Source organism: Mustela nivalis (assembly GCF_964662115.1).
Source record: "Mustela nivalis genome assembly, chromosome: 4".
NCBI lineage: Eukaryota > Metazoa > Chordata > Mammalia > Carnivora > Mustelidae > Mustela > Mustela nivalis.
This window is the reverse complement of record NC_139023.1, coordinates 77,175,429-77,319,607: the sequence shown is the minus strand read 5'-3', so window position 1 is coordinate 77,319,607 and position 144,179 is coordinate 77,175,429. Positions and strand designations below refer to the sequence as shown.

Genomic DNA, 144,179 nt, shown 5'->3' with positions numbered 1-144,179 from the left:
GTCCAACAAGAAGTTCTAACAATTTTAAATATCAATTCACCTAACCAGGGAAGTGCCGATTATATAAACCAATTAATAACAAAATCAAAGAAAAACATCAACATTAATATAATAATAGTTTGAGACTTTAACACCCCTCTCACAGAAATGGACAGATCATCTAAACAAAAGATAAACAAAAAAAATAAAGGCTTTAAATGACACACTGGACTAGATGGACATCACAGATATATTCAGAACATTCCATCCCAAAGCAACAGAATACACATTCCTCTCCAGTGCATAAAACATTCTCCAGAATAGATCACATCCTGGGTCATAAATCAGGTCTCAACCGGTACCAAAAAGATTGGGATCATTCCTTGCATATTTTCAGACCACGATGCTTTAAAACTAGAACTCAATCACAAGAGGAAAGTTGGAAAGAATTCAAATACATGGAGGCGAAAGAGTATCCTACTAAAGAATGAATCAGTCAACCAGGAAATTAAAGAATTTTAAAAAATCATAGAAACAAATGAAAATAAAAACACAACTGTTCAAAGTCTTTGGGATACAGTAAAGGCCACCTGAGAGGAAAGTATATAGTGATACAAGCCTTTCTCAAGAAGAAGAAAGGTCTCAAGTATACAAACTAACTCTACACCTAAGGAGCTGGAGAAAGAAGAACAAAGAAAGCCTAAACCCAGCATGAGAAGAGAAATCATAAAGATAAGAACAGAAATCAATGAAATAGATAACAAAGAACAGTAAAACAGATCAATAAAAGTAGGAGCTGGTACTTTGAAAGAATTAGTAAGATTGATAAACCCCTGGCCAGAATTATCAAAAAGAAGGGGCACTTGGGTGGCTCAGTGGGTTAAAGCCTCTGCCTTTGGCCCAGGTCATGATCCTAGGGTCCTGGGATCGAGCCCCACATCAGGCTCTTAAAAAATTTTTTTTAAAAATAATTTAAAAAAAAAGAAAAAAGAAAGGATCAAAATTAATAAAACCATGAATGATAAAGAAGAGATCACAACCAACACCAAAGAAATGCAAACAATTATAAGAACATATTATGGGCAACTATATGCCAGCAAATTTGACAATCTGGAAGAAATGGATGCATTCCTAGAGACATATAAACTACCAAAACTAAACCAGGAAGAAATGGAAAACCTGAACAGACCCATAACAAGGAAGGAGACTGAAGCAGTCATCAAAAATTTCCCAACAAACAGGAGCCCAGGGCCAGACGGCTTTCCAGGAGAGTTCTACCAAACATTTAAAGAAGAATTAATTCCTATTTTCCTGAAACTGTTCCAAAAAGTAGAAATGGAAGGAAAACTTCCCAACTCATTTTATGAGGCCAGCATCACCTTGATCCCAAAACCAGACAAAGACCCCATCAAAAAGGAGAATTACAGACCAGTATCCTTGAGGAAGATGGATGCAAAAATTCTCACCAAAATACTAGCTAATAAGAACCAGCAGTACATGAAAAGGATTATTCACCACGATCAAGTGGGATTTACTCCTGGGCTTCAAGCTTGACTCAACATCCTCAAATCAATCAGTGTGATACAATAAATTAATAAAAGAATGAACAAGAACCATATGATTCTCTCAGTAGATGTTGAAAAGCATTTTACAAAGTACAGCATCCTTTCTTGATCAAAACTCTTCACAGTGTAGAGATAGAGGGTACATACCCCAATATCATCAAAGCCATCTGTGAAAAACCCACAGCGAATATCATTCTCAATGGGGAAAAACTGAGAATTTTTCCCCAAAGGTCAGAAACATGGCAGGGATGTCCACTATTACCACTGCTATTCAATATAGTACTAAAAGTCCTAGCCTCAGCAATCAGACAACAAAAAGAAATTAAAGGCATCCAAATAGGCAAAGAAGAAGTCAAACTCTCGCTCTTTGCAGATGATATGATGCTTTATGTGGAAAACCCAAAAGACTCCACTCCAAAACTGCTAGAACTCACACAGGAATTCAGTAAAATGTCAGGATATAAAAGCAATACATAGAAATCATTACATTTCTATAAAGCAACAGCAAGACAGAAGAAAGGGAAATTAAGGAGTCGATCTCATTTACAATTGCACCCAAAATCATAAGATACCTAGGAATAAACCTAACCAAAGAGACAAAGAATCTGTATCCTGAACACTATAGGGTACTCATAAAAGAAATTGAAGAAGACACAAAGGAATGAGAAAATGTTCTATGCAGGGATTGGAAAAACAAATACTATAAAAATGTCTGTGCTATCTAAAGCAGTCTACAGATTTAATGCAATCCCTATCAAAATACCATCATTTTTTTTCAAAGAAATGGAACAAATAACCCTAATTTTTTTAATGATTTTATTTATTTACTTAATAGAGAGAGATCACAAGTAGGCAGAGAGGCAGGCAGAGAGAGAGGGGGAAGCAGGCTCCCTGCTGAGCAGAGAGCCAGATGTGGGGCTCCATCCCAGGAACCTAAAATCATGATCTGAGCTAAAGGCAAAGGCTTAGCCCACTGAGCCACCCAGGTACCTCAAATAACCCTAAAATTTATATGGAACCAGAAAAGACCCTGAATAGGCAGAGGACTGTTGAAAGAAAAAAACAAAGTTGGTGGCATCACAATTCCAAACTTTAAGCTCTATAACAAAGCTCAGTATGGTATTACAAAGACAGTATGGCATTGGCACATAGATGAGTGGAACAGAATAGAGAGCCCAGAAACAGATCCTCAACTCTGTGGTTAACTAATATTTGACAAAGCAGGAAAGAATGTCCAATGAAAAAAAGTCTCTTCAACAAATGGTGTTGGAAAAATTGGACAGCCACATGCAGAAGAATGAAATGGGACCATTTCCTTACACCACACATAAAAATAGACTCAAAATGGAAGATAGACCTCAATGTGAGACAGAAAACCATCAAAATCCTTGAGGAGAACACAGGCATCAACTTCTTCGACCTCAACCATAGCAACTTCTTCCAAGAAACATTGCCAGAGGCAAGGGAAGCGAGAGCAAAAATGAACTTGGGACTTCATCCAGATCAAAAGCTTTTGCATAGTGAAGGAAACAGTCAACAAAACCAAAAGACAAATGACAGAATGTGAAAAGATATTTGCAAATGATCTATCAGATAGAGGGCTAGTATCCAAAATCTCTAAAGAACTTATCAAACTCAACACCCAAAGAACAAATAATCCAATCAAGAAATGGGTAGAAGACATGAACAGACATTTCTGCAAAGAACACATCCATGTGGCCAATAGACACATGAAAAAGTGCTCAATATTACTCAACATCAAGTAAATACAAATCAAAAGCACAGTGAAATATCTCCTCACACCAGTCAGAATGGCTAAAATTAGCAAGTTATGTAACAACAGGTGTTGGTGAGGATGCAGAGAAAAGGGAACCCTCCTACACTTTGATGGGAATGCAAGCTGATGCAGCAACTCTGGAAAACAGTATGGAGGTTCCTCAAAAAGTTGAAAATAGAGCTACCCTATGACCCAGCAATCACACTACTGGGTATTTACCCTAAAGACAGAAATGTAGGGTGCCTGGGTGGCTGCCTTCGGCTCAGGTCATGATCTCAGGGACCTGGGATCAAGTCCTGCATCGGGCTCTCTGCTCAGCAGGGAGCCTGCTTCCTTCTCTCTCTCTCTCTCTCTCTCTGCCTGCCTCTCAGTCTCTCTCTCTGCCTGCCTCTCAGTGTACTTGTAATTTCTCTCTGTCAAATAAATAAATAAAATCTTTAAGAAAAAAAAAAAGAATCTAGATGTCCATCAATAGATGAATTGATTAAGATGTGGTATATATACAATGGAATACTATTCGGCCATCCAAAAAAAAAGAAATCTTGCCATTTGCAACAACATGGATGGAACTAGAGGGTATTATGCTAAGCGAAAGAACTCAATCAGAGAAAGACAATTATCCTATGGTCTCTCTGATATGAGGAATTTGAGATGCAGGGTAGGGGTCTGTGGAAGCTATGGAGGGGAAAAAAATGAAACAAGATGGGACTGGGAGGGAGACAAACCATTAGAGATTCTTAATCTCACAAAACAAACTGAGGGTTGCCAGGGGAAGGAGGGAGGGAGAAGGTGGTTGGGTTAAGCTCTCTGGGAGACACTTACTTGTTCATTACTTAAGGAAACTATACAACTTACACAGGCTATTTCCTTCTTATGGGAGTCTAAGAATTGTTTTGAGTCTTTTTTTTTTTTTTTTTTAAGTCCTAGGGCCTCTTAGGAAAAAAAAAAAACAGTATACTAGAAACAAGGTCTTTAAGTAATTAAGGATTTTCATAAACTTATCATTGCTAAGAGTGTGCCATCAATGAATGATGTTCAATGAAACAAAAACATGTATCATTGATAAATGCCAAAAAATGGTATTTTATTTGTTCACTTACAGATTTTATTCATTTATTTGTCAGAGAGAGAAAGAGAGAACAAGTAGGGGGGAATGGCAGATAGGGGGAAAAGCAGGCTTCCCACTGAGCCAGGAGCCCGATATAGGACTTGATCCCAGGACCCTGGGATCATGATGTGAGCTGAAGACAGATACTTAAGGGACTGAGCCACACAGGAATCCCCCAAAAATAACATCTTATGTCAATGGGAACCTAAGTTCTATTTAAAAAATAGGGTTATAATTCTAAAAAAAATTATCCATATGATTTGAGGGGTAGTTGCACAGCTTTTAAAATCAGACACACACATATTCATAAATACATATATAGATGTGAACATAATTTTATATATTATAGTAATATATAAAAAATTAAAAAGAAAAATAAAAGAAAACACCAGCTATTTTATTATCATAAACATCATATTAAAAACTGACACATGCAGTCCAAGAGAGTCCCAGTTTCTAGTTCTTATGTAGGAAGCTTGGAAGTCATCAGTCCATCCTAAAAACAAGTAAAATGCTTAACAGATCGAAAAACACACAACTCTTTCTGGTTCCATAAGAAAGGGGAGGGCACAGGGATAACTGCTGACCCACAAATCAAAGAGACAAACAAGCAAATACAGAAGTCTTAGCTTACAAGAGCAGAGATTTACATGCAGAAACTTCCACAAGAACCCAGTGCCAGGTAAGAAAAACTGAACTGATGGTGAGTTATTTTATTTTTGTTTTTGTTTTGTTTTGTTATTTGTTTTTTATATAATCACTTTTTATTTTGGTAAAATATTTATCTAACCCCAAATTTGTTATTTCCATTAACCATTTTCAAGTGTACAATTTGGCAGCACTAATTACATTAATTGCTATGCAACCACCACACTGTTTCCAAACTTTTTCTTCTAGGGATAGAGCCATTTTTTAAACTGTTTTTAATTTTCCATAATTTTCCTTGCATTTTTTTTTTTTTTTGGTTTCAAATTTATTTAAATTCTAGTTCGTTAACATTTAGTGTAACAGTGATTTTAGGAGTAGAATTTGGTGATTCGTCACACACAAATAACAGTGCTCAATACAACAAGTGCTCCCCTAATTCCCATAATCCATTTAGCCCATCCACCACCCACCACCCTACCATCAACACTCAGTTTGTTTGCTATAGCTAAGAGTCTCTTGTGGTTTTCTTTCCTCTTTTTTTTTTTTTCTTTGTTTCCCTTCCCAAATGTTCAACTGTTTGCTTCTTCAATTGCACACTGAGTGAAATCATATGGTTTTTGTCTTTCTCTGACTTATCTCGCTTAGCATAATACTCTCTAGCTCTTTCCACATTTGCAAATGGCAAGATTCCATTCCTTTTGATGACCAAATAATATTCCACTATATATCTGTACCATAACTTCTTTATCCATTCACCAGTTGATGGACACTTGGGCTATCTCCATTATTTGGCTATTGTTGATAATGCTATTATAAACATTAGGGTGCATGTGCCCCTTTGAATCAGGTTTTTTCTATCCTTTGTGTAAATAACTAGTAGTGCAATTGCTGGTCATTGGGTAATTCTATTTTTAACTTTTTAAGGAAATTCCATACTATCTTCCATAGTGGCTGCACCAGTTTGCACTCGCACCAATGGTATAAGAGGGTTTCCTTTTCTCCATATCCTCACCAACATCTGTTGTCTCTTGAGTTGTTAATTTTAGCCATTCTGACAGAATGAGATGGAATCTCATAGTTGTTTTGGTTTCCATTTCCCTGATGAAGGGTGATATTGAGCATCTTTCAATTGTATTTCCTTGATGATGAGTGTCTTTGTCCATCTGATGCTTTCTTTGGAAAAAATGTCTATTTGTGTTTTCTGCCCATTTATTGACTGGATGATTTACTTTTTGGGTGTTGAGTTTGGTAAGTTCTATATAAATAGATATTAACACTTCATCAGATGTCATTTGCAAATATCTTCTCCCATTCCAAAGGCTGCCTTTAAGTTTTATTTTCTTTGCTGTGCAGAAGCTTCTTATCATGCTGAGGTTCCAATAGTTCATTTTTGCTTTTGTTTCCCTTGCCCCGGGAGATGTGTCTAGTAAGAAGTTGTTATGGCCAAGGTAAAAGAGGTGGCTGACAAATTGATTGAACCTCTAACCAGACGTACTAAAAGGAAAAGAAAAAGGACCTAAATAAATGAAATAATGAATTAAAGGGGAGATATCACAACTAATACCAAAGAAATACAAATAATTATTTTAAGATATTATGAAAAATTATATGCCAATAAACTTGGCAAGTTGGAAGGAATGGATAAAGTCCTAGAAACATAAACTACCAAAACTGAAACAGGAAGAAATAGAAAATTGGAACAGACTGATAACCAGCAAAGGAATTAAAACACTAATTAAAAATCCCCCAATGAACAAAAGTCCAGGGCCAGATGGCTTATACCAAGGGAATTCTACCAGATATTTAAAGAAGAGTTAATATTTATTCTCAAACTATTCCAAAACACAGAAATGGAAGGAAAACACATATTACAAGGCTAGCAATATCCTGATTCCCAAATCAGACAAAACCCCACTAAAAAGAGGAATTACAGGCCAATATCCCTGATGAACATGGATGCAAAAATTCTCAAGATAAAAGCAAATCATATCCAAGAGTACAATTAAAAGAATTATTCACCACAATCAAGTGGGACTCATTCCTGTGCTGTAGGGATTTCCATGAATCAGCCAACACAATACACCACACTAATAAAAGAAAGAAGAACCGTGTGATCATCATCTCATAAATACAGAGAAGGCATTTAAAGAAATGTAGCATCCATTCTTGATTACAAACCCTCAACAGGGTAGAATGGAGAAGAAAACACACCTCAAAATCATAAAAGCCATGCACAAAACCCCCACAGCTAATATTCAGCAATGGGGAAAAACGGAGAGCTTTTCCTCTACAGTCAGGAATAAGATAGGGATGTCCACTCTCACCAGTGTTGTTCAACATACTACTAGAAGTCCTGGCTTCAGCAATCAGACAACAAAAAGCAATAAAAGGCATCCAAATGGGCAAGGGAGAAGTTAAACTTTCACTATTTGCAGACAGAATGATATGCTATGTGGAAACCACCCAAAACCTGCTAGAACTGATACATGAATTCAGTAAAGTTGCAGGATACAATCAACATACAGAAATCTGTTGCATTTCTATACACCAATAAAGAAGCAGTAGAAAGAGAAATCAAGGGATCAATCCCATTTACAACTGGACCAAAAATCGTAAGATACCTAAACATAAATCTAACCAAGAGGTGAAAGATCTGTCATCTGAGAATTATAAAATACTTACGAAAGAAAGTGAAGATGCCACAAAGAAATGAAAAAGCATTCCACGCTCATGGAAAGGGAGAACAATATAACATTTGTTAAAATGTCTATACTACCTAAAGCAATGTACACATTCAGTGCAATCCCTACCAAAATACCACCAGCATTTTTCTCAGAAGTAGAACAAACAATCCTAAAATTTGTATGGAATCAAAAAAGACCCAAATCTTAAAAGAGAAAAGTAAAGTAGGGCAATTCTGGGCCTCGAGCTATATTACAAAGCTGTAATATACATTACAAAGCTGTACCATCAAGACAGTATGGTACTGTCACAAAAACAGATATAATGATCAATGGCATGGAAGAGAAAAGCCAGTAATGGAGCCACAACTATATGGTCAATTAATTTTCAACAAATTGAAATCAACAAAGAATATCCAGTGGGGGGAAAAAAACAATCTTTTCAACAATCAGTATTGGAAAAGTGGACAGCAACATGCAGGAGAATGAAACTGGACTTTTCTTACATCATACACAGAAATAAGTTCAAACTGGATGAAAGACCTAATGTGAGAAAGGAAATCATCAAAATCCTAAAGAAGCCATTTTTAAATACTCCAGAGCAGGCTGTGCTTAACAAATTCTGCACTTACGTGAAACTACTTAACCAGAACTAACCCCACTAGGGTATTATCAGAGCATAACTGGCCTAGAGAAGGGAAATACCCAATATAAACTCACTGTAACCAATCTGTCCCAATGAAGGAGGGAAGAAAGAAATAAAAAACACTTGTGAAGTTACAGTCCAGAGACAAAAATCACTAAAAGATTGAGACCTTCCTGTAGGACTAGAGAATACCTTCCCACTCCTGAAAACTCACCATGTATTACTAAAGGCCTATTTATAGTAGTTCCTTCTATTAATGTATCATGTCTATCAAGAAAAAATTTTAATACAATTATACTATAATAATAAGATAAAATTATATTGTACATTTATTCATTTTTTATTTAATTGATTCTGCACTTATGTTAACTCCTCCTTTCTATTTTCTATTTTATTTTGTAAGATTTATTGCTCTTTTCTAACATCTTGAGATGGAAACATAGCTCACTTATTCTCAACTTTCATTCTTTTATAATGTATGTGCTTTAGGCTCTAAATATTCAGTTAAATGCTACATTTGCTGCATTTCATAAAATTTGAAGTGACAGAGCAAGCATCAGAACCAGACATGGCAGAGATGTTGGGATGTCAGATCAGGAATTTAAAACAACTACAATTTACATGTTGAGAGTTTCAATGGATAAAGTATATGATAAGCAAGGAAAAAAAAATACACAAGGAACTAGAGAGATGGAAATCCTAACAAATAGTGAAAAAGAGGTGCTACAGATGAAAAAAATATATATAACAGAAATGAAGCATGCCTTTGAAGGATTTACTAGTAGATTGGACAGAGTTGAGGGAAGACTCTCTAGTCTAGAACAGGTATCAATAGAATGCTCAAAAACTGAAAAACAAAAACTAAAAAGACTGAAAAAGCAGAACAGAAAACCTAAGGACTGTAGAACTACTACAAAAAGTGCAAGATACACATAATGGGAATACCAGCGGGAAAGGAAAGAAGGGAACAGAAGAAATATTTGAAACACTAAGACTAATAATTTCCCCAAATTGATGTCAGACACCAAGCCCTATATCCAGAAAGCTCAGAAAACACCAAACATGATAAATGGTAAAAAACTACACCTGGAAATATCATTGTCAAATTACGGAAAAAAAAAGATTTAAAAAAAAAATCTCAGAAAAAAATGGAAAAAATATTACCTATAGAGAAATAAAAAAGGATTACATAATTATATTCAACTTCTCCTCAGAAAACATGCAAGCAAGAATAGAGTGATATGAAATATTTAAAGTTTGAGAGAAAAAAGTTACAGGCCTAGAATTATTTTTTTTAATTCTTTATTTTTTATAAACATATATTTTTATCCCCAGGGGTACAGGTCTGTGAATCACCAGGTTTACACACTTCACAGCACTCACCAAAGCACATACCCTCCCCAATGTCCATAATCCCACCCCCTTCTCCCAAACCCCCTCCCCCCAGCAACCCTCAGTTTGTTTTGTGAGATTAAGAGTCACTTATGGTTTGTCTCCCTCCCAATCCCATCTTGTTTCATTTATTTTTCTCCTACCCACTTAAGCGTCAAGCAGAGAAAGACAACTATCATATGATCTCCCTGATATGAGGAAGTGGTGATGCAACAGGCCTAGAACTCTATACCAAGAAATCTAGGTAGGTTTCTAGATTGTAGAAATCTAGAATTCTATACCTCAATTATCTTTGTAAAATAAAAGAGAAATAAAGATATTCTCAAACAAAAATTGAGGGAATCTGTTGCATGTAGAAATGTTAAAATGAGTTTTTCAGAAAGAAAAAAAAATATAGGTCAGAAACTTGGATTTATAGGACAAAGTAAGAGCACCAAAAAAGGAACAAGTGAAAGTAAAATAAAACTTATTTTTTTACTCTTAATGGATCTAATAGAAATAGTTCATTCAAAATAATAATAGCAACAATGCATTCAATTATATGTGCATATATATGTGTGTGTGTTTGTTTATGTATGATTATATGTAAGTGAAATGAATGACAGCAATGATACGAGACAGAAGGAAAAATAAGGATTTTTTAAATATAAGATATACTATTGTAAAGTGATGTAGTATTATTTGAAAATTGACTTGAAGTATAAACATATATTGCAAACTTTAGAACAGCCACAAAAAAAGTTAAAAAAAAAGAAAAGAATAAATGACATGTTAAGAAAGAAGAGAAAGTTGAATCATGAAATGCTTAAAATTAAAAAATAAATGCTTAATTAAAACCACAGAGGAGGGGTGCCTGGGTGGCTCAGTGGGTTAAGCCTCTGCCATGTTCTCGGGGTCCTGGGACTGAGCCCTGCATTGGGCTCTCTGCTCAGCAGGGAGTCTTCTTCCCCCCTCTCTCTGACTGCCTCTCTGCCTACTTGTGATCACTCTCGCTATCAAATAAATAAATAAAATCTTTAAAAATAAAGTAAAATAAAATAAAATAAAACCACAAAGGCAAAACTACAAAGGCAGAAAAATGAAAGAAATATATAGAAGCAAAGAACAGGGTAACAAATAGTAAAAACTAATTCAACTATATCAATCACATTAAATGTACAGTATAAATAGTATATATGTATAGCATATAGTATAAATATACCAATTAAAAGAGATTGTCAGAGTGGATCAAAAGATATGACCCAACCATAAATTGTCTACCAAAAAATACACTTTAAATATAAAGACTCATATGAATTAAAAATAAACAGAGAAATATACATCCATGCTAACTGTAATCAAAAGAAAGCAGGAATAGCAATATTAATTTCAGAAGAGGAAGACTAAAAGGAAAGGAAAATTAACAAAGAAGGATATTACATAATGATGAAGAAGGCACTTCTCCAAAACTCATAAATCTGAATGTACCTAACAACAGAGCATCAAACTACACAAGGCAAAAACTATAGAACTACCAGGAGAAACTGATAAACCCACTATCATAGTTGAAGACTTTAATACCCCTCTAGCAAAAACAGAATAGACAGAAAATCAGTAAAAACACAGCTGATCTCAATAATACCATCCACCAACTGGATAGAAATAACATCTGCTGGCTAATTTATATAGCAACAGCGCAAAAATCCTCAATAAATAACTAGCAAATTGAACCAAACAATGTGTAAAAGAAGTATACACTATGACCAAGTGGGTTTATCCCAGTTAGGTAAAGATGGTTCAACATTCAAAAAGTAATTAATCCATCACATCAACAGAAAAAGAAAAAGAAAGAAAGAAAGAAAGAAAGAAAGAAAGAAAGAAAGAAAGAGAAAGAAAGATCACATGACCATATCAATAGATGTGGAAAAGATATTTGGAAAATCCAGCACACATTTGTGTTAAAAACTCTCAGTAATTTAAGAATAGAGTGGAATTCTCAACTTGACAAAGACTATCTATAAAAACCTACAGCTAACATCAGACCTAATGGTGAGAAACTTTGAAGCTTTTTCACTGTGATCAGGTATAAGGCAAGGATGTCCCCTCTCATCACTCCTTTTCAACATCATACTCAAAGTCCTTGCTCATGTAATAAGGCAGAAAAAAGAAATGAAACATAAATAGATCGAGAAGACATAAAACTGTCTTTGTAGAAGACATGAGCATCTATGTAGAATATAAAAACATACAAAGATTCTTAAAAACTCAATATAAAAATTTAAAAGTGGGCCAAAGTCTTCAAAGAAAATATACAGATACCATAGGCATAAAAAAAGATGCTCCACATCATCAGTCATCAGAGAAAATCCAATTAAAACAAGAAACCACTACACACGTATTGGAATGGCCAAAATCTGGAACACTGACAACAAATGCTGACTAGGATGTGGAGCAACAGGAACTTTCACTCATTGATAGTGAGAATGTAAAATGGTATAACCAGTTGGAAGACACTTTGGCAGTTTCTTACAAAACTAAACATACTCTTAACCATATGATCCACCAAGTGCACTCCTGTGTATTTATCCAAGGGAGTTAAAAATCTATGTCCACACAAATACCTGCACATTGATGTTTATGGCAGCTTTATTCATAATTGTGAAATAATGGAAGCATTCAAAATGCTCTTCATTAGGTAAATGGATAAACTATGGTGTATCCAGACAATGAAATACTACTCAGCCCTAAAAAGAAATGAGCTATAAAGCCATGAGAGATGTGAAGTAACCTTAAATACATATTACTAAGTGAAAGAAATCAATCTGAAATGGCTATATTCTGTATGATTCCAACTATACAGCATTCTGGAAAAAGGCAAAAAACTATACAGAGAGTAAAAGATCAGTATTTTCCAGAGTTGTGAAGGAGGAGAGGATAAATAAGTGGAGCACAGAGGATTTTTAGGGTAACGAAAATACTCTGTAAGATATTATAAGGGAGCTTGCAGTTCTCATTTCTTAATTAGAAGTGTAGAGGCTTTAAACTGCTGCAATAGGCAAGAAAAATAAATAATGTCTAAGAATTTGGGGGGAAACCTAGGCTCTTACTCACAAATGACAAGATAAGCTATATCAAAAATGCAAATAAGGGGCGCCTCCGTGACTCAGTGGGTTAAGACTCTGCCTTCAGCTCAGGTCATGATCCCAGGGTCCTGGGATCGAGTTCTGCATCGGGCTCTCTGCTCAGCAGGGAGCCTGCTTCCCCCCCTCTCTCTGCCTGCCTCTCTGCCTACTTGTGATCTCTGTCAAATAAATAAATAAATAAATGAATCTTTAAAATAAATAAATAAATAATAAAAATGCAAGTAAAAATATTCTCATACATATTTGATGAAAATGTCCATCAGTAATATCTATTTGAGGGACAAACAGATAGTACTTCATAAAATTAAAATGTCCATAAATTTATACAAAGCAATTGAAATTTTTGGAAATCTACCCCACATTAACATTCACATAGAAGCACAGAGATATAATCATTCACTCATTCAGTCAGTCAGTCAGTAATGACTTACTAAGCACCTCTGTATAGTAGGACCTATTTAGGCATGACAGAACTATCAGAGAATAAGATAGACAAGAATTACTCTATCATTAGAGAAATCTCACATACTAGAAAGATGGTGTGTTAACAAACCAACCAATAAAGAACACAATTACTAATGAGCATGAAAGAAATAAAAGAGGGGCACCTCTGTTGGCACAGTTTGGTTAGGCCTCTGCCTCTTGGCTTCGGATCAGGTCATGATCTCATGGTCAAGAGATAAAGTCCCAAGTTGAGCTCCATGCTCAGTGAGAAGCCTGCTTGAGATTCTCTCTCCCTCTCCCTCTGTCCTCCATACCTCCAGTCCCAGCTCATGTTCTCTCTCGCTCTCTCTGTCCAAAACAATAGTAGTAGTAGTAATAATAATAGTAGTAGTAGTAATAATAATAATCAGTCTTTAAAAAAAGAGAAAAGAAATAACAGGAAGTTTTCCTTTTCTGAGACATTAATAAATGTATTGATTAGGGAGGCAACACCATCTGTGAAGAGCTTAATGGCAATTGTCCTGTGAGGCTGAAAGGTAATTGAGTTCACAGTTTTAGATGGGAAAAATGGAATCCCAGTATAATAAAAGCCAGATGAAGAAGGCATATGAATTTATACAAAACCACAGAGAAAAAGTGGTAATGAGAGAATATTGACTTGCAGGCAACTGAAGCAGTGGATATTTTATTATGCCATCCCTAGAATACAATAAATGAGCAACCTTTATGTGTTTGACATTAACAAAGAAAATAAAGTAAGTCCTGCAAATATAAAATTAACAGAGTTGATTAGTAAATGTATGGCCTTGGGTCAATTCATAGACCATGAGTCCTTTGATTAATGAATGGAGAGGATTTGTGGAAGATCCCTGAAATGGTGCACCTAGCTATGTTAAATGAACAGGTGTTCAAGCCTTCTCCAGAGAGATATGCAGATATTTATTTGGGTGCTTTATAACTGGACTCAGATAAATGCCCAAATTTCCAAAGGTTTGTTAATTATAGGCCCTGAATTAACACTAAACTTGAGAAAGCAAATACATCTCAGGCCCAACTTCTAGAATGGGAAGTCAAATGACAGAATCTTCATATATGTCTCCCAGTGGATCCTGCAGACCCACAACAAATCCTGTGGTTATTTTTTCAGTTCCTGAATGCAAAGTTAGAATCCTTACATTGACTCCCCTGTATCAGGGTCATAAAAGCTAAAAGGAAACTCTTGGAACTGTCCTGTATATACAAATAAAGGATAAAAAAACAATACCACATCTGTAAGAAAACTAAAGATTTTTACTATGTTTGAAGATTTGAAAGTTGCAAGGCTAGTCATTCCTATCTTATCCATTTTTATCTTGTTTGTTTGACAGTGGAAGAGCCTGTTACATGTTTGAAAATAACCACAGATTACTATTAAAGTGATTAGGTTGTACAGTTCCAACAATATTGGGAAGTATACATGGGTAATGACAATGGTACATGGAGTATCTGTTAAGTCTCAATAGGAGAATCACATTAAAGACTCATTAGTTTGGGAGTAAAGCTATGTTCTCTTTGCCAAAAATCATTCTACTTTTGAGAAGCAACTCCTTGCAATTTACTGGGCTCTGGGAAAGACTTCTAATTAAAGAACATCAAGGAAATATGCATCATGAATTGCCCATCACGAACTGGTCTGTATTTACTCCATCATTAAATTGAAATGGTATGTATGAGACTGAGTCCAACATCAAGAACAGACAATTAAATTGCATGAGCTGCTGGCTCAGAATCTCATGATGGTTAATCATGCTGCTCACAAACTTTTCCGAAACCCACAGCTAAGGCCTGGGGGCCGAGGTGCATGGGATTTCCAATGACCAGCTAGCAGGAGATGAGAAATGCAGACCTGATTTTTGGAACTTGGAAGGATACAGGATTACTGTCCTATTGAGGAATATCAGTAAGGAAAATTGTACAGAGGGTATAATTTCAGATGGTGAAATTTCTGGCTGTCCACTCTTCCCTACAAGAAGAGAGGTATCGACATTTGCACTCATGGGCAAGAGCCAAGGTTGGCTACTAGCCATTCAATTGTAAAGGGAATGTTTGAAAAGTGGAAATAAACAGGTCTGAAGGAGATGTATGCATGAAACTTTCAGAATGGCCACAGAGTATGAAGATAATTGTGAATGGCCATGCAAAGTTCAGGAATCCTCAAGATCACCCTCACTTCTGACATGGATTTTAAGTTTGGAGGGATCCCAAGAACATCTGGGTTCAATAATTCACCAGAAGAACTAACTCATAAAAAGCATTATACTCACAGACACAGTTTATTACAACAAAATTGTACATATTAGTATCAAAAAGGTCCAGGAGTCACCAAGCATAAGCTTCCATTCATCCTCTCCCAGAGAAGTCATTCATGCAGTGTCTTCTTTTTCCCCCTACAATGTATGACACAATATATATGACTCAGTATGCACTGAGTAGTGCCAATCAAGGAAGCTGACCTGAACCTTTGTGTTTACTGTGCATGCCAGGTACAATTCTAAGTGTTTTAAAAATAAAAAGTAAATACAAATTCACTCGTCCCACATAACCACCTGATGAGGTACTAACATTTTTATCCTCAACCTGATCAGGGTCCCAGGTAGTAGAGACAGAATTATAAACCCCATGTCATGACGTAACAACAACAACAACAACAGCAAAAAACAAACAAACAAACAACCTTACCTTAAATACTATGGTGCAATGGTGTACTGATTGAATAATGACTGGAGTGCTGCTCTTATTTTCTTGAAAATAGGTTAAATGTCCTGGAACTACTTCAATAGAAACTTTCATTTTAGAAGAAACCTCTGCTTTATATTTGTTTAACTAAAAAAAAAAAAAAAAAAAAAAAAATCAAGGCAGGACAGTGGGGTGGGGCTTGGTGAATAAGAGAGAATTTGCCCCATGGTGCTTTTACATTGTAACCTTTGGAGAAAATATTTGCTGATTTAAAATGGAAATACACAAAGGCACCCATTGTCTAGACTTGGGGTTTTAAAAAATTACTGCTTTTTTCGTTTAGCTGAAGAAAGCACAACACTGCAGTTAAATTTAAGTATATACAAAAAAGCCCCAATTCCTCTAAATAATAGGAATGATTATTTCACTAAGTTTTCTGAATATAACTTTTATGTCTTAAAAAAGTCCCACTAGCCAGTGAAATATTCTTCATTCACAGTAGTTGAGTGATCTGTCTTTTGAATAATAGTAAATATGGCTCACATTTATTTTAAAATGTCAGAAAACAGTCCAGTTGACAATATTAATAGAGTAGAAAATCCATGATCACAGAAGCTTTCTTGTCAAACATGACAACCTTCTAAATTACTTGTCAAAGTTGACCTGCACACAAGCTTAGATGAACTAAATAAGTTAGGCAAGTTAACAGTGAGTGTAAAAGTGGGATGTCTCAGAATATCAATGATACTTATCACTGTACATATCTTAAAGTAGAGAAAATAAAGGAAAAGCTTACCTACTTCCTAATAACCATCTAAGAATGGAAAGTACATTTATACCAAGATCAGAGAATGGAGACTTTTTTTTAAATTTTTTATTTTTGAAAGGAGACTTTTAGCATATTTTTAATGCCATCATTCAAACAATACAACAGAGATTTATTTTACCGTCAATGAAAGAAACTTAACAGCAATGTCAAATAAATACTGTTTATGATAAAATCAAGCTATAAAGATGGCATTTACAGTTAGGAATATTAACTCCTTTCCTAAATTCAAACTTTAATTCCTGAAACCTAGGACTAAATAATAAATAAAGAATAATTCATGAGATAATCCATCACCCAAATGCATTATAATTGATTAGCATAGTTTAAATGCAAGAAGAAAATAATTCTTTTTTTTTAAAGATTTTATTTATTTATTTGACAGAGAGAGAAATCACAAGCAGGCACAGAGGTAGGCAGAGAGAGAAAGGGGTAAGCAGACTCTCCACTGAGCAGAGAGCCCGATGTGAGGCTCAATCCCAAGACCCTGGAATCATGACCCAGGCAGAAGGCAGAGGCTTAACCCACTGAGCCCCCCAGGTGACCCAAGAAAATAATTCTTAAAACTTCAATAATATTTCATGAACTATATTAAGGATAAATTCTGTGGGTAGAAATTGGAAGTTAGTTTATTACCATACTTAATATTTAATAATGACTTACAATGTGCTGGACACTCTTGTCAACTTATATGAATTATTTACTTATTAATCACAATAAACCTATGACAAGGTCCTATTTCTCATTCCACTTGTTTAGATGTGAAAACGGGGGGTCAGAAAATGTTAAGAATTTGCTCATGGTGGCAAATGTAGAACCGAGATTAAAACACAGATGTTACACCCTGCATTTTTAAGCACCACTATGAGGAAGACTTTGATGTTGAAGATTTTACATTATTGGTTTTTTTGTTTTGACAAAATTATCCAAACATAGTTCCAGTCTGCAAATCCATCAAGTTTCTATAGTTTTACAACAGGAATGCCTAGATGGCTCAGTGAGTTAAGTGCCTGTCTTCTGCTCAGGTCATGATCCCTGAGTCCTGAGATTGAGCCCCACATCAGGCTCCCTGCTCTGCAGTCAGCTTGCTTCTCCCTCTCCCTCTGCCTGCCACTCCCCCTCCTTGTGTGCTTGAGCTCTCTCTCACACTCTCTTGCTCTATCAAATACATACATATAATCTTTAAAAAAAAAGTTTTGTAATAAATTCTGAATTTGCCTTGAACCATTCTCCCTCAAATACTTATTAAAAAGTTAAGGCAATTCTTTCATTATATTATGAAGACTAATTTTTGTCCTGGAAGAGATCTTATATGTATTAATATGCTTCAAGAAACCGAGGATCATGTGCCATGGGAACACATACTTTGAGTTTATCCAGACACAGCAGAAATTGAGCATGCAATAAACACAGAAAAAAAAGTCAGAAAAAAACTTAAAAGTACTAGCAAATTCAGATTTCTTCCCATTGTCTCCTATGAAGTACATTTTTAAGACACTGCTGGATCATTCTGGCCCTCCATTTTCTGCTTCTATAAGAGTTGTTTTATTATGCACATTAACTAGCAAGAAGTTTAGATTTCCTCTTGGTGCAAAAAGAATTTACTGGCAGCAGAGAAAACTGGCATTTCTCAAAGTTGCAAGGTAGCTGTGCTGTAGACCCACAAGGTCTATCTACATTGAGAGGAAAATAAAGCAATGCAAATTACTGCCATTTCCTGAGCATCACCTATGACATATCACACTAGCCATTTTAAAACATTGTTTCATTGAGTGCTACCAGAAATTTCTGTGCATAACTAAGTGTACCAGATGGCTATAATTTTCCAGCATAAAGGAAATTTTAATTTATAAACAATTCTGAGTCAGAAGACATATTACCTATTTATTGCATGCTTCCTTCCAATGCCTAAATCTAGATCTTTGCCTGGCACTGACAGTTAATGTCCTTAGTGTATTAAAAACTTGTTTTAGTATATTAAATCCTTAAAGGTATTAGTATTTTATGCATGGTCTTTAGCCTTTCATTCCTCAATTATAATAACAACGAACAAGAAGGCATAGCTTAGATTCTTTTTCAAAGAAAATTAAGATAAAATATACTGGTAAAATATTAGTTATTTTTAGATTGCTTTAACAAATATTTAGAGATTCTATGATATGCTGATCACTATGTATCGTACTAGAAGCTACCTATGTCAAAACAGTTACATCAATGTCATGCATTATGTGTGTACACATGTGTGTATGTATGTTGGAGAGGGGTGCAAAGATAAAACCTAATAAAATAATCATTTCTAATACATATATGGATAGATAATATATTGTTGGATTAATTAGTGCTGTCTTTTCCCCCTTTCCAGATTTTCTTCTTTTTTCCATGTCCCCTTCAAGAAAGTAGAAAATTCCATGCTTCAGTGTACTCAGGATTTGTATATTGCTGGAAGGAAAAGAAAGCTTGCCAGAATTCTTAACCCTTATTTTGTAAGTCCTAAACCCGCTGAACACAATAGTGTCAATTATAAATCAAAAAGAGTCTTGCAAAAGCAGGAGACTAGTTGGTGTTTCCCCTTCCTACAGTTTTTGTTAGGTTAGTGGGGTCCCAGAACTAGAGACACAGATATGAAGGGACAGTGCCCCAAAGCCTCCAAAAGGAATAGCTGTGTGGGAATGGAAGAAGAAGTGACCACCGACACTAGTCATTGGTCACCAGACTCAGCAGAGATCTGGTCACAAGACGTATGGCATGGCCGCAGTTAAAATGCTACAGACGAGTACTACCATAAGCGAAGACAATGTCTGCATCAGTGACCAGAAGCTCATTTCCATTCTATGGGCACCAAGTAGGTTCTCAGAGTACGAAGGAACATTAGGTCAGGTTAGGAGAACGTACCATGCTAAATATGGAATTTCCTGTGAAGTTAGAAAGTTGAAAAGTCACAGTAAAACAGATTACAAAGGAAATAAAGTAGTATTTTATACACACCACAATTTTTTTTCTGTAATTAACACCCGCATGATTGTAAAATATTAAAAGTATGCATGAAGTACATAAGAAAGACACAGGAATTATTAAATGTGTCACAGAGAAGGTGACTGATGATCTGAAAAAGACTTGCAAGATGTGGAAAACTTTCCTCAGCAGTGAGTGTTAACACATGCAAAGTCAGAGACATCTCTAATCCCATACCTTGATCTCACTACAAACAGCAATCCATTACTATAGGACTGGAATATAAAAATCCACAAGCAACTGGTTTTAAAGGATATGGAGTTGTGATAAACATAAAATGTATTCAATGAACAAGGTAATATTCTTCAATAGCTGTTCTTAACAAAACAAAACAAAACAAAAACAGCAGTAGTTCTTGAAGTATGGTCAAAGGACTCCCAGTGATTCCAACAATTTTCAAGGGTCCTTAAGGTCAAAGTATTTTTCTCATAATAATGAGCCCTTTTTCTCTGTTTTTCTCTCTCTTTTTCTCTCACAAGAATTTTTTTTTTATACTTTCTGTAAGTGGGATTGATTTCTTCATTCTTTTTCAGAAATTTTGTTGTTGGTGTGTAGAAATGTTGCTGATTTTTGTATGTCAATTTTGTATTATACAAATTATTGAATTTTGATTAGAGCTCACAATATTTGGCTGAATCTTTAGATCCTTAAGATTTTCTATATATAAAATTGTGTCATCTTCAAACAGAAACAATTTTACTTCTCCTTTCCAATTCTAATATATTTTATTTCTTTTTCCTGTCTGACTGCTCTGGATAAGACTTCCAGCACTATGTTGAATAGGAGAAATGACAATGGGCACACTTGTCTCATTGCTCATTTTAGAGAAAATGATTTCTTTCTTTCACCATTGACTATGATGTTGGCTATGAACTTGTCATATGTGGCCTTTATGTTGAGAAATGTTCCTTCTATGGCTAATTTGTTAAGTTTTTAATCATAAGTGGGTGTTGAATTGTGTCAAATGCTTTTTCTACATCTATTGAGATGTTCATACAATTTTCTTCTTTCATTCTATTAATGCAATGCATCACAATCATGTGCATATGTAGAACTGTCCTTACATCCTAGGGGTAAATCACCCTAAAGGATCATGGTGAATGATCCTTTTAACATGCTGCTCAATTCAGTTTCAGTTATTGAGAATTTCTGCATATCTAGTCATCGGAAATATTGGTCTGTGGTTTTCTTTTCCAGTAGTTTTCCTTTTCTGGATTTACTATCAGGATAATCTCAGCCTTCTAAATTCAGTTTGGGACTGAGTGTTCTTCCTCTTTGATTTTTTGGAAGACTTTAAGAAGGATTGGTGGTAATTCTTTCAATGTTCAGTAAAATTCACCAATAAAACCATCTGGTCTTGTGCTTTTCTTCTCTGGGAAATATTTATTTACTGATTCCATATCCTTACTAGTAATTAGTTTATTCAGATTATTTACTTCTTGATTGGAACTATGATTGGAGTCTATCTACTATGATTGGATTATCTACTTCTACTTCCTGATTGGAGTCTTTGTAATTTGTATGTTTCTAAGATTTTTTTCCATTTCTTCTAGGTTGCTCAATGTGTTAACACATAGTTGTTTATAGTAGCCTCCTATGATCCTCTGAATTTCTATGGTAATTGTAATCTCTCCTTTTTCAACTATAATTTTGCAGATTGAGTCTTTTCTCTTTTCTCCTTGGTTAACTAAGGGTTTGTCAATTTTGTTTATCTTTTCTAAGTATAAACTCTTAGCTTGCTTAAACTTGTTTTTGTTTTTCTGTTCTCTATTTCATTTATTTCTGTTCTAATCTTTATTATTTCTTTTATTCTGCTAACTTTTGAATCCTTCTTTTTTCCTAGTTCCTTAAGGTATACACAGTCTATTTATTTGAAATTAACTCTTACCTCATTTCTTAATTTTTTTTAATCTTTATTTTTTTAACCTTTGAAATTTTGTTTTTTTTTTTTTTTAATTTTTAGCTTCAGATTTTTATTTAACTTCCATCTAGTTAAGATACAGTGTTGTATTAGTTTTGGCTGTACAATATACTGATTGATCATTTACGTACAACACCAATGCTTATCACAAGTGCTCTCCTTAATACTCATCATTCATTTAACCCACCCCTGCCCACCTCCACCCCAGCAACCTGTTTGCACTCTATAGTTAAGAATCTGTTTTATTGTTTGCCTCTCTTTTTCCCTCATGTTCATCTGTTCTGTTTCTCAAATTCCACACATGAGTGAAATCATATGTTATTTGTCATTCTCTGACTGATTATTTCATGTAGCATAACACTCTCTAGCTCCATCCACATTGTTACAAATGGCAAGATTGCACTCTTTTTGATGCCTGAGTAATATTCTATTGCATATTCTCTCTATATATATTTATATATATATATATTTTTTATACATATTTATATATTGTTTATATATTTATATATAAATTTATATATATTATTTATATATTTATATAAATATAGTGCTGAGTATATGTAAATATTTGTGTGTGCATATATATATGCAAATACACACACATACACATATCACCTCTTCTTTGTCCATTCATCAGTCAAGGGACACTTGGGCTCTTTCCCTTATTTGGCTATTGTTGATAATGCTGCTATACATATTGGGGTGCATGTGCCCCTTCAAATCTGTATTTTTGTATCTTTTGGGTATATACCCAGTAGTACAATTTCTGGGTCATAGGGTAGCTCTATTTTTAACTTTTTGAGGAACATCCATTCTGTCTTTCACAGCCGCTGCACCAGTTTTTACTCCCACTAACAGTGTAAGGGTTCTCCTTTCTCCCATGTCTTCACCAACATCTGTTGTTTCTTAAGTTATTAATTTTGCCATTCTGAGAGGTATGAGGTGGAATCTCATAGTCATTGTGATTTGTATTTCCCAGAAGAAGAGTGATATTGAACATCTTTTCATGCATCTGTTAGCCATCTCTGTATCTTTTTTGGAAAAATACCTATTCTTGTCTTCTGCCCATTTCTTAACTGGATGATTTGTTTTTTGGGTGTTGAGTTTGATAAGTTCTATATAAATTTTAGATACTAAGCCTTTATCAGGTATGTCACTTGCAAATATATTCTCCCTTTCTATAGGCTGTTTTTGTTTTATTGATTGTTTCCTTCCCTGAAGGAAAGAAGATTTTTATCTTGATAAAATCCCAATAGTTCATTTTTCCTTTGTTTCCCTTCCCTCAGGAGATGTATTTAGTAAGAAGTTACTATAGCAAGTCAGTGTCAAAGAGATTACTGCCTGTGTTCTCCTCTAAGATTCCTGTTTCATATTTAGGTCTTTCATCCATTTTGAACTTATTTCTGTATATGAATGTAAGAAAGTGGTCCAGTTTCATCCTGCTGCATGTTGCTCTCCAGTTTTCCTAACAGCATTTGTTGAAGATACTTTTTCCCATTGGATATTCTTTCCTGCTTTGTTGAAAAATTAGTTGACCATTTAGTGGTGGCTCTATTTCTGGATTCTCTCTTCTGTTCTACTGATCTATGGGTCTGTTTTCATGCCCATGCCATACTGTCTTGATCACTACAGCTTTATAATATAAAGTCTGGAATTGTGATGCATTTAGATTTACTTTTTCTTTTTCAAAATTATTTTTGCTATTCAGGGTCTTTTGTGCTTCCATACAAATTTTAGGGCTGTTTGTTCTACTTCTGGGAAAAATGCTGGTGGCATTTTGATAGGGATTGCACTGAATGTGTACATTACTTTAGGTAGTACAGACATTTTTTTAAAAGATTTTATTTATGTATTTGACAGGCAGAGATCACAAGTAGGCAGAGAGGTAGGCAGATAGAGAGAGAGGTGGAAGCAGGCTCCCCACTGAGCAGAGACCCCCCCCTATGCGGGGCTCCATCCCAGCATGCTGGGATCATGACCTGAGCTGAAGGCAGAGGCTTTAACCCTGAGCCACCCAGATGCCCTGGTAGTATAGACATTTTAACAATATTGTTCTTCCTTTCCATGAGCATGGAATGGTTTTCCATTTCTTTGTGGCATCTTCACTTTCTTTCATAAGTATTTTATAGTTCTCAGAGGACAGATCTTTCACCTCTTGGTTAGATTTATTTCTAGGTATCTTATGATTTGGGGTCCAGTTGTAAATGGGATTGATTCCTAGATTTCTCTCTCTCCTGCTTCATTACTAGTGTGTAGAAATGCAACAGATTTCTGTATGTTGATTGTATCCTGCAACTTTAATGACTTTGTGTATCAGTTCTAACAAATTTTTGGTGGGGCTTTTCAGGTTTTCCACATAGAGTATCATGCTGTCTGCATATAATGAAAGTCTGACTTCTTCTGCCTATTTGGATGCTTTTTATTTTTTTGTTGTCTAATTGCTGAAGCCAGGACCTCTAGTACTATGTTGAACAACAGTGGTGAGAGTGGACATCCCTATCTTATTCCTGACTGTAGAGGAAAAGCTCTCAGTTATTCCCCATTGTTCAATATTAGCCGTGGGTTTCTTGTATGCGGCCTTTATGATTTTGAGGTGTGTTTTCTTCTCCACCCTACCCTGTTGAGGGTCTGTAATCAAGAATGGATGCTACATTTCTTTAAATGCCTTTTCTGTATTTATTGAGATGATGATCACACGGTTCTTCTTTCTTTTATTAGTGTGGTGTATTATGTTGGCCGATTCATGGATACTGAACCACCCCTACAGCACAGGAATGAATCCCACTTGATTGTGGTGAATAATTCTTTTAATGTGCTCTTGGATATGATTTGCTCTTATCTTGAGAATTTCTGTATCCATGTTTATCAGGGATATTGGCCTGTAATTCTCCTTTTTAGTGGGGTTTTGTCTGATTTGGGAATCAAGGTAATGCCAACCTTGTAATATGGGTTTGGAAGTTCTTCCATTTCTGTGTTTTGGAATAGTTTGAGAATAGGTATTAACTCTTCTTTAAATATCTGGTAGAATTCCCCTGTTATAAGCCATCTAGCCCTGGACTTGTATTTGTTGGAAGATTTTTAATTACTGATTCAATTACTTCGCTGGTTATCAGTCTGTTCAGGTTTGTTATTTCTTCCTATTTCAGTTTTGGTAGTTTATGTTTCTAGGAATTTATCCATTCCTTCCAGATTGCCTAATTTGTGGCATATAATTTTTCATAATATTCCCTTATAATTGTTTATATTTCTTTGGTCTTGGTTGTGATTTCTCCTCTTTGTAATTTTATTTGGGTCCTTTCCCTTTTGTTTTTAAGTCTGGCTAGGGGTTTGTCAATTGTATTAATTTTTTCAAAGAACCTGCTCCTATTCTCAACGATCTATTGTATTGGTTTTCTGTGCATCTCCATAGGATTTATTTCTGGTCTAATCTTTATTATTTGCCTTCTTCTACTGGATTTAGGCTTCATTTGTTTTTCATTTTCTAGCTCCTTTAGGTGTAAGGTTAGGTTGCAGATTTGAGATTTTTCTTGCTTCTTGAGGAAGGCCTATATTGCTATATAGTTCCCTTTATGACCATGTTTTGCTGCATCCCAAAGGTTTTGAACTATAGTGTTTTCATTTTCTTTTGTTTCCAAATTTACTTTTTAACCTTCTGGTTGACCCATTCATTCTTTAGAAAGATGCCCTTTAACCTCTGTGTATTTGTGGTCTTTCCACATTTTGTCTTGTGGATTTCAAGTATCATAGCATTGTGGTCTGAAAATATGCACGGTATGATCTCAATCTTCTTATACTTGTTGAGGTCTGCTAAGTGACATAGTATGTGATCCTTTCTGGAGAATGTCCCAGGTGCATTTGAAAAGAATGTGCATTCTGCTATTTTAGGATGAAATGTTCTAAAAATATCTGTTAAGTCCATCTGTTCCAGTGTGTAAAATTTTCTTGTTGATTTTCTGCTTAGATTATCTGCCATTAATACAAGTGGGTATTAAATTCCCCTACTATTATCATATTATTATCAATGAGTTTCTTTGTTATTTTTTTTATATATTTGGCTGCTCCCAAGTTGGGGGTATAAATATTTATAATTGTTAGATCTTCTTGTTGGATAAAACCTTTTATTATGACATAGTGCCTTTCTTTACCTTGTTACAGTCTTTGGTTTAAAATCTAGTTTGTCTTCTATCAGTATTGCTACTTCAGCTTTCTTTTGACATCCACTTGTATGGTAAATGTTTCTACATCCCCTCATTTTCAATCTGCAGGTGTCTTTAGGTCTAAAATGAGTCCCCTATAGGCAGCGTATGGATGGGTCTTGTTTCTTTAGCCATTCTGACATTCTTATCTTTTAATTGGAACATATATTCTTTTACTTTTTTTTTTTTTTTACAATCAGAGTGATTATTGATAGATATGAATTTTGTGCCACTTTATTACTTCTTTCATCATTTCTGGAGATGTTCTCTATTCCTTTCTAGGATTTGTAGTTTTTGATCTTTCTTTCGAATTCAAAGAGTCCCCTTTAATGTTTCTTGTCCTTGCAGGGCCAGTTTAGTAGACATGAACTTGTTTAGTTTTTGTTTCTCTGGGAAACTCTCCTTCTATTTTCAATGATAGCCTTGCTGGATAGAGTATTTGTGGCTGCATACTTTTCCCATTCAGAATGTTGAATATATTACTCTACTCTCTTCTGGCCTGCCAAGTTTCTGTGGAGAGATCTACTGCCAATCTTATTTGTCTTCCTTTTAAGTGAAGGACTTCTTTTATCTTGCAGCTTTAAACAATTTTTCTCTATATATTTTACAAATTAAACGATGATATGTCTTGCTCTCAGCCTGCTTTTGTTCATTTTCATGGAAGTTTTCTGTGCTTCCTGGATTAGGAAATCTGTTTCCTACCCCAGATCAAGAAAGTTTTCAGATGGGGCGCCTAGGTGGCTCAGCGGGTTAAAGTCTCTGCCTTCGGCTCAGGGTCCTAGGATAGAGCCCTGCATCGGGTTCTCTGCTCAGCGGGGAGCCTGCTTCCTCCTCTCTCTGTCTGCCTCTCTGCCTACTTGTGATCTCTGTCTGTCAAATACATAAATAAAATCTTTAAAAAATAATAAAAAACAAAAAAAAAAGGAAGTTATCAGATATAATTTCCTCAAATAAAACTTCTGCTTTCTTTCCTGTGTCTTCTTTTTCTGGATTCCCATGATATGAATTTTATTATCTTTGATGGACTTACTGAGTTCCCTAAGTCTACTTTCATGATCCAAGATTTTTCTTTGCCTCTTCTGATCAACTCCATTATTTTCTAAAATTCTATCTTCTATATCACTTAATCCATCCCTCTACTTCTTCTATCCTTGTGGTCATTATATCCAGTAAGTTTTAAATCTCAGTTACTGCATATTTCATTTTAGTCTCGTTGGTTTTAAGCTCTTTTATCTCTGTAGTAATGGTATCTGTGATGTCTTCTGTTTTTCTCAAGCTCAGCTAGTATCCTTATGATTGCTGCTTTAAATCCTGGATCAGGCATATCACTTGTGTCTGTTCAATTAGATCCCGGGTTGTAACCTTTTCTTGTTCTTTCTTTTAGGATGAATCCTTCCATCTTGGCATTTTGTCTAGGTCTCTTTTTGTCTGTTACATTGTATGCATGGAGAGGTCTATGATCTGTCATGCATAACTGACCACCCTGACCTGCATGTACTCAGCCAGGCTAAAGAATGTTGTTTGTGGGCACCTGAGTGGCTCAGTGGGTTAAGCTTCTGCCTTCAGCTCAGGTCATGTTCTCAGGGTCCTGGGATCGAGTACCACATTGGACTCTCTGCTCTGCAGGGAGGATGCTTCTGCCTCTCTGCCTGCTTGTGATAGAGATCACAATAAATAAATAAATAAAATCAATAATAAATAAATAAATAAAGATTTTAAAAATAAATAAATAAAAATAAATAAATGAATGGATGGATGAATAAATAAATAAAATTTAAAAAAAAAAAAAAGAATATTGTTTGTGAGTCTTTTGCTGCCTGAGTGACCTTGGGAGCCTGGTTAATTGACATTAGCTGGTCTCCAGGTCAGAATTGACCCTTCTGGTCTAGACACCAAGGGCTATAAATTTTGCCTTGTATCTCCTCTGGCTCTGGGCTGAGCTGCCCCCCCCCCAGAATGGAATCCAGGCTTGGAAACAAGCATACATTGCACAGGCTCCTTAAAGATGTAAAGACAAGATAGAAATACAGCCTGCTTCAAACTGCACATAAGCAAAAACAAAACAAAACAAAACAAAACAAAACCCCTGCACATAGGCAAACAAGTGTCTAACTTCAGACCCTATCATTTACCCCATATATGGGGCCCATATAGAAATGGTCAGTTGGAAGTCTCACCTGAGGGGAAGACGCTCCTCCTACACCTCTCACTCGGGACTTCAGCCTGACTATCTCCATGGGGCTTTCCCAGCTAATGAGGTTGCATGTTGTTAAGTAACTGATTTGATGTAACTCTGTCTTGTTCTCCTTCTGCTTACTATTGCCCTCATCTTTGCTCAGATTTCCCTTTTCTTGTTCCTAGATTTTTTGCAATTATCAATAATGTGTTTTTTTCCCTTTCAAAACTGAGACTACAGCTGCCGTGAATCTTTCTTAGAACATCTGTGTATTAGTAAAGAGTATTAGGTTTCCTGCTCCTGAGAGTAATGGTTTTGTTAAGAAGTCATATACTCTCCAGAGCCTAGTGCTTCAGGAAGTGTCTCCTGTGTATTCTGTGTGTATTCTACTGCTGTGTTATGGTTGCTCTATCCCTTAAGTCACTCCTCAGCAGGGTATTTCCTTGCCTGCAGTAGGGAGTGTTTGGACTTGGGCCAGAGTGTGGCGAGTTTTAACTAGGAGTGCTCTGGTCTGCTTGTTGAAAGTGACCTGATGCTATTTCCATTAGAGCTGAAGTTCTGCAGAACTCTGTGGTCAGCAGATGTGGTGCATGCAGGGGTTTATGCCTGTCTTCTGGGGGAGGAGCCTTGCTGCACTGGTTCTCAGGCACACCTGCCTGAGAAAAGCAGTATCAGCAGAGCATGGGGGGTGGGAGGATGCAGACAGGGTTTGGTGTAAGCAAGTTAGGTCCCATTGTTGGCACTGCACTCTTTACTGAAGTAGTTTATGCTGAGGGGTGGAGTAGGGAAATGGCATCAGCCAGCTCCTTTGTCCCTGAAGAGAGGAGTTCGTGCTTGCTGGTGTCAGGGAAGCCCTCCCAGAAGAGTGAATAAATGTCCCTCGTGTATCCTACGTGTTTTTCACATCACTGTTTTTTTACTGTTGCTTGCCTGCTTGGAGTAACGCAGAGCACTTCAGGCTCTATCCCAGCCAGGTTGGCTGAGTTTTTAAAACTTCAAACTTTAGGGACCTGGTGTGAAAGGGACCTGTGCTGGTCTTCTGGGGGAGGGTCTCACCATGATGGAATTGATGCAGGTTTGACCCAGAAGGCCAGTCACACCAGAGGACAGGAGGATGGGGTTTGGAGCAAAGCACATTATGGAGTCATTGTCCAGATTAGTCACCCTCAGCAGATGTCTCTGAGCCTAGGCTGAGGGGTGGGGAGGAAAATGGGTCCCACAGACTCATTTTTCCCTAGAAAGGCAATGCCACCTCTCTCAGATGCACTCCAAGAAGGGGGAAACTTCTCTTCTAGTGCTTCTCTGGGTGATCTTCAGATCATGCGGTCTGCCTACCCCACCCCCCCATGACCTGCCTGCCTTCTATATAGGAGCACTGCAGTGCCATCAGGGTTCTACACCAGCCACACAGCAGACCACTAAAATTCCAGTCTTTGAGCTCCATTGGTTGTAAAATCTCAGGAAAATCAGCCCCTCTCATTTCCCCAGTCAATGGCTTCAGAGAAGTGTTTTCCTTATGGGATCCACCCCTCTACACTCTCTCTCAATACTGCCTCTTTCTGAGACCAGGGCTCCCTCCCCTCTGCAGCACCTATGATCCTTTTCTCCCCCAAAACACATCTCCATACCCCCTACTTTCTACAACGTGGCCTCCTCTCTCCCTCTAGTTGTGCAGTTTATTCTGTGAGTCCTCTGATCAATTTCTTGGGTATTCAGGATGATTTCATATTTATCTAGCTGTGTTTGAGGGAAGAGGCAAGCTTCGGGTCCCCCTACTACTCTACCACCTTAGCTGCTCTTTGCCTCTTTTTTTTTTTTAATTTAAAAAAATTAATATATTTTTTAAAGATTTTATTTATTAATTTGACAGAGAGAGATCACAAGTAGACAGAGAGGTAGGCAGAGAGAGAGAGAGGGAAGCAGGCTCCCTGCTGAGCACAGAGTGCAATGCAGGGTTCAATCCCAGGACCCCGAGATCAGGACCTGAGCCAAAGGCAGTGGCTTAACCCACTGAGCCACCCGGGCGCCCTGCTCTTTGCCTCTTAATGTAGGCATCTATTACTACAAGTTTTGCTGTATCCCATAAGCTCTGGTATGTGGTGCTTCCACTTTCATTTGTCTCAAGGAACTATTTATCCTTTAATTTATTATTTGGTCCATAAGTTTTTCAGGAGAGTGTTAATTTCCATGTGTTCCTGAATTCTCCAGTTTTTCTCTTGTTATTGATTTCTAGTTTTATGCCACTGTGGTCAGAGAACATATTTGGAAAAATTTAAATATTAATGAATTTTCAAGAATTGTTTTGTGGCTTAATATATGTCTGTTCTAGAAAATGTTTCATGTGCCCTTGAGAAGAATATGCATACTGTTGTTGTTAAACAAAACATTCTGTACATGTCTGTGAGGTCCATTTGGTCTATAGTGTTCAAGACTGCTGTTTCCTTATGGATTCTCTGTTTGAATGATCTTGCCATTGTTGAGAATGGGTATTAAAGTCCCTGTTATTGTATTGCTCTTTATTTCTCCCTTTACTTCTGTCAGTTTTTGCTTTACATATTTAAGTGCTCTAATTTTGGTTCTAAATTTGTAAAAGTACAACTAAATTTGTGGAAGTACTCTTACAACTTCCTGATGTACTGACCCTTTATCATTTATAGAATGACCTTTGTCTCTTTCTCACTGCTTTTATTTTAAAATATGTTTTGTCTGATATTAGTATAGCTTCCATCTGTATTTCTCTTACATAAGTATAATTATACTTTTTTTGGGTTTTTTTTTTTTGGTTATCATTTGTTTGAAATGTCTTTTTCCATCGCTTTATTCTCAGTCTGTGTGTGCCTGTAAGGCTTAATTGAGTCTCTTGCAGCAGTATATTGTTGGACATTGACATTTTTTTTTTAATCTATTAAGCCATTCTGTATCTTTTGATTGAAAATTTTAATCCATTTATGTTTAAGTGATTATTCATAAGTAAGGAAATATTATTGCCTTTGTTAATTGTTTTCTGGTTGTTATGTAGATCTATTGTTCTGTTTCTTATCTTGCTTTCTCTTTTGTGTTTTAATGTTTTTTAATATCAGTATACTTTGTTTCATTGTGTTCTTTTCTGTAACTACTACCAAAATTTCCCTTATAGTTACCATGAAGCTTAAATAAAACACCTTAAAGTTATAAAATTATTTTAAACTGCTAACTTCAATAGAATTTATAGACATTACACTTTTTTTTTCCTTCTCCCCCTCACATTCTAGGTTATTTCTGTTACAATTTAACATGTTTTTTATATTCTGTAACAATAACAGATTATTGTACTTATGATTACTTTTGCTACATTCAGTTCCATTAACCTACTGCTTGGAGTTAATGTACCACCATTACCTGCAAAATCTAACTATGACCATATATTTACTATTACCAATGAAATGTGTGCTTTTTGTGTTTTAATGATGTTAATTAGCATCATTTTATTTCCACTCAAATAACTCCTTTTGACATTTCTTATAAAAGAGGTCTGGTGCTAATAAATTCTCCCAGCTTTTGTTTGGGAAGTCTTTATCCTTCCTTCATTTCTGAGGAACAGCTTCAGTGAATATAGAATTATTGATTGAGTTATTTTCTTTCAGTATTTTGAATGTCACTCATTCTCTCCTGACATGAGAAGTTTATGTTGAGGAATCCACCTATATTCCCTTGTATGTAACTTCTCTCTATTCTCTTGCTGCTCTTGAAGTTCTTTGACTTTTGACAAAGTAATTACACTGTTTCTCAGGGCAGCCTATTCAGATTCAATCTATCTGGGGTCTTTGGGCCTCACACTTCTGCATGTCTATCTCTCTCCTTGGATTTGGGAAATTTTAGTCATATTGCTTTAAATATACTTTCCATCCCTACTCTCTCTTCTTCTGGAATTCCCATAATGTAAATATTTATTTTCATTACATCCTACAAGTCCAGGAGGCCTTCTTCCCTATTTTTCATTCTTTTATCTTTGTGCTTCTTTGACTAGTTAATTTCCAATATTTCTAGGTGGCTGATTCTTTCTTCTACATCATAGAAGTCCACTTCTAAAATTCACTATTGAATTCTGTAGTTCACTTGTTGTATTTTTCAACTCTAGGATTTCTTTTTGTTGCTGTTGTTTTTAATGGCTTATATTTCCTTGTCAAACTTCTTATTTTACTCATGCATTCTTTTTTTTTTTTTTAAGATTTATTTATTTGATAGAGATCACAAGTAGGCAGAGAGGCAGGCACAGAGAGAGGAGGAAGCAGTCTCCCTGCTGAGCAGAGAGCCTGCGGGGCTCAATCCCAGGACCCTGGGATCATGACCTCAGCTGAAGGCAGAGGCTTTACCCACTGAGCCACCCAGGTGCCCCTCATGCATTGTTTTCTTTATTTCATTTAGTTATCTAGGTTTTCTTACAATTCATTAAACTACTTTAGAGGATTATTCCCTATTCTCTGATGGTTCACAGATCTCCATTTCTTTAGGTTTAATTATTGAAGCTTTATTTATTTCATTTAGAGGTATCATATTTACCTGATTTTTTGTGATTCCTGATTCCCTACATTTTTATCTGTTCATTTGAGCAATGGGGCTCCTCTTCCAGATTTTACAGGTTTGTTTTGGCAGAGACTGTTTCTCACCAGTCAGCTCAATTAGAGTTTCTGGGTATGTCTGCTGATAATGTCCTTGGGCAGCTGGGGCCTGCTATCATGATCTATTTTGAGGCTAGGCAACTGTTTGAACTCTGAGTACAGGGATAGCAGGTGTCTCACTGACAGAATAGTTGGATAAGATTGCTGGCGTGGTTCCCTACCCAGGTGAGGCTTAGGATGGTCTCTGTATTTGTGAATATTCTGGTCAGACTGGGACTGGGACTATAGTAGTAGACAGGGCTATGAAAGATTCCCTGCCCTAGAAAGAAAGCAAGCCAGGGCTATAACCTGTACAGCTTGTTGCTGGGGGTGGGGGGGAGGTTGCTGAATCAGGACTGAATGTACACTTAGTTCTTGGGTCAGATAAGGCCACCAGTTTTGCTCTGCAGACAGGAGAAGCCACAGGCTACACTCTGGGTCAAGAACCACTGTACATAGTCCCACTGTTGAATCAGCTATGTAGCTTCCTGTTTGCTCTTATTAAGTTCTCTGGTTAAACAGACTAGATGCTGAATTTAACAATGAGCAGGGCTATGAACTAGATTCCTTGCCTGGGTGCAGCTGAAGTAGCTCTAAAACTGATGAAGCTCTTTGTTGTCTTAATTTAGGATGACTTGCACCCCAAGGTCCCTGGCTGTACAAGGCCACTGGGTTTTCTCTATAAACTGCTGTTTTTGTCTGTCATTTCTTTTGGCTTGAGCACTAAACTGCACACCTTTCAGGTGTTTTTGCCAGATCTTCTGGCTACAAGGGACTGAAGACACTCTCCACAGCAAGTGGGGCTATATCTCAGCCTCTTTGCCAGGACAGGATGGGAAGGAGCCACTCCACACCACTCTCAATTTCCCAAACAGGCTCTATGTTTCAGTGGAGACTGAGGCCACTCTCAGCCTTCTATGAATTAATTCTCCCACCTGTGCATAGCACAGGAAGCCTCAACATGAGGTACTAGTTTTGCTCTGGGGGCAAACAACTCTGCTTGTCTGCCTCTCAGCCCTATGAGTCACATGAGAGTCTCCATAGTGGGTGGGGCTATGGCTCATGACTCAGCCTCTATGTAGACATACTGGGCTTTAGGCTAGCAAACTCTTCCTTTGAGGATCTGAATCAGGCAGATCTGCACCCTTCCAAGTCCCCTGGTCAGAGTGCACCCCTGATTAGGTTCTGCAGATGAGCAGATGTGCTCTTTGGGATCACTACTTGGGCACTTCATGTATCAACTCAGTCTGCCAAGATACAAGTGCTGGTTGTTAGAAATCCCTCCCACTCTTCTCTATGGCAGTCAGATTCTCAGTGATTGAGCCCCACAGATTCTCTTGCAATCTTCATGATGCAAGATCAGAGTGAGGGCTTCCACAAAGACCTGCAAGTTCTATTTTCCTACTGGAAAAAAAAGAGGCTCAAGGAAGACCACTGTGTATGGTACTATGCTATCCTGGGAAAGTGCAATGCAGTCAACATGTAGCTCTTTCTGTTATCCTTCTAATGCAGTTTGTCTTGGTCTCTGAGGTATAGGGGTATGCTTCAGCCTCACCCCATGTTCTAGAATTCTCTCAGTGATATCTTGTTCTTGAACAGATATCAGCTATTATTCTTGTGAGGGGAGCAAAACCAGGATTGACCCATGTTGGCATACCGGTGATGTAATTCTCCAAAACACCTAATTTGAAATACATTCTCAGTATCCTTAGTTTCACTGTTGAAATTCACTGAAATCACTGAAATTCACAAAATCATTAAATAAAGATTTACTTATGAGCTTACTATTCATTGACAATATAGTCAGCTTAATAAAAATTATACTACTAAGATATTAATTTTGAATAATGTGCCATGAACTTGTATTCCACAAGGAGAGAAGACGTAGCTCTTACCTACCAAAAATGAGTTTAAGGCTTCTAATCTCTTAAAAAATGTTCTAGAAAATTAATTAAATTACTAGCCCACCATTTATGAGAATTCTTGAAACAATTCCTCAGGATTTCATTTGGAGAATAAGGCCATAATAAGTCAACTAAAATCCATGAATTTATGCTAGTTGGGAATACACAAAATAAATTTTTGGTTTTTGAAAATACACTCTGTGAACATAAAAGCAGCGTGTATGTATCATGCTTATAATGCTAAAAGTATTCTACAATATTGGTAAGCTAAAATTTAAAAGACAACTAAATGCAGAAATAATTACAAATATGTCTCTAAACAATCAAATAGATTTTGCAGTGTAAAAAAAAACAATGATTCTTTTGAAACATAAATATCAACAAAATTCTGAGGAAGCTAAACTAAATATTTAAAGAAATTTTTTCTTAAAGGTTCAAGAGGTCTTCCTCATTTTAATCCCATTACTTAGGAAACTCAACCCTATGCAAGACAACAGTAGAAGCCAGGAGACCAGGTTCTAATTGACATTTTACCACTATTTCACTTTGCCACTTAAATCAGTTAAATCTGTCTACACCTTAGCTATCTCCTCCTTAAAATTAAGAAATAGATTAGATGATTTCTATAGTTGTCTCTAGTTTTAAAAGTCTAGGATTCTGATTACATTCTAGCTTGAGACCAAAAATCTTTAGAGCAAGATAAAGGCTACCACTTAATGATGATGTAGCCTTTATAGATTATATTCTCACAAACATTGTAAGAGGGGCAAAAGCTTGAAGATAATTGAATGAAAGACTTAAACTCCCTCAGAGAGGTACATGACTCATTTCCTCACTTCATTCAGGTCTTGGCCAATAATGCTTAACAAAAAGTCTTTCCTGAACACCCCATGTAACAACCCACCCATTGTTCACTGGACACTATCATTTTTATTTTTCTTCCTAGTACCCCTTACCACTGCGTATTTTACATGTTTAATATTTTGGATGTTTATTTTCTCCACTAATATAAACTTGATGAGAACAGTTTTGTTCTTTCTTAATTCAGAGTAGTGCTGCCAAAAGAATGATACTTAGTCTACTCAATGAATGTTTGTTGATTGAATGGCTGATGCTTTCAACAATAAGTATATCCCCATGACTGAATCCATAATGCTGGAAAAGTAAGCTGGAACATGTTGTGGAAGGGCTTGTACAAGATTCTAAGGCAGAGTTATCCAATAAAACTGTGTGATGATAGAAATATTTTAAATTGGTGCTATCCAATTCAGTAGTCACTAGCCACAGTAGCTTTTGAATACATGAAATGAAGCTGTGATTGATGAACTTATTTATTTTATTTACTTTTAATTAAGTTTACATTTAAATGTAAAGACCTGAATATGGCTGTGGCTACTCTCTTAAGCTGTGCATTTTCTAAGGAATTTGGAACTTTAAAACCAAAGAGCCATGGAAGATTTATAGGAGGAAAAATAATGAGATGAGAATTGTATTTCTGAAAAATAATACTGAAAGTAACATTTAAAATGAATTGGAGTACAGAGAAACTGGAGAACTAAACAACCAGACAGAAACTGCAAAAATCTGGATGTTAGGGACTGAAGACCTGAATTAGGGCAGAGACAGGATGAATGGAAGGGGAATAAATGACTGGGAAACACGGAAGAGGCAAAATAAACAGGATTTTAACCTTTTTTTTTTTTTTTTTTTAATATCTGCATGATCAAAGGTTAAGTGAGAGAGACTATCCACCATGAGTCATGTTCAGATTTCCAGGAAGCCCTCTACAGTTCACTCTTGCAATTCATGCACAATAGGGATGTTAAGAATGCTAAGTATTCTCCTGCCTTCCAAAGTAAGTGTGTAAAACAATCCACATCTTTCAATCACTCTTCCCCAAGTTTTGGTGTCCCTTCTTTATCAGTGGAAAGATACCCACCTCCTTCCTTTTGGGTTGGGTTTTGAGACTTTAGAGGGCTTTCTAGTATAAGTACCATAACTCCTAGAGCATAGAACAAGGATGAAATAATAGCAACAACTGGCCTCAGGAAGAAAAAAGGAAGAGGGGTTTATGGAGAAGAAGAAGACCAGTTTTTTTTTACCAAACTATGCTGAAGCATGTGCATTTCAGCTCATTCAGAGTCTGCTTCTGTAACTGTTCAGGAATCAGAGTTCTCATGATTCTCCCCAGGATCTGGCTTGAATACTTTCAAGCAAATGATAGATGTCTTCCCTATCATTCTTCTACACCTCACTCATGAGCCATCTTCTAGCACTGTAGCACCATTCCAGCACCATTGGGACTTCTCTTTCCAGTCATGCCTAAGAAATCTTGGCTCCTTCAACTCCCAGGCCCTTGGCCAGAGGAGCTCTGAGCCAGGATTTTGATGTTTTTTTAAATCTGAATCCATCTTTGCTGCTTCAGGTGATTAGAATGAAAACACCATCACTAACAAAAGAACCCAGGTAACAGAGAAAAACCATACTAGTGTCAAGAAACACTCACTGATAAAAATTCAGATCATTTTGGATACTCTTTAAATCCAAATGCCAAAGTATCAGTCATGGTTCAAAAATCAAATGAATACATTTAAAAAAAAAAAAAAGTCTTTGCTTGCTTGCCTAGTTGGTCAAAAACAAGTCCAACTAAATTCTGTGTCCAATTTAAAGCTGACATTAAATCAAGACATTTTCTCTCTCTCTCACACACACACACACATACATATATAAAATATATGTAAGCACATACACATATAAATTGAAAAATAATTTAAGATTTAAGATGTTATCAAATAAATCCACTTTGTTCCTCATTCCTGTAGAAAGCCATCTGGGAAAAGCAGGCACAGGCTTTTTTTTTTTTTTTTTAATGGAGGAATACATTTTTATTTTAGGTTCACATCTAAACAGTGAAACCCTTTCTATCACAACACAAGGAAGACTTCTCCCACACTGGCAACTGTTTTTATATGGTTGGCAGGTTTCAATGGATCTGAACTCATATGAATAAATTCCAACTACTCCACTGGATGAAAGCTCACACACTTCCGCTTTTACAGATGAAGTAGAAAATAACTGTCAGATGTAAGAAGACTAAAGAGTGATTTAATATTTCATCAACAAAGAAGCCTTGACCCTTATTTGCACTATTAAAATCTTAATATAACAAAGTCATAAAATGGTACAGTCAGAATTTAGAAGCAAATAAAATTCCTTGGCAGATCAAGAATTCTTGCCACCTGTATCTCAAAGCACAAGGAAGCATACTCTGCGTTCAGGCTCTGTAATAAGCACATTAAAGTCAAAGGTGTATCTATATATCCCAAGCTAAGTAAAAATGAAAAGAAATGCCTGAGGGCTCATGTTCTGAATAAAACTGTCTACATTTTGAGAAATTCCAGTCTCTATGGACTTCTAATAATTACAACAGCAGGAGATTGAGCCAAAGAGACTCAAAGGAAATTGAAAAGCATGATTTTCAGGGAAAACCCCAACACCCAGAATGACAATATAGATTACTTAGATTTCAATCTATATCAACTAGTAAGACAGTGTATTTGTGTTTGGACTACAGCAGCATGATAGAATATAATCCATCTGAGAGACTAGCATATTAATAGCCACCTTTTGTATTGTTCTTCTGAAAGACAAGTGATTATAATTATAAAGTACAAGAAACTTATGAAAAAATTAAATTTAAAACCTAGGAACTACTAAAAATTTTCAAAATAAGAAATAATATTAAAAAGCAACCATAGGTAAGAGCATGTGCAGAATACTGCTTACCACTTAGTGGCTAATGCTAGTCAAGTGTCAGTCTTATTTTGAATAACTAAATTTTCATTAGAATTTAGGTATTATATGGATAATATAGTAATTTCTAAGAATTAAACAGATAATAAATTATTCATAGCCTTATGCTAGAAGACAAATGAGGATTAGAAAATCTCACAACTGTGAGCATATTTATCTGAAGTACTATATTGAACTATACACTATATTTTAGTTTTTTTCTTAAAATTTATCAATTAATTACTACATTTTCATCACTTTGTTAAATAGGGTCAAAAGATAGATATTCCCATTTTTTTTTTTTTTTTTAAGATTCCATTGCCTATCCCATAACCTCAGAGGTATAGCCTTCATCATTGATTTGGACCTAGTAGAAGAATCTGGAATTACTGTCTGTTTTTAAAGAATAATTCCTGAGATACAAGGTTGGAACTTATCCCATTACAAACACCTAAGTGTGATTTTCAAGGTTTTAAAGCAAATAAAACTGTATTAGCTTAATGGGAAATAAGTATCCTCTTAGGAATAAATTTCAAAATGGCAACCATAGTCAAATCTATTGCCGACAAATGGTAAGTGAACTTCTCTAATTGGATCTTTTTTCTTGTTTTGCCTATCTTGCCCTTATTTCACTGATCTAAAATACTTGCTAAAAAACAAACAAGGAAGAAAGTCTATTTGCTAAGCAAGTTGTCCTCGAAAGACTCCCTATGACTCACCCCAAAATTCCTCAAAGAAAAAGAAAATACATTAACTAACATGTAAAACAACAGGAATAACTTTTAAAAAGATTATAAATGTAAATAATTCTACTTGAATATGGATAAGGGAAGAATGCTCATAGGGAGAAATTTGGAAGTAGTTTAAATTAGAGCAGGGCTCTTTCACTTATTTTTAAATTGGCAATGTCATAAAAAATATGTGAATTTGTAACTTTAAAGTTTGAAAATGCATTTAAGGAGAGACATCAAAAAAGTCTAAAAAATGAAAGTTGAGCACATATTTTAACTCATAATTTCCTAATGTGTCCTTGAGTATATTAATGCCATTCAATCTCATAATTTTCATTAGTAATATGATTATAATTATATATAAATATATATTTGTAGTTTTCAAGAGATAATTGAAATGTCATATATAAAATATCTGGTAAAGAGGCAACTTTCCATGATGTCAGATACCTAACCAACATGAAGTAGGACCAACATTGAAATCAGCTGAGGAGATTCTCTATCCAAAAAACACTATCAGAGTAAAACCAGTTTCAAACCCAGCCCATTTTTATCCATACTGACTAGATAGCGAAGGTCCACTGTAAACAAATCTCCCAAGAAGATGAAAATGAGCAAATTAAGATCTGCCTCCAAGTTAACCTAGAAAAATCAATATACAAGAAATGTACAATACGCCAAAAGTGACAGAATTGCTCGCAATAAGCAAGACTTGATTAAAATACCACCATCTCTAAAAAAGGAAGTGTCAATCAGAGAAGGTTTGGTTGGTCAAAGAAACACAGACAAAAGGAATTACAAACAGTAGCACTTTTAGGAAAGAATAGGAAGTTTTTTTTTTAAGCACTAATCTTTATTTATTTAGTTAGGTATTTGACAGACAGAGATCACAGGCAGGCAGAGAGAGAGGAAGGGAAGCAGGCTCCCCACCGAGCAGAGAGCCTAACACGGGGTGCCCCTAAAAGCTTTTAGGCACCCCTAAAAGCACTAATCTTAAAAAAAAAAAAGATGGACTGAACTGATGTTAAAAGAACTCTTGCTCGGGGCGCCTGGGTGGCTCACTGGGTTAAAGCCTCTGCCTTCGGCTCAAGTCATGATCCCAGGGTCCTGGGATCAAGGCTAGCATCAGGCTCTCTTCTCAGCGGGGAGCCTGCTTTCCTTCCTCTCTCTGTCTGCCTCTCTGCCTACTTGTGATCTACTTGTGTCAAATAAATAAATAAAATCTTAAAAAAAAAAAAAAACTCTTGCTCATCAAAACATACACAGAAGGAGAACAAGACAACCATTATATGAAAGGAAATATTTACATTATATAAAATAAAAATTTTATTTAAATATTCTGGGCTCCTACCCAGAATAATTAAAAAAAAAAAAAAAGAAATAACAAGAAAAGATAAATTGGAAAACAGGAAAAAAAACTGAACTGGCAGTCCATAAAAGTACAAATCCAATAAATTTATGATACTCATTGGTAATTAGAGATACTTAAGTGAAAACTGTCATGGAATTTGCTGCACACCTATGAAATTATCAGATAATTAAAATTTCGGTCGATGTCATGGGTTATTAAATATGTGAGAGCAACGGAACTCAAATAAACTGCTGATGAGAGATATATTGCTACAGCTGCTTTGAAAATATGTTATCATCTAGTAAGCATATATCTCACATAAAACTGTGCAGTTACATGAGGATAAATATACAAAAATGTTCATAACAACAGTGTTTTTGATAGACACAAAAATATAACAAACATATGCAATAAAAATAAAATTTACAAGTTGTAAAGAAAACAAATTAACCACAGCCACTCTCAATAATATCTATGATTCCTATACAGTATTAACTGAAAGAAGCATAACACAAAATAAAATATGTGATAGTTTCATTTATATAAATTAAAAAAATATATAATACCATTATCTCACTACATGAAAAGCAAAATTTTAAAGAAGAGTAAGGAAGTGATTCACTGTAAGTCAGAACAATTCTAATGAACACAGGGAGAAAATCATTAAAGGAAACAGTGTACTTTCAGATTGCTGGGAGTGTTCTATATCTTGATATGGGTGGTGGCTACCTAAGTGATCACTTTATAATTACTAATTATATTGTACATTATGTATTATATATTTTTCTGTACTTTTGTTATATTTCAAATTTTTTTAGCATTTTAAAAATTTGGCCATGCCCACTGTAATGGGTTGAAAAGTGATGTTCCAAAAATCTTCCCACCCAGAACCTCAGAATGCGAACTTATTTGGAATAAGGGTTTTACAAATGTAGTTAAGAATCTCTAGAGACCATGCTGGATTAAGGTGGGTCCTACATCCAATAACAACTTTCCTTATAAGCCACAGAAAAAAAGAGACACTGACATACAAGAAAGAAGGACTGCAAAGACGGAGGAAGCAACTGGAGTTACACTGTGATATGCCAAGGAAAACTGTTAGCCACCAGAAGCTAGAAAAGGCAAAGAATTCTTCCTTAGAGGCTTTGGCAGAAGCCAACACTTGATTTTGGATTTCTGGCCTCCACACCTTTGAGAGAACAAACATACATCGTTTTAAGCCAGTAAGTGTCTGGTAACTTGTTGCAGCAGCCTGAAGCACTAATACATGCATCCTACAGACAATATTATACAGAGTCCTTTTCATTTTGGGCTGTGGAAACGGCCTTGGTTACAATTCTGACTGAATCACTTGTAACCCTTGGACAATTCATAATAATTTGTAACCTCAGTTTTCTCATGTGTAAAATGAGAATAATATTATTAACCTTAAAATGCTGCATTAAAGGGTAAACAAAAGCATTTAAAGATCTCAGTACATTAATACATGTTAAGGGCCTGGACAATTACACACATTTATGTAACAGTGTGCCACAAATAATAGCCTATTCTTCAGAGAAGACCACCATGAGATGAGAGATGAATTAAACAATTTTAGTAATACTATAAGATTAAATTAAATCAAGTTGTCTTATGTCTCATTTCAGGAACACCTACCAGCTGGTCCCAGAGAAGGCTTAACTACGTGAAATAAAGATTTTTCTAGTCATACAGGTTTTTACAACTCTGGTCTCTTTGAAGTTTCTCACTATTGTGGTTAAATACATTCTGCTCATATGCATCAGTCTTATACTGTTGGTCAATATGAAATGATACTAGACAAACAGAAATAATTTCAATACATTCAGAGAATCAGGTTATTCAGCAACCTAGAAAAATCCACTTAAATGAAGACTTTTTAGGAAATAAACTATTGGTCCCTCCCTAAAAAGTAATCATACCCTTTTTCTATTCGATACACTTATTTGAACCTCTACAGCAAAGCACGGTTCTAAAGGACAAAATTATCTAAAAATGTAGTCACCAGGGTACCTGGATGGCTCAGTGGGTTAAGCTTCTGCCTTCGGCTCAGGTCAGGATCTCAGGGTCCTGGGATCGAGCCCCTCATCAGGCTATCTACTCAGCAGGGAGCCCGCTTCCTCCTCTCTCTCTGCCTGCCTCTCCATCTACTTGTGATCTCTCTCTGTCAAATAAATAAATAAAATCTTTAAAAAATAAATAAATGAATAAAAATAAAAGTGTAGTCACCATCTCAACGGACATTTATAGTATCATTTTCATATAAATAAAATTAATTCTAATTATAACATTATCATAGTTATCATAATTGTTCTTTATTTAAATTTTTAAACAAGAGACCAAATGAAACTAAAAATAATGAAATGTAAAACACAACTACTATTTCCCTTAAGGCAATATTTATAGTTCAAGAGAATTAGTAGTATTAATTTTATTAAAATATGATCATCAGCTTCTGCTTTGGAAACATAATTAGAACATGTACCTTTGGCACCTTTGGCACTGGTAAAACTGTTTTGAAATTTCTCATCTTTAGGAAGTTTTTTTTTCCACTAAAAGCTTACTCATTCATTCTCCATTCTGACTAAACCTATCCATTCCCCTTCACTGAGCTTCTTACCTTCCTAACTAAAAATGCAAGTATTAAGTTGAATGGTGGTTCAGAGTAGAAATCCTGCCTATTTTTTTTTTAAAGACTTGTTGCTTATTTATTTTTAGAGAGACAGAGAGCAGAGACAGCAGGGGAGGGAAAAAGAGAAAGAGAAAGAACCTCAAGCAGACTCTGTGCTGAGCACAGAGACCAAAGAGGGGCTCAATCTCTTGATTCTGAGATCAGGACCCTGAGATCATGACCTGGGCTGAAACCAAGAGATGGTCCACTTAACCAGCTGAGCCACCCAGATGCCTAGGTGCATCTCTCTCTAGGGATATCCTGCATAATTAAGAAGAAATAGGTAAACTGTGATTATGAGTTGACATAGGGTCTCTTACGAATAAAACTCTTAGATCTAGTATTTAGCAACTCCGGGTCTCAATTTAAGTCATTTAATCTTTCAGACCTAAGTTTATTCATTTATAAAATGGAGATTATTACACCTACAGAAAAGGGTTAGTGCATATAAAAGCATTCAATACATTAATAGATAGCATCACTTAATACATTTTAATTGGTCCTCAGCCTCAACACATCCTCCATTTCTGAGTCACCTTTTACTGAGTTAGCTTCATTCTTCACAAACCCTGTATTTTTGGACTACTGTCCTATCTTCTTTCTTATCTCTCATCCAAGCTTTTTTTTTTTTAAGATTTTATTTATTTATTAGAGATCACAGGTAGGCAGAGGGGCAGGCAGAGAGAGAGGAGGAAGCAGGCTCCTTGCCGAGCAGAAAGCCCAATGCGGGGCTAGATCCCAGGACCCTGAGATCATGACCTGAGCTGAAGACAAAGGCTTTAACCCACTGAGCCACCCAGGCGCCCCTCTCATCCAAGCTTTTTGAAGGATTTTTCTGTTTCTCTTTAGTTCCTCATCTGCCATTCATTGCTCAACACACAAAAATCTGACTTCAAAATAAGGCTTTTTTAATATACATGCTGTGATTTATACATATCCACATTTCGAAATGCAATCTATATGCCAGTGACTTAACATAGAACTGTGAGATGCATACTCAATCTTCCATTCCCTTTATCTATTTAAATATAAAAAGTCATTTTTTTTTGTTTTGTTTTTAGCTTTCCATGTTACCATACAGAGTAAAAGATAATATTTCCAAGGCATCCTGGTAACCTGGTGAGATACAACTAAATTCTTGTGAAAGAGATATAAACAGAATGGGGTGAAAATTTGGCTAAGTCTCCTTAAAAGGGAGGAGTTATGTCTTCTTCCATTTTGCTACTGGATACACCATTGTGATGGAACATTTACACTAGAAATATTGAATCCTATGGAAGGGGTGCCACACCTTGGAATGGCAGAATGAATATCTGAAATAAGTCTGGATGAATGACTTTTTAGTGTTCAATTCAGCCTAAGTTGGCTTCCACTATGCTTCTTTCACAAGTGAAAAAAGTTAAGCACCTGTGATACGGGAGTCTTCCTGTGTGTAAAGCTTCACTAATTCAATCAATTCTATATACTTGAACCAAACCTTTTTGATGAGGTCCAGTCCTCATCAGATTGCTGATTGCTATTTAATATTTCAAAAGATTGCAGATTACAGGTTATTATTTAACATTTCCAAAGATCCTCAAGGTTAATGCATCTGAAACAAAAACAGTTGTCTCTTCCAAACTTCTTTTTCATATATCTCATAAACCTACATTCCCATAAATCTACATTCCTTTGGATGTTTCTGCTCTCATTTGTAATATGAAATAGTCAACAATATTACCTTGAATTGACTTGAATTCATCTCCTTCCAGAGTTAACCCCCATTTCAATAGTACACTCTTATCTCTAGCTCAATTATAGAAATTTAATGCTACATATGAATATGGTCACTGAATTTCATATATTTGAGCAGGACAATTTATATTGGCCAATGATATCGACATTTTTATAAGCATTAGTGATGTCTGAAACATGGACAACAACAGTGGCAGTTTTTCTAGAAACAACAGATTCCAATATTATTCATAGGATGTCTCACCCATACACTTTTTTTTTAAAGATTTTATTTATTTATTTGACAGATCACAAGTAGGCAGAGAGGCAGGCAGAGAGAGAGAAGGGAGGAAGCAGACTAGCTGCTGAGCAGAGAGCCCAAAGCGGGGCTCGATCCCAGGACCCTGAGATCATGACTTGAGCCGAAGGCAGAGGCTTTAACCCACTGAGCCACCCAGGTGCCCCTCATCCATACACTTTTAACATTTGGAACTGAGTACTTTAGAAAATCAATTGAACACTCTGGTAGGAATTGTGATACGTTTTTCCTGATGAAGGAATTCAATCAGTATATAAATATACATATTTTTTTTTAAGATTTTATTTATTTATTTGACAATGAGATCACAAGTAGGCAGAGAGGCAGACAGAGAGAAGGGGAAGCAGGCTCGCCACCCAGCAGAGAGCCCAATGTGAGGCCCAATCCCAGGACCCTGGGATCATGACCCGAGCCAAAGGCAGAGCTTTCCCCACAGAGTTACCCAGGCGCCCCTATACGTATTTTTTAAATCATCTTTATTCCAGTAGAAGATCTGATTTGAATTCTGTTGTTAGCAAGTAATTATTTCTCATAAGAACATTTCACAATTTCAGCTAACATAAAGTTATTAATGTGAATTCACTACAATAATCAAAATTTTGAATTACCGAATTGTTTTACAAATTAAAATTATTCTACATGACTTCTGGTTGAACATGGTTTCCCTCTGATGCCTCTCAAAACTGTATTAAAATGACATGTAAAAAAGTAAATAAATAAAATGACGAGTAAATTAATTTTTAAGAATTACATATACAGAAGAGAATGAGAAGAAAACACAGTGGATGAGAGATGTCAGGAAATTTTTTGGTAAAAGAAAAGTAGATGGATACTTGATAACTGACATAGCACTGCAAACAAAGCCAATGTTAAAGTGTCTTCACAGGAAGAAAGTCATGTCCCTCCTTAGACACCAATGAATTGTTCAGGAATTGGAGTTATCAGGAGAGCAACATGGAGAGCACATGGGATAAGACTGAAAATAAAGAGATTTGTTAAAAGATGGAATAGATCACTTCTCAGATCTTTCTAATCATTCCCCCAGTCCTAAACATACCCCTTCCTTCCCTCAACACACATTAACTTTATGCAATTGGGAAGTACAAGAGGCTGTTATTTCTGGGCCACCAAAGGTGACAGAGGTAAATAAAAATAAAAACAAATGTTTTAACACGAAAACCTGCAGAGTCAAAAGTGGCATTTCCAGCCCATTTTACATCTTTCTGCAAGAGATTAGAAGATCCTGCTTTGTGCAAATTAGTCCCAGATAAGTGATCACAAACATTCATTTTTAAGAATCCTTGATTAGATTCTTCCTACTGTGAGGGACACATATTATTCTCACACTGACCCTGGTACACTGAGCATCCAGTGAACTCTTTTATTCTGATCATTAAAGCAACATTTTAGTTCTGCTTTAAAACTGAATTGATGGTCAACAAGCACCACACATAAAACAATCCTATAAATTAAAAACATTGAACAAAATTAACAAACAGAAAATAGGATCTGAGAAGAAGAGTATATAGGAAAAGAATAATAATTCAGAAAAAAATCTTTTTTTTTTCCTCAGAGAGGTATTAAAAGGGTACATTAAGAATAAAAAACCTCTTATGAATTAAATATATGATAGCAGACATAAAAATATCCAAAAGAAAACCTGGAAGATTAAATTGAGAAAAAAATTAGACAGCAGGAAAAAGATCACAAAGACATCGAAAATAAATAGGAAAATATAATAAAGGTAAGACACTGATTTAATTAAGTTTTAGAACAACAAAATAGAGAAAGTTTAAGAAATAGTATCAAAATATGTCCCCAAACTGAAAGATACACATATATATGTATATTTAAAAAGATGTATTTTTAAAAAGACACACATTTTAGAATGGAAAATGGCCCAGTGAGTACTCAACTCAGTGAAATATGTTTTTGTTTTGTTTTGTGTGGAGCAGCACATAGGTTGTATCATCCTGAAATTTCAGAATACCAAAGATAAAGAGAAAAATCCTAAAATCTTCTAGAAAGATAAATAAGCACAACAGGTCACATTACACAGAGCTAGATTTAGGATCAGAATGTCAGATTTTTCAAGAGCAACCTTGGGAGCTAGAAGAAATGAAATCTTCAACTTTTGGCAAATAAACATTTCTGAACTAGAATTAGATCTTCAGTCAAAATACAATGTTCAACAATGTTTTTCAGAATTCTATGACCTCAAAAATGTGACTCCCAAGACAAACCCCTTTCTCCTTTGTTTCTGGACAACACATTCACCTAAAATTAAGGAAAAACCTAGAAAGAGGATAAAGATACACATAAAAGATAAACTGAACAAAAGAGAACACACAGGAAATCTCCAGATGATGGTGAAAGGAAATCCTGGGATTGATAACTATTTCTTTGACCTGCAGCTCAGCTGCTGCAGAACAGAGTAAGATGCTGGCAGTGAAAAGAGAAAACAAAACAACAGAATCTAAAAGATTATCTGATATGTAAGTACTGAGGGAATTTTATAGCATTTCTGGAGAATTTGGAGAGATAGGTATATACAAATAAAGACATAATTTATCATCCCCTCCATATAAAATCCATTGCACAAGAAAGCAATTATATTCATAGCATATGGTATTTAACTCAGATATAAACAAATTTCATACTTATAATAATGTAATCACCAAAAAATATTTTAACCAAAATTACAGTAAGATTCCAGTGAGATAATGGAAGGTATAGAAGCATGTTTTAATATGTATGAATGCATTGTTAAAAGAGCTTCTACTCTGGGACATTCATAGCTATATGCAGCCTAAAACTGAAAGGTCAAGAAATAAAAATATCAATGGAGTATTTAGATACATAGCTAGAAATATCCAAAGGAAAAGCTTATAAAGTTCAAAATACTTGTCCTTGGTGACTGGGTATCTTGGATGGGGAAGGTGGGAGCAGACAATTCCCGTTTTTTGCACACTGAACTATTTATTTAAAATGTATGCAAATGTATTACATTTAAAAATTATGATTAAAATTAGTTACTTTTAAGCAACTGTAACCTGAAACATGCTAAAATCTAAAATATTTCTTAGGAACATAAATGTTATGATTAATAAATAAGTTGAAATTGTCATATCAAAGTGATTGAAAAAGAATGCTTTCAACAACAAAAAAGAATGTTTTCAACTATTTTTAAGACTTTGAAAACTGCTTGATCTCTATGTATGTATACTTCTCATATATGGTTTTTTACACTATTTGTTTCATATACTCTTTTCCACTGGGCCAAAAAAGTTCAATACTACACCAAAATTTTCAAAAATTCAAAATTAATCAAGTGTGAATTGATAGATGCTAGACAGCAAAATCCCAAATGCTGGCATAAATTTTGCCTTTGAATCAATCTCAACTAAAAAGTAGCAAAACTGAAAATAATCTCCATAAAAATCCAATATTTTACAACGCAAAAAAATCATTGGTAAGGGGGAAAAAAAGCAGTCTTCATCATCTATTCGAGTTGAACTAGGAAACACAAACAAAATGTTGCTCATTCTATTACTTGTGCATTCAATTCTGCAATTTATGTTCTCCCTGTCTTGTGTTCATTTTAAGAAAAGTTACCCCGCTTTTTTATTAAAGTGAGAGGGAAAGGAAAACATTAAAGGGATTGGCCTGGTATAATGCATTTGCAAAGGTGAAACCTTAAAGTGAAATCTAATGGGGCACAGGATATCAAATGAGCTTAAGGATTTAACTATAACCAGGGAATAAAAGGTTATTCACTTTGCAAAATCAAAGCAGTCTCTGACGAATCTAATTAATGAATAAAATTATTGTTTCTTTTACAATAGACCTTTAAACTATTTCTACTCAGCAGTCTCAAAATGATTTCACTAGGAGCTACTGGAGTTATTGAGCTGAAATGGCAGCTGCTGTTTTTCTTAGTTTCCTTTATTCCATAAAAGGATTAGTAACTTACATTGGGCTTCAAAACACTTCTCCACTAGCAACTCCCCTCGGCTTTGTTTCTCCCCAAAAAGTTTAATCTAATTTAGAGTATTCAAAGGGGGAAAGAATCGGGTTATTTTTCTAAAGTAATTAAAAGCATGATGCTTTTTATTCAATTGCTTCTAAATTAGGACTGCCCTTTCAAAAGAAATATTAAGCTGAAACAGGTAAAGTTCACCTTCATAAACACTACAATTAACTGGGGACAGAAGGATCTATATGTAAGCCAAGTTCTCCACACCTGTGATTTACCAATATCCACAAAAAAGATTAAGCAGCTCTCAAACTACATGTTAAACTATTCAGTAGATGTCAAAATATTAAATCCCTTACTCTTAAAGATCAATGAAATCTATTTTCATATTTGAATACGTCTTTATCAAAAAAAAAACATATTCATGCTTTTCTGGTAACAAAATAAGTTAGATACTGGCCTTAGATTTGACCATAGAGAGACTTCAACAAAATATTACTTATGCAAAAGTATATAGTCTGGAATTTTTTAGTGAGTCATTTAGAATGACTACACCTAAATCAAATGAGTAGAGAGAAATGTAAAAAGGTAAAAAATCCTCTGATTCAATTAACTAAAGGCAAGCTCCCTCTGACTTTTTACAACTCAAGATTCTTCTGTGGATACAAGTAGGCTAATTAAATAGGTAGCTTTGTGCTGCTTAATTACTCACATTTCTCCCAGAAAGATATTATATGAAATTTAACAATTATTCTATAGAAACTAAAACACATATTTCTAATATGTGATAAAATTATTAGAAACAAGACATCCACAAGCACATATGAGATAATTACATATATGGTGTACTGTACCGAGCTCAGTGTACGTAAATGCAAGAATGATTTAAATATGATTCTTTTAACATTTAGAATTAAAAATATATTCATTAACTGCATTATCAATCTGTAAAATAGGAAAATCTTTATATAAAAAATAGGTTTGCAGCAAATCAGGTACAGCAAATCAGTAAGCTAAATATATATGAAGCATCTTTTTAAAAAATGTAGATTAAATACAATCTATAATGGTACAATTTATTTACCAAATTCTAAAAATATAATCTATACAAAATAATTTTCTTTATGAAAGAACTTTAAAAATAACTAATCAAGGACTTCACAAACTTATTAAGTACATAAATGTAAAGGATTATTACCATTAATGTAATTTAGTATTAACTTTGTATAAATGTGAACCACTGTGTTGAAATCATTCTGAAATATATTAAAAATGTCTCTTTCTTATTAAAAGGACTACAAGCAAAAACATTTAACTTTTTCTCCTTGTCTTCATTATGTACATCATCACATGTGTAGCACTTAACTGAATTCATACAGATACCTCTCCCTGCTTTCTGGTGTATCTGGTGTATCAGAAATATATAGTGATACTTCTACCCATATCCTGCCTTTCTTCCATCTCTTCTTATCTCTATACAGCTATAAGCCAGAAAGAACTAAACCATGGCTCTCAAATCAGGTACTCAGACTAGTGGTATCACTTTACCACTTTTCTTTCATATGAAATTTTTTGACTAGAAAGTTTTTGTAAGCACTGAGCACAATGTGCCAAACATATAGGACTTCATTTCACATTTTTAAATAAGTGAGTAAATAAGTATATGAAGTTAGTAACAAATAAATATGTAAGCTTGGAAGATAGGCATTTTGCTAAAATAAAACTTGGAAATTGAGGCAGCAGGAGAAAATCCTTCAGAGCATTAAAGCAAGAGTGAACATTTTGTAATCACAGAGTATGCATTCACAAAGGAAAGTCTTATGCAAGACTTCTGCTTGCATAAGAATGATATTTTTGCAAAGAGCAATGGAGGCAGGCTCTTGGAGCAGTCAAGTTTGATAAAGTTCTTTGTTGTCAGTTTCCATGTGAAACTTACGTGTTCAAATGACAATAACTACATTTTCTTTCTTGCTTTTAATTTATTTTTATTATTGTTTAGCCACTCCTCATGGAAAATAAGTGTTTTGATAATGTAACCAACAAATTCTCCTAAGGTCTTCTGGGAACTCAAGATCTTAAACCACAGTTTTACCTTCAGTGACACATTCTTAAATACTACCTTCCATTACTGCCAAAGGGGGGAAAAATAAAAAGGAAACCTCCTCTCTATCCAAACAGCCCTTTACACCTTTTCTTTAAAAACCTTTTTGCCATTAGAATGACAAAGTTATCTTAGTGGTTCTCCCATTAATTTAGTGTTTGGGGCAAATCCCCTAGTGGGAAAACATTCAATTTCATGGCTAATGAGAAATCTACTTTAAAGCAACTCCTGAAGGAAATCTTAAAAAAGAACAGTTAAGGTTGTGTTTGTTTTCTCTTCCTATGGCAAAACAACCATAGTCACTTAATAATAAAACACTCTATGTCATCTCTGAATTCTATAACCCTCACAAATTTCAGAGGTACTTAATTTTAAAGATCCTCTTAACCTGTTCAGTTTTTTCTTTTCTCCATAGCACTTTTCACCTTCTGACATGCTAGATGATTTATTTATTTAATACATTGATTTGTTGTTGTCTGTACACACAAACACTAAAATGAGGGCAAAACATTTGTCTATTTTATTCGCTAATATATCCCAAACACCTTGACACATGGTAGATGCTGAATATGCATTTCTTTAAGGAATAAATGAATGAACCAAAACTTCCTGCCATTTTTTATTTCATTATATTTCATATTGAAGCATAAAGATGTATTAACTTCTGGGGAAGGCCCTATATTAAATAAATTTGAGTTCATGAACTTGAAATCCAGATTATCATCCAGATCTATGCAAGCACAACTGGAATAAATGATTTTTTCCTAGGCTCTAGACAAACACGCAAAATAAGTCCGCTGTACTCACTGCAATATCTATCCGCATCTTGAACATGTTTATTCATTTATTTATTTTTATTAAACCTAGGCATCTGTAGTGGGAAAGATTGAGATCTCAACTAATATAATAATAAAACATTCTCAGAAAGACATAATCTGTGGGAATATGATAGCTCCAAGCATAATATGTCTTTCATGTGAAAAGATATTCATTCTTAACATAACTATTTGACTCAAAAGCTATCTGAAAGAGTAAACTATTCAAAAACAGGGAGGCTAATTCCTGGGGTCCATTGCATCTCTCCAATCCAAATGGGAGGAGATTTGGGGTTTATTTTCATGATTTCCATTTGTTTTTCAAATGAATTTAGCTCAATACATTTAACTAAAGTCTTCTTACATTTCTGGAAGCCTATGCCTACCTCAGGACTCCAAATGCTTAAGGGTATTCAGACTTCCAAATGCTAGAGAACCACATCTTATCAAAAAACAATAAAACCTGTTGGAAAGTACTTCAGAAACACTCAAGTTTTGAGAACTTATCTTTTTGACCTTGAAAAAAATCTGAAGAAACTGTTTCTGAATTCCTCTACATCTACTTATTTCTTATTAGAATTAATAATATTTCAGTATCAGCTTGAGAGAACCAAATGATCCTAAAACAACAGCCCAGCATTAATGTGAGCATTTGCAAGCAAGCAAATTTATTTGAAAATTATAAGTTACATATAGGCCAAAACTTGCAAGATAACTGACTGCATTAAAATAAATAAATTATGGTAGGAAAGGGACAAAGCAAGCAAGTAAACAAACATAAAATATCCCCACAACAGAGAAAACACATATACAAAGTAAATACCACTTATTGGTTAACAGTATAGTAGCAATACTGGGTAAAGTCAGCCCTACACTACTAATTATTGACTTGACCCTCAGCAAGTATCTCAGTCTACTCCATTGTCAATTTTCTCCTTTATATGTAAGGATTTGGGATTAAATAAAATGGTTTTAGGTTAAAGGGGAAAGAGATTGTTTTACAAAGTTCAACATATAAAACAAAGCAACAGGAAAATCCAGGGCACCAGAGTTTGACCTGCTTGCCTCTTTGGCTCTCACCTCCACTCTGCCACATCTTCCAACCCTGCATGTCTCTGAGTAACCTTCATAAATCCTTTGAATACACTTTGTGAAAATTTCCGGAAGGGATGGTGTCAATGGACCACTTTAATGTCTAATGTTCTTATTCTCCATAAGATGGGTATGGGTATTGATCATCAATTTAAAGTTTTTCTGTTTCTCTACAACATGTATAATTTTATAATCATACTCATGAATGTAATGCTTTCAGAGTGGAGATGAGGCATAAAGAATAGCAATTTTCTACTTCTTCTCAAAGATAGATATCACACCTCAAGAAAGTAAATCAAGAAAGTATCGAATTTTTACAATTAGCAGTCAAAACACATTTGCTTGTAACTTTTAAAACAGAAGATGTAAAGACAGATTAAAAAATCTCCTCTCACTGGTTTGATATATAATTCTAAGAGGATTTTCAGTTTTAAAATTCTGATGTTAATATTAAATCAACTGGTCAGTGAATATTATCTGTTTCTAATGTACCTTTAATAACATTACAAAAAAAAAAAAACTTTATATCTTTCAGAATAAACTTAAGCTTTAAAATACTTCCCAAGAGCATATTCTTATTTGAGGAAGTTTATCTGATATTTTTATATCAAAAACAAAAAGAAGAGGGGAGTTTAGAATGGAAGTTAGAATTATGAAAAGGTTAAATATGAAACTGTTAACCAACTGAGATACCTCCTATCTACCTGCAATAAAACATAGAATTTAGCTGTGTATACTGCCACCTATAATTCACTGAAATAAAACACATTCTTCTCAGATAAAAAAAGAAAATTTGCAAATGTTGCTGAATACAATACAAATTCAGCAGGGATTCTGTGATCATCAGCAATTTAAGAGAACAGCACCCTATTAAAAAGATGTTCTTAAATGCCATAACGTTTAATTTTAACCTATTTTATTCATAATTATTTAAGTTAGAATAAACTATAAAATCAACACCATTTCTATCCTTATATCTAAAATTCTTCTTCATATGTAAAATTTCAGAGCACAGAAATAGAGGCATTCCTGTTAAGTCTTCAATCTATAATCAGATCTCACGCTCTCATGAGTGTCCTTATTTTAAACATAAAAATGCTACATAAGTCATAAGAAAGTCAGCTAAGTCTAAGCCACCAACTTTAAGAGTAAGAAAAAAAGGAGCATTTGTTTAAATGAGCATTTATTTTAAATTTGTGAATGAATTTTCCCATCCTAGATTAATTCAGGTGTGCCATTAAAAAGAATCATGACAAAGATCAATAGATTTTTTTTTTGAGATTTTATTTGTTTACTTGACTGATCACAAGCAGGCAGAGAGAGAGAGAGAGAGAGAAGCAGGCTCCCTGCTGAGCAGAGGGGCTAAGGTGGGGCTTGATCCCAGGACCCTGAGATCATGACCTGAGCCCACAGCAGAGGCTTAACCCACTAAGCCACCCAGGCGCCCCAAAGATGAATAGATTTTTAAAATAAACCGTGTGTTCTAGGTTGATATTTACCCTTTTTTTTCTTTTGCTTTTCAGAGATAAATCTTATGTATTTGATTATAGAAAAATAGTTAAATAAGAAATGATACACTAAAACATGAAAGAAAAACAGAAACATTTCAGACAAATTTTAATTTGAATTTCAGTAAGAAATAATCATAAAACAACCAATATCTTAGTTTTCCGATCAGAAGACATCGTCCAAGCTATCTATGCATGTTAGAAATACTCTCCACTTGGAGGGTGGGGGCCCCTGGGTGGCTCAGTCGATTAAGCGGTTAAGCATCTGCTTCCAGCTCAGGTCATGATTCCAGGGTCCTCAGATGGAGCTCTCTGCTCAGCAGGCAGTCGCTTCCTCCTCTGCCTCTGCCTACCACTCGCCCAGCTTGGACTTAGCGTGCCTTGCTCTCACTTCGCGCACGCGCTCTCTCGCTCACTCGCGAATGAATAAAGAAAACCACCACCACCAAAAACTTTCCACTCAGAATCTGAAAAACAGGTTATTAGTTCAGGATTCCCTAACTGAGTAACCTTTTACGAGTTTCTGGGATCTCAACACCAAAAAATGGGTATTTTTCTAACCCTGGTCATGAAGAAAGGCTAACAATATTAATTCCCCTCCTCCTAATTCCCCTCCTCCCACATCAGTGTCAAAAGGGAACTCACATTGCAGTAAAGAGAGGTCCAAAAAGTTCAAGCCTCGATTTCCCCTTCCAGAATCTCCATCTGTTGCCACCATTGGCAGTTTGGGTTAATTGGGGTGGGGATGCCAGGAGCGCCTCAGAGGAGATGGCTACTGTTCTCCGTTGGAGGGCCTCACGTAGTGGAAGAGCCCAGTTTCTGCTTTCTCTCACGTATTTGTTCCGGAAGTTTTTTTTTTACTTGCCTTCAGGAGTAAACCCGAAGAGCACAACGTTAAGCCCTGTTGGAAGAAAGGTATCTGAGCTACATAAACCTGCCGCGTTTGAAAGGATTTCAGTCTAAAACCGAAACCAAGTCTCAGAGGTTTTGGAGATGGAGAATCTCACGCATGCGCTCTTAGGGAAACCTGGGATACTGATTTGCCGTAAAAGCCCCATTTAAAAAAGAGGAAAACTTATTTCTGGGCCAATGGACAACCGCGAAGAATCTCTCCCTCTTCTCAAGCCAATAAATTTACTGCTTAGATTCTGGCTGGACTCCCCACTCTTTGCACACCTTGTCCATTGCAGCGACCTGCGGCCCTCAGGGTCACAAAAGCTCGGTTAAGTTTTGCCTTCAGATTTGTAGTTCTTTTGCTATTCCTGAATAAACTCAATTTCTGGTAATTCGAGTTTACCTCTTTTTTCAGTTGACAGATGCTATCAGATATCTAATTATCCCATGGTTTTATATCTTTTAATTAATGCTCAAATCCTGCAGGTAATTCAATTTCATTTATCATGAAATATGAAAAAATAAACCTTTCTTTTCACAACAGACATCAAACTTCTCCTTTTTAAACCAAGCAAACTTATAATCACCTGATGTGTCATCTATCCTTTTCCATTGGTACTTCTTAAAAATTTTCCTATACCAAAAACAGTTTTAACTGCTATGCTTTTTTTTTTCCCTAAAGTGTATACTTTACCTTTACACTGAAATCTTTCATTCTGGTCAACTAATCCTGACTTTATTAGTCTGTGAAAAACCTCACAGGATTATTCTGAATCTTGCATATGTAAAATTGTTATCAGACTAATTACAGAATTATTTCCAAACTCCATAACATCTAAACTACAATATGGGTCTGGCAATTATGGAATAAGGAAGCTGGGGATTATGAAAGATATATATATATATATATATATATATATATATATATATATATATATATCTGTACACACTAAGGCCACTGATAGCCTTTTCTTGAAGTGACATAATTCCATTTAGGGAGATTAAAGAATAGAGAAGCTTAGAAGCAAGACAGTGTCCCCTCTGGCTTGAAATTCATTGTATCACTTAGAGTCTACAAAATTAATCAACATTTTTTTTAACTTAATCCTGAAATACTCTTCTAAATTAGAGTATCTTCTGATTCTGTCTGAGGCAGCAAATGTCCTCCCATCTCATCTATGTTTACCCTTAACATCTAACATTCTAATCACAGAGGACTCCTTAGTTTGTCATGACCTTATAAAAGGAATAAAATAATTCAGAATATTGGCCATTTTACTTACTCTATTCATATTTGTATATAAGGTCAACACAGTATATATGAAATAGGGTGAAAATTAGAAAATAAAATCATAATGATACATCACTTTTGAGTAGTAATTGGAGAGAGAAGAAATGTATTTCATTAGTTGTAAGCACTTACATGGTGAACTTTCCATCTTGGGTTTCTTTGCAATAACCAACTTAAAAAGACCTTTCTCAAATACAGATTATTAAAAACATAGATTGTGGAATTGAGCAAAATATCTTAGAAATATCTTTTAAGATGAATAATAGTAGAAATTTAAAAGGTCAATCATTCATTTATTTAATCAGCACATTTTTATGAAGTACCGGTTATGCTGCCAACAAATCCATCAAAAATGTGACCAGTTAGCTGAATGTCTGTTAGGTTCCTTAGACTTAAGTAATACTTCTCTCTCTTATCTGTCCAGCAGAATGAAAATATGTTCTTGTTAAATTAGATACTTAGGTATTCTGAGTAGGAAAGGTTAAAAAATGGTTTGAGAAAATCAGCAATCAGCACTTCATCATTAGATTAACAACAGCCCCAAGGTCCTCAAATATATATGCTAATGAACAAGCAATAATATTACATTTTATCATAATTCTAAGGCTGAACTTTGGCTATTAGCCCAAACCATACCAAAAGCATTACTCAGGTATGTATGCTGAATGAGGATATCACCCTTGTCTACTGAACTTAAATTTGGCCAAGTTCTTGCGGTAGTGATGGAGAGGAAAAAAATCCAATGAAACAAAATTAAGGCCTTCGGACATGGCAGACTTAAGGAACTGAGTCCAGGGTCAGGATATTGCCCCATAATTGAAAAGATTATTTTGCTGTTTTATGATCCCTACAGAAAGCTTTTTGCTCTCACTGCCTTCACTTCTCCACTGTGCAAACCCCTCTACCCTGCTTCAGATAGTTTTAAATCATAACAAGAGGCACTTGGTTGGCTCAGAGTGACTGACTCTTGATTTTAGCTCATGTCATGATCTCAGCGTCCTGTAATCAAGCCCCGGGTCAGGCTCTGTGCTCAGCATAGAGTTTGCTTGAGATTCTCTCTCTCCCTCTCCCTCACCCTCTGCCCACCCCCACCCGTGTGTGCTCTCTCTCTCTCAAAAATCAATCAATCATAATCAAAAATGCCCTTTAATTAAAATCTTTGCTTAACTAATTGGTTTTATTGTAGTCTTTTCTTTATTCGTTATGCACTTGGTGGTCATAGTCATATGGTCATATAAAACTATATGTTTTAACAGTTTTTTTTCATTCCGTTCAATGAAGTTATTCAAACCTTTTAACATATGTTCTTTATATTTCAAATTGAGTATGAATCCTTAAAAAAATATATCCATGATTTACATTTTTTCTATTCTTTCAGTATTCCTATGACTGTGCTCCTATCACACTAGCACCCATGCATATTTTTGTTTCTAAAATTCTAAGAAGCTGCTGAAGAGAATACAATACTAGTAACAGCAATATTAGGCAGAAAAATTACAAGGAGAAGGATGCTGAGGAGAAAGTCAGATATGATTGAGGCTTGAGACTCAGAATTGAGTCTAATTCTAACAAACTCATTCTGTCTTAAGTAACTGATATTCACTAATTTGTTTTTCATTTTGAGAATTTTAGTACTCATCAGCATGAATAAAATAGTAGGTATGAAGGCTTTACATTAAAGAACTGGAAGAAAAATAAGTGAGCCTATCAAATAAGTGTACTTTAATCCTAAAATTCTGATAAAAACAGAAGAAAAACAAATTTACACAATGAAAGAGCATGTTCTTAATAAAATGATTTTTAAAATCTGTCTACATGTCAATATTATATAAATTAAAAACATAGAAAATTTAAACTTATCTGGAAGAAAACAAATAAAAGTTTTAAAATAAAACACGACTATGAGAAAAGGTCATTATTGATTTTTATGTCTTGGCACCTAATTAAAATGTTGGTTTAGTCTTTTTCTTGTATCATTTGCATCCAATTTTCAAAATTATAATTTCCTGTAAAATAGAAACAATGTGAAATTGTTTTTGCACCTCAAAGTAAATAGTTTGTGTTTCATGAAGGAGATAAAATAGTTAGGAATCAGTGCCAATTATTCTCAGTAAGCATCCTATTTAAGGACACTTTCTTCCAAACATCTTGCTATAATAATATTTAACATTTATTGGGAGTCTACTATGGGCCAAGAGTTTTACATTTTAGTTAAGCCTCACAATGATTCAACAAGGTCAATATATATTATCATATTTTAACAGATGTTCAGCATGTTAAATACACTTTCACAGAATTTCAAAGGAATTAAGTAAAGTGTTCAAGTTCTCAAATATTTTGAGAAGCAGGGATTTGAGCCTACTTTGACTTGATTCTCAAGTATATGTTCTTCATAATTGACTGTACCATTGCCTTTCACAGTTGGGTACTTTTAGAAATGAGTAAGATATAGAACCTACCCTGTAGAGTCTACATTGCACATTCTCTGAGTGACTGGATACACTTCTAAAAGAAATATGATATTTTCCCCTGTCAATACTTATTATCAAAATAATAATACATATTTTACTTACAGCAGGTAAATAAGATTCCATAATCATCTTCATTTGATTATTTCTTTCCATATTAAAATTATTTTAAAGTTGTTTACTTTCATTTTCTGCTGGCACACAATTGTCAAATAAATTTCTTTAACTTTAAAATAGAAAGTTATAACAATCTTTTCTGAGCAACACTGAAGAATTTAGTATAAAATGATATTAGAAATTTTGCTCAAAGAAAGTTTTCCTTTTAAATTAAAGACAAGTTCAGAAACCTATACAAAGTAAACACTAATATTTGAATTGTAAAAAAACTGATATACTTCTTGGTTTTTTTCTAGCTTTTAACAAACTCTAATAAACTAAGACAATACTTCTGGAACCATTGATTAACATTGTATTTTTCAGGACTGGATGAAGCAGAGCTCCCTTCCTTTTGGACATATTTGTTTTATCAATTTCCATTTTCAGTTATTAAAACCTACAATTCACATGTCAGACACTTTTGCATGAGAAAGAGGTGGGTGCTAGAAACCATTCACTTTTGTAAGAAAACATATTCAAGCTTGGGTTTCCTGACAATACTCCCTCATACATACACACACACACACACACACACACACACACACACAAAATAGCTCCTTAAATTCATTTATGAATTTCTCCATGGCTCAACTCAATTTACTAGCCATTTTGACTAGGATAAAACCAGCACTATTGCCGTACAAAATCTGGATGAACCTCACCTCTAAATTAGCTCTTTTTTGTTTGTTTGTTTCACCTCTTAAATAAATCTAACTCAAACTAGAAAAACATCATGGTATAGGAAAGTGAGCCTCAACATGAGCATCAAAAGGCCTGAATGTGAATTTTGTATTCATTCGAAGAGTTACTTAAACTCTGAACATCCTTAGTATCTTTACCTATAATGTTGAAATGATAAACTCATTCTAAATTCTCATTTTGTATACTTATAGATATGGGGAGGGATATGATAACTCATGTAAGAATGCTTGGAAAACATTGGCTGTTGTTAAAAGTCATTAGTCAAGGGGCGCCTGGGTGGCTCAGTGGTTAAGTGTCTGTCTTTGGCTCAGGTCAGTGTCCCCCAGTTCTTGGTTCTTGGATTGAGCCCTGCATTAGGCTCCCTGCTCTGTGGGAGGACTGCTTCTCTCTCTCCCACCCTCCTGTTTGTGTTCCCCTCTCTCTCTATGTCTCTTTTAGTCAAATAAATAAAATCTTAAAAAAAAAAGTCATTAGTCAATTTCATCTAAAAAGCCTCCAAAAACTGTAATAAAATAAAGCACTTTACAGTGTAGCATCCTAGGCCCATTGAAATAAGACATCATGAAAATCAAGTTTCTGATTTATAAAAAGCTATACTAAGTAGGGTGGCAATCAAACCAAAATAGATAATTTTTTATTAAAGTATCTATTTACTGTTTACTATTATAATTCCAATTATTAATTATTAATGTAATTCTCAAGTTATGTTTGATATTCTTTGCCTGGTGTCTGTCTCCAATAACATTTTCAAACTCTTCAGAAAATAATGCTATGGCTTATAACCCTAATCACAATTTGGGTAATCTCATTTTGTATTTATAAACTCAAGGGGCTTTCCCTGAAGAACACAATTTATACTTACCAGACAAATGCTAGCATTATGCTGACTGTATCATTGTCAAATAAGAAGCAAACACACTGGGGAAGAAAAAAACACAGAATTCTAAACATCTTTTTTTCTTACTTATATAAACTTAATCAGGGCTTGCAATTACTTTTTGAAATTGTTCTGAATCGATCTTAATGTTTCAACCTTCATTTCTACCATTGGGCTCCATCAGTAAAACCCACACATCACTTATATTAGCAAAGCAGCTTGCCTTTTAAATGTGATATCTTGTAGTTCTTATTTACAATCCTAATCACTTCATTGATTTCAGTAAACTTGCAGTAAGAGTGATTATTAATGCTGTCAAAAGCAGAAGCTGTGATTCAATTTTTCTCTTTTTCTTTTTTTATAAACCTGGATAATTAAGATTAAGCCTAATAATGTGGCTCTGGAGGCCTCTGGGTAATTAGAAGTTTCCTGTGGTTGAGTACATAATACAGCAAAGACAGTCTTCACTTAAAATTCTACCCATGCCCTAAAATACTTATATAAGCCAAAAATGGTTAAATAAAAGTGCTAGGAGTAGACACGCATCATAACACAGAGGTAACTAAACTTTTTTTTTTTCCCCAGACTCAAAAAACAAGCACCACATAAAATTTAATCTGATTTTTTTCCCTGTAATTTATGACACCCATAAGATCTATTCTGTCTACTAAGACCAAAATAAAATCAAGGTATATGACCTTTTTACTAACTCAGGTGTGTCTTTAACACACTAAGGAATTAAACAATGTTCTGGAAAAATAGGATAAAACAAATATGAAGAAGGTAAGAGACATTTTGGAGAAACCAGATTTTTCAATATCAAAAGCAATAAAAGGAAAAGGTAAGATGAGATTATGCATTTTGATTTTCAGAGAATGAGGTCATGATGTAATAAAGCTTGTCATTCTAAATTAGATCTATTTATTTGCATTCTGAAAGGTGTGGAACAAAACGTAAGTTTCCAAAGGACTATTAATCACTCAAAGACACAATATGTGAAGGAGCTGCTAGAATATTAGTATGTTCAATGTTCACCCTCTGTCCCCTACTCAGAAAAAAATATATATATTTGGAACCCATATCAGACACCATTGCCTAATTTAAAAATATTCCTGGACCTCTTATTGATCAATATCTCTTATAGAAAGAATGAGAGTGTAGCATCTGAACTGAAACAGTATTATTAGAAAATGATATCGTGAGCATTAGGATGTATAATTCATGTTGCTTTCATTTGCTCAGACCATTGTAAAAATCCATAAATCATTTTCTTCTTCATGTATTGCTTAAGTGCAATTTGTCATTTTGCATTAGAGGGCTGCTTCAGCTCATCAGTGCTTTTAATTCACTGTTTAGAGTTTAACAAAACGCTGGCCCTGTCTGATAACTGAAAAGACATTGAAATGTGAAGCCGCACCAATATTAACTAGGTTAAACAAAATGGAGAAGAACATTTCTACTTTGAACATAAGTAATGTTTTAATGGAATAGCTAGTATTCCCAATCCCCAAAACATGGATTGGTTTGTTCTCTGTTGACCAGAACATTATAATACAGTACCTAAAGAGTCACCTAAATGCTTATAATAGCATAAGTTATAAATCTTTTCTAGAAACTCTAGTCAACATTCTCTTTCTAAAGTAGATGATCAAAACTAACACAATGTCTTGCCCCCAAAGCCTTGCCTTCCTACCTCTTAAGTTAGGTTATACTACTACAAATAAACCTGTCTCATGAATACCCATAAGAAATGCAGTAAGGTCCAGGTCCTCTAAGTTTGCTCTCTGCACTCTCCTTGCTGGGAAGATAAATGCCAGTATCATGTAGCTCAATCCTGGCTGGGTCGAGTGTTTGAAAGACTTCTCATTGACAATTTAAAATTTTCTCTTCCATTTCTTAAAAAAAAAAAAAAAAAAAAAAAAAAACCTTCTCAAAGCTCTGGGCACACTGCAATAATAAGAGGATTTAGAAACAAATTGCTTTCAAGTCAAGTTAAATCACTGCAAACACTCATTTATCCAAACGCTGGTTAACAAACTTATTTCCCTCCCGCCTTTTCCAGAAAAGGGTAGAGAAGAAAGCAACCCTGTTACCTAGTTTTGAAGTTTGTAACTATGTACATAAAACAAATTTGTGGGATCCTTAGCGCCCCCCCCCCCCCCAGTTTCTGCTGTACTTAGAGGCCAATGCAATACATGAGTGTGCATTATCATTCTCATACACCAAGCAGGACTTTTATGACAATTGATTTTGATACATCCCTCGAAATAATAACTACTTTCCCCTTCTAGTTTAGGATGCCATTTGTTTTAGCCCATATGGTTGGCTCCCCTGGAGGGGGTGTTGCGGGTGGGGGATAACGTTGTGTTCCCTAGGTGTTACTGCTCCCTCTGCGGTCCATAATGGGAGGAGGGAGGAGAGTGGGATGCAGTACCACAGTATATTCTGCACTTCAAAGAGGTCGTGAACCCCTCTACCGAGGTTCTCATTTTTGTAATCATGGCCTCACTAAATTCCGGGGTTCACCGAAGGAAATGTAAAAGGAAAAGGAATTAAGAGGCCTTTTTAAAAGGCTTTTGTTTTGTGGGTGGCGGGGTGGGGCTGTGTAATGGTTCCAGGGTAAAGAGGCGGGGAAAGCTATTGATGCCAGTATCTGAATCTTGCCCTGAATAAAATACTCTCTCAAATGCCCTTGGATGGAGCTACCTAGAGGGAGGAGGACGGCTGGGCTCGGGTATGTTCTCCCTGGCAGAAGACCCCGTTGTCACCCCGAAGGTCCCGGGCAGCCTCAAAGACTAGAAGTCAGAGAGGCGAGACCTCTAGGGGACCCGGGCCGGCGTCGCCGGCGCGGACACAGGCCTTCGCGATCCAAGAAATCCTGCAGAGCCCCCAACAGGCGAACCCTGCCAAACGAGAAAGCGCCAAAGGAAAATTCTCTGGCTTGTCCTATGCTGCTTTCGCCGCTAGGAGACGCCTGTAATCCACGTTTGCAGAGAGAATCCCCGGCTCAAACACAACAGCTACCAAAAAAAAAAAAAAAAAAAAAAAAAAAAAAAAAAATGCAGCTCAAGTGTTACAGTGGATGTAGTGATTATTTACAGGCAAATCTGGCCATCTTTCCACGTTCTCATCTTCACCTCTGGAAGCTCTGTGGCTCTCAGCGAACGCCCCAAGTCGGCTCAAACTTCATCTACATTTTGAAAACACAAACCCTCTTCCTCAATTTCTGGATCTGCATTGTCATTCAGCCACATGTCTCTCACATGCTAACACGCGTGCACTCGCGCGCACACACAAGTGTTTCCAAACGTATAAATGAAAACATTAGAAAATTACCGTCATTTTAAAAATGCTCCAGAATTCTGATGAGTCAGTTGGAAGAGCTCAAAATATTTCATTTCAATCCTGCAGATCTACAGAAAAGGAAGGGGGGTAGAAAATACAGATGCAATGCCGTTATTAATATTCAGATACACTATAATCTCCTTTTCATTGATCCACAGGTTCTTTTTATAAACTGCCACTCCATTCTCAGCAGTAGACACGATGCTAAAATCATTTTAACTGCAGCGGTTTTCTCTTGGCTATGGCCAGTAGTCAATTTACTGCAGCTGAAAAAGGATTAGCCATTTTTGCTGGCATCTTTTCCTTCTAACCGCTCAAAGGCAGGACCCATCTCCATGAAAGAGCCAAGAGTGGGGGTGTCAGGGCACTAGACACGCACTCACGGGACTCACAGAGCCATGCCTCAGTCTGTAATCACGCCTGTAGACACTCGCTCTCCTTAATTCCCTGCCACGAAGAAATGTCGACGTACCTCGGGGTTGGGTAAAGGGCTCTCCTTTTCTCGCAGGTTGTGGCGGTGTTACTCTCGGGTCATTCATTACCAGGAAGCCGCAGGGGACCATTCTATATTGTGGCATAGGAAAAAGACTGAACAGGGACAGCTTTAGTGAATAACAACCCTCTACAGCCCATTAGTTAATATAAAAAATATGCTTTAAAAATCTTTTTCTTGGAGAATTGACATTCATTCCACTCTCTAGATTGAAGAGTTCGCGCTGTATTTTAACTTCACAAGAACTGGATGCATGGATGCGCTGCTCTGCCCTCGCGTCACGGCAGTGGGCACTCAGAGCTTCTGAAGCGCATCCTTCGAGATCGGGGTGTGTGGTTTGGCGCTCCTTTGGGGCTTTGCACAGTCTTGTGCACCGGGCCAAGGAGGATGGATGCGAGCACCATTAAGTGTGCAAGCGCATTTTCCGATACCCGGAGCCCCACAGACTAGGGCACTGCATGCGCTCGGCTCCTGCCCACCTACCCATCCTCACCCCAGCCCGTGTTCTCAGCCGCTCCGCTGTTCCCATCCAGCGGTCTTGTCTCAAACTGGGCAGCAATCGGTGCCCCGGTTTAGTATGGGGGTGAGGAGGGGGATCTCCAAATGTCAGAAAAAGCAGAAAATAGCCTGAGCGCGCCGCCGCAGCGTAGCACTTGGCGGGGTGAGGCGCAGGGATATCCAAGGCGCCGCGCAGCGCCCAACGATGCTCCGATGCCAGCGAGTCCAGCGTTAGGCTGGCGTGCTTGAAGGCAGTGCTCAAACGAAACTCCTCAGTCATTGATCAAAGCGCTCTCAGTTTGAACTAGGTCCCCAAGGGAATTAATCTATTTGGTAAGAATGTCATGGATATACACCGAGGACGGGAAGAGGCAAGTCTGAAGGGTCTGAACATCTATAGTACCTGTCCTCCCACATCCCTTAGCGTGAATCCCTGGGCGTTTCAGGACCCACCTCCACCCCACACTCCAACCGCTTCACTCCTTTCCACACAGCCCCTTCAGACCCTCACGCTTAGTTTTACACAATCGATATCTCTTAAAAAAAAAAAAAAAAAAAAAAGTCAAACTCTGCCAGAGTCCCTTAATTAGGTAACCCCTGTAGTTAGTGGCCCCTCTGCAACTTTTTCCCTTCCCGGTGATTTATTTCCACAATCAGTAGTAAAGGAAAATACCTTAAAGGAAAAAGAATGTTAGCGTCATTGGAAACCCCGATCCGGAGAGAGGACACCGCTGCTGTTGCTATTATGTTTTCGCATTTGCTGATGCAAACAGGGAACCTCTCTATTCCCTCTCCATTACCTGCGGCTGGGGACTGGGAACTTTCCGCGGCAGAGTCCCCAGCCAGCGCCTCGGGACCTGCGGGGCTGTTCTCACTCTCACACTCACACTCACCCCCGGCCGCCAGCCCGGACGCGGGTTCCATCCCGCCCCTCCTGGCTGCCGAATGACGCACCTGCTTGACAGCCAGTTTGGCCAATTAGCGGCGACTCGGTGGGTGGTGCTCCTCACCGATTGGTTGGCAGAATGAGGGCGCTGCGCAAAAACAGAAAAGCGGAGCGTTCGGAGCTCAGAAACTGCCAGCCGAGATCACAGGCTGTAGGGCTGAAGCAGGAGGAGGGAAAGACTGGAAGGAAGAGAGACAGGTTAGAGGGAAAGAGGCTTGGGAAGAAAAACAGCAGGAAAGAAACTGGTCATCACACTGATAGAGAGGCAGATGGTGGTGGAGAATGAGGACAGAGAGACACAGAACTATGAAAGCCAAAAAAATACAGATAGAGCGAAAAGAGGAGAAAATGCCAAGAAGAACATCCATCCGGAGAAATGAAGAGAATGAAAGTTTTATGCTGCAGAGCCGTTCTATGTTTTTCCGGCACAAAATTCTCTTGCTGTTTTTAAGCCCCTTTTGCATTTGCCAGCCGTTGACATTGAGGCATGTTCAGCGGTGCCAGCAGCATCTCCTCTTCCTTCTCTTCCTCTTCATCTTCCTCCTCCTCCTCTTCTTCCACCTCCTCCTTCTTCTCCTCCTCCTCCTTTTCCTCTCCTCCTTCTCCTCCCATCAGCAAGAAGACAAACCGAGGACAGTCTTGAAATATCGAAATTTCCTCCTTGGGATTTGCCAGCGCCGCGTTGCGCCAAGACTGTCGGAATAAAGGACGCTGACTATTGTATTATTATTTTATTAATTGGTCAGTGGGAAGATTACAGATGAGGAAAGGGGATGCCTGTCACCCTTCCTGCGCTAAGATTGAAAAATGAGGCTGATTTGGGGGAAGTCCTAAAATCAAGCAAAAGGAATAAGATTTTTAAGGACAGAAAGCCACAGGAGCCCCCCACATAGCGCACTTTTATTTGTATTTTTTTTTTCAGATTTTTTTTTTTTTTCGTGGTGGTGGGGGAGGTGATTGGGTGGCTGGCTGGCTGCGGGAAGCTGCTTCCTTTCCCTTTGGAGATGATTGTGCTATTATTCTTTGCTTTGCTCTGGATGGTGGAAGGAGTCTTTTCCCAGCTTCACTACACAGTGCAGGAGGAGCAGGAACATGGCACTTTCGTGGGGAATATCGCTGAAGATCTGGGCTTGGACATTACAAAACTTCAGCTCGCAGGTTTCAAACGGTGCCCAACTCGCGGACCCCTTATTTGGACCTCAATCTGGAGACCGGGGTGCTGTACGTGAACGAGAAGATCGACCGCGAGCAAATCTGCAAGCAGAGCCCCTCCTGCGTCCTGCACCTGGAGGTCTTCCTGGAGAACCCCCTGGAGCTGTTCCGGGTGGAGATCGAAGTGCTGGACATCAATGACAACCCCCCCTCCTTCCCGGAGCGGGACCTGACGGTGGAGATCTCTGAGAGCGCCACGCCGGGCACCCGCTTCCCCCTGGAGAGCGCATTCGACCCAGACGTGGGCACCAACTCCTTGCGCGACTATGAGATAACCCCCAACAGCTACTTCTCCCTGGATGTGCAGACCCAGGGGGATGGCAACCGATTCGCGGAGCTGGTGCTGGAGAAGCCGCTGGACCGAGAACAGCAAGCGGTGCACCGCTACGTGCTGACCGCGGTGGACGGGGGAGGAGGGGGAGGAGGAGGAGAAGGAGGGGGAGGCGGCGGGGGAGGGGGCCTACCCCCCCAACAACAGCGCACCGGCACTGCCCTACTCACCATCCGAGTGCTGGACTCCAACGACAATGTCCCCGCCTTCGACCAACCCGTCTACACTGTGTCCCTACCAGAGAACTCGCCACCCGGCACGCTCGTAATCCAGCTCAACGCCACAGACCCAGATGAGGGACAGAATGGCGAAGTCGTGTATTCCTTCAGCAGTCACATTTCGCCCCGGGCGCGGGAGCTCTTTGGACTCTCCCCGCGCACCGGCCGGCTGGAGGTGAGCGGCGAGCTAGACTATGAAGAGAGCCCAGTGTACCAAGTATACGTACAAGCCAAGGACTTGGGCCCCAACGCAGTGCCCGCGCACTGCAAGGTGCTAGTGCGAGTACTGGATGCTAACGACAACGCGCCGGAGATCAGCTTCAGCACCGTGAAGGAGGCGGTGAGCGAAGGCGCCGCGCCGGGTACAGTGGTGGCCCTGTTCAGCGTGACCGACCGCGACTCAGAGGAAAATGGGCAGGTGCAGTGCGAGCTGTTGGGGGATGTGCCGTTCCGCCTCAAGTCTTCCTTCAAGAACTACTATACCATCGTGACTGAGGCCCCTCTGGACCGAGAGGCTGGAGACTCCTACACCCTAACAGTGGTGGCTCGGGATCGGGGCGAGCCGGCGCTCTCGACCAGTAAGTCGATCCAGGTACAAGTGTCAGATGTGAACGATAACGCACCGCGGTTTAGCCAGCCGGTCTACGACGTGTATGTGACCGAGAACAACGTGCCGGGCGCGTACATCTACGCGGTGAGCGCCACAGACCGCGATGAGGGCGCCAACGCCCAGCTAGCCTACTCAATCCTCGAGTGCCAGATCCAGGGCATGAGCGTCTTCACTTACGTGTCCATCAACTCTGAGAACGGCTACTTGTACGCCCTGCGCTCCTTCGACTACGAGCAGCTCAAGGACTTCAGCTTCCAAGTGGAAGCTCGGGACGCCGGAAGCCCCCAGGCTCTGGCTGGTAACGCCACTGTCAACATCCTCATCGTGGATCAGAACGACAATGCCCCTGCCATAGTGGCGCCCCTCCCTGGGCGCAACGGGACTCCAGCGCGGGAGGTGCTGCCCCGGTCGGCGGAGCCCGGTTACCTGCTGACCCGCGTGGCCGCAGTGGACGCGGACGACGGCGAGAACGCCCGGCTCACCTACAGCATTGTGCGGGGCAACGAAATGAACCTCTTCCGCATGGACTGGCGCACTGGGGAACTCCGCACCGCGCGTCGGGTGCCGGCCAAGCGCGACCCCCAGCGGCCTTACGAGCTGGTGATCGAGGTGCGCGACCACGGGCAGCCGCCCCTGTCCTCCACTGCCACCCTGGTGGTGCAGCTGGTGGATGGAGCTGTGGAGCCCCAGGGTGGGGGTGGGGGCGGTAGCGGGGGGTCAGGGGAGCATCAGCGCCCCAGCCGCTCTGGCGGCGGGGAGACCTCGCTGGACCTCACCCTCATTCTCATAATTGCGCTGGGCTCGGTATCCTTCATATTCCTGCTAGCCATGATCGTGCTTGCCGTGCGTTGCCAAAAAGAGAAGAAGCTCAACATCTACACGTGTCTAGCCAGCGACTGCTGCCTTTGCTGCTGCTGCTGTGGCAGCGGGGGCTCGACCTGCTGCGGCCGCCAAGCCCGGGCGCGCAAGAAGAAACTCAGCAAGTCGGACATCATGCTGGTGCAAAGCTCCAATGTACCCAGTAACCCGGCTCAAGTGCCGGTGGAGGAATCCGGGAGCTTCGGCTCCCACCACCACAACCAGAATTACTGCTACCAGGTCTGCCTGACCCCTGAGTCCGCCAAGACCGACCTGATGTTCCTTAAACCCTGCAGCCCTTCACGGAGTACGGACACTGAGCACAACCCCTGTGGGGCCATCGTCACCGGCTACACAGACCAGCAGCCCGACATCATCTCCAACGGAAGCATTTTGTCCAACGAGGTAAGGCTGAAGCGAAAGGACCACCATCTCTCATCTCCTCCATCTGAAAGCCTTCTCTAGCCCGGCCCTTGTATCTCTGGTGCACTGTGTATTTAAATTTAGGATATTAACTTATTTGTATCTTTGTGGGGGCAGGAATTGGGGGGAGGCTATCCCACCCCTTCGTATGTAACCTAAACTTCGTGTTGTCCCTAATTTTCTGCGCTCCACCCCTCCACATTTACTTTCATTTCCTCCCCTTGGTGCTTTGCCACCTTGGACCCTCCTTCTTCCCTCTGGCATAGTTCCTTTAAAATCCTAACCCCTTCTCAGTCCTTCCCCTTTTCAGAATTCTGAGGGGAGCGAGGGAGCTGCGATGGAGGAACTTTTTGGTACTGGCAAAGGTTTTTTTGCGTTTGTCCCAGGCATTAATAAAGTTAATTCTGTTTGCTTTGTTTATCGATGCTTTCAGTCGCGTGTAAAGTAAGCTATAGATTGTTTAACTTCGCACAGTTGTCTAAACTCAAATGCATGTTTTAGTGAATAAGTTATCAGATCCTTGTCCTCTGAACTCGGGTTGCAGAAAAGCCTTCAGTTCTGCTCTGGACAGCATTTACAGACGCTCCTCAAGTCCAACGCCCACACAGTGTGAATTTGAATGAAGTTGCTTTGGCACAAATCCCTGTAAGCGTAAACTAACAAAAGGCTTAAACAATTGTTACCTTAAATACATCTTTTAGCTAATAATCACATTTTGCCACTGTTCTTGATAAATCACTGCTGTTGGCTTTCTTCCTCGAAGAATTTGGCTTGTCAATTCTGATTTCTTTTTAAAAATGGAGAAGTGGCAAAGTTGGAAGGAGGGAGGGAGGGGGAGAACAGAGTTGATTTATGTACAAGAAGGTTTGGAGCAGAAAAGGTGTGTGGATGGTGGAGTGGGGAGGAAAATGCAGAGGGTGTTTGGAGGGGGATTATGAATTCCTTTCCTGGCAGGTTATTTTATTTATTTGAGTCTTAGATATTATTAATTGACTTTCATGAATATTTGTACAGCTCATTTGTATCTTAAGCACATTTTGAAAATAAACAACAAAATAATTCCATAAAATATCCAAACTTTTTCTTATTGAGCGTGCTGTTTTTCTTGTGTCAAACCAGTATGCACCTAAACACTTTTTTAGGCCACTGGAGAGTATACCTAGGTTGATTCTATTAGGGATAGAATAAAATAAACTCTATTAGTTTATGAGCCCTAGCTATGAGGTCATTTGCATTCTCTCCTTAATGACACACACACATGCACACACACGTTTAAAATTGGCCTTTTATTTTTGCAATTTTTTTTAACTTTTACTGAAAATCTAGACTGACATGTCTCTGCATTTTGCCCTTACCTTACCCAGTAATCACTAGGATGAGGTCTTAGAACAGCTTGAAAATACATAAAACTCCACACAATTACTTAAATTAGACTCAGTTCCTAACCTCAGAAGAAGACTATTAGTTAAGCCCTTAGCATTCAAATGCTCTTGATTTATTTATTTTTTTTCTAGACTAAACACCAGCGAGCAGAGCTCAGCTATCTAGTTGACAGACCTCGCCGAGTTAACAGGTATGGACTTTTTTTTTTTTTTCCCCTAGCCGTGTGTGGACAGTTTACTACCTACTAAAATTAGGAATTAGGTGTATTGTCCAATATTAAAATATAAGACGTATAAAGCATCTCTAGCTAGGTCAGAACATAAATACTGATTATGTTGGGGTTCCTAGACAATACATTAAAAATATGGATATAATTCATCTATATAAAACTTACTGAATATATTTAAATAATTTAATATTTTATCAATTTATACTCCTACACTGCTTCTGATAGCCTCCCTTTTCCAGGTGGATATATACTCTCTTTTATGAAAATGATATACACATATGCATAACGCTAATCATAGAATGACTAAAGTGACATGTCTTAAAGGCTCGAACTGACTGTTCTGCTCAGTTTTAAAGAATTAGGCTTAAAGTGATGAAAACTAGCTTTCTGCAGAAATAAAGCCAACTGAGAGGTTTATGAATCTGCAGCACCATTGGTGACCATGTGGTGGCAGAAGAATGTTTTCTGTGTTTCTTCACATTTTTTATTCTAATATTCACGTTTTTGTACTTCTAGTTCTGCATTCCAGGAAGCTGACATAGTAAGCTCTAAGGACAGTGGTCATGGAGACAGTGAACAGGGAGATAGTGATCATGATGCCACCAACCGCGGCCAGTCAGCTGGTAAGTGTGTTCAAAAGGCAATGCTGACTTTTAGTTTGTTGTTGTCGTTGTTAAAAGTAAATCTAGAAAGAATGATGTCCCGGGTAATTTTCTGTAGGTTCATGGTTGGTAAGTCCACAGGAAAATGGTGTCATCCTATGTTGATAATTGTATATTCAAGGGGGATTATAAAAATCTAATGTTCCTTTGGGTAAAGTTAGAGATGCGTTGTGAAATATGAGAGAAAATGAGCTATTTCTTTCTTATGCAGTGTTCTTTAGTGTAATCATATTGCATAAAAAAACCCTATAGATTTCTCACCTGGTCAGGCCTCAGTCTTCAGTCAAGTAAGGTATTATTAGACTTGTTTATGGATGAGGTAACTGAAGATGAATGAAATTAATTGACCTGCACAAAATCACAGAGAATAAGTGGTGATTGGGAAATAGAATCCAAATTTATTCCTTTTGAGAGCAATGCATTTTGTAAGCCACTGAGTATTGAATGAGAGAAGGAATGGTGATTAAAAGTCATGAATAGGCTGAAAGCAAGATTTCCAATGCTGGGTTCTTAGCTTTCAGGTCATTAGTAAACATTTCATAATGTGTATTTTCTCAGGCATCCTAGGCTTCCCCATATTTTCAACAGGGTCCCTGACCTGTCAAGAGTTGACTCTCATGTGTATTTGTATGTAAGGCTAATGATACCCCCTGATGGGGTTGCAGTATAATGCATATATTTTACATTGTTTATTTTACTTTTTTCTATATAAATTTAACTGTTAAATTTTATAAGTTGCTGATAACTCTGTTTACTAATCCGTGAAGAAAACACTTTTAAAAATAAAACATATACCTTATAATGATGAAAATGATTTCACAAAAGTTGGATTTTCTTCCCTCTTCATTTGCATTTCAACTAAGAAAGGTGCTTGTTGATTTTTTTTTTTACTTTTTATTTTTTGATTGAGTTTTGTGTTTTTCTGACACATAAAGAAATAGAAAGGCAAGTTAACCTTTATAACTTATAAAAATGTCTATCACTGGGCCATCTCTAGATTCAACTCTGTTCACTTGATTTTGAGTTTCATTTTGGTTAATGATGTAACCACAGAGAGATAGAGCCCTCATTTTCAAGGTAACCTTGGTCCTAGAGAGCACACATTCCTTAACACACTTGGTGGACCTCTGAATGGTGCTGAGGCAGTGTGTCAAAGGGCAGTACCCGCCCATGGTCTCCTGGCAGCAGTGGTGACTGCAAGCCTCTCACTTGGCTAATGTGTGCTGTGTCTGAGGCTGCCTTAGCCTTGGGAAACACAGGCAGGAGGAGGGGGGAAAAAAGGCTGCTCAAGGGTCTCTTTATATTGCTGCAAGTCATTAATATGCAGACCTAATGAGACTTGAGAACTGCCAAGAATCCCCGGAGGTCCCTGCCCCTTGCGGGCCTTCACGCTAAGTGAACAGAGCATCTATTTAGTGTCTGGGAACCTGACAACAAACCAGATCTTGCCAGAAGTTTATATTTGAGTACAAAGTCCCTTTCATTTTTGGCCTATATATGGCATATGATTTATTGTTATCTTTAAAAAGCTATATGTTTAGAATTGTTCATTCCCATTCGTTTTTCAGGGTTTCTAATTTAAGTTAGCCTTTTTAAACTTTTAAAACAAAATGTTTAATATTTAAACAGTATCTGCTGCATGTTTCCTTGGGTGCATTTTATTCTTTTCCCACTCCCCCACCCCCTGCTTTGTTTTTTTCTGTAGCACTCCAGTCTCAATGAACATTTCAATTAGTTTAGTCCGTCAGACATAATGAGCTATAATAACCTAACCAAAGAAAGAGAAACGAATAAACATCTGCAAAAAGTGCTAAATTTGTAAGATGGTTGGGAATAGATTCTAATCAATGCGCCTTCCCAGTACCTATTTTATTTCTCAGAGACTCAATGTTGCCATTTTGGTAATGTTTCTTTCAAATTATTTGAGATGTCAAAGATTTAAAAGGAAAATGAAAATGCCAAATTGTGTCCTGGAAAACATTTTTAAAAAGCAAGGCAGTTTGTATTTTTCTTTATCAATAGCAAAAAACATTTCCCTATCCCTTTACATTCTTAAACATGAAAAGTGTTACAGAATTAATTTAGTTTTGTATTTCTTTGGTGGTTCCAGGGCAGTTGCAACATACTGAGCACAATAATTGCTGTTTGAGAATTGTAATGACACATTTGTGTTAAGAAGTAATCTCACCTTTGTGTATTGAATAGCAATCAGATTTAATATGTCTAATTTTATTGTAAGAATGCTTTTGAAGTGTTTCTTTTTTAAGTATAAAACCCTAAATGCAGAAAATTGAAATACATTTACTTTTATGACTTTCTCCAGTTCACACTAATGTTGTGTACCATAAACTTTATAGCAAGCAGCTGTAATATTTCCTTAAAGTTAAACCCATTTCAGGTGAATAAGTAGCTCTGTTTTATTTTCTTGTAAAGCCAGGTATTGATGACCTTCCAATTTTGTAATATTTAGGAAATATTATTCACAGCACATCTATTTCCAGGTTTACGATATGGAAAAAATTCATACCATGACAAATTTTACTTAGGCAATTTTTAGGGGGAAAACACCAGGTTATCAAGGAAAAATAATACTAGAAAGTCATAGACCCTGACTTCTGTCTTTTAGTCTGTACCTCATTCCATATTACATACATTATATATACTACTGAGCTTAGTGCTTCACCTGTTTAAACTTCTTTACTTACTGTTTTTACTCAATTTCTTTACCTATGTTAACATTATTTTGTATTTATTTATTTAGATATGTCTTCTATTTATTCTATGAATAGTTTTCTTTTTTGTTCTTTCTTCCCTACCCCCATTGCTTTTCTCCTTTCTAAGCCATTTGCAGTCACCAATCTTGTTCATAGAAGGGCTTTAAACACGGAGGCAGCTGCACAGAGAATCACATAAGCTTTTTCAGTTTTCTACTGCACCTGGCTCCATGTGTGAAATTCTTCGGCTTGACCACTGCTCTGTGGCATTTTCTTTCTATAGCCTTGTCAAGGTGCTTTCCGTTTTTTTCAGTGCACTATTGATGTATTGGTTAGATATGGCAGAAGTCCAGGGAGATGTGGTAAATATATGCATAAAAGAGGAAAATCACAAGAGGAAAATCTGATTAATCACAACTCAAATAGCCAAAAAAAAAAAAAAGTCAAAGTGTACTTAAAAGAAATATAGTTTCACTTTTGTTTAGTATCTTATTAGATTAAAAGAATTTTTTTTGTGATTTGCAACACTGATATAAACAGTTTAGTTGTATATTCTTAAACATTTTAACATTATTGCAGATATATCTGAGGAGATTTATTCAGTTGTAAGAATGGTTTCTGCCTCATTTTTAAATATTTTGCAATATGCATACCCCTGGAATTGATTGCTCCTTCTTAAAAAGCATATTGAAGAAGATAACCCTAATAAGTGATTCTGTTAATGTTACTTGTTGTGGTGTACCTGAAAGTTGTCAAGTCACTCGTTCTTGTAAATTCTTCTTTCAGCGGCAGTTAGCTTCTAAGTGTGTTTATTTTTTAATTAATTCTTGAGCTTGATACATGATACAGGTCAATATTAGGCTATACATAAAAACAAATAAAATGATTTGAATCGTCAGTATCTTCAAACTAGTAGGTAAAGTATATCATGAAATGTGCTCAGCCATTGCACAACTATTACATTATCAACAAGACAATTTATGATTTATTGAAAGTACAAATATCTCTTTCCCAACTCCAGTAAGAATTTAGATGCTTGTTGATTAGTGTCTGGACTTACAAATAAAATGAATTTACATGATTGTTTTCAAAAGCTTATTCAGGTTTCTGGTGAAAACCTGAACTATAATTGATGTTACAGAAAGATTTATAATTGGAAAAATATATGACAAAATATTAGATAAAATAGAGAAAAATATAAACATTTTAAATGATAAGTAGGGAGAAATTTTAATGTACATGTTTTGACTTTTTCACGAGTGAATTATGCTGATAAATATCTGACTATGAGCTATATTTTCCTAAAAATTATAGCAACTTTTGTGGTTGTAATTAATATCTCTCCATTTTTTTGGTGCTAAGTGGTTAAAGGAGGACTGGAAATTTCTTCAAAAAATTAAGTATTGATTTTCTTTAAAATTAATTTATCATGTTATGAAAAATTAAACATTTTTATGAAACTTTGGTGCATGAGGAAGAAATGTACCCATAACTTCATATTATTACATTCATCAGAAAACAGCACAAATTGAATACAATTATAATATTTTTGAAATGACAATTCATTCTCAGTGGTACTATTACTGCCTCTGACTATAAGGAACAAGTTACTTGCTGGTTAAAAAATATGTATTTTAAAATTGGTCTAAATATATCTTTGCATTAACAGGCAGTCTATCACGTCAGCTGTCATGCCTTGTAGAACAGATTATTTCTGAGAAGTTGTAAAAATAAATAACTAGGAGAAGAAATTTCAAATTATATATATATATAATTTGAAATTTTATATATATATATATACATATTTCTTAGAAAATACCAAAACTTCAAAACTGAGGTTTGGTTGGCCTGTATTTTTCTGCTGTACAAATCTTATAGGTTCTATAGTAAGGGCATTTGAATAAGAAAAACTAAAATCAAGTTAAATTTATTTTCTCTTGGGACTTCAATTTGAGATATTAAAAAATTCCAAGAGCAATGTGAAAGGCATGCATTTTAATATGTCACCTGCCCTATAATACTAGGCATTCCTGTATATCATGTAATTTATCACCATAAAATTGAAATATAATTCTGTTTATTTGGTCATTAAAGAGTATGTTTAATGGGCCTGGGGATAAATGAAAAAAAAGGTAAATACTGTTAGTCTTTTAGAGACTCCCTGAAGTGAGGAATGATTATAGGAACATTTATCTGTTCTCAAACTATATATCTAAAAGGCAAATGATTTGAAATTTATTGATGTACTGTTTTTTATTTTTCTTTTAATTTTGTTGGTATGTCTCATATTTTTTTTCCTCATGAGAAATCGGTACACTTGTTTTATAAGTAAAACTGGTGAAATATATTCATGCACAATTTGTGGCACCAAATTTCTCATTCTGGTCGTATAAAGCTGTGTGTTATTACTATGGGAATCACACTTTAAAAGTACTAATTCATAAATACACTAAGAACATTATTTACAAGTGTTTTCTTTCTTCTGTCAAGTAAGATTATTCTTCCAACAAAACTTTATCATATTTCACATTTTTCTTGTTATGAACACGATATATTTTCTGTACAGTTTCTTAACTCATGAGAATTTGATTACATCATCTAAGGGAATTTTAACTAGCCTTTAATAACTAAAGAAGCCAAAAACCAGAAAAATCATTAGCTTCAAGGAAAAAAAATGGGCAGAGCTGCGTACACACTATCTATAAAAACCAGTCCTACTGAAAGTAACTTCTAATATAATCAAACATTTTAATAATGTTGAGAGACTAGTTTATTACAATCTTTCTATAAGAGAGATGATCATATTTAAGAATATGAGAGTCTGGGTACAGGTGCTCAAAAAGACTTAGAAGATTCTTAATGGTTCTGTGTAATATATTTAAAATGATATTTATCAGTCCACGTGAGGAAAACTTGCATTAACACCAAATTTGCATTGTATACCCATCTTTATTAGGGTCTAATAATACAATTTGATCTTACTATTTGAATTAATTCCACCAACTTCAAATTTAGTGCCTTGAATTTAATTTACAAACAAATGATTGCTCATAATAATTGGACTTTTAACAGTAGTTCCATCTATCAAAAATTCTTCTTTTCTCTATCACACTGCAAATACAGAGCAGTTCTAGTACAGTATACAGTATTCAAAATACAAATCTCTCTGGTTCTATAGCTTCTGCCGATTTTGTATGTCAATTTGTATCAGGGACATTGTCCTTCCCTTACTCTTTTCCTTTATACATAACTCCTTGAAGAAATTGGATAAAAACTCTGAGCTACTCTGGTGTCTAGAAAAACATTGACTTGTTTTACATGCTTTTTTAGTCTAGGTCCTTATCCTGGTTTCAGCTCACGTTTTAAGTTCCTCAACAGTTCACTGATCAGTAATTTATTTCCCGGTTTATGCATGACAATTATCAATGGAACATTATAATCGAAGTCAGACTCGGCATTATACATAGTTTAATTTAAAATAAAAAAGTCATAAAGTGACTAAACTATTAATAAAGTGAGATTAATATAGGATAAGAAGCTTTGTTTTATTTCTTTAAACATAATTTACATAATCCACTGTTCTGAACTCCAAAATACTTGTGGATAATCTAGAAGATTAATACTCTGAAATTTTTTTTTCTATATTTTATTCATACAGATGTTACCATACACACACAAACAAGTAAAGCAGTTTGTGACACAATACCATCAGGAATTTATAAACTAAAACTGACTCAAGAGTTCAAATCGCTCATGGTATTTATAAGAAGAAACAATCAGATGGGTTCATTAAACAAATATTAATCTGTCAGTTAAAAAAAGAAATCTATACTCATTTGAGAGTTTCTTTTATACAGAATAATCACACTCAAATTACTTTAAATTGATCCTGTTTAAAAACAAGCACAGTAAATGTGTTGGTATGTTTAGAAAAATATTAAAATGTGATTTGTGTTTCTGTACTTGTTTTTCTGCGTGGGGTATTTAACAAAATAAATATCAAAAAGTATTCTATAATGCTCAAAAATTGTTATGCTTTGCTTAAGAAACTGAACTTTCTTGAGTCATAATCAGATAATGTTGAATAATCTTGTTAATCTGTGGGAGACAGTGAAATTTGAAGATTTCATTTGAAATCTGAATATTCTCGGATTAGTAGGGAAACAGTTCTTTTGTTGACTAGGACAAGTGTTTTTCCAATATGGGACAAGTAATAAAGCATTTGTCAATAGTATCTGCACCTGACTCAAAATACACTTGATTACCCTGGTTTCACTAATTACAGTCATTTGTTCTGGGTTTGTCTGCTGTGGTAAGTGATAAGTGGTTTGTAGTAATATGGGCTACCAGAATGTCATTAAAATATACCTTTTAGGGTCATTTTCTGAGAACCTTAGGAAGCATGCTTTTGGCCCCTTATGTAGTGTTTCATTCTTGTTATTTATGAGTTTATCAATATGAGTGCTGTATTTCTGTTGAATTTCACTTTTTTATTTCATATCCAGATTTCATAATCTATATATCATCATTTGTGCTTCACATAGTTCGATGCTTTTGTCTCTAAAGAAGAAAAAATGTTGGATGTCTTATCATCATTAGAGATTATGGATTATAAAAGAATTACCCTGTGCATTTTTCTCTCTTATGAATTTCACCAGAGATTAAAAAAAAAAAATTGTCCTTTTTCTACTCACCATTCCCTAGTTACTTAAATAATTTAGGGTCAGACTTTTCTCCCAATACTCAGAGAATTTTAGAAACATCTATCTCAGGGTCCTCTTTGCTAGAAGTCTAACTCTTTGGAAAACAGTACAAAGACATATTTGGTTCTTATGAGGTTAAGGCAAGAAAATTTGGGCAAACCACATTCACCCAGCACTCTTTATGTTACCTGTAAACTCTCACATTAATGAAACCTGAATCTGGAGTTTCTTTCTTTTTTTTTTTTTTTTCCCCCTGGTTACAGGTATGGATCTCTTCTCGAACTGCACTGAGGAATGCAAAGCGCTGGGCCACTCAGATCGGTGCTGGATGCCTTCTTTTGTCCCCGCTGATGGACGCCAGGCTGCTGATTATCGCAGCAATCTGCATGTTCCTGGTATGGACTCTGTTCCAGACACTGAGGTGTTTGAAACTCCAGAAGCCCAGCCTGGGACCGAGAGGTCTTTCTCCACCTTTGGCAAAGAGAAGGCCCTTCACAGCACTCTGGAGAGGAAGGAACTGGATGGACTGCTGTCTAATACACGAGCGCCTTACAAACCACCATATTTGAGTAAGTATTACATAAAAGGCTTTATCAAAGTATTCCCTTTGAGGGAATAAGTTCAACATGCCATTCTTCTTAGTAAAAATAGAGTTCAGGTTGTTTTCCAAAACAAGATAAAAGTGACTCTTGGATGTAGGCAGCACTTTACTATGGAAAAATGAATATACGTATCAGGAAGACAGGTTCCTGTGTTAGGACATGGTTGTTGACAACAATCAAACATAACTTTTGATGCTGAAAACATTTTCAAATGTGTTTCATATTTCCTTTGAATATTGAGCTCTTGTTTACTTGATTTCCATGTGTTTTGAAGGGCTTAATTAAGATGGAAGAACATCTTTTGACACTTGAGTCACTGAGAGATTTTATTTATTTATTTTTTTGATGCCAGCATTATCACATAATCATCCTTTTTCCATAGTGACATTAAACATTTTAGGCTACGTTAGGAAATCAGTGCAGCCATCATTTTGGTCATTCAATGTAATTTAGAAATATGTTGATATGGAGTAAGTCTCTGATCAGACTCAGAGGAACTATGTGAAGGAAACATAGAAATAAAGCAATAATCTTCATTTACTTAAAATAATATGTTCTTCTAACATGGAGACATTGAAACCTGTATTCAGCTCTTTCAATATTGGGACCATATTCTCTAAGTGGATTATTTTATACAACCATTGTGAAAATAAAAATGTTTAGAGATTTTGTAGTGTATTTCCTTTGAGGATCTTGGCAATGAAACAATCCTATATTCTCTGCTACATAGTTATCTTTTCCTTAGTTAATGGGTAAATGCCACTGACAATTCAATAGGTTGGTCAAACCACATAAACTAATGTTTGATAAAGGTGAAGCTCATAAAAACTCAGTCAAAAGATGACTTTTATCTTAAATAGCAGCTCCAACATACATGATGTTTTCTTTCTTTCCTCTTCTAGTGTAAAAAAATCATAGAATCATAAGCTAGGAACAAAAATGAGACAGATTGCTGATGTGTCATTTCTTTTATGATTTATGGATGGGAGGAAATTGAAAAAATACCGAAAGGAAAGAAAAAAGCTAGAAGAACATATATTTTAGCTATTGTGAATGTAAATATGAAAGGCATTTTATTGAATGCATTGGGGACAAGATTGCTACTCTAGACATTGATAAGTCCTATGAATAGCGGAATAGATCTGCCACAGCATATATACATTGTGATGGCAACAATGATTAAACTGTTTTATGAAGGATTGCCCCTAACTTTTCAAATTACTCAGAAATACCATTACCCCACACATGATATAGTAAGTATTTTAGCATTTCAGAACCAAATAATTGCTCCTAAACTATTAGGAGTAAATATAATTGTATAAATACAATATGTATGCTGTATATTGTATTGAGTATAAATAGTTGTTCCTAAACTATGCTCTCTATAAACTATTGATACTTGTTTTGCTTTATCTTTTGAAGTTAAAAAATACAAGGAGAGCACATATACTTAAGGAAAGTGTTGAAATGTCAAACATAGTAACTATGATGAAATTTGGATGCTTGAGTCCTAAAATTTAACTCACACATCTGCACACATTAGTGATTTCAAATAGCCTAAAATAGTTATGTGTGTTGCTAGAAATCAAAGAATGCATATGTTATTTAATTAAGAAAATTAAAATTTGTTTGCACATGATGCAGAAATTGTAAAATAAGTTGGGTTTTAAAAACTATTTTATTTTTTCTGTGTTATCCAACTCACACCACTTAAAATTTAGGGTTTGGGATGAAGTGTGACCTGGCTGAAAAATAAGCAGAAATAGAAGTATTTTGTTGTTTTTACTTGTACTATCCTTAGTTCTTCATAGAACTTCAGCTTTCAGGGTTTAATGCTGTCTTATCTTAAAAATTATATCATGGTTCTGATTTAATAGACATAGACAATTTTATGGTTAATTTGATGGTATAAACTACAAATAACATCCCTGACCATTTTGCCCTCCAAATTCACATGAGAATAGTTGTTAATATTTGTACTATTTATCATCAGGCATGGAAATATTCTCACCTTCTACATTGAAAAGAATGTCCCTTACATAATTAAACTAAGAACTTGGCACCTATAACTTGTTTTTAACCAGAATGCCTAAATAATTATTGGAGTAGTAGTTTTCTTTTGTTGGACATGCATTTATTTTTTTAGTGAATATAAAGTTTACTTAATCTGAAGAAAGTAGCTGAATATTTATTTTTGTAGAGCTCTAAAGATAAAGCCTAATGAAGCTACCACTGTCATTTATAAAATGATCAGGAAATGATAATGCTTAATAATACAAATGAAATCATTGTCTATATCCAGGAACTTCCCATTTCTATACTTCTGATTATCAAATTTAAAATTAAAAATCACAAGGAACCAACTTCTACACAAAAGCACGCGTATGCACATGCTAAAAAACAGTTTGTGTTTTTTAAAATGCCCAAATACAACTATGTTGCCTTTTTCTTTTTTTTATAATGTGTAGGGAAAGATCCACAAAGATGATGCATTTAATGAAATGGAAGTTATTTTTTAAATCAAGAATAGCAATTCAAACTCCTTAGTCACAAGCACTATGAGCATGCTTGCTCTTATTTTTGTTATAATGTCGTAGTTTGTTAATACTTTGATGAAAACCGAAGGGATACACTGAAAGATTAAAGAAATAAATACAAACGTGTAAAAAATGGTTGTATTCAAAACTCAGTGTTTTGATTTATCTTAAAGTGCTAGTGAATTTTAGCGTAGCTTTACCTTTTCAAAGTCATAAAAAATACTAAAATATCACCTTAACTTTTAATAAAAATTAATCACTGTTTTTGACACTTATTAAAATAAAACATGAAAAAAATATTACCTGGAGTTTAAAAATAATACCACATTTTATTGTGAAGAATTCAAGAATTTCTTTAGTATTATAGACATCTTATTTAAAATAACAGTATTTCAAATGACACAACGTTATACAGAAAAAAAATAAGGAGCATAAAAATGATTTAAGTTCAAGAATATAATACATAAAAGCTATATTATTAAGAAAATTTAGAAAAACCCAATAGTTAACACAACACCTAAATATGACTCTTGCAATCATTTTTACTTATGATTTTGACTTCACATTTTGAGCATCATTGCTTACAACTTTTGTTAGTGAATAAGCATATCTTTTGGTTCTAATCAGCATAAACAGTACAGTAGTAAAGGTGTAAGGGTTCATTGGAAACTTGCTGATTTCTTGTCAATAAACCTAATCAGTGCCTAAGAATTGACAACAATCAAAAGACAAATAAAATGAAATTTCACCTAAAATACATTTGTGAAAAATCCTTCTTTCATTTATTTAAAGGGTCATACAGTAATAAATTATACTGAATGAAATGAAAAACATACATTGACATAATAATTTTTTAAACCCTTAATCCATGAAATTTTCTAGACTCACAGGGCTGTAGGGAACTATTTATTGAAGTGTCATGGTTCATCCTCTGTTCACATTACACAGCATTTAGACTAGTCGGTGTGTGCCAAAAAATTACTGGTTTTCTCCTGACCTAATTTTATTTTTGCCTACTTTTTGAGTCCTTTTGAAACTTCAATTCGACTCAATCTTAACATAACATAAGAAAAGATGTCGGAACTTTGAACCATCCCATTTGAAAAATTGCTGACATTTTACCTAGACTTTTTAAAATAAACATCATTTTGAGAAAGTTCTTTTGGGCATCTATGTTATTTCTATGGTGCACTTCAAGTTTTTAGTTGATTAAAATTGTAGAGCATGTTTTAAAATGACAATCCCTTCATTGTCTCAATCTGCCTTCTGTGCGTTTTTGTAATTTAACTCAATAGTTTGGTAAGAGCATACATAAGATTCAAAATAAAACAACTTTTCTTATTGATACACATTACCCTCATATTTACGAATCCTTGTATATGTTTTCTCTGGGATTTCTATATTCCTGTAACGTCATAAACATAGCATCAGTTTATCAAATAATGAAGTCCATAAATAAGCATTATTATACAGGGCCTTTTTAACGTCTGTCTCTAGGTCCATACATCACTAAATGAATGGACATCTTTTTCAAGATATTGTTTTCCTAGTACATATGTTAATTTTAGTACATATGTTCCCTTTTTCTCCAAGTTGTGTTACTTTTTAAAGTTTTTTTTTTTTTTTTTTTAAGATTTTATTTATTTGTCAGAGAGAGAGCGCGAGCGAAAGTGAGCACAGGCAGACAGAGTGGAAGGCAGAGTCAGAGGGAGAAGCAGGCTCCCTGCGGAGCAAGGAGCCCGATGTGGGACTCGATCCCAGGACGCTGGGATCATGACCTGAGCCGAAGGCAGCTGCTTAACCAACTGAGCCACCCAGGCATCCCACTTTTTAATAATATCTTATTTCTGAGACTTTCGCTTCTCTCACTCTTCTTTATAAGAATAGCTCTAGATTTGTGAACCTAACTTTCTCACTTTTTTAGTTTAAATCTTTGTGACAAATCCCTGGTCTTTGAATCACACCAGTCCTTCTGTTTTTCATTAAATTCCTTTGTTTAGTAATTAAGAATTGAACTCTCATAATTAAAGTAGTTTACTCACCTCAGTTTTGTGAGCAGGAAATAAATGATAACTCAGGGTCAGGAAAAAACCCAATCCCAGTTCATATTCTCTGTATATCTACTGTTAGATTTAATGTTCACTGAATTTTATATTTTACTTCTTTGAAAAATGATAATCTATTCATGATTTGTATTCTTACTGCAGTTAGCTGATGCAACAGCTGCCTGGAACCTTCCTGTAACTCCAGATAACTGAGATATTATCACATTATCTTATTTCTTCTGTAGTTGTTCAGTAATGGTCTACCTCAATTAATACGACTTCAAGTGAAAGCTATAAAAATCCTTCTGAGGTGGATGTTCATTTTGCATCTACACATCTGGCAATTTCTGTAAGCATTTTGTTCACTTTCAGACATCAGTGCTTCTCAGTGACTTATCACCTGTCATTTAAAACCTGTGCCTTTGGGTGCATTGGAACTGGTTGGTATCCAATACTCTCTTGGCGTATTTAGACTCATTATCCAGCTATGCATGTTATAAATGCCTAAAAATTATGTGATAAAAAAATGAATGAATGGCTGAATGAGTATTTTGAAGTACCCAAATAATCTTTAATGCTGTCATTATACTATCATTCACACACACGTCTGTACACAGTTTTGTTTTGTTTTTTTCATCTCTAAGCAAACTTTATTTTCTTCCAATTTTTAAAATATGTTTTAAATTAGTTATCCTTCTCTCGTGGCTACTACAATACTACAAGTTTTTATAACGGGAAAGAGATTGTGAACTCATTCAAAATATTGATATGCACATATCCAAGGTGCTTTGTAAAATATGATGGAGTTTTTCAATACTCTGAGATTTTAAACACCTTTTGATTCATTCTAAAAACTTATATTATAAAAAGGTGTTAAATTTGTTTCATACTTGTTAACTCTCTTAGAATTTAAATACTCCCTTTCGTACCAGATCTTTGAGATAATCTTTCCTTGACATATTTTACTTACTAGCAGCTTTCATAGTTTAGGTCTTATCTTTCACTTCTTTGTAAAGCTAATAGATACAAATTTTCATCTAGTGTAGTTACTTATTTTTCTTATATAATTCCCATGTAGGAATTATTTATTTGCATGTTATTAATTATATTTTTGAACTGACAGATACTTGGCTAAATAAAAAATGTATTTAAGGTTTTTAGAGAAGACTTAATTGAAAGAAGTAATTAATATCTTTACTCAATATTTTATAATCCTTAGTATATGAGTCTCCATCTACTATTTAAAGAAGTTTATTTCATGTATACTTTGCATTTTATTGAGCTAACATTTAGCATGTTAATATTATTTATATACCTCATTTTATATTACAGATCATTTCCATCTTCTTTCTTATTTTGTAATTGGAAGTAAATCCATATAAGCACTTGCCCATCATGTGAGCCTAACAAAAGAAGATTATCAATTAAAATATAAATAGAATTATTCAATGAAAAGGATTATCTACTTGGGATTTTTTCCCCTGGCTCATCATACTGAAGATGTGTGGGTCAAAATTCAAATGCATTAAGTAAAGTAAAGAATCTGGAATATATAAATTCAATTGCTTATAAGCATTATTAAACATTATTTAATACTCAATGTGCCAGACAATTTTTGGGTGAGTCTGCTTCTTCTTAAGTCCTTTTAATAGGAATTAGATAGCATCATTTAGACAATATAGCTTGAAAATTTGGACTGTGAGGTTCATTGTTCAGGATTAAATAATACTATCAAATTAGGACTAAACTCAGCATAATGGGAGTCAATTTAATGTTTCCCAAAGTATAATAAAAATCTTGGAAGTTTTCTATCGAGATCCAATAAGACTCCCTAATTACTTCATTAGTGGTCCCTAATCACCTACATCAGTTTAGGTGAGGACAGTATGGAGGATTTGAAAACACTGAATCCCAAATGTAATTACACACCAAAGGACATGGATAAGGACAAATTATAAACTAGAAATTTTCACAGATAAAAGTCAGGGTTTTATTTCTGAATCTTTCATCAGTACATTTATGACATTATACTTGTACATTATACCTAGGCACATACCATTTTCTTTTTCGTAGGAATATCTTTCTTTTAGCTATGAGATTGAAAAGATTATATGCGAATTTAATTTCAACAACATTTCCATTATCTGTACAGTAGAGTGTTATTACAAAACTTCCATAATCTGTAGAGTGTTATTAAATTATCAGTGACAAAAAAATTATCAATGATAGCTTTTAAATCATTGAATTGGACAGGTGATTGTAAACATATTTTCTGTGTTCCATTTCATGATTCTGTTGTGTGGATACATTTGTGCATATAGATATCTCATATAGAAACATTATATTTTTAATATGATTTAATTTTTAATTTTATCTCCCTATTATTTTAGCATGATTAAGTAATGGTTCCTTCATTATCAGAAGCTGCTAAACATCAGAATAGTGGTTTTTGAGAAACAGATAAGTGATGTAATAAATTTTGGTCTGTTTCTTTATTTTTAAGATACTGATTGTACTTTTTGAGGACCAGTGTATTATAGTAAAATTAATCATGACAGTGTGGAGGAAATAGAGGCCTATATCCTGAGGAAAACATTATTGTTACTGTTTGTAAATATGTTATAATAAGTAGGACTTTTTTCCTCTTTTCATGCTGCTATTAGACACAATCCTACCCTAGATTTCAGTATTACCTGTGTTGGATATTCAATGGTGTATCTTACACGTACTAGACAAGTGAGTTAGTTTGTCATCTAGTGGTGTAAGATTCATTTTATGCCAATGACTGTATTTCAGCTGCAAGTTAGATAAAGACTGCATTATTCATAAAAAGTGTTATTTGTAAATATTCTTTGTTATAATTTTCAAATAAGTGTCTTAAAAAGGAAAAAAGACCCAAGCCGGGGAGAAATACATAAATAAAATCAGTATCAAATATATATTTCTTGAGTTTAATTTTGAATCATGCTAGATAAAGAATAGCCATAATGAAGGGAGTCTTTGTGAGCTCACTCAACATAACATTGGTTTTTGTCTCAAAGTGCGACACCTGGTAGAAAGTTCTGAGTCAACAATGACAACAGTATATAAAGTGTACATAATAAGTTTCTGGGATACACTTGATCGTGTATATAAGATAAAACATTTCCCATGTAGGTTTAATCAAAATAGTGTTAGGAATTGGTCCATAGATATGAAGGTGAATGTTAAATAGTTTAACTGTTGCTGTCGTTTCATTCTTACAAAACATAGAAAATCTGGAGGCTGACCTATAAAATTAATATGAAATTATTGTGTTCTTTCTTCCCTACTGTTAATAAACCTAATGCCAAAACTAGTCCTTTTGCTAGTCACTGGTGGTGTGGGTTTAAGATTTATTTGCCAGAGAAGTACTCATCAGATGATTATATTGAAGGTCATGAAATCAAGATATGTTTTGGTAGCTGTATCTTGATTCTTGAATTACCTCAATCTTTTTGATAAGAACAAAGGTAATAGAAAACAATACTATGTAGAACCCACAGTTCTACTAAATTATACTTTTAAACATAAAAATGATGGATAATTTCATGCATATACAAAAATTGAGTAGTACTAAACTCTCCATATTCTCCAGCCTGAACAATGATCGGTTCTTGGCCATACTTGTTTCATCCAAATACTAAAACACTATCTTTTCACTCAGATTTTTCAAGCAAATCCAGAGATCCTACAGCTTACTCCATTAATATTTCAGCATATGTTTATTAAAGATTAAGTTTATTTTTAACATAACCATAAGAACAGTATTTCTTTAAGGAAAGTTCTTACTATCATTGGTTGCCTCATTATTATTCAAATTTCCATAGTTGTTTCATAAATATTATTTACTTTTACATTTATTATTTATAATTTTCTCATAAATATTATTAATATTACCTACATTTTATTAACTTGATTCATAATTAAAATAAGCTCCATACATAGCAACCCATTTTTAGTTTTTTATTTTTAAATTTTTATTAAAGTATAAAATACACATAGAAAGGTGTAGAAATCACAAATGTATAACACAAGTTTTCACAAAATAAGCTCACTTGTATAATCAGTGATCCCAACATTAACTTGGTACCATGTCCAGTAGCCAAAAAGTCCTAGTACTTCAAAAAGTACCTCAAAAAACCCTGTATTCTGTCCTCTTCTACTACCACCCCAGGAAGTGTCACTATCCTGACCTCAAACTAAAAATGAAGTTTTCTGGGTTTTTGAATTTATATAATTGAATAAATGAAATAGAATATTTTTGTTTCACTAAAATATAATAGCCAGATATTCTCTCTGATAATATAGGGAAAGCAATCAGCAGAGCCTAAAATACACCAATATGTAAACTAAAAAGACAAGTTAGTTAGCATGTACTCCCCTTGAACATGATTGCTCTTAACTATTTTTGGAATTCTTACCATGTCTAGTCTTTCACAAATGCTTGGTACCTGTCTTTATATCTTTCTTATTTGTGGAAACATTATCTGTTAACTTAGTGGTATTTTATAAAAGCAAATATTTAAATATGTTCATTTGAATACCAGATTATATGTCTGTATTTCACATTTCTTTGAGTCTAGGTTAGAGGATTGTGGCAAATTGGCACTCAGGATGCTAAAAGGAGACTTACTAAAATAAAGAGATTAACCTTTTGGAAAATGGCATATCTAAAGAGAGTTTAAAAGGATTGAGGGACTGTGAATTGAGAAGAAAAGGGGAGAGGTGACTTAACAAATGTTAAGTGTTTAAACAAATACTACATAGATAAGGATCAGTTAATCTGTCTTTATTGAGAGCAGAAAGGAAAAAAAATGGATCTATATTGCATCCTGAGAGATGTGAATTACACATTATGGGAAATATCCTGACCCTGACATTGGTATTTGCTCCTGAGAGATGTCGAAACGCTTTACCTAGAGAGCTTTACAAACTACAAACGTAGGCATATGTCAGCTGTGATTTGGTAGAATGGCACTTTCTAGCCCTGATATGTATTTCCTGCGGAATACGCCTTTCCCAGCACTGGGGCTGGTGAAGGAGTGAAGAGGATGAGGCTCGGTTTTACTGGAGGACAAAGGAAAGGCAAGTGAGAAAGCCTAGGTTTTTATACATTCCCTTCCCTTTCTGTTTCCGTGTAGATAGCTTGTATTCCTGAAGGATTTTGAAAGGGAAAAAATTGGATTCGTAAAGCCTTTTTTGTCCCCCTCACATTGAATTGCAATGGATGGTTAAATATCCAGGACCAGAAATTAAGAAATCATAGTTTTAGAAGGAAATTTGCGGACATGTGTATAGGGCAAACGTCGAGTATAAAATGTCTATTACATTTATAAATATATAGAAAGATATGCAATATATAACATAGATCATGTCTTTTGAAAGTATGTGTTACAACTTAAAAATGTATATAATAATAATAAATAAAAGGAAGACAGATGACTAGATTTTAAATATCTGACTTTGTCAAATACTGAATCTTCATTGAGCTGCTTTATTTCTCTTATAATCAGAATTCTCCACTTGTGGAGAATCATTTTATCTTCTGCTGAATTTTAAGGAAAATCCTTGGTATCAGTTACTGTGAAATGGCACACGATTAAATAAAAAAATGAAACAGACATTAATAATGATTCAACGTCAAGTTGCCTCTTTTTTTTTTTTTAAAGATTGTATTTATTTGAGAGAGAAAGAGATAATGAGAGAGAGCAGGGAGGATAAGGAGAAGCAGGCTCCCTGGAGCAGGAAGCTTGATTCCAGGACCCTGAGATCATGACCTGAGCTGAAGGCAGATGCTTAAACCAACTGAGCTACGCAGGTGCCCCAAGTTGGCTACTTCCTTAAACCTAGTAGTAACATGTGCTTTCTTAATTATTTTGAAAGATATTGCAACACACTGTATATGATTATTATATTTTGGTTACTTTGGAGAGTAAATTAAAATGTAGCATTGGCCTGAAAACAGAAATCATGAATGAATTACATACTTAAGAAAAATAAAATGAAAAGAAAAATATCAAATGGGAAATTGTATTAGCTAAACATTAAGTCTAAATCTAATAACAGTAGTAGCTACTATTGAAGGTCCATTTTACAGGCAAGAAAAGATGAAATAAGACACGATAAAGGCACTGATTTCATAAATACACAACCAGTGTTATAAGGTGATAGTTATTTTTATCTATCAAGGGTAATGAAGTAATTTTTGAATTATATATAGGAATAATTTGTGATTATATAAATATACTTAATTATATAGAACCAAAGGGGCTGTCTGGTATTAGAGAATGTAAAAATGCCTTTTATTGATAGACTGGAATGAATTCTATCTCCTTTGAACTTTACTAAGCTAAGTATTTGGGAAATCAGTATTTTTTAATTATATATGGGATGGTGTGAAGATAATTATTTCTCAAATTATAAGAACAAAATATTGACTCATTGAAATACTGAGAAAGGTAATTTTTTTTAATGCAGGCTTACTTAGAATTATTTTTAGGAAGTACTTGATATTAAATGATTTAATTTTCATCTCTCTCATTTAATATCGAGCTTGGAATCTAGGGACATAATTCTTGGGAACTTAAATTACTTGCTTTGTAGGAATTCTTCATAGAAATTATATTTTCATAATGCTTATAGGGAAGTTGTGCTAATATATCTAAAATGGGGAAATATAATCTTCCCCTTAAATAAAATCATTTAAGATAGTTTATAAAAAATATATTATATTGCTTTGAGGTTAATTTATTCTATTCTAATTTATTCTAATTTAATTTAATTCTATGCCCTTTATTAATCTTTCAGAGTTTTTCATATTTCAATTACTTCCTAATTTCAGAAGGATGTTGATAGGTCCTATTATTTGTAATACTATTATATATTGTAAAGTAGTGCCATGGCAGTGTAGAAGTATAAGGAAAGTGTTTAGCTAGCTGTTTAGGCATGTCTTCCCAAGCTACTGACAAAAACAGGGTGACCCACATTCAAGAAAACTTATTGTTGAGATCCTGTTATATTCCAAGCATAGTGGTTTTCAGTTTTGTTCGCCCTAGAACTATATTACATAAATGTTTTCTAGGCCAACTATATAGGAAAATGATTATGGCTCATGAACTCATAACCATCACATGCGAAAATAAGATTAATATCTTAACTTAAATACATATGTAATAACGGAATCAATTGAAATACTTGAGAGATATCCAGGAGGAAAACGGAAATATTATGAGAAGTTTGGTTGAAATAGTAAAGGGCATAAGGTCAGGTTCATTGTTAGTGATCATATATAGCCTTATGCATCATCATTAAGTAGAAGGATACAGTATCTTCTGCATAGATCGACATACTCAGATCAGGTCATCTCAGTGTCACCTGCTCTGCGCCAATCTAGAAGTACGCAAATATATATTTAATTATTGATATCTCCCCACCCTATACCTCATGCTAACTACCAGCCCTCTTTAGAGGTAATTTTGGGGAAAAAAGAAAAAAAAAGAACCATATTATGACACTAGTAAAAAGTTCTCAACTCCCTCTTTAAGATGTGCATGAAGCACAACCTTACTTACCTCGTTGGATTGTGGTCTTGGCAAATACTTGAAAAATATTCTAGTTTTGTTTTCAGGGTAAGTTTTCCCAAGCGTCACCAATTTTATCCATTTTGACTTTATGCTAACTCAAAATTATTTTCAGCAAATACCACTTTCTGATTTTGTTCTTATGGTATATGTGTACTTCCTTTGGACTTGTAGCCCATGATATAATTACAAGAGTAGGTCTTTATATCTGTCCTCCTATCAGAGATGTGATGTGGTATAGTTAAGAGCTCCGTTGTAGGGCTGATCTGCCAGGGTTCCAATACTGATCCAGCCAGTTATTAGCTGGGTGACTTCTATAATTTCTTTAACCTTCCTGTAACTCATTTACCTCATCTGTGACATAGATCCTCAAAAGCTCATTGTAGAGATTAAATTATTTAACATATCTGAAGCAGTGAGTGCTTGGGCCCAGAGGAAGCACTCATTAAGTGTTCAAGGCAACCATATATTCAGTTAAAATGGGAACAATGACATCAGCCTGAGTATGGAGAAAATTAAAATTCTGGCTCAAATAGAACTAATTATGCTTTCTTTTACTCCCAGAGAAAAATCAGACTCCAAATGTTCTTTTCACAATATATCACTATTTTACATCTGCAGTATATATTCTTTCATATAATACATATTTTTTAAAAGTACAGTATCCCTATTTTTCTTTTATATCTATGAAATCAATGAAACCGATTGAATAGAACCAAAGGTGTAATGACCACCATTTTATGGTGATGTTAGTGACAAAGTGTGATTTTAAAATGTCATGTTCTCATTATTTTACTTACCTTGTGCATTTACAATGAGTAAAGATACTTGATCGTGTACGACAAACAGTAAAAATAATCTGACAAAGAATACACTTTTGAGATGATAGATTCTTATTTCAGTATAAGGAGCAGCATATTATATTTGAAAATAAAGAATTTATATTTCTTCAGGCCATAAACAAAAATTTTAAGTGATACGAATAAATGCCCATATCTAATTTGACACAATCTACATTTTGACAATCGTACTAACACATTAGAGTAAATTCTGGCCTTAGGCAGGGCATTGTTACTCCAAAGAGTTCTGATATCCTTGTGTCAGAGACGCAGATGCCCAAAGATCATCACAAAGTAAATGTGAAAATGGAGTCTTTCTATAGGATATATGATAGATATCTCTGTGTGTCATAAATCAGTATTTGAACATGCAGAAGCTCAGATATTATCTTGCCTCTTTTTCTTCACTAAAATCCCATTTGATAAACCTAATTCTCTGAGGCAGCATTGTATATTTAGGTTTTTGTAACTTTGTCTTTAAAAGTCACATAGAACTAGCAAGTGATGTCTGAGGCTCATTTGAGAAGTGCCTAAAAATCTACCCAAACTTTACTTTTTGTTTATGGTTTTTTTCACTGGGCTCTCTGTGTACATACAGTCCATGAATATGATTCTATGTATTTTCTGTCTCCTGCCTTCCAGGTTGGTTTTGCATGTATATCACTAATCTGCCTGAATAACAATAGCCCTAACAACTAAGTTTTAGTGCCTGATTACAATTCAACATTATATATTCCTTTTATGTGCATATTTCATATGTTTTCATATGAAAATAAAAACTTCTCATCGTTTTATAAAATGATGAAAATTCCTGCACTTAATAGTACTGTTGCCAAACTATGGGAAAAAAAATGAAATTTTAAAACAGATTTAATTGTTTTTTCATTTACATATCTATGAATGAAATCACAGTGTCAACTGCAATTAAGCATTTTCTCTCTTCTCAAAATGAACTGTTTTTCAATGATTCTACTTTAAGTTTCTCAGCTCATTAACAGATACAGATACAGATACAAGATATTTACTTTACTATAATAAATGCCTTTGGCTATCATTGGAAAAGATCTCTCAGAGTGTAACCAAGGAAGGATTTATAGAATTCTACTTTGCCGCCATTATTGGAGCACTATCTGAATGATTTTAACTGATAGAGAAAAAAATGTGTTCTTGGAGTACAGAATTGAACAAAAGTGCAGAAATAGAGAGCAAATGTATATGAAGAAGTAAATAATATAGGTTGCCAAATCTATAACATAAATCCAGGGGGAATAGTTAGAATTAGTTTGAAATAGTTTAGGGAATAGGGAATAGTTTGAAAGTTATGTTTTGGAGAAATTAAGACTCATTTTATGTAATAATACCAATAGTAATGGTAGCTAACAATTCTTAAGAATTTATCAGCCTAGCACTCGTGATTCTAAAAACTTTTCAGATATTAATACATATAAACCTGACAATAACCAAATGAAATAGGTATTCTGGCCCATTTAAAGATTATAAAATTAAGAAAAAGAAATGTTCAGTAGCTTGTCTATGGTCTGATGGCTAGAAAGAGAGAGCTAGACTTTATTTGAGACCCCCTGATTCTAGAAGGAGATTTTGTTTGTAACTCATTCACTATTTGAATCCCAGGCTTCAGAAAGTGAGCACTGTTCAGAGGGGATCAGAAAGGATGTGTTGTGTGGTGTTTTTGGTTTTGTTTTTTTGTCAGCAGAGTGTTATTGGCATTGTCAGGCTTTGTGGCAATAAGAGCCTGGTGGACGACGACAATGAAAGGATTACTATTAGAGAAATTTTGAAAAAAAAAAAAAAAAAGAAAGAAATATAAAGTATTAGAATTCTCAATGTAACAATAAAAGATAAAGAAAATAGTTATCCAGGACCATTCTGAAAACTTTAGACTGAATGATTGGGAAAAGTTTGCACCCCCACTATACTACTACTGAGGATCACGTACTGGAAGGCAATACATGTTTTTGTTTTTATTTTCTAAGATTTCATTTATTTATTTGAGAGAGAGAGAGAGAGAGAGAGAGTGTCATTTATTTATTTGAGAGAGAGAGAGTGGGAGTGCGGGTGAGGAGCAGAGAGGGAGGGGCAAGCAGACTCTGTGCTGAGTGCTCAGACTTAGAAAGGGCTGCATCTCACAACCCTAAGATCAGGAACTGAGCCAAAACCAGAAGTTGGGAGCTCAACCCACTGAGCCACCCAGGCACCCAGAAGGGACTCCATTTTGATTGGAAAACTAATAACCAGCTAGGAGCACCCCTGAAAGTACGTATCAGTAAGATGGAGAAGATGAAATATGTGTACTTTATTAAATTAATATTTAATATTTTTGGAAGTGAAAAGTAGATACAAGGAAAGATGATAACTGAAAATATTAGTAAGTTGAGGTTATTTTTGGATAGGAAAGATCTGATCAACGCATGTGACCTTTAATCACTTAAAATATGTTATTTTAAATGTCATAATTAAAATTGGCCCTGTGTTTTCACTATTTCTGTGAATTGCCAACCAGATGTTCCCAGGATGAGACTTAATTGTGTGTCTCTGTGAAAGAATAAACCAGAAGCTATATTTTACTTAAAAAAAAAAAAATCAATTTCACAGTTGAAAAGTAAATTTAATGTTTGTTTATGATCATTATCCTCCTTATATTTTTGTTTGTTAAGATGTTTGGGAAAAAAATGTTTCGTGCTTTTCTGTAGGTATTTAGCTTTTATTGCTACTGATACTACTCGAGGCTTGAGATTCCATACAGAATCACGTCTTTGAACAGCTCCTTTCACCACTATTTTCTTTCACAATTAACTTTGTATTGAGTGATCAGCTCCAAAACACCCAGGTAATCATTTGATTGCAAAATATTTTGTTAAATTTGGGAGATTTAGGGTGATGGAACGCAAACTATTTCCAGATTTGTAAAGTATAAACTCTCGGTCTTCACTGGGCTCTGTGAGAAGATGCAAGTGTACTTTCTTTTGCATTCCCCAATCCGAGTCCTTTCTGACTAGTTTGCCAAAATTAACGAAGACCCTTCTGTTTTTCCATCTGGCTTCTACCGCCAAGTGGAGTATTAATTTATATTTATAGACATTTGACTTCAATAGCCTCCTCTGAAAATTTTGGGAAGCTCCCTGTTGTGACCACAATAATGTTCTGTAGCTTTAAAGTTTATTTATGTTTAAACCCTGCCTACAGTCTTTGCTTCGTGTCATTCAATGATTGTCACCTTCTTGATACACCATTTTCCCCAGGTCCTTGTGCTTGGACACATTCTGTTCTCCCTCTGGAATTCTCTCTCTTCTCTAAAAGCACTCATTACATCCGTGTGGCCATCTCTTACTCATTTATCAAAATTCAACTCATTTTACCTTTAATAAGAAGCCTTTCCAGACAAAGACAGATACACCTTCTTCTTATAACTTCTAGATTTTTATACATGATTCTCTTTTTAAAATATCTTGTAAAACAATTGTTTTTACTATTGGATTGTTAAATCTTTTAAAGCAGAATCCATGTGTATTCATTTTAGAGTCTCAAGTCCCAGAATTTTGTCTGGAGCAAAGTAAACACCCATAAATGCTTATAGACTACACCAATGAATCAACAAATGAAACATCCTAAAGCTAAAGAAAGCAAGTGCTATTTTTTTTTTCTCTTTAGTTATCTAGATAGGCATCTTCCCAACTTACACAAATTAATATAATGATAATAATGTCTTAATGCCAAAACAAATAATCAAACAAACCCCCAAACCTAACCATTTTCATTCTTAACATAGACTTCCCTGATTTCACCATCTTTCAAACTTCCATAATTTCCATGTCCTTTTATTCTTTTTTTCTGATTGATCACTTTCTCTTTAAAAACTCCTTAAGCCTCAAAAAAAAAAAAAAAAAAAAAAAAAAACTCCTTAAGCCTCAGGGTGACTGGATGGGTCCCTTCGTTAAGCATCCAACTCTTGATTTCAGCTCAGGTCATGATATGAGAGTCCCTGCAGCAGAAAGTCTGCTTAAGATTTTCTGTCTGTCCCTCCTTTTGACCCTCCCCTACACGCAGGATCCTGCACAAGCACACCTGCTTTCTCAAATAAATAAATAAATCTTAAAAAAAAAAAAACCCAAAAACCCTAAGCCTCATGTTTCACCATCACCTACAGCTAATCTCACTAATATATTTTTTTCAATGGTCTGTTGTGTGTCATTTGCAAACATGTATGTAAAAATTTAAGTAAATATAAGGTAATTAGACATGAGCATAAATGGAAATCCATTGTAATACATGTTTACAGGCAGGGACAAGAGATTATTCATAGTACAGGATAACTATGGCTACAGGTAATTTATCTGACTTTCCTTTAGCTTTGGGGAGTTTCAGTGTAAGAATTTTTAAGTGTTGGATATTTTCACTCATCATCATTATTGCATAAATTATTTCCAGATTGGTTCTTAGACAGTTATTTTTCTGTGGTCTTGTGGCAACTGAATATCTCAGATATTTTTTTTTGAATAAGACAGAATTTGTATTTGTGTGTGTGTGTGTGTGTGAACTTTATTACATATGCAGGTAGGTTTGTACAGTTATCATGTTTTAATAATGTTATAGATATATATAAACATACATTGTTAATACTATTTAACTAGAATCTGTTACAGGCCTCAGCAAAGGTTGATTATTTAAAATTTGAACTCTTTCCTAGATTTATTGTGATATTGTTCATAAATAGTAAGTGCATAGCATGACTTTTATTTATTATGTGGTTAAATATTTATAGTAATTAAGACGAACTCTATTGAAACACAAAATGTAAAGTCATGAGAGGTAATATAACTATTTAAGGATCCAAATCTTGTCACTTAATTAGTACATAACTAAACTTTAATAAGCACGATATAATCTTATTTCAATATTTAGCATTTCTGAGATTTTTTTAAAAGGTGAGTTTGGTTCACTATCAGTTTTCAAATATTTTATTTATTTATTTGAGAGAGAGAGAGAGAGAGAGCATGAGAGAGCAGGAATGGGGGCAGGGAGGCAAGGAACAGAGGGAGAGGGAGAATCAGGCTCCCTGCCCAGCAGGAAGCCCAGTGCATAGGCTGAGATCCTGACCTGAGCCCAAGGCAGATGCTTAACTGACTGAGCCACCCAGATACCTCGCCTATCAGTTTTCAAATCTTTATTTATCTGATGGTAGGTTAAATTGAAAGGGCAAGGGAGAGGTGGTTTAATGAGTTTCTAGGGAATAACTAAAATTAAAATGTACACAAAGGCTTAGATTTTAAAGTACTTAAAATTATGTTTATTATGCAAAAGAAGAACATTTTATCTAATATGCTATATCTATCTCACAAAAACAAAGATTTCATTCAAAATAAGGTTAAAATTTAATCCTGATACAAGGAACTAATTTAAGTGACCATTAAGTGTCCATCTATGTATGATATTTAATTCACTAAATATGAATTTATATTGTAGATAATAGAGTTTCATTTCTCTTTTTCTAAATTTTATTTGTATATATTTTCTTCTTTTGAATTTCAAATCTTAATTTAAATTTATAAAATTTTTTGATATCTTAATTTTAAATCATTTTAGATGGAAAGACATATAGAATATATGAATTACAGTGTTATAAAATAATTAGAAAACATAATGCAACATTTTTCTAGGAAACACTGTAATATTGGCCTCAATTTTAATATTGACATCTGTGGTGTCATGAAGCAGACAACTTAGGGTAGGTGTGCCAGGTTTAGCAAATAAAAGACATGACACCTGAATACTGCATGGGACATATGTATACTACAAGATGTTCATTATTGATTTGAAATTCAAATGTACTTGGGCACTCTGTATTTCCTCTGCCAACCTTGCTCAAGGGGTTTTGGAAGTGCATACATAGTCTTGGGTTTCCTAACCTGTTTTAGTGTGAGTGGTCAGCCTTCCAACCCCTCTCTGAGCCAGTAGTTCCTGTTTTTAATCTGCTATTTGTTTTGACGTAGAAGCAACTAAATCATGTTAGGGGAAATCATAACATTAACAATATTAAATAAACGGCCATTTTTACACATAGTTTCCAAGTCGTGTGTATTGTGTGTGTCTTTCTTGAAAATAAACGTGTATAAATTGTATTTTAGTGACCAATCTAGAAGATTTTCCACTTATTTCCATGGCTTAATTATCTAAGCTTTTACTTAAATTATTTTGAAATTGTATCTCTGTTTCAGTAGGTTAGTGGTGCTTAATTAGATGTATGTCTACATATTTTTTGAAGGAAGGTCTTATGTATTTATTTTTGAAGTTTTTCCTTTCTTTGGTGGAATTTATGCTTGGTTTTCATATAAAAGACAAAGTTGCACACATCACTAATAGTTGATCGAATATCACAGTACAATGATGTTTGTTGCGGATAGATCTATATGATCCCTATACCTGTAGGAATGACCAAACCCATTCAGGCATTTTTTCATGCCTTCTGCTTTGAAAATTAATGCTAATTTCAATCTTACAGCGAAATAACTAATTTGATCTTATAATGTTGTTTTGAAGGAAATTAGTTGAAATACAAGTGTCTAAATGTCAGTAAATGTTATCACTCATGATTCTCAAAGAAAAAAAGAACTATTTATTCTTTAAAGGAACATACAGATATCTTGTTAGAATTCTAGATACATAGAATAATGTTATTTATTTAACTTGAATGGAAGTATTCTTTGTCATTACTAAAGTCAGATAGTTGAGTGGATTGTCTTCAAAAGAAATTTCAAGGTCACTTCTGCATTGCCAGGATAAAAAATGTGATTTTCAAATCAGTGTTCATATTTTAGTGGATTATGATTCCAGGAAAATTTTAACAATATCATAAACATAAAGGGCCACATATGTTAGAGTTCTATTGCCTCATTATATACCAGTGTAGGGTGGAAGCATTTAAAACCTAATTCAGTCTCCAAACTCTATTTTAAGACACCAATGAGGTAAGGTGGTTTAGTTCATCAAAGAGAGCCTGATGGAGTGGCCAGAGTGTGCTGGGTAGGGTCATGTCCTATTATTTTTTCCCTTCAGAAAAAAATTTGTTAAGCTGCTGAGTCATAATTTTCCACATTTCTAGATGAGTTTGGAATAGATCCCTTCAATCTATAAAATTTTATGCAATATCTTGCCATAGTAGGTTTTTACTTTTCCCCAAATATTTTAACTTTAAAGTGTAATGTTTTTAGCATTTAAAAACAGGTATTTAGAATATTGACAACTCTTGTGTTATGCACGATTATTGTTTTTAGCTATCTTGCTTAAATCAATTTAGATAATGATAATAATCAAAGTGTATTGTCTAATTAAAGGAGCTGATACACTATCACTGGTTTTTGCTGTAGTGTTCAAATCACTCTTAATTAGTCTAGTTAATTAGAGTCAAAGATTTTTAAACCAAACAAAACCACGATTTTACATCTATCCTGTCAAAAATATTAGTGGTACTTGTGTGGTTGCAGTAACCCACGGTCCAGAAACTTTCTAGTGAACCAGTTGTAAATGTACCAACACCTTTGTGTGAAGGTAATTTTAAATTACACATCCCACATACACACAAACACATGCAAGTATATAGAAACTTCTAAAAGCTTATGGATTCTCTATCTAGAAGGAACCCATGATGTTTCAGGGGATTCATTTCCTCATGCAAAGCTATGTGAGAGTCATGGTATATTGTCACAGTTGTGGAATGTACTTCTGGACAAATGAAGCTACTATTTTCAAGGTTGTTAAGTCTTTTAATTAACTATAAAACTTGGCTTGAAAATAAACTTTGAGCAATAAATTCTGAAATTTTCACTGATAGTAAATTCAGTTCTTTGCACAGTGCATATACTTGAACTTGGGGGTCACATTACAGCTTACAAAAGGAATTCCTTCTTTGCACATACTGTTCTTAGCAAATTCATTTTTAATCCGTAGCCTCAAATTACTATGCGATCTTCATCATAACTAAAATAGAGCAGTATGGGTTATGCTGACTATTGTTCAGTAACAAAAATTCAATGGAGTACATATTAAAGATCTAATTAGCTTTATTAAATGATTCACAATCAGATGCATCCCTTCTAGCAAATACAAGAGCCCTCCAAGGAATTTTACAAAATGGAAGGTTTTTATAGAAGAAAGGTGGGGCAAGAAAGTTGTTAACAAAAGTAAAGGATTGTTCCAGGCAAGGCTGCTTTCCCTTGGGGGAATAAGATAGGGAGGGGTCTTAACATGCAGATTACCTCATCTTCCTTTGGGGAAGGGAGAGGGCACTTGTGTCTGACTCACTGGTGCTAATGGTTCATGAAAGAGTTTTTTCTGACTGGTTAATACTACATTTCTCCAGGAGACTGAAACTGCATTTAGATTAGGTATGAGGCTCCAGTTTAGGAATTTGATCTAAGTGATGTCATTTTGAAAGATGAAAATGACAGGCAGTGGTTTTCTTTTTAATAGTAGTTAAGGGTGCTAGAATTGCTAGAGCTAGAATCCAGTCTCTGGAAAGAATGGGCTCAACATCCTAGGCTCCTCTCTTAGAAAAGATCCATTTTACTCATTCATTCATGTCAATTTCTCTACCACAAAACTACACTTGCCAATTTCTTACCTCTTTAAATACGCATGAATTTATCTTTTAACAAACATTTATTAATTGCAAATCACATTGTAAGCACTACATACACATATAGACTGACCTGAACACTTGGCTTTAATATGTATCTTTCTTTCATGTGTGTTCTGAGGGATTATTTGAGTCATTTATTTCACAAAGTTTTCTTTCTAAAAGACTAATCAAGTTTACATATAGGAACCACTTCTCCAGATGAATTCTTGTTTTCCAGATATATTCTATAATTCCTTACTGCTTGACGGAAGGAAGAAGGGACATTTAGCATGAGGATGTTGTGAATGTTACAAAATAAATGTAAGAATACAAGTTTATGCTGCACTAAGCTAGTACTATTGGACAAAAGACAACATATATTAACTGAAGGCTTTCAGTCTTTTTATAATTCATAATAAACTATACACTTGAATCAATTTTTTCATTATGTATATCTTTTTTTTTTAAATATTGTATTTATTTATTTGGCAGAGAGAGATCACAGTAGGCTAAGAGGCAGGCAGAGAGAGAGGAAGGGAAGCAGGCTCCCCGCCAAGCAGAGAGCCTGATGCGGGGCAAGATCCCAGGACCCTGAGACCATAACCCAAGCCAAAGGCAGAGGCTTAACCCACTGAGCCATCCAGGAGCCACTATATATATATATATATATATATATATATATCTTAAAATTTAAAATCTTTCTGTCATTTTTTTGTGGAAAGGAAACATCTACAATATGAACCATGTACAATTACATTTTAAAATATAAAAGCAAATCTAATACTCTTCAAGGGGGAAGGAAGGTAAAAGACAAGTCAAGCAGTGACCCACATTTAGTAGTTACCGCTACTATGCTTATTGCTGGACTTTACAGTTAAACAATAACAACAACAACAACAACAAAATTAGCAAGATTATGAAAGAGAATCCTCGAAAATATCTCAAGAATAAGATAGAGGAAAGTTAAAAGAATTGATTATTCAACTGGACAGACCTCTAATGGAGGCTTGCTTTTAAACGATATTTCAGTTTATGATATGCTTTTACTCAGGGAACAGAGGGCAGGTGTTTCTGACTTCTCTAAGGGTAATGGGCTTTAACTCTTGTCTGCTAGATTCACTTTACATATAAAGAAATATCCTGACCGTGAGGCTCATTAAACATTTTAATGTGCTTTGGAGTAGGTTACTGATCTCAGCCTCTGGAAGTTTTTCACTGCAGTGGAGTCTCTGGGATATTTGAAAGCTGTTCTTTCTTTCAGTCACAGAAATAGGTTAGGTCCCTTCACATATTTATATATTTCTTTAGCTTCTGTGCTTCATACTTTTATAAAGTATAAAAGGTATTTTGCTTCCTGTTATGCAAGTACATAAATATGAATATTTAAATTATTATGTTGTCATTTTAATATATTACACCGAACTATTTTTCACCAAGGTAATTATACTATTATACATGGTATAAAATAGGATATCAGTACTGATATTTTTACTATTGTCCTTGTAACATACATGCTTATAGACATCGATCAGAATTTGTAGAGTCCCAAAGTTTAATATTATACTTTACAAATTATCAAAGGCAGGAATAGGAGTCCACAATATGAGGAAAAATATGCATCCTGGAACTTTCATCAAAAAATATGTTAAATATATGCATATGCATACATATGTATTAAATATATACACATGTATGTGTGCTAAACTACAAAAATGTAAATATTTGAGTATCTCTTTTTCTTAAGAGTGATTATTTTTCATCCATTGTTCAAACAATAAGATAAAGCCCTTAAATGTGAGATTTCTGTGATTAACTTTGAAGAATAAATGCAGTGAATGAGTAAGTAGAAATAAAAAGAAAAACTAACAGTCCTTTTCCTATTACTTTAGTTTTGACTGAAAAAATCTTTCATCTTTATCAAGTGGCAAGTTCCCTACATATGCTAATGAATAGCTAGGGGAAAAAAAACTGCATTTATGAATTCAAAAGAAAAAGCAGAAAATTTCCAAGTATGCTTTCATAATTCCAAAACACACGTAGAATACATCAAAAGCATAGAGATTCAATGTATTTGACCCATTCTCTATACCTTGAAATGCTTCAGCAAATGCATAGCCTTAACATTTAATGCTGTGGAATAGCTATCTTTGGCACTGACTCTAAAATGTAATAACATTGCTTTTTTATATATATGTATATATTTGTGTGTTACTTGTCCAACATTAACCCAGACAACCCCCAAAGATAATGAGTATTTAGTATTCAAACTCAGCTCTTAAAAGCCTTGAAACCAAAATGTATGTGACTGTAACTGTAGTAATAATATTTCATTTTCTCTAGTCTGTCTGGCAGTACTTCACATTTGGGAAATTTGCTTCCAAAATGGAGGAAATCTTCCCTCCTTGTCCTACTTTGTTCTGACCTTCAACTTCAGCCCTTAACACTTGTCCTATTCAGATTTACATTTCTGAATTAACAGATAGGTGGGAGAGATAATTTAATAAAAAGCGATTATATTATTCATACAACTGCTGGAATACATGCACTTTTAAATAAAAGCAACATGCTCATAACTCTAAGTAGTAATTAAAATATGCATTTAAGCTTATGTTTAGACTTAAGATATCAAGTATAATCTGTGTTAAACTCCTTTGTTCTTAAAACTCTGGACTATTTTAATAATATAATTTCTTTTTGTATCTTGCTTGAATCAAATGAACATATAATATCCATGCTAATAGCTTTTCCTATAAGTAATCTTTTAACTTAATTAGAAATATTTTATTGATTTAAATATGTATCAGGTTGGCTAATTTCTGCACTATACTATGATGTCGTTTTTCAGTATATTAAGTTTTGCACATAATAAACTACTTTATAGGTTGAGGACAGGTCACTCGAGTTTCTTTTGTCCTCGAACTGTAAGTGTTCGAGATGTTTCCTATAAATTAGTTTCCTATAAATGAGCATTTTAAGATGCTTCCTCTAAATGAGTATTTTAAGAAAAAACTTCATCCTATAAATAATACCTCTAACTTATTTTTAAGAAAAGTAGTATTTTTATAAGGTGTTCATATTTCCTGGTTGTCCATGAAAGCATAAGGTTATGTCTTATGTAATTTTTAATAGTGTTCCCTTTTACTTACAAAACTGTTCATCTTGGACAATAAATTATTTGGTCACTGTAATTATTTGTCCAATTCATTTTACAAATCTGAATTTCTACAGTGCTTCATTATTTGAATTTACTGAAGAATTTTAAATTCTGATGGGTATAAACCAAAATATTTAAATCAGACATACTCAAGTATATCATGAAACAGGAAATTTGAATTCAGCAACATAGGCAAATAGGATTTGACTATTTAAAAAGACCAAATTTATATTTGCTTTTATATAATATTCTCTGTAGCATTATGAAGAGGTAAGTTATAATAACTACCATGTTAGAACTAACTTGTTTTATAATTCATGATATTATTATATAATATTACAAACCAAAATATGTTTTGATTGTTTTTGATACTAGTTACTATATAGTACATGAGTATATTCATTTTCACTTTATTTCTGTCAATGGTTGGTGCCTCACTTTTACAATTTTAATTGATGTGTCAGCTAAACAGTGGCCTAGGGAAGAAATTTTTCATAGTCTGGTCACAAACTGAGCTTGCGAGGAAAAATAAATGAGAGAATCAGGGAAACAAATTAGGAAAAACATATAACCAGATAATCTACTTGAAACTAATGGAAATACCGTAGATGAGGAATTGAACTGACCTGTATGTTCTTACGTTTCTGTAAAGAAAGAAAGAAACAAAAAGAAACAAAAAAATCCAGCTATTCACCAGATTGAAACAATTCAGTTATGCTCTTTAGAGTAGTTCTTAATTTTTAATTCTCTCTCTCTCTATATATAATTTTATTATAATTGATTTTAGGCAACCAAATTGCCTCTTACCACAATTGTACACAGTTTTCAGTACCTTTTTATCATATGTCTGCTATGTGCCAGATACTGACATAGGGGATGCTGTTTCTGTTCTCATTGTGCTCATTGGCAACTATAAAGAATATGGATAGGTGGGAAGAAATACCCATTATCATTATAAATAAATAAAATACTTAACATCATAAAACCTAAATGACTGAATTTAGAAATTCTACTTCAGAACTCAATACATTTTATAAGACTGGGCCAAATTCAGTATTTTTTTCTCTTTTCACCTTTACCTTCTTTATAAGAAAACTGATTCCTTTTAGGGGATGAATTTAGATATATTTTTTTTTATTTTGTAGACATAAATAGATTTGGTTTTTGCATAATTTCAAAGATGAGATAAAGTAAACCTAGAAAATGTGAAATATCCTTTAGCTATTTAACTACATAAACATTTTCTGTTATAGTTTTCTGTATTATATATTGATTTAGTAAATATAATTTAGAATTTATTGCACCAAACATAAACCAGTTGGTTGTTCATAGTAACAACTCTAGAATGTTTAAGAGCCACACATATTTTTCTACACTCGATCATGCATAAGTAGTGAAGTGAAGTAGGGATTGTTTAGTATGTCACTTTAAAAAGTTAGTCTGCACATTCCTGGTCATTGGTATATAAAGTATACATCTCCCACACGAAAACTGATTTTTTAAAAATTAAAATTGTCATTTTTAGAAAGCCAAGCACCAGAATGACTTGACTATTAGAAACCAAGTTTACCACAGAAATACTTTGACACTACATGGGTCTGGTATAGGGACACAACTTATTTCCAGTTGTATTTGTTTCTTTTACAATGACATGCACTTCTAAAACTCCAAAACCCAGGCTCCTTTTCTTAGAGTATTTTTCTTTCTTTTTCACAGCACGGAAAAGGATATGCTAGTCAATTCTACAGGATTTACCTGAAGCAGCATGATTTGCACAAAGTCGACCAACAAAAGCATCAACTTTTCAACTTCATTATCTTGGCCATCCAGTTAGTTGTGTATAACTGAGTATTAGATTGCCGGCGGAGTCATCGTGGCCAATTATAGGACCTAATTGCTCTCAGCAGGCCTGAGAAATGAGTTGAAACGTGCAGAACTGTAGAAACTTTAGAGGCAACTGATTTTGCCTCTCCGATCAGTGTGTGCCTGTTTACAGCACTATATATCTCTCTCCAAATGTCACTGAGCCCTTTAGATGTTTATATTCACCACGAGAAGCCAGTCATAGAGATAAAGGAAATTTGTGCATTATAAATGCAATATCACTGTTTTAAACTTGACTGTTTTATATTATTTTTGTGTGATCAAGTGTTCCCCAAACTATTCCAACTTTACAAGAGAGATTGTGATTATGTTCTTTTCACCTGTGGGTTATAAAAAATGTTGTATTCTGAAGACCCACAAAATATCAAAGACATTCTGTAGTTTATACACCGTGTTGCAAAGTGTTTACTGTACTATTTCAAAGCTTCTAAATAAATATAAAATATATATATTATATTATATAATTTTCCTAAAATGTGGTACAACTCAGTTGGTTTTTAAATGGATTCATACAGTCCACATCATACAGTAAAGTAAAAGGTAATTCAGGGTCCCAAAGATAAACTTACTAAGAAAAAAAATCATTAATAATTTCATCCCAATTTTCATATCTTACTCAACCCTGTTTTTCCTTGTTTAAAAGAAAATGAAGCTCTAAGCTACAAAATTTTGTCAAGAACTCATACTGAATTTTCAATGCCAAAGATATAGCTGTCGATGTTATCAAAAGAGCACTGAACATGTAATAATATCAAAATATCTAACAATCTACATTCTTTCGATTCTATTTCTATGGCTTTGAATTTAGAATCATTTAAAGTTTTTATAAGGAATCTATAAATTCTCCTGTATTTGTTGTTAGAAAAAAACAAAAGCAAACATTGGGTGTCTGTACATTTTGTGATGTAATATCTGACATTGAGATGACTATTTTAAGAAGTCCTCAACCATAGAACTCACACGGAATTTTATTTTACATAGTTTTACATAGTTTTGTGTCTCCTAATAACACATGAATATAAAATCTATTTATAACTCTATATGAATATATAGAGATATATCAATATCTGAACTGATAAAAAGTAAGTGTAAGATTTAAGGGATCTCTAAATTTAAAATAAATAAATTTGGAGATAGAAACATGATATGTTATTGTTTCAGTATTATCTTACATGTGAAAGTTTTATAGCTTAAATATAGCCAGTGTTTTATTAATGAAACAAATTCTCCCGGAGTCAACCTTGAAAGGTTAACCTTGCCTTTTATTTTGGGGTCAATGAAGTTAATTATTAAATCTGTTAAGATGTACTTCTCTTTCTTTTACATAGTTTTCTTTTTCTTTTTCCCTGCTGTTGTTTATTACTTAACTAAGAGAGAAATTAAGAGAGAAAAATCCGAGAATTTGAGATAATCTTCTTAGCAAAAACCAGAATTCTCATAGCTCCCCGCTAAAAAAACCTTCAACATATGTGAATGTTTGTCCAATACAAATTACAGATCAATTTGGTAATATTTACCTTGTCAACTGATCTTGTGAATTCAGTGATAGTTTGAGCTGTGCTATATTATTAAGGAACAGACTAAAACTTAACACGTAACAAATGTTTCCCACCCACTTTTATGGTCATTTAAATGGGAATATATTCCTTCAATTTAACATTAAAATGCATATACATATTTATATGTCCTTGATATGTATATATTTGAGTGGATTTTGGCATCACTCATTTGACTGTTATTGAATTATAGATATTAATACATCATAATCCCAATCATTTTATACATTGAAATAATATGTGTATTGTTCCAGCCTTTTAGGGACCCTTTAAAATATATAAAACTAATCCATCACATATGACACAAAAAGCACACACATTCACATAAGTGCAGCAGTAACATTTTCTCAAACTTTTGGCACTACTACATTAATATTTTGAATGATAGACTATTTTAGTAAGGTTCTATTTCTATATAATTTAGCTGGATAAACGTCTGTTTGTTGTAATTGCTTTTTAAACAAGAAAATGATTTTCTTCTTGAGTCACTCTGCTTTAATTAAAACCTTTCATTCATCATTTTACAATTATGGGGAAAAACACACATCCATCTGCCTTATCACATGCATTAAAAATAAGGATATTCTCACTTTATGTATTACAGTTATATTCATTCATTCAACCTTAAGAAAGTTTCTTTAATTATTTAGCCCTTTATGTCATTGTATATAATCTCACTTGAACAAATTTTTTATGCCATATATTTATGCATTAGTTTTTTATGTCATAGTAACAGTTCTAATTTGCATTTAAATTCTTAAATTATATCATTAATCTACAAAAACAAACAATAAGAAAAAACAAAAAAAACTTTACCCAATTTTTGGGAAAATTAGAATTATTTAAAACAAAATATTAAATTTTAGTTATTAATCAATTTTCTATTGCATCCAGAATAAATCAGAAATTACAGTTGAGTAAAGATATAATTTTGGCAAATTGGCTAAAGTGTTATCTACCAATGATGGTGGAACTATAAAACAGAAAAACACAATCCTCCAATAGTAAAGGTTTCCAAGTTAAAGTTTATTAGAGTAGCATGAAAAGGAATTTTAGAATAGTTTTTCTATTTAATTCAGTTGTCCTAATATCCAGTCTTATATAACTTTACACTTATCAAAGGAAAATAATATCTAAATTATTAGAAAATATTTCATCGTTATTTCCAGAACAAATAATCATGATATTTACTCCTTGATAACATGGTTAGTTTTAAAATAGTAAGAATGTCAAAATACTTTCCTGTGGAAACAGTGTCTTAATGTTTCAAAGGTATGTCAAACGACAATTTTTAGAAATATTTTATCCACATGTGAAATTCTAATTTTTACCTTACAAACATAATTCTGTGAAATCATTTTAAATCCAGTACTTAAATATCATGTCAGGATTACTTAACAGATATAATGGTGTCACTATAAGTGTATCATCTTTCTTGGGAAATATGAAGGGAATATGTATATTGTTTTTTGAAGATATTAAAAGCAATGCCTTTATCAAACATTGCAAATTAAGTACTATAGGAGATTTAAATATTTTAATTACTCATCCTCTTGCTTTATTTTCTTAATAGTGTTATAATTTGACATCAGATCTTCTGTAATGTAGAAACTCTCCTATTTCTCCGACAAGAGGAGGAACAAAAATCATCAACAATTCTCAACAAAAACTTAATAACTGCGTATGCATTGTACCATTTAACCTTACAGAAAGTATTTGTTAGAGTAAAGGTAATATTTAATATAATTACCCAGAATATTGCAAATGTTAGGCAGGATAAAGAAAATTATGATACTGAAGGATAAGAGCACTGTTAATTGTCATTTCATGTGATTTTCTTTCTTCCCCCTCATATTTCTATGTGTGCTTTTAATACCCCAGGAAGTCAAAAATATTTAAAACATTGGTATACTTGATAATTTTTCTGAAAATCCTATATTTTTCATATTACAATTTCTTGGGTTCTTTATCTTTTTCAGCTAATTTTGTAGTGGTAAAGGCTTTGCACTTAACATCCTTTTTATGTTCCTTTTTAACAAGGAAAAACAGAAAATGACAAAATTCCATATTTTTTATGTCATGGAGTAGTAAAATTATTTTATATATTGTTAGCACTTCAAAAAATTTCCCTCTGCTAGGTCCAACAAAATGCTGATATAGTAATTTGTGAAACTACTGTTCAATAGAGCATTTTTTTTTTCTTCTAAAACTTGGCATAGGTTTTAGATTATAGCATTCGATGAGGATGCTGGTAGATGGGTGCCGCCAGAGTATTGCAGGCAATAATATGACTAAAATTCTAATACCTTTAGTGTGCATGCATGTATTTCTAAACACTGTTATTTTTTAAGTATTTGTAAAATTAGAAAAATGACTTTTATTTCTTGAAAGCTTGTCACATGCTTTGTTTGAAGTTTTACACTCCAGATGTTTTTGAGTTGCATGAAAATTTTGCATTAATGATGCAATATTAAAATTTCACATGAGACTCAAAAATTTCTGAATGATAGAACTCAGACTTCCAATACATTCTTACATCGTGGGGCTGAAAGTAAGCAGGGAATTTCAGCTCTGAACACATTTTGAGACAGTTATCTGTGAGTGAAAACAGGGTATTATAACAAAAGATGAGTTTAAATCTTAACTATAGTGTTTGTTACTGTGAATGCTATAATAATACATAAGTAAAATGAGTGTAAATGTAATATATTATTTTATACTGCTGTATACATATGAAATAAATAAAACTAGGATACATATTATGCCATTTTTCCATGCATGGATCTTCCACTGACGCCCGTGGGAGCTTTGAATAAAAATCAGTGGCAAAATATGGCCCTAAGTTTAAAAACAACTAATGCTGATTTAGTAATTTTAGTCTTAATATAACAGGTCTAAGGGGACATCTGTTCAAAACTGAGTCTTATTCAAAGAAACATATGCTAGGTTTAAAGGATTTCATGATATTTATTCTTCTGAAAGTAGACATTTAGTTCCATATGATTCTCATGATTCCTACAATGAATATTTTAAATATATATATATATATATATATATATATATATTTCCACCTAATGTTAAATATTTTTAAAATTTTTTTTTATTTGTAGCAATACCAAGGGTCCACAGGGAACGATATAGAGAAGTTGTACACAGGATATGAGTGCCTTCAAGCAATAAGAGGAAAACATTTTATCTAAAATTTTAGAAATTATTTCATATTTAAAGTCAAAGGAATCATAAGAAAAAATAAAATACAGATGGGTATCATTATTCAAGAAGAAAATATAAATTATGGAATAGATTTTTTTATAATGTAAAAATAATCTAAATGAATCTTACAGAAATTTACAGTCTGAAACAGATAAAAGGTAATAGAAGAAATGTACTTTGTAATCTCATGTGTGGTTTATGTAACTGATTTTCTTGAGTTCAGACTACATGAATCTGGACAGAAATTCATTTATGAAGCAATGAGAGACAGGACTAAGTTCTTCTCATATTTGGACATCAAATAAAGCCAACCCGATGGTGGAAAAGTACTAATTGAAATACACAGGAATGATGATTCTCAATGAAACGTTGACAGCTATAACTGCAACTTACTTTGTTCCCCTAGACCTGTGCCTCCTATCACTTACTTTTACCCTTTCTGGGAATCATATCATGGAATCTTCCATTTAACCAAGACTATGAATTTTCAGACACAAAAATTAAATTTTATTAAATTACACACCTATGGTAAGGTCCAACAATGAGGGGAGGTAAGGATGGATGGAAGTAGTATATGCCTTCATGAAAATTCTAGTATGCCTTGAGAACCAAAGAACTCATAGGAAAATACTGAATAATTAAATGGTCAAATAATTAAGTAATCAAATTTGTGGTCAAAACCCAACTGTGGACATGAGAGTAATTAAATATATTAAGATGAGAACATAAAACAAAACTATAAGTAAATAGAATAGTAAAAATGTAGAATAGAAGAGTATGAAAGCACATCACTCATGGTAAAAAAACAAATAGTTCTTTGTGAAACATTTTTTCTGATACATGTGTGAAATAGGTCACAATGTGAAATATATTTCTTGCTGTGAATCATTGCCCAAATGTTTGAAAAGCACTGCACCATATGATCACTATTTCAAATTAAATTTATTTAATGCTGTAGAAAGTGAAGGAAGATCTTTTCAAAAAGTTCTTTCGCATCTGAATCTTGATCTTTATCTTTGTAAAATATGAAGTACACTTAGCTGTAAAAGTCTTATGAGAATTCAGTGGACTGACATGTAAAATGCATAGCACAATGCTAATGCACATTAGGTAGTGTATTTTACTATTAATATCACTTTCATCCTTTTATCACTATTCTTGATTACCAGAAGTATGGAATACAGTCTACAAATGGAAATTATTCCTTTCTCAAAACTCTAGACTGCTTTCAAGTTGTATTTCAGCAGTGCTTATTGCAAAATCTCAACATGCAAGCTGACTTGCCTTTGGTATCCACTCATTAGCTCAGTTCACCTTTGCCTCTCTATTATTGGTGGTTTGGAGTCCAGGAAATAAAACTCACAGCTGCTGAGTTCCAGTCATTTCCCTTTGCTACTCTCAAATAGCCCTCTATTCCTACTATTGAAAAAAATATGTGTGTGATTGCACTAGGATATATTTACCTGATTTTTTCCCCCTCAACCCCTAATGTGCTTTTTGAATAACTTTCTATTTCCATGCAAATAAATGTTTGTTGGAATTACTGAATAACTGACAGAATGATATTTTTTTGCATGTGACTTATATTATGAAATGAATTTGGGCAGTGTGAAATAACAAAAATTCAACTGAGTAAATTTTAAAGATCTGACTTCATTGACCAATTCATAAATCAGGCAACATCCCATCTAAAAAGTAGAAGAGAGCTCCGAAGTGCTACAGAAAGGGAAAGGTTTTTAAAGCCAGGACAAGGGAGTCATAAACAAAATAAAGGATTATTTCAGAAAAGGTCACTTCCCTTTGGGGAATAAAAGGATCTTATTATGTGGGTTACTTCACTGGTGCTGAGCAGAAAATTCCAGACGGACTAATTAAGATTGCATTCCTGGGGAAGGTTGAAACTGCAATTAGGTTAGGAATAAAGCCCCCATTTGGTGATGTGGGTCTAGCAGAAGTGACTTCATTTTGGACCTGTGGCTTCCTTTTTAACAATTCCTTCCTTTTGATCAGACTGTCAGCTTGACTGAGAGACGTGATCAAAATTCAAGGCATTAGCACCACTCTCAGCTACCACTTGGCAGTTTCTGCTGTTTCTTTTTGTGGTATCCATAGGTCATGGTTCCAGGTTCACAGTCCTTAAATTTGTTATTCTCTTCGCTTCTTTTCTGGAATTCTAGTCTTAGGGAGATCATTTTCTTGGTGGTTAGCAACTGTGAACATGCACTTAAGGCTTTTGAGTGAATACAATGCACTAGGGCGATTATTATGATTATAATAGGCAGGATATTTTTAATGTTTGGAGTGCACTTTGGAGCCATGGTCCCCAAAACCCAAGCCAATCAAAATCAAATGAGTCAAAGACCCCACTAAAGGGGTCTTTTTAAGCCAAGTGGCTTGCTCAGGGATCCAAGTACCCAAGATTCAACTTTGTCAGAAGTGTTAATCCAGGTTCAGTAGGTAGTGGTGGCCACAGCACAGATACCTCCTTACTCAGCTGAAAGAAAATCGAGGACTTTCTTGTTATCAAGAATGACCATGTTCAGAAAGTCTAAGTCTGAGTTGTTGTGTAGCTATTGTCTTAGCAACAGATTCTGCACTACCTTCAAAAGTTAAGGAGAGGGTTCTGATCATATTCTCATTTACATTTATTCCTAATCAGGGAAGTATGGCCCTGTCAAAGGAAGCAAATTCTGAGTCAAATTCTGAGATGAATACATTTGCCCCTTCAGGGATCGGTTAGGATTTCAGCACATTCAGAGAGTAAATCTCATAGCCTAAAATAAAGAATCATTCTGAATACCTTGCAAAGACGTGTGCTGCTGGAGAGATCTCTTAGTGATTGGGAGCAGATCCAATCTAGATACTCATGGGAATGTGAGAGTGTGATTGTACAAAGGTCTACATAGCTATATGAGTTGAATTGCATAAGTACAGTTATAATTGGAGAAAGGAAAAAACAAGGCACTGGATGTTCTGTCATAAAAATTGAACTTGGTAAAAGACTTCTAAGAGGGACTGTCTGAAGCTCACCATCATTAGCGTGGTCTGGGAAGTATGGATGAGGGTGTTAGATTTCCAGGCCAATGCTAGAGTAAAGGAAAGACGCAGGAAAAAAAAAAAAAAAGAAAAGAAAAGAAAAGAAAAGAAAAAAAAAAAGCTTTCATGTTTAGTTAAAGGAGGAAGTTTTAATCTGGTGTGTTGGGTGGAAGTAGTCTACCCTAATGTCAGCTACTGTATTCTTTGTCAGTTTGATTAAGGGGTCTTCAGTGTCTGTACAGGACCAGATGTCAGGTAAAGCCTTCTTTAGCTGCGAGATGTGTATGTACCATAGACTCGGTGCCTTCCAGTTTTGCAGCGGTGTTGGTGGTTCAGCGTGCTTGGTAACATCCCTTCCAGTGGAGTTCAAGAGGAGTCTTCTGATGATGATGTTTCCAGAATATCTAGTCACCAGGCTTCAGACAATGGCCATGAACAGGATCCTTTGAATTAGGATCTGGGAGGGGTTCTTTAACCAATTGATACTCTTTAGCATAAGGCATTAAATACTTACAGTAGCTCACCATACTAGCAAGACAATGAGGGAGCAGCAGAAAGTTGTATACCAATAGACATTAGTGTACCAGTGACTATCTCACATAAAGTTAGTTTATGTTTCCTAAAGGGGGTCTGAGAACAGTCATCAAGGCCAGAGGCAATACTGTAGGTGAAGGGAGTCCAGTAGATTCAACAAGCATAACGATTTTGTGTTTGACAATACCATTAGTTTTCCCGACCTTGCCTGATGATTGAGGATGATAGGACTAGTAATCATTCCAAGAAGTCTGCAAGGTTTTCGTTAAGGCTCAGATGATTCATCCAGTGAAGTGGGTGCCTCTATCACTGGAGACTGCAGAAAGTAATCCCCAAGTGGAATCACATTCTCTAATAATTTCTTTTTTACTCTGAGAGCATCAGCTTTGTAGCAGGGGAAAGTTTCAACCACCCAGAAAACATGCAGAAAATGACAAGTACATATCAATAACCTACAGTAAGTGGCAACTGAATGAATTCCAGTTACAGGTGCTTGAAAGGACCAGAGGGAGTAAGTCTGAGGCCTCATGGGACAAAAGTAGTTTCTCTAGGATTATAGATTTGACAGGTTAGATGCTGGTAGTAAACTATTTGCACAATTTTATGGAAGTTGCTACATCAATGTCTATTCATAATTTCAGTAATGTTAAAGGCACCGTGTTGGATAAAGGAATGAAAACCTGAAAATTGGGGTTTACTAGAGGGCCAAGAAAAGCCAACCTCTTGGGTTTCCCATTGCCCCAACTGTTTATTTAATTTACAGCCATTGTTTGCCCATCTTATTTTTTTTTGATTCAGGATCAGACAATTGCTATGTTACAAGCGTCTCAAGATGACAAAAGTCTAGCAATGAGGGGTTATTTTTTGCTGAAGCAGAAGGAGTTCACTACCTGAGTTGTGACTTTTACAGATTCCATTGTTACTGTCTCTGCATGAAAGTTAGCTAGATTTCCCTGACGTTCAATTTCAGTCTTTTTCATGTGGACCTCAATTTTGATGACAGCAATTTCAGAAGGTAAAAAAATAGCAGTAAGAAGTTCATTTACTCATGGTCCTTTTTTGATTAGGGTCTCAGAGGACATAAGAAAATCCCTTGGTTTCCATAACATCCCCAAATCATGGATTACCCCAAAGGCATACTGGCTGTCAGTATAAATATTAACAGTTTATCCTTCCGATAACTGGCATGTTCTGGTAAGGGCCTGGAGCTCTCCTTGTTGGGTTGGGAGAGCTCTGCTTGTTGTGGGAGATTCCCCTTTCAAGTAGTCTCTGATGGATAGTAAGAGCATAAACAGCTTTGATTTCTTTATTTTTACAGTATGATCTTTAAACAAACAAGATTAAATCAAGATAATAAAGGACTGCCATGTAAACCTTCCGTATTCAATATCTGTTGCAGTGAATGGATTCCCCCCCACCACCAATGGTTATAATTGTAGACATCTTGAAGTTGTCATTTCTTAGGTTGGCAGACCCTGTTCCCTAGATCTGTTCTTGGGTGGTTCAAAATTGTCTTATTTTCTTCTTTTTTTAAATTTTTTAATTAATCAAAGCTTTGTTTCCTCATAACGAAAACTAGGCTTTTAAATTTACCACCAAACTAAAGCAGTTCATATTAATCTGTGACTAAATTAGTGTTTCTAAAGGGTGCTTAAATTTTAAAAAAAATGTAATTAATTATTAATTAATTCATGTAAAAATTTTATTGAGAATATTGTATAGATGAAGACAGTTTTTAGTTTGCTTTATCTTACATATTTACTTTTCTTTGAGAGAGTAGTTGCTAATCATTGGATCATTGCTCACCTAGTCTGCCTGGAATAAAAAACATTTAATGAATGTTACAATTATCTAATTTGGAACACCATCTCCATCTGCTTGCTCCTTTATCATGATGAGTGACTCTTCTCTTAATCAATGAAAAGAGGGATGAAAACAAGTATTGGTGTAGTGAACTACATAAGACTGAAACTGAATTTTATTCCAGAAGTGTGAGAGTTTTTAATATTCTTGTTGTGTTTCCTAATTAATAATGGAATGAATGGCCAACTTCAAGATTTTCTAGCAATATACTTTTCTCAAAATTGATATTTGTGTGTGTGTTAGTGTGTGTCTGTGTGTCTGTATGTATGTGTCTGTGATGGGGAGAGATATTAACCAATACTAAGAGGCTCATGGAAGAATGCATGGATAAAATCATATTATAGGCAAACATATATTCTATACACTCTATTAATTAATCTTTATACTATCAGAATGTCTGGTTGGAAGGTAATGATATATTTGATCTTCAAGAAGCTGGAATGACCTTTTCCACATGTGGGAAATCAATGATCCAATTTCTTCTGGCATTTTGTGGTCACACCCTTATTTTATACTGGCTACATGGACCACAAAGAGACAACACAATGGTATAATAAAATGTATTAAGTAAAGTTGAATTAGAGAGAGAAAGTGAGAAATAAGAGAGAAAGAGAGGGAAAGAGGATAAAACCATTGCCTTACTTCATTCTCCAGTAAGCTTTAAGAGATTGAGAAACAGTTACGATTTTTAAAGTTTATGTAGTCATATACATATGTAAGTTAAAACAAGGAGAAAGCTACTGAAAATAAATGATGGTTGGGTAATTCTAATTAAAATATGATAAAGACTGAGGTAAAGCGAGATGCCTTAGAAAGGAGTAAAACAGGAGAGCCTGGGTGACTCAGTTCGTTAAGCATCTGCCTTTGGCTCAGGTCATGATCCTAGGGCACTGAGATTCAGCCGGTGTCAGGCTCCCTGCTCAGTGGGGAGCCTGCTTCTCCCTCTACCACTCCCCCACAGCTCATGGTCTCTCTCTCACTCTGCTGTCTCTTTCTTTCTCAAATAAATAAATACAATCTTAAAGAAAAAAAAAGGAGTAAAACAGAGAAAGGATATATAAATTTTATTTTAAAATATACAGATACCAAACTATCTCATTGGGATGTTTCTGTAGAGGTGTGTTTTGTGTTCATTGTTTCTCTGACAGGATGTATGGATTTACATGACAGTGTTTGCAAATATTTTAAGTTTAAAGGTGTCTCAATAATCTTGAGAAAGTCCACTTGCAATTATAGGGACCAGAACAGGGGAGAAAGTGGAAATGCCATTAAGAGTTCTTGCAGAATCATGTGCACTGGCATAACATTTCATAAAGTTAGATGACAAGTTTTCAGCACTGTGATTATTAGTCAAGAGTATTGCTGCTAAGGTGGTAAGTATGTTTTCAATTACAAGTCAGGTAGGTGGAGTGATCAAGGATATTAGGTATTTTTAAAATTTAGATATGTAGCATAGTTTTAGTTTCGATATAATACTTCCTTTAACACTCTAGAAGAATCTATTCCAGTATTAGATATAATAATAATTAAGAGATGAAACTAAATGCTGCAAATAATGACACTTTATGATTTAGATCATGTTATGAGATAACTCATAACAATAAAAACAGAAAAGAAAAAGAGAAATTGGGATAATAAAAAACCTATTGTTGTAAATCTAGCTAGAAGCAAATGAGCACAAGTAACTTACAGACTGGACTAGTAAAAATGGAGGTGGAAGGACAGAATTGAGAGACAATTGAGAAAGCAAACAGATGGTACTTTCTCCCTGGGTAGGTGGTCAGATGACTGATGAGGGAGAGGGAGAAGTAATTATGACTGGGAGTTTTGGTTTGTCTGAGTGGATCATGCTGCCTTCAAGGAAGACAACATAAAAGAAAGAAAAGGGCAATTTTATTTGTAGGAGAGGTTGTTAATTTTCTATCATTCAATTTCTGCTATGCTTGCTGTCCAACTGGAACCCAAACTAAATTATATTTAAACATATCAGAATATTTTAGATTTTTTACTTTTATAATCAAATGACAGTCTCTGCTATATTTTACTTTGTTTTCTCTGTGGTAACATTATTATTATGACCATTTAAATTAAAACTCTTAAGTTGAATTTTTTTTATGATTATTTGGAAATAATTCTACAAATACATAATATGTAAATTAGAAATATTTTGAAATGTTTTCTTTTTTCTCCTGTGCAACTTTGGCTAGTGTTTATGCCAAAAGTGATCTTGACTCATTTAAAAAGGAGGCAGATTAAGTCAAAACCTCTGGCTCTTTTTGTGACATACCTGACACTACATAATGAAGAGGAAGACATATAAATAAAAATAAACAAGACATGATAATTGTAAAGTAGTTATTTATCTTTTATCTGTTTATCTTTTTTTATCTACTTATCTTCTATTATCTGTTTGACCTGTATTCATCAAATCCTATTTAAACTCTATTAGCAATTAATTTTCTTTTCTCTTTTCTTTTTAAGTGGACCCCATGGAATAATAAACTTTTAGTGCAGAGCAGGTCCTTGAAAATATTCTTGTCCTTAACCTACCTATGAAGCAAATGAGACAAATATAGACCAACTGATGGAAGAACATAACCATAAATGTAAGGTCCAAACTCTTTCTCTTGACTGAATTCTTAACCTATGCCAGGCTACATCTCTAGTCTCTGTGTCTTATTTTAACTTGAAATTCTAGGAGTAACTATATTTGAAAATATAAAAATAAGCTATAGCATCTAGAACTTCACTTTATATTTTTGAATTTCAATGTTCTCCCTACACCACATGCTCATTTCTAAGGATGATTCCCATGTAGAAGGCACCATGAAATGTGGCCTAAGAAACTAAAGACAGTTCTGACTGTCCTTTTATGATTTATATTTAGAATAAACTGTTTTAATATATGCATTTTTATTCCTCTTAACCACCATGTTATGTTGGCAGTGAATAAGCAAAACTAGAGTCAAATAGAAGTACATCTCCCAGAGAAATGTTATTAACAACTGCTGCTTCATTGAGAATAGGTGTGAATAAACTGACTTTACAAAATCATCATAATCCCAGCTAATAAATTCACCCAACCTAGCTCAACTTACTTCAACTAATTTAGTCAAGATAAGTAGTCAAGTAAAGGGTGATTTTAATTGTCAGCTATCCATCCCATTGGGGAGGGAGAGATTTCTACCTTAGGGTTTTGGAGATAGGGAACATGCAACATCTGATGCTAGAGAGACAGACAAAATTGACAACAATTTATGAATCACATATACTCACAGACCGGGGAGGACACCACACAAAATAAAGGGCCACACTATGGGGGGTGGGGTGGGGAGGCTATAAGAAGCAGGCTTTTTTGGTATCAAAAGGGAGGGGTTCTGCTTCCGCCTCTCTCTCTGCCTGCCTCTCTGCCTACTTGTGATCTCTCTCTGTCAAATTAATAAATAAAATCCTTAAAAAAAAGGGAGGGGTTCTCCGTGGTTTCTGCTGGAGGATGTGACCAGGGAGAATTCAATGGAGCTAACGGAGAAATGAAACCACACTACTGTAATCAGCTGTAATCAGCTTCCCCCTGATAGGCAGAGCTGTTTGGCCAGGGGATTGTTTCTTCCTGAGAATGAGGAAGGTGAGGTTAGACCATTCAGGGTACTCCTAGATAGGCTTGATGGCAAGGTAGAACATAATATTGGGCTTTAATTTTAGTCTTTACACTTTAATTGACTCCTTGCTATCTTGATACCAATTTTTACCTTGGTGATGAACTGAGATTTCTAGGTAGTAGAAGTACCTCTCCAGGACATGAAGTAGGCACTTGACCAGGAAGAAGACCGTGTGAGGAGAAAAATAAATATTTTGAGTTCCTTCCTAGGCATTTCAGAGTATGATAACCCTGTTCTTGCAGAGAGTCTGGATGTTTAGATAAGGACCTGAGCTTAGGATTCCCACCAGAAGTTCCCACTTTGCTCTTCCTGGGACACCTTTTAAACTAACCACTTAGAATTAAGCCAGTGAAAAGTCAGTGATGTCCACTGCAACCCCTTTTTAGGTACTTGCTACCCTGTTCTCAATCGCCTGCTTACTCATGGCCTGGGACAGGGATCTGCCTTTCCCTGGCTCTTTGACCACAGTCCTGAGATTTGTAAGTAAAAATCTCGTGACTTTACTTCCTTTGTGTGAGTGTACTAAAATTGTTTTTGACCAGAATGACTGTGGTTTCACTTTCACAAAGTGGGAGCTTAGATACTGAAGGAGATATCTGCCAAATTTGTGAGAATGGCTTATGCCTCTTCATTCAGCAGATCATAAACTGTATATTTTCAATTGAATGCATCAGCCATGGGTCTCCCCAACACAGAGGCCCACATAGTGAGGTGAACTTCAAAAATATGAACTTTAGAGGTTTTTCCCTTTATGGCCAATAAAGGAAATTGAGGAACATGTGTGGCATTAGTACAAGGAGTGCATGTCCCTAGGGAATGTGGATTTAAACTAATTCATGCCTGTGGCAATAACAGAGTGTTATTTGCTTTCTTTGGAATTCTTTGAAGGAGGCATTAAACCTCTCAACTAAACTGTCAGCCTGAGGCCTATAGGGGACATGGAAGTTGTATTGAATGTCTTCTTCCAGAGCCTAACAGTGTCTGTTTTGAGAAGTGAAATGAATGCCTTAGTCATTATCAATAATCTCTGAAATTCCAAAGGGGAGAATAAGAATGTTCTGGTGAGGCCAAATTGTGGCCTTAGTACACATAGTGACATCTGTTCCCTTGATTTATATTTTAGGTCTCTGTGAAACAAGAGATTGCTAGAGTTCTTTACCTCTAAGGGAGCAATTCTTATAAAATATACCAAGAGTTTAGAAAAATGTACATATGGAGCTATTTTCTGGCCAGGGTATCTGGTGCTAAGATGACTGCCTCATATATAGTCAACTGTGCTGACCCTTAGATCCTGCATTATCTGGGACATCCTAGATAAGGAATAAAAAGCAGAACATTCCACCAGGTTCCATCATATGTAATGGTGGCAATATGTTCCATAAAGTGTATAAACTCCATTAATGATTCACTAACTTGCTCCTATGGGGCTTTCCATGTTGCTTAGGGGGCTGGGAGAGGGTTGACCTCCTTTAATACTGTGGTATCTAGCAAGGATCTGAGGAGAGGTGAGGTTAGACCTTTCTGAAGATGGGATATGTCAGAGGGTCAGATTTGACTCCAGCTTATAGAATGGAGGGCTTGATAACTCTGCAGATCTTGTGAGTGCTGGTTTCTTGACCCAAGGTGTAATGACCAGCATGGTATGGAAGAATAGATGCTCAGGGTCTGTGAGAGACTGTTTGTAGAGGAGCTCGGTATATGGCCAACAACTACCACTGCTAGTCAGTTTGTTAGTTGAGTGGTCAAGCCCCATGATTAGATGATTAACCCTTTGGCCTGCTGGTAGCCAGCAGCACGAAGACAAGTCCAGGCACATTGGCTAGGGACGTTTCATTGAAACAGCAGTTGTGTCACCTCCTCCATTATTTGGGGAGAGCCTGGTACCCCTTGTTCTTTTTCTTCTTCTTCTTCTTCTTTTTTTTTTTTCCCCATCAGTGCCTGGTGCATAGGTTGCCTGAAATGTATACTTGGGATAGCAGCAAGGGGAACGGCAGCACAGGAAATGGGCAAAGTATCTACACTTGCCCAAACAACTCTTATTAAGTGACTTAGGTGTCATGATTAATTCTCGCTAAGGAGGTGATCTTCTTCCTTTCCACAAACCTCATAATGAGCCACCCCTTGACTCTCCCTGAAGGTGGACAATCACAATAATGTCCAGATGGCTGCCCCAAGTAGTTAGTGATGGTTCTCAAGTTAGATGCACTGACCAGAGAGCTCTAGCTTATCTTTATAAGTGGAACAGAAGCACCAGCTGATCGGGTAAAGTTTTATATTGTCACTGCCATTACAGGCAGAAGTCCTAGAGGCTCTTGCTAGACATAGACTGACTCACAGTAGAACATATGCTAAGGAATTGTTAATTAACAACATATCTTTTCTTGAGGACAAGAGCATTCTGTGGTGGGAAGGGAGGACAATATCTGCTAAAGACAACACAGTGGCCAATAGGCCAAAGTGCAAGTCCACCAGCAATGACAGTTTGGTCCCAGGCAGCCATACCTATATCATGAAACCATTTAGCTATCCAGGAGCAGTTAATTTAAGCTGACCATGTGTCCTTGGTCATGATTGTATCATCACGTAAAAAGTTGTTTTACTTACCTCTTCATCACCCCTTTGGTAAGGGAGAAATTTGTGTCCTAGAGTTACGGGGTTGGAAAATATGTAGCACCTAATACTGGACAGAAGAAACCAACAGCAATTTACTAGTCACAGCCTTGGAGTGGAAAGTGGCAGGAAGGATGCTGCGCATGGCCATAAGGGACTGCATTCAGTAAAAGAGTGAATAGCCAGGGACTGCAGGAGGTATGCTTTGTAGTATCACTGGGGAGGCATTCCTTGGTTCTGGTGAGATAGGATTGCCTTGTTTGAATTGGCTTGTTCTATAAGCGAGCAAGGAACTGACACCCACCTTCAACTGGTCCCCCTGATAAGTAGGGTTGTTTGGTTAAGGGATCTTATCTTTGGGCGCAGAATGGACTGAGAAACTTGGGAGTTAGGTTATTTAAAGTCTTCCTTGTTGTGCCAGATGTCAAGGCAACACATACATTGGGCTTAATTTTGTTTATACCATAAGAGTGAGTGGTATGCTGTTGGACAGGACCAAAATCTTGAACAATTTAAGTCTTGGTTAGGCTTGCTTCCAGACAAATTTGTCAGATATTAAGCTTAAGTTCTTTGAGAGGTTTCCTGCATTGCCTTCCAAAATAGAACATTTTCCAAAGTAGAAACTAAACTTTTTATGAGCATAGGTCCCCCAGCTCCTATGGAAACTTATGGGAGGATCTCTTTGTCATCAAGTTCTGAAATTTCATAGTTATCACATGATTTGATGTAGATCTGTTTCTATCTGAATTTCGGATACTTAGTAAACTCTTTTAGTCTTTACACCCAACCTTTCAGTTTTTGGAAATTTTCTTGAATTATTGCTTTCATCATTTCTTCCCTTACTTCTTTTCATCTTTTCTTTATCCCTTAATATTTAGATATTGAACCTCCTCTACTGACCTACCAATTTTCTTCACTTTTTCTTTCCTACTTTCCACAGTTTTTTTTTTTTTTTTTAAGATTTTTATTTATTTATTTATTTGACAGAGAGAGAGAAAGCACAATTGGGCAGATGGCAGGCGGGGGGTGGGGAGCAGACTCCCTGCTGAGCAGACAGCAGATGTGGGGCTCGATCCCAGGACGCTGAGATCATGACCTGAGCCGAAGGCAGAGGCTTAACCCATTGAGCCACCCAGGCGCCCCCACAGTTTTTTAATCTACTTTCTCACAAATGTTCTTATCTTTATCTTTCAAACTTATACTGAGCTTTTTATTTCATTATATTATTATTAAGACCAAGATATTTTTTTAATGTTTTCTCAATATTCCTCTCTAAAGGTATTTTGAACTCTTTTCATGTATACAATATTTTCTCTTATTCACCTGAAGAGATTAATGATAGCTTATATTACATTTTATTTTCTTGCAATAGTGTCTCTTTCCAGGAATCTACAGTAGAGATTTTTTTTCTTTTTTTTTTTTTTTTTGCCAGTGTCTGATGATGCTTAGCTGTGTGTCTGTAATTCAAAATGATACTCTAAAAGGCTGAAGGTAAACTCTGCCCTTGTGTGGAAAACTTGTTGAGTATTTTTGTCTATAGGGTGATCTTCCTGGATCATGTAATTGAGGAAAACCCAAAGTCAGTATGTTTGGTATATTTTTCTTCTTAGACTAGTTAGAGGTATCCAGAGACATATGTTCAGATCTTCTGCCTGGAAGTATAAGCCTTTGTACTTGCATTCTGAAAGTTAATTGGAGAAAGACTTCTGGGAGACCCAAGAGCCTGTTTTCTGGGTATGATGATCTCACATTAAACCGTACCTGCTGTCTTCCAATGTAGGCACCTCTGTTTTAACCTCCTTAGAGAATAAATTTCCTGTCTTCTAACCAGAGAGGATAATTGATCACCTACATATGCACAGTCGATGAGAGAAACCTGGGGTCTAATTGCTTCTCAATGACATTTTTTGATCCTTCTCTTTATTTTTATATTCACTCCCACTTCAGAACTAATTTGTTCTATTAATTCCTTAGCCTTTGGAATATTCTGTAGGATAAATCAGATTTCTTCCCTCATACTCTTAACTTCCAGCTCAAGATTACATATTTTTAAAACTAGTACTTTGATAGCAACTTACTGATCCACTTCCAAACTTCCAAAATGTTGTTATAACTGTTTGCTCACTTGTTTCTTTGTCTTTTGCTTGTTCTTATAGGCTTTTCTGCAGAAAATGTTCTTTTCATTTATGTGAGGTTTTATGAAAAGCAAAGGTTTGTGAATGAATTCATCTCTTCTCTCTCTTTAAATGGAAGCTTAAAAATAAGCTTTCACATAATGAGCTAAGTCTTAGAACACAAAGTCATGAAAAAATCGGCTCTTAGATTATGGAGAGTTTGTGGGATTCTTGCTAGAAGTACATATTTCTTTATTGTTAGAACCATATAAAAGACACATATATGCTTCACATTTGGTTACATTTGGGAATTAATATTTTAAATGTAAGATATACATATTTTCTCTTTATATATCAATAAATGAAATTATAAAAAATAATATGCAATTTCTATTTCCCAAATGTGACTATTAGAATGATTTATTTTTCTTTTGGTTTGTAACAAGTTTAACATTATTTTGAGTTTTAAAAATGATAAACTTTAAACTTGAGCTTTAGATTGATAATGGTAAAACTAAGTAGATGATATGCATTGTTATATTTGATATAGATTAGAATTGTAATTATTTGTTCAATTGTTTTTAAGATTATTCTATTGTTTTTAAGATTATAATTATGTGTGAATATACATTTTGAAACCTGATAGTGCTTTTCTCTTATATTAGTTTATTCACTATATTATTCTATTTTGAATAATGCCTGAAATTAGTGTCCAAAAGTATCAGGCAACTTGCAAGCTTTAGTACTTGAGGTCAATTTAATTACACTGTGCATGACAGAAACTAGGCCATTTGGGTATTGCCTTTGCCACCAGCAATTGACACCTGAGTGTTAATGAGCCGGTAATTAAGAGCTGGCACATACAGACACATTTTACTGTTTGGGACTAGGATAACCATATGCTACATAACTTCTGTGCTAAGTATTTTGCTAGCTTCAGAATTTACACAATTATGTTTGTGAGGTTTTTTTTTTTTTTTTAATCTTTCTTTTGCCATGGTAAAAAACAAAAAAAGATTAACAAAGAGTTACTTTAAAGATTTAAAATAACCGTACTTGTCATTTTCTAGTTATGAAACGTTTGAAAACTACTAAAGGCATATTTGGAGAGCAGATATCTGGAAAAAATAAATTTGTGGAGTGGCACTTACTTTCCGTTTAAAACCACAACTACAGGACTTACATTTTCAAAAGTCTTCTGTAATATAACAAAATACCAAAAGCAACTTAACATGAATGTAATATGTAGGGTAGGCAGCCTCTAGGATGGCCCATAATGATTATCACTTCCAGGTATTGAACTCTTGAGTATCCCCCTTCTCCTGAAAGTAGTTGAGCTATGGAACCCACTTCTATGAAACAGAATTTGGTTCTGGTGTTAGATTATATAAAAGTTATGTTTTCCGTCTTGGGACTCTACTTGTACACTTTATCATTCTCTTCTGAATTGCTTGCAGAGATGTGGAGGCAGCTCTGTGGTGAGACCCATGTGTCACGAGATCGAGGCCCTTCAACAAACACATGAATGAACTCTGAAGCAGACGCCCTTTCCCAAATTGTATCTTCAGAGGAGACCACACCTTCTGTCAACAGCTTGAGTGCCATCTCAAAGGAGACCTCAGGCAGAGGTTCCCAGTTAAAGTACACTATGGGTTTTGAATCATACAAATTTGGAGAATAGTGTTTTCCAGCAACATATAACTAATACCATATGGAATTGGCAATCCTATTGTCTGCCATAGCAATATGAATTATTGATTTTTCTGATGTGATGTGTATAATCAAACAATATGTATAATGTACCTGCATCATGTTTTTGCTGTCCTCTCCAATTTTCCTTTCTTACTCTCCTCCTCCCTACCTCACAAAAATAGTCCCCAACACTTTCTTGATTAATCTTCTATTGGTTTAAAAAAAAATAAAACTGTTCTCAGCAGATGAAAAATGTATTAACTTTTGTGAATTTTAGTTGTGGGAATTACTTCTAATTTTCTTCTTTGAAAGAGTTTGCTTTTCTATCGAACCCTCTGTAGGACATAGAGCCTTTTATATGCAGATTGATATAATTATGCTTTGAAATAGCTTTGAATTCCCTGTAGCTTAAACTGAGAACATGAAAGGCCAAATGTTATATCGAACTGAAGGATATAAAAGTGCACGTACATCAATCCAAAATGAGATATAGAAATGAACAGCTCTTTACACTGTGATGTCAGTTTTTGACAGATTATTGAAGGATCTTTATAACTGCCGAGACTGCTTTGGGTAGCATGAAAACTCTGCCTGGGGATAGTCTTATCGGTTTGTATTTTTTATTCTTTCAATACCAAAAGGTGAGTAGATGTTAAGTGAAACAAGAGAAATACTCTGACAAAAGCTTTAACTCTCTTCCCCAAAGATGACATCTGGCCCCAAATGGTAAAACGTAGTGTGACGCGATGATGGAATCATCCACCCAATCTGTCATGCTAGAGCTGGCAGCCTGGATGAGGAGGTTACATTTTAGGAAGTCGACAGAAAACCCACTTGGCAATCATCACCTCCGGAGAGATCCCAGTGACAGACAAGGGTCTCTTCTGCTCAGGAGGGGAGTTTATTGTGCTGGTGACAGACATGTCAAGAGGATTTAAAGCACCCACATCCTTTCTTGTAACTAACAGGAAGATAAAAGGATAAAAGGAACCCAGTGAATTTTTGTATGTTCAAAACCTTGAAATCAATGCCATGTTTATTTACAAGCAGATTCTAAAACACCTAACTTTTATGTTGAAAGAGTATGTACTGCTCACTCTTAATACCCTAACTGCTTTGCGTTAAGTAAAAGTACATCTTAGAATTGTTCTTTATATCACTCATGAATAGAGCTTTTTTTTTCTGCTTAAAGGGCAGAAATTATAATCCAAACAAAAGAATGAAATATGCATCTCATCTGGGTTTGTTAGTAAAGGGGGATAGGTCTTAAAATTGAAGATGAAAAGTTCCTAAATTCTGGTGTTTCTAGAATGTGCAGATATTAAGTAAGTATAATTGAAATCAGATCAAGGGCAAAGGGTAAAACTTTGAACAAAATATATACTTTGATACTAATACTGATTCAAGCAGAACTGAGTGGATGATGAATTTAATACTTTTGTATTCAATCTAGGCTAGGGAAATGTATTGTGTTTAGTACTTTGCAAAGCTTGCCACTTATTAATCTGCAAAATATATATGAAAGGAGATGATGTACTTAAACAGTAGTTGTGAAAAAACATAATCGTTAATTAGTTCTGATACTATAATCAAAAAAACATATATACCCATATACTAAAATGCTCTTTTCAGGAAAGGATTGACATGAATTTAAAAGAAAATTCAAAGGCTTTAAAAATGTAACTTAATGTATATATTAGATTAGTACCACTCTTTACTTTAATACTATAGAGAATAGACAAACAATATGAAACGGGCAGCATGATGCCTCTGAAATTATTTCAAACTAGATTATCTCCTAGCTCTACTCCTAAAAACCTTATGACCTTGATAGAGTTCTGCAGTTGATTTAGAGACTCAAATCAGTTCTCATATCTCAATTAGGGTCATGAGTCAAGTTTTAGTTGAGAATAATTTAAGAAAAAACAATCTCCATTTTATAGAGAGAATATATTATGACCTGCTGGGGAGGGGGGTGGGCATGGCATACTCATTCCGTAAATGCATGTGAAATCCCCTGTTCAGTAGAAGTTCTGGGTAGGAATAAAAGTAAACTAAAAAATTCTTACAATACTGTGAAGGACCTACTAAAATGGTTCTAATTATTAGTGATAAGGAAGGAATAGTTATATTTTAAGTTATATTGGCAGGTGTGACTAAAAATATTTTCTTGATAAAGGTGGTAAAAGACCATCTCTACCATGAATTTTTTTTTAAAGATTTTATTTATTTATTTGACAGACAGAGATCACAAGTAGGCAGAGAGAAGCAGGCAGAGAAAAAGAGGGGAAAGCAGGCTCCCTGCTGAGCAGGGATCCTGATGCTAGGCTCAATCCCAGGACCCTGAGATCATGACTTGAGTGGAAGGCAGAGGCTTAACCCACTGAGCACCTGGCACCCCTCTACCATGAATTTTTATACAATTTCAAATTGTGGCACAAAGCAAAGTTAACACAGAGGACTCACATTAAAAGCAAAACTATGATAGTTTTAAAACTATAATAAAAGCTAATATTTATTAAGTATTCCATCTGTGACAAGTACTGTGCTATTCATCACAACATTTATATGAAAAGTGATACTTTCAATCAATTCGCAGTTGATGAAATCATGAGAAGCACGTAAACTTGATTATTTCTTAATTATAAGGTTAGTGAGTATTGAAGCTTCAAAATGACTTCTGACATATAGATCCTACTATCAGCTGCTTTAAATAACATGGCAGAAGAAAAGATAAAATGAAGCAATTAAGCAAATAATGTTTCATTAGAAATGCCCATAATAGGTATATGCTGAATTTTAAAGGTAAACTAAGATATATACACTCCTCTCACATTTAAACCACATGGTCTTGTGGTCTAAAAAAAGCTCATGTTGCAAGTATTAGAAGTGATAAAAAAGACTAACAGATTTAAATTGTAGGTTGTATGCTTTTTCCTACAGCTTCAAACTACGATGGGCATCTCACACTATCCTGATTCTATGTGCAAGTGTGTCTGTGTGTGTGTGAATAAAATAAGGTAGGAACTTGATGGTCACAATATCAGACATGAATAAAATAGTACACAATAGAGCACAGTCGAATATGTTGCAGTAAAATGTGATTTAAAGATCTCCTTGCCTAAAGTTTCCCAAAGCATGTTACATGAACCTTCAGTGTCACTTGATCAAAGGTGGGAAAAATGGTAGAAGTTAAGGAATTTTCATTTTCAAATGGATATTGCATGCTACATCCATTTCTGAAAGATTTATAATTCCCCCCACTGTGTTAAAAGTCTCACAGGAATCTTTTAACTTAAAAAGGTCCTGTTTAATGTTTTTTAGCCTAGTATGTGTATATGTATACACACACATGTATATAGGCAGGTATGTTATATGTATGTTTATATACATAATGCATGTACATATATAAAGTTTAATAGACATTTCACCTCATCATCTAAAAGGGTGTCTATCATCCTTCAGATATGCTGTGAAAAACAATGCTTTTTGTTTAAAAACAGATTATTTGTAATTGATTTGTACAAAATCAAGGCTAATAAGGAACACTTTAAGACACTGATAAATTGCATTTATTATTTATTCTTAATTAAAAGGAATGGAGAGAGGGCAATTAATATAAGCATTGGGAAAATATTTTGGAGATATCTATTTTTTAACCTTTCTAACAGGAAGCTTTTCTAACATGATTTACCTAATTAATACTTGATGTGTGCAATTATCAGTAATAATAGATAATGTCTACTTTTTCAAGTTTGAAAAGTTCATCTAGGATAAGTATACATATACTCCCAGTTCAAGAACCAAATGATATGAAAATTAACATAAAACTTAATAAACTTATTTTTCTGAGAAATACTTTCTGGTAAATTGAAAATTTGACAATAACTTCTATAGTTAGTTAAATTTCATCAAATCAGATTGCACATAGTTTAAGCATTGCAATGTAATCTCATTTCATACTATTTTCTATTCCTTTCCTTTTCAATATTAAATAATCACTACTTTCTTCAAGTCTGAAATCCAAGCCTGAGTCACCCGTAGTTTGCAGTGGATGACCTTGCTTCTTAATTCAGAGAGATAGTTTAGTCATCAGAAAGGATGATATAACTTCTAAAAGTCTCCTAATTTCTACTTCACCTGCATCCGTCCTTACATCTTAAAAAGAACATTTTTTTCACTGTTTGTATTTGTCAAGGCTCCTCATAAGCAATAGGATGTTAACCTACATGGGCTTAAGAGGAAAAAATTCCTTTCATTCAGGTAACTGAAAGGTCTACAGATGGGTGTATTCAAGGATCCAAATGTGAAGACAAATTCTTAAATTCCAAGGTTAATCTATTCACTGAAGATTTTAATCCCACTGCTTCCCTCTTGCCTCTTGGACATCTTGCTCCATTCAGTTGTCTCGTCCTTTCGTTCTTCCTCTCCACTGTTTGTTCCTCAGTATATAAACATGTTCAAACTACCCTAACTTAAAAGTCACATCCTTACACAACATCTTGATTCATATATGTATAGTCTCACACTTTGTCTCACTAGCCCAACCACTCTGATGTCCCTTCACTTCAAACCCTCATGTTTCTCAGGCCAGTTCCACAAACTCCATACACCTGGATATTAAAGCCTCATTCTGGATCCTGTAGAACTTGTCCCAGTACTGCTGACTTTCCCTTGCCACAGAAGGGGTCAAGGTACTCTCCAAAGCTAGAGCCTATACTTCATTCAATTCAATTCTCAGAGAACCCTTGCTTTCCAGCTCTTCTGTTCACTCTTTAAGGTCTCACTTCTAGCTCAAATGAGCCAAGGCCTCCTCTTACTAAGGTAATAGCAGGCATATGTTGCTTTATTGCCCCTCACGTAAGTGCACCTTTTACAAATTGAAGATTTGTGGCAAGGAACTCCATTGTGCAAGTCTTCTGGTATCATTTTTCCTACAGCATTTGCTCACTTCATGTCTCTGTGTCACATTTTGGTAATTCTCACAGTATTTCAAACGTTAATAATTATTATTGCATTTGTTAGGGTGATCTGTGATCAGTGATTTTTGATCCTACTATTGTAATTGTTTTGAGGCACCATGAACTATGCCCACATAAGACAGCAAACTTAATTGATAAAGATGTGTTCTGCTTCTTCCACTGTTGGGTGATTCACACCTCTCTTCCTCTCTTCAGGCCTCCTATTACCTCCTAATATTTCACCGATATTGAAATAATCATGTGAAAGGAAGAGTCACATGGCTCTGACTTTATTTATTTATTATTTATTTATTTAATGGCTCTTACTTTAAATCAAAGCTAAAAATGATGAAGCTTAGTGAGAAGGTATATTTAAAGATAAGACAGGCTGAAAGCTAAGCCTGCTGTAACAATTACCTAGGCTGTGAATGCAAAGGAAAGTCTCCTGAAGGAAATTAAAGTAAAGGCATGAATGATAAGATAACAAAACAGCCTTACTGCTAATTGCGGAGAAAGCTCCAGTGATCTTGATAGAAGATCTAACCGGCTACAGACATTCTCTGAAGCCAAAGCCTAATCCAGAGCAAGGCCCTAAATCTCTTCAATTCTATGAAGACTCAGAGAGGTGAGGAAGCTGCAGAACAGTTTGAAGCCAGCAGAGGTTGGTTTCCATCGCATAAAAGTGCAAGGTAAAACAGTCAGTGCTAATAGAGCAAGTTATCCAGGAGATCTAGCCAAGACAATTAATTAATAAAGTAGATCTAGCTAAGACTACATTAAACAACAGATTTTCAAAGTAGATTCTCAAAGAAACATCCTTCTATTGGAAGAAGATGCCACTTTGGGCTTTTGCAGTTAGAAAGGAGAAATGAGTACCTGGTTTCAAAGCTTTAAAAGACAGCCTGACTTTGGTTAGGGGCTAATGCAGTTGGTGACTTTAAATTAAAACCAATGCTCATTTATCATTCTGAAAATCCGAGGGACCTTAATAATTATCTAAATCTACTCTGCCTGTGTTCTGTCAATGGAACAACAAAGACTGGATGACGACACATCTGTTTATAAGATGATTTACTGAATATTTTCAGTTCACTGTTGAGATTTACTGCTCAGGGGAAAAAAAAATAAAGAAAATAAACAAGAAGATTCCTTTAAAAATAAGACTTTTCATAGACAATACATATGGTCAACCAAAAGCTATGATGGAGATGGACTGTAAGATTCATGTAACATACATTCTGCAGCTCATGGACCGAGAAGTAATTTCTACTTTCAAGTATTATGATTTAAGAAATACATTTCATAAGGGTATAACTGCTATAGATAGTGATTCCTTTGATGGATCTGGATAAAGTAAATTGACAAAACTTCTGAAAAGGATTCTAGATGCCATAAAGAATATCTGTAATTTATGGGGAGAGGCTAACATATCAATATTAATATGACTTTGGAAGAAGTCGATTCCAACCCTCATGGATAACTTCAAGGGGTTCAAGACTTCAGTGGGAGAAGTCACTACAGATGTGGCAGGAATAGCAGGAGAACTAGAATTAGAAGTGGAGCCTGAAGATGTGACTGAATTGCTGCAATTTCGAGATAACACTTTAAGAGATGAGGAGTTGCTTCTTATGGATGAGCACAGAGAGTGGTCTCTTGAGATGGAAACTACTCCTGGTGAAGATGCTGTGAAGGTTGTCGAAATGACAACAAAGGATTTAGAATACTACATCAACTTAGCTGATAAAGCAACAACAGGCTTTGAGAGAACTGACTTCAATTTTGAAAGAAGTCCTTCTGTGGGTAAAATGCTTTCAAGTTGAAATCATTCATGAAAGGAAATTTTAATAGATGTAGCAAACTTCAATGTTGTCTTATTTTAAGAAATTGTCACAGCCACCCCAACCTTCAATAGCCACCATCCCGATCAGTCAACAGCCATCAGCATCAAAGCAAGACCCTCCAGTAGCAAAAAGATTATGACTTGTTCAGAGCTCAGATGATAGTATTTTCAGTGATAAAGCATTTTTTAAACTGGGTGCCTGGGTTGCTCAATTAAGCAACTGTCTTTGGCTCAGGTCATGACCAGAGTTCCAGGATTGAGCCCCACATTGGGTTCCCTGCTCAGCAGGGAGTCTGCTTCTTCCTCTGACCTTTCCCCCTCTCATTTTTTCTCTCTCTCACTCTCTATCTCTCAAGTAAATAAATAAATCTTTAAAAAAAAACCCTCTATTCAAAAAAAGTATCTTTAAATTAACATATGAACATTTTTTAGATATAATGCTACTGTGCACTTAGTAGACTCTAGGGTAAACACTGGGCAACCAAAAAAATTAGTTGACTTGATTTATTTAAATATTGCCTTTATTGCTGTGGTCTGGAACAGAATCCACAATACCTGTACAATATCTCTGAGATATGCCTGTGTTTGCACAAAAGTAAAGCCACTATCTGAACACAATAAAATATACTTAAATGATCTATCACCTGGTGCAGTGAGAGAAGGATAGACAACAAAAATTTGGATATTTGACCTGCCCCTTTAACTACAGACATTCCACTTTTGTCTATTTTGGGTCTAAGATAACAGATAATATTTTAGAAGATTTTTACCAGTAAAATATTTTAACGCCATTAACTTACAGGATAAACTAGAAACAACTTCGGTTCAGACCCTGACCAATAATTATAATTCAACCTTTCCTCTTCCTAAATATGCCCCACATTTTTCAGTCTAGGAATGCCAAAATATTTCTTCTTAGTTGAACAGATGTTTCTCAATCTCTTTGCTCCTGGCACTTGGTATTCATTTTGTGTGGAACAGTCTCAGTCACATTTTTTTGTCTAATGAATCCCTAATCATTTTTCACTCCTCAATGGTTTAAATGCTAATTTCTCTGTGACATCTTTGACTTGCCAAAATAATTGTCTACACTTCTTTTACTTGATCTTTTTGTTCTTTTTCTAGAAAGTGACTTGAAAACAAAACAAAAGATGACTTTTGCCTTCACGGTATTTATAATCTGGACATATCTGAGAGTCACATAAAAAAGGCTTAAGAATGAGGAAGACAATTTACAAATCATTGTTTAAGTAAGATATGTTACAAGGTAAGAAATTATGGAATAGGTCTATGTAGAGTTTATTGGAGAAGACTTATTTAGAGAGATTAGTTTTAGAGATTACAGAAAACAAAGGAAATTATGTAATGTGAGTTCTATTATAACATAGGTAATAAGCTGTATGTTCTTTATAAATGTAGTAAAGGCCACGTCACTTTATTTTGTTAATGTAATAATGTATATATAGTAAAACAATATGTTGAAAAATTGAACAATTTAATATAACAGTTGTGGAAGGATTTTATATTGCTGTATGAATAGTTAATTTTTTATTTTGCTGAATAGAACAGTTACCATCTTATCTGTATACTGTCATCAAAATAAAACCTAGATTTTTTAGAACATTAGAACAAAAGGCATTTTGAGGTTTCTTTCCCATTCTGTTTTTTTTTTTTTAAGATTTTATTTATTTGTATGACAGAGAGATCACAAGTACGCAGAGAGACAAGCAGAGAGAGAGGGGGAAGCAGACTCCCCACTGAGCAGAGAGCCTGACATGGGATTCTATCCCAGGACCCTGAGATCATGACCTGAGCCGAAGGCAGAGGCTTAACCCACTGAGCCACCCAGGTGCCTCTTCTTTCCCATTTTCACCTAAACTATTTGGGAAGGATTTTTCTATGTCCAAGGTTTAGTTTGACAGTGGTGTTATCATTATAAGGAACTATAAAGAATTCATTTTATCATCCCAGGAGTTTAGCATTATGGCCAATATTAGCATATATTAAATATTCATTTTAAGTTAAAAACCTTTATGAAAGAAACAGCTCAATTCAGGTTGATGAGAAGTAATATGAGAAGTAATGTAGTTTCTTTTCCCCCTAGAATGCTATATAAAAGTAGAGAAAGTTTATTTTGACAACAGAAAGAATATGTGGACATCTTTCCAACTTTTTGAAATTGTTTCTTCATAGTATAACTTAATTGCCTTTAATGAAATGATATGAGTTCTTTGAATAACTGTACCCTCTAATTTTATAGAGAAAATTATATTTAGTTGACTTGTACAACACGAGTTTGAACTGCAGGTCTGCTAATACATGGATTAAAAAAAGACAAATCCCATACAGTACTGGATTTTTTTTTCTGTTCTTTATGATATTTTTACTAACATTTTTTTCTCTAGCTTACTTTATTATAAGAATGCAGTGTATAATACATAAAATACACAAAATATGTCTTCACCAACTTTTTGTGTTATTAGTAAGGCTTCTGGTTGACAATAAGCTAATAGTAAGAAGGAATGTCTGTTTTATGTCTGTTTTTTGTTTTTGTTTTTTCCTTTAAGACAGAGTAGAAACTTGAAGAGACACAGTAGTTTCAGTTGTAGAAGCAGAAGAGTAGTAAATCCCCATTGTGTTCAGTTGACAACAATGATAGTTGGGGAAGGCAAATAGTAACAATGTTTCATAAATCCCATAGGGCAAAAAATGATATCTCACACTGAAGTAGCTCTCTGTTATTCACAGGGTCCTGTGTTTGAGCTCCACATCAGGCTCTCTGCTCGGTGGGGAGCCTGCTTCTCCCTCTTTCTCTGCCAGCCTCTCTGCCTACTTGTGATCTCTCTCTTCCTGTCAAATAAATAAGTAAAATCTTTAAAAAAAAAAGATTTTTTAGACAAATCTATGTTCAGTGTTTGGTTTTGCCACTTTCTATCTTGGTAATTGTGGGCAATCTCAGTGAGCCTCAGAGACTTCATGAGTAAACTATGTTTGTAATGCTTTTCCCCCAAGCATTTGCTATAGACAAGCTATATATAAAGTGAGAGTAATCAGTAGATTTTTTTGTTGCTATGATGTTGATGGTGACAAGCATGGTGATTTTTAAGTGAGCCACCATACCAACCCTGGCTAAGACTATGTGATACAATGATGAGTAAGATGGTTCAGAACTTCATATTCAAATGTTCCTACATTGTACAAGTATTCCATGATTATGAAAAAAAAACTATAATGCAAACTGGACAAGACTGACTGAATTGTGTTCATCTGGTCTGTAGATTTCATCTTTTTTTTTTTCATATCAGTTGGAGCAGAGTAACATCTTTTTTACTTAGAAATCAATACTTAGATGAGTAAACTTGGAGGACATCCAAAGAGAAGCTGTATTCTTTCAATCATCAAGTATATCTTATGTTCTGGACTCTGTTTAAACGCTATCATAAATAAACAGTTTTACAGAATATCTGAACTACAATGGAGACATCAGAATTTTCACTTATGAAGGTAAGAATAAGGTCAACACCCCCAGATTAAAGTAAATTGCAACTGACAATAAGGAGAAATTGTAAAAGAGAGCCAGAGGTATCTTAAAATTTCCAGGAATTTGTTTTGCTTTTAACTTTGTTCAAAAGTATATTTCATCACTGTAACTTAGCTTATACCTCAAACATACCTGAGGACTCTTCATTTCAATAATTGTGATACTCACTACCATTTGTTGTATATTAACAACATTCCACTCATTGTGTTAACTAATTTACATTACATTTAATTTTTACACCACACACTATTGGTCAAAACACATTAGAAAGAAAGAAATCCTCTCTAGGTATATTAAGCAGGAAGAAATTTATTACAGATTATTAAATGCCTCACATAATCCTAGGGAAGGTTAAGGAAGGGATCTTTGGTTGAGAATTCAGGAACCCTTGTTAATATTATGTGGCAAGACCAAGTCCCTAAGAGAACTACCGCCTTTCTTGATCAGAGAGAGTCTCAATACTGTCACTGCTATAGTCAGGAAACTGCCATTCTCAAGAAACCACCACTACTTTGGAGTAGGAAACTTTAGTAAGCAGTATAGTTCTCTAAACTATATAAACAAACTAATATACCCTCTGGTTTATATTATACATGTAAACATACAGAGACTCAGAAAAATCTGCCCTCTCTATAGTCAAGGGTAGTATGCTCATTACCTGTTTTCCTAATCACTGTGGAATATATTTCTTGAGCACATTCTCTGGTTTGAGTTTTGCTGTGAGCTCCATAGTACACAAAACCATCTTTCAAGTTTGAAATCAAGACTGAAATGAAGCAAAATATGAGGATTCTAATGAAGCTTTTATTAAATTATATGGGCAACAAATGCTGAGTTTATTTTCCCATCAAAGCAAGTTAAACTTCAGTGGTAATTGATCTACATACTTAAAATGTCAAAAGAAACCTCTGATAATGATAAATTCTTTGATTCCTTTACTAGTTAACTATGGTTGTCCAGAGACAGATTTTATTTATTTATTTATAGAGAATCCACTTCTCTTTTATGTATTTGTGTATTGCAGATAACTTAAACTACCAATGTCACTTTGCTCACACACTTTAAATATACAACTTCGATATTTCATTACTTGGTATACAAATATCCTGAGCCATCTAGTGAATTATAGAGGAAATTACGTGTTCAACAAGGGAGACTGCTGAAATCTGTTGTGCAAATCTGCTGCTGATCTTATACTTGTCATTTCATAGCTGCATTTTTAAAAAATTTTCAGACATTGTATCAGACTACATGTTCTTGGAAAATAAATATATAATATATAATACAAGGTCAAGGTTTATACAAACATAAATATATAATACAAGGTCAACTTGAATATGTATAAAAATTTATGAAAGAAAGAAAACTGTCATATGCAGACTAATAAACTTGGTATCCTTTCAAATTAATATTCTTTATTTAGTGGACATTATTGGAAAATTCCTAAAGATTTTTATAGGAGAAACATATTAAAAAGTTTACATTGTATAGTCTGCCTGATTTCTCGTGAAAAAGCCTCACTAGCCATATCTATTATAACAGCTTGCTACTCTGCCTTCCAGTCTTCCTGTCTCTATTTCCTTTCATCCAGGACTCTGTGTTCTCTGTGTGAGTATCCCTTTATTTATAATGAAGATGAAGATGTAGTTTGTGGTCCTCTGTGTAATTAACTCTGTCCTAGGTTTCAGGATGGAAAGGTCTGCTCTTACTGCAACATTTTTTTTCCTTGTTAAAATTGTAAGAAAGTTTCAAAGGTTTAAGGTTAATAATTAAAAAAATTATTGTATAAAACACAGCTTTAGAATTCTATTAATGTTGCACAAGTAATATATATAAACACATGCACATATGTATACTTACATATATATACACACAAAAGCACATACATACATACTCTTACTTACATCATAAAAAAAAAAACTGATTGTCAACTGATTGCGTATTTTAGAAGAAAATATCGTGCAATATCTTTGTGACTTTGAAGTAGATAAGATTCTTAAACAGACCTAATGATAAGTGAAAATAATTTGGATTCATCAAAAATAAGAACTTCGATCTTCACAGGACACCAGACACTCGGTGAAAAAGCAACCCATAGAAGGGAGAAGATTTTACAGTACATATTTTCAAATAAAGGCTTTTATCTAAAATAAAGAACTTTTACAAATAGTGAGAACACATACACCCCATAGATATATGGGCAAAAGATTTCAATAGATACTTAACAAAATAAAAAATTCGAATAAACAAAATCAGTAAGCATAAGTGACTAACTGCATTGGTCCTCAGATAAATGCCAATCAAGACCACAGTCAGGGGGCGCCTGGGTGGCTCAGTGAGTTAAAGCCTCTGCCTTCAGCTCGGGTCTATGATCTCGGGGTCCTGGGATCGAGCCCCGCATCGGGCTCTCTGCTCAGTGAGGAGCCTGCTTCCTCCTCCCTCTCCTGCCTCTCTGCCTACTTGTGATCTCTGTCTGTCAAATAAATAAATAAATAAATCTTTAAAAAAAAAAAAAGACCACAGTCAGATACATTATATATTCACTGTACTGGCTAAAAGGAAAAACTGACACGACATATTCGGTGGCAGGATGTGGAGCAGTAGGGACTCTCACACAGTATGGAATTATGGGTAATATTTACTATAGAGCATAAACATTTTAAGAGCCAACCACTCCAAAGAAGGGTTTATATGAGTACACCAAAAGACATGTTTGAGAATATTTGTAGAAATTCTATCTGTAGTAAACATACACTCAGATATACAAATACAGAAGCAAAACAATAAAGCCTAGAAAAACAAACAGGTTACTCTGAGAAATCAAACAGAATAAAACTATTCAAATGGCCATCAAAAATAGGTGGCTAAATATATTTTAATTATAAGTATATAATGAAATATAGCAATGAGAATAATTCACCTATAATTGTACATAATGATGTGAGGGACTCTCACAAACAGAATGTTGAGCTAATAAAATATGACATAAAAGAGTACACATTGTAAAATTCTGTTTATCTAGCATACAAGAAGAGGCAAAATTATATACGGTGTTAGAATTCAGAGCAATGGTTATTGTTTGTTTAGTAATATCGAACAAGCGTAAGGAAGGATTTCAGGATGTTGGTATAATTCTATGGCTTGATTCAGGTGCTGATTATTCAGGTGTGCTTAATTGGGGAGCAACTCTATTATTATATGTGCAGTCTTCTGTTTGCAGTTTAATTTCAGCAAAAATTTAAAGACACTAAAGAACACAGTTATTCCATAGACATTCAAAACCTTCTCTGAGATGTTGGAGAATTTTGTTGTGGAAATAAGCTGCATCTGACACAAAAACAGGTAATATCCAAGACAATTTAAGGGAAAAAAATGACAGAGCTAAATCATCATTTGGGCATGAATTGCCATGTAACATGGAGGTACAAATGTAGCCGTTACCATGTAACTCTAGGTTAGAAATAGCTGTTGTTAATAGAGGAGTATTTTCTCTCATATGGAAAGAATTATGCATTCCACTGTTCCCAACTCAGTAACATTTACTACCAGTTGTCATTTTAGATTACCAATAACTGAAAATGGTAAATTAAGAATGGGTAGTTTGTTCCTGATGGAATGATACCACCAACAAGTTGGATTCTATTTATTGCTCACTAGGTAGTCACAGCTATATGGTTGATTTGTGTGCTATAGGTACAACACGCTGCAGAACATGTGTGCCAGAAACAGTACATTTTATGGTTTCCCAAATTAAATTGTATTTGACTCTCCTATCACATTTGCCAGAGTGGAGAGATGTCCAACTAATGTAGATTCTTTCTCTTATGCTACTGTTCTTTTGACAAGAGCAAGAAGTTGTACGTGTATACTCTTGTCAGTAGAAAAAGATTTATGTGAAACAGAAGCTTTTCTATTGCTCCAAAAGTAGAGATTGTCTTAGTTACTAAATTCAGCAAGCATTTTGAATTTGTTTCCTAACTTGATATATTGGTGGCATTTAAAATATTTTTTCACCAGATGCTTATCTGTCCTTTTAATTGTGTTCTGAAGAATTATTCTTTTCTGACTTTCTTAGGTTTTTTCATTTGTTTGCTTTTAGCTATAATTTCTCCATCTCATTTTCCCCCTCCTTTCCCATTTAATATTGGGTTTCCCCAAAGGTCTTTCCTGGACTTTCCATCTCCCTCTGCATTCTCTGCAAGGTATCTATCCATCTCCACGTTTTTAGCTACTACCTGTATGCATCTTAAGGCCTGACAACTTATCTTAGCTCCAATCCAGGATTAACTACTCATAGCTATTGTTCTGTAGGCACTTTATAATCAAGAGGAATAAAACCAATTGAATTGTTATAGCAAGCATATTATTTCTTCTGAAATACTGACACAAACTTAACTTTTTCTTAAAATTTATCATTACAACGTAGGTTCTACCTCCAAAGTCTCCTCGATATACCTGTCCTCTTCCATCCTGATATATTTAAACTTGACTGAAGCTTTCTTGTACAACTTACTGCAGTTTGTTTTCTTTCTTTCTTTCTTTCTTTCTTTTTGTTTTGTTTTTTTTAGTAGAACCAACCTTAATCTTTTTTTCTTCTAATACACAAGGCACCAAACTTTTCTTTTTCTCACATTACTTGCTTTACTAAATTCAATCAGAGATTCCCCATGTTATAGCAGGTGAAGTAAAAACTCCCACCGATGTGACAACACCATTTCAATCTCACCTTTACTACTTTGGGTCACACACTTTCCACTTGGGGAGAATAGATTGCCCTCTCTTCATGTTTCCTTGACTTTTCCCATATCAATGTTTCTTGCCTAGAATATTTTTCCTTTCTAGGTACATGGAAAATTTCTCTTCTATCTCTTAGGTTCCGGCAGTTTTCACTTGCTCTGTGTTGTCGCTCTGATAAGTTTAAGTGCTGAGAATAAAAGGATACACAGAAAGACAAAGTCCCTGCTCTCAGGGAGATTAAAGTCCATCCAGAGCTGGAGAGAGACAATAAACAGGTGAACAAATAAATACATGAGAAAATCACATATTATTATACATGCTTGGAAATAAATAGAAAGTTTCATCACTTGAACATAACTAGTTGGGGAAGGAATTTTAGAGAACATCCTCTATGTTTGAGCAGAGAACTTGAACTGGGGCTTTGTACCAATAAGTAATGGCATTTAACTAGCATAAAAAAGAGTGTTTTTCCTCATTTGAGAATTCCAAAGGTAGGTGGTTGGTATGATGGTTTAGCTAGAGGATGATGAAACCAGTGACTTACTTATTCTTAGTTTGCTGCTTTTTCCCTGGTGCTTGTTTCCTCATGGTTACCTAATAGCCACTGCATTTCCAACCATCCCACTTCTGTTCCAAGCAGAAAGAACTAGAGAATAGTTACATTTGTTGCGTGTCTTTAGGGAAAGGACAGATTTCCCAGAGAAGTGTCCAACAGCTTTTTACTTACATTGGATTGCCACAACTGGGAACTATGTAAATGTACTAATAGCAAAGGAGTTTAAGAAGGAGGACTTCTTTGCTATATTTGGCTTTGAATGAACATCATCTTTGCCTCCATGCAAAATTTTAACCAAAAAGAAGGAGATAAGCACATGGATTTAGCAACTATTTCGTGAATGCCAAAGACCTTAGGTTGAGAAATAGCTGGCTGGTCATGTCAAGCATCCCAGGCGGAGACAACCTCCAGCACAGGCACCTGAGGTGGGAGAGTCTTTTGTGCATCTGAAGAATAAAGGTAGGCTATCATGACTTGCTAGGAGTGAGGACGATGGGGTGTGGTGGATGATGGATTCGGAGGTACAGGATCCTCAGTTACTTAAGTTGAGGAGTAACTTTTTATGCATTTCTTTATTCTAAATACCTTGCACAGTCTTAGGCTGATAGTAAGTTTCTTTCTTTTTTTTTAAAGAGTGAATTAAGGACAACACTTTATATAAATATATGAAAGAGCTCTGTGATTTCCTTGTTTATAAATAACTTTAACTGTATTCACAGGAACATACGTTAATAGGTCAAAATCATCTCATGAGTGGTAATCTTCATTTTCAGCATTATTTGTCTAGAGTTAATCATGTCATTTGAAACCATAAAGGCCTAATTTTAATTGTCAATTACATCAATTCCATAATTCCTCTCTACATATGTTGTTTTGGTTTGTTTTGTTTTGGCAAAAGAAGTCGTATGAAAAAAATATACATATTGGCAAGTTAGTCTCAAGTATCAAAATAATTTCATAAATTTTCTATTTATTTTTAACTGTGGAGTTATGATCATATTTGATATTTCACAGCTGTGAAAAATTCACAAATAACTTTGTTCAATAGTATTTGATTAAGAAATTACAGACTCTGATTTTTAAAAGTGGGCACTGAAATTTGGGTAAATGGTCTATTTAACCAA

At 35.1% G+C, this 144,179-nt stretch overlaps 2 protein-coding genes across 2 annotated transcripts; one reads left to right on the top strand and one right to left on the bottom strand.

Moving 5' to 3' along the window:
* Positions 1-55,465: 55,465 nt before the first annotated feature.
* Positions 55,466-66,484, bottom strand: LOC309863111 (uncharacterized protein; the record flags this gene model as incomplete). The annotated part of the gene is made up of 4 exons (XM_082727591.1): positions 55,466-55,737; positions 64,561-64,637; positions 65,042-65,133; positions 66,234-66,484. The coding sequence occupies 3 exons, from the start codon at positions 66,482-66,484 to the stop codon at positions 64,624-64,626; spliced, it is 357 nt and encodes a 118-aa protein (XP_082583717.1). The 3' UTR covers positions 55,466-55,737; positions 64,561-64,623.
* A 936-nt stretch (positions 66,485-67,420) lies between these two features.
* On the top strand, positions 67,421-127,670 carry PCDH10 (protocadherin 10). Its single transcript, XM_082727894.1, is given in 6 exon segments — positions 67,421-67,649; positions 67,652-70,140; positions 71,673-71,731; positions 72,287-72,393; positions 80,113-80,418; positions 127,186-127,670. Coding segments are annotated over 6 exon segments (3,168 nt in total). The 5' UTR covers positions 67,421-67,510; the 3' UTR covers positions 127,254-127,670.
* The last annotated feature ends 16,509 nt before the right edge of the window (positions 127,671-144,179 follow it).